Source organism: Salmo trutta, chromosome 4, assembly GCF_901001165.1.
Source record: "Salmo trutta chromosome 4, fSalTru1.1, whole genome shotgun sequence".
Classification (NCBI taxonomy): Eukaryota; Metazoa; Chordata; class Actinopteri; order Salmoniformes; family Salmonidae; genus Salmo; species Salmo trutta.
This window is the reverse complement of record NC_042960.1, coordinates 16,801,303-16,945,481: the sequence shown is the minus strand read 5'-3', so window position 1 is coordinate 16,945,481 and position 144,179 is coordinate 16,801,303. Positions and strand designations below refer to the sequence as shown.

Below are 144,179 nucleotides of genomic sequence, written 5' to 3'. Positions count from 1 at the left end.
CAGATTTTTTTTTATGCCTCTCACCATTAAATTGAGTTAAGGAGGAAATTGAGCCTTTGCAGCCTGAATGGAGAATGTTTTATGTACAAACCGATCCACGGGGGATACAAGTGTATAGCCACCTGCATACATTTCCTATGCATGGTAAGAGGAAAGGTGTCATCGTCATGTGTGTAGGTGGCAGGGAAGTCAGGTGCAGGAGAAACCAACTTGGTATTACTGGAGTTGTTTTAATAAAATAATAAACAAACAACAAACTCCAAAACCAAAATGTACATAAAATAACATGGGCAACAATACCCGTCGCTCACTACTACACAATACACGACACAAAATAACATACAATCTCGGACAAGGACATGAGGGGAAACAGAAGGTTAAATACACAACAGGTAATTAATGGGATTGGAACCAGGTGTGTGTGAAAACAAGACAAAACCAACGGATAATGAAAAATGGATCAGTGATGGCTAGAAGACCGGTGACGTCGATCGCCGAGCACCACTCGAACAAGGAGGGGCATCGTAGAAGTCGTGACAAAAGGACTCACTATCACCATCTTCCGGCCTTTGGGCTAATATAGATGTATACATCCAAGACAGGTAGACGGCATGGTTAAGACATCTTATTATTTGTGGATTTGATTTGATAAAAACAAACCAAAAATTGGCTACCTGATGTCTCAAACAATATGTAGCCTAACATGTGAAATTTGGTCGTCACTAGTTACCATAGCCACAAAATCCAAACTGGCAATAATCCGAAAAATGTTTGTGAACAAACATTTGCTTTTTGATCTTCATTTAAGGTTAGGGTTAGGCATGAGGTTAGCAGTGTGGTTAAGGTCAGGGTTAAGGTTAGGTTTAAAATCGACAACCCTTTAATTAGTTCACTTCCGCAACAGTCGGTTTGGCCAGAGCCGCATTCAGCAGGACTCTACGGTGTGCAGCGTTTAATTCAACGGAAACGGTGCTGTTCTGAATGACCAGTTGAAGGATGTTATGTGATTATGGTGTTGTGGCAGTGTGTGCTAATATTTCCTCTAAATGCATATTAATCAATAGCTACCACTACAGTTTCAAAATCTGTGATAGGCATTACAGAAGTAGGCTTCTCCTGTGTGGACAGGGAGCAAACTGCAGACAATATCATCTCAAATGTTAAACTCCAGCACCTTTACCTTCGGCCATTGGAGTGCATTTGTCTACTGGTGGAGCCAGTATGTGAAAACTACTCTTCTCAAACATATATGTTTCTCTTGCTGTTCCTTTGAAGATAAGGATTTATTTTATACCTGTAATCTGCAGGGGGAAATCTAAGACAAAGGGTATCCCCCGCATGTTCATTTAAGGAACACCATGATTTTATTTTTGTTACTTTTTGCCAAACCATTTCCTGGTGTATAGCCAGCACCATCCTCTTTGTCAGGTGATTTCCAGGAAGACTGTCCTTTTACTGCTACTAGAATAATTGACAACCAAACGAGTGAGCATCAACAGATCATTAGATTTGTGCAGCACCTATGCTAGCTCAGGTCGATGTGGCAACAAGTGTGGTTAATTTATTTTCTGAACCAGTTATTGGCCAATGTTTAATCATGAAAATGTCACCAAACACAGATGGCATACACTTGAAGTATGTAGGTATTTATTTAAGGGTGAATAGAATGTACATATATGCAGATAAAATAAAAAATATGTTTAAACATAATTTCTTTTGTTCATCGTCCTCCTGATTGGCTAGCCTTATTGGTTGTCATTGAAAAGATAATTCTATTGCACAAATATAAATATTTTTTTTTACAATAAAGTATGAAATCAGTACAAAACGATTTTAGATACAGTAGTAGCCCACTCTTAAATGACAATGGTTTATCAAAATTATCAGTAAAACCTCACAAATGGTGCATTTAACGTGGTGAAATAACTCAAATTGATTGGTGACCGGCTTATAGTTCACTTTGTTAGCTAGTACCAGGCAAGAGCAAAACAAGGCAGTTAAATCAGTCAATCAATCAAATGCATTTAGAAAGCCGATGTCACCAGGTGCTTATTCAGCCTAAAGCCCTAAAGCCCCAAACAGCAAGCAATGCAGATGTAGAAAGGCGGGAACCTAGGAAGAAACCTAGAGCGGAGGGGTAGCCAGTCCTCTTCCGGCTGTGCTGGGTGGAGTTAAAGTAACTGCCCAGTGAAAATCTCACTTTTAAAAGTTCATATTCTCTTAACGCATACCCAAATAATGCTGTTCATTCGTCCAACACTTGCATTTGTGGTCAAAGCATAAATTGGAGGGGAAAAAAACACTTTAAAAACCATACAAGTTTGAGGTATCTCAAACATGCCGTTTAAAAAACGTTTGGTATTTCCTCATACTGTAGAAAGGATGTTATTAACCTGAGGATAATCTGGCCAATCAGTGGTCTACTCCCATTCCTATTTTTTGTGAACGGTATACGCCAACACCATTCTGTTGGTGTACGCCCACACCATTCCAACACAGAAAATCTGCTTTTTAACATATTTAATTACCATTTTCTGGAAGAAAAACTATTTCACTCATATTGTATGTAATGATAGATCGTATTTCATAGAAGTTTGGAAATACTGGATAGTTACTTTAAAATAAAGAAAGGACAGAGATGCATTGATATTATTCATTGTGCATTCTCCCTCAATAGGCTACAGCATCGCTTTGGTTGGTATTTTAATCAATAAAGAATCTACCGTGTAGTGCAAAAAGAACATCTGATATGGCTAATGCAATTATGCTTTATAGATCACTAATTCATTAACAGATATTGTTCATATTGTATGCCAAGGGAAAGATCAACGGAAACAGCCCTCCTCCACATCTATTGCTCCACATCTACCCTCCACGACACCTCTGAAAGGTGATGAAGGTAGCCCCATTCTTCACCCCCAGCTCTCCCAGGCTCTGGTGCCCCTGGACGGGCTTGCCGTTGTAGGCGAGGTTCAGGCTTCCCGTCAGGTCAGGATGCTTCAGTAGGAACCTCTTCTGAAGTTTGCCGATGGTGTCTGTGCTCTTGAGGACCAACGGGACTCTTTTGCCGTCTGAGCCGTTGAGCACGGTGACAGTTAAACGGGAGGATCGGGTCGATTTATGGTCTTGGACAACCAGCAGAGAGGCGTGAGTTGCGTTCAGGAATGTTGGCTCGTACGGAACAGGGATCGGAGGGTCTCCTCTGGGGAAATGCTGGAGTCTAACAGGTAAGGCCTGGGACAGAGAGAGAGAAAGAGACAGGGGGGTAGAGAGAGATATAGAGTGTATGTGAGAGGAGAGAGATAAATCATCAAGAACGTCAAGGTTGTTAATCCTCTTCATTCTTTTCTGACGTACTACATCAATAAACATCACTTTTGCAATGTAAAACAATGACGGAAAATGCCACACATTTGTTTATTTCATGCACTCCACTATGCCTGCTTTCAGTTTCTGTTACTGTGTCGTACAGTTGCTATCATGATAAAGAATTGTGAATGATAAAAGAAAAACCCTCTGACACACATTTTACTTTTTGGCACAAGAAATAGGGCTTACATTTTCAACATTGATGACCAATACATATCTCTTCTAAAAAAAATGTTCTACTCGAAACAATACTAAAGTATGTTACCAACCACGACAGTATGACATTATAGTGTGGAAGTACCGGTGCGTAAATAAATAAACCTTACCATTGGCCATTGTAGCTGTGCCGTTGCCATTTTGCAGAGGGTTTATGAAGAATATTCAGCAACCTTATATGTTCCTCTTTTACTTTGAACTGTATTTATACTAAATCAATAGGGGAGGTCCAAAATCTGCCGAAGCCAGAGGGAAGTCCCTAGATCCCCAAATTCAATGTTTTTTTTTCAACTTTTCTGGAGGATAGCCAGCATGATCCTACTTGCCAGGTGATTTCCACCAACTGTCATGACTCCTGGTACCAGTGCCATCAGATAGGCAAAGGGCATAGAGTTATAACTCTCTAACAGCAACCTGCACCAGGAACAGAGCAACAATAAAAACCTGCTTATTGGGAGTGATACACAACAGTTTACTGCATCAGCATGATAATGTGGCACAAATATGTGCAGAGACCTTGACCTGTGTGTGTGTGTGTGTGTGTGTGTGTGTGTGTGTGTGTGTGTGTGTGTGTGTGTGTGTGTGTGTGTGTGTACGTGTTTTTTTTTCACCTTTTCTGGAGTATAGCCAGCATGATCCTACTTGTCAGGTGGTTTCTGCGAGCTGTCATGACTCCGGGCACCAGTGCCATCAGATAGGCAACAGTCATAGAGTTATAACTCTCTAAAAACAACAACCTGCACCAGGAACAGAGCAACAAGACAAACCTGTGAAAGTGAAAGAGATGAAGAGGTCATAGTAACAATAGCTAATAAAACAACAGTGCAATCCGCCACCATTTCCAACCTTAATTTCTGTGAAAACACACGTTTAATTTGAACTATGTTTATGCATTAGTGTTTTAAAAGTCAGACAAATGATCGGTAACAATAATGTAAATGGTAAGCTTATTTCCCATTCGATCACAACTATTATCAACAAGTGTCTGGGGTAACATGAGTTAGGCATAAGGTTAGCAGTATGGTTAAGGTCAGGGTTAAGGTTAGGGTTAAGGTTAGGGTTAAAGGTTAAAATGACATTTTAATCGAAATTGTAGAAATAGGCGGGGTTTATGATTTTCTGATTGTGCTAACTAGAGAGGACCCTTTAATTAGTGTATTTGCTCAACGATCGGATTGGCCATTCAGCAGGACACTACGGTGAGCAACGTTAATTCAACGGAAACGGTGCTGTTCTGAATGACCAGTTGAAGAATGTTATGTGATTATGGTGTTGTGGCAGTGTGTGCTAATATTTCCTCTAAATGCATATTAATCAATAGTAACCACTATAAATTCCAAATATATGAGGGGCATTGTAGAAGCAGTCTCCTTCTGTGCTGCTTGGAGCAAACTGCAGACCATATCATCTCAAATGTTAAACCCCAGCACCTTTTCCTTTGGCCATTGGTGTGCATTTGCCATTATTACTGGTGGAGTAAGTATGTGAAATCTACTCGTCTCAACCATAGAGTTTCTCTTTCTGTTCCTTTGAATGTAAACCCCCTTATATACCTTTTAATCTACAAGGGGAAATCCAAGCCATGTCCATTAAGAAACACCACACTTTCCTTTTGGTACTTTTGGCACCATCCACTTTGTCAGGTGATTTCCAGGAAGACTGTCCTTCTACTGCTACTAGAACAAGTGACAACCAAACGAGTGAGCATCAACAGATCATTAGATTTGTGCAGCACCTATGCTAGTTCAGGTCGATGTGGCAGCAAGTGTGGTTAATTTATTTTCTGAACAAGTTAATGGCCAATGTTTTATCATGAAAATTTCACCAAACACAGATGGCATACACTTGAAATATTAAGGGTGAATAGAATGTCCATATATGCAGATAAAATAAAAAATAAAAATATATGTTTAAACATAGTTTATTTTGTTCATCATCCTCCTGATTGGCTAGCCTTATTGATTGTCATTGAAAATATAATTATATTGCACAAATATGTATTTTTACAATAAAGTAAGAAATCAGTACTAAGCAATTTCTGATACAGTAGTAGCCCACTCTTAAACGACAATGGTTAATCGAAATGATCAGTAAACCCTCACAAATGGTACATTTAACGTGGTGAACTAACTCACATTGATTGGTGACCGGCGTATAGTATAGCTAGTACCAGGCAAGAGCAAAACAAGACAATTAAATCAGTCAATCAATCAAACGTATTTAGAAAGCCGTTGTCACAAAGTGCTTATTCAGAAACCCAACCTAAAACCCCAAACGGCAAGCAACGCAGATGTAGAAGCACGATGGAAAAAATCCCTCAAAAGGCAGGAACCTAGGAAGAAACCTAAAGCAGAAACAGGCTCTGAGGGGTGGCCAGTCCTCTTCAGGCTGTGCTGGGTGGAGTTAAAGTAACTGCCCAGTGAAAATCTCACTTTTAAAAGTTCATATTCTCACATATCCAATATCCAAATAATGTTGTTGATTTGTTCAATACTTGTATTTGTGGCCAAAGCATAAATTGTAGAAAAAACATGAAAAAAAAAACAATTCAAAATTGTATCTCAAACAGGCTGTTAAAAATTTTTTGGGTTATTTTCTCATATAACTAATGTAATCTCCCTGAGAAAGATGAGCTGGCCAATCAGCAGTCTTACTAGCATGAATATTCTTTATAAACGGCATACGTCCACACCTTTCTGATGTTGGTGTACGCCCACAACATTCCAACACCGAAAATATGCTTTTTAACATACTCAATTAATATTTTTTGGAAGAAAAACAATTTCACTCATATTGTAAGTAATTCTAGAACATATTTCGTAGAAGTCTAGAAACACTGGACAGTTACTTTAACATAAAGAAAGGACAAAGATGCATTAACATTATTCATTGTGCATTCTACCTCAGCAGGCTACCACATCACTTTGGTTGGTATTCTAAACAATAAAGAATCTACTATGTAGTGCAAAAAGAACATCTGATATGGCTAATGCAATTATGCTTTATAGATCACTAATTCATTGACAGATATTGTTCATATTGCATGACAAGGGAAAGATCAACGGAAACAGCCCTCCTCCATATCTATTGCTGCACTTTTACTCAATGTCTACCCTCCACGACACCTCTGAAAGGTGATGAAGGTAGCCCCATTCTTCACCCCCAGCTCTCCCAGGCTCTGGTGCCCCTGGACGGGCTTGCCGTTGTAGGCGAGGTTCAGGCTTCCCGTCAGGTCAGGCCGCTTCTGTAGGAACCTCCTCTGAAGTTTGCCGATGGTGTCTGTGCTCTTGAGGACCAATGGAACTATTTTCCCGTCTGAGCCGTTGAGCACGGTGACAGCGAAACGGGAAGCTCGGGTCGGTTTGGTGTCTTTGACAACCAGTAGAGAGGCGTGAGTTGCCTTCAGGAAGGTTGGATCGTACGGAACAGGGATCGGAGGGTCTCCTCTGGGGAAATGCTGGAGTCTAACAGATAAGGCCTGTAACAGAGAGAGCGAAAGATAGAGTGGGGGTAAAGAGAGCGTGTGTGAGATGAGAGAGATGGCATAAGTATAGGCTATATAATCAAGAATGTCAAGGTTGTTAATCCTCTTCCTCCTTTTCTGATACACTATCACTTTTGCAATATAAAAAATGCCAAAATATGCCACAGATTTGTTTATTTCATGCACTGCACTATGCCTGCTTTCAGTTTCTGTCATAGTGTCATATAGATGATACCATGATAAAAGAGAAACTCTGTCACACACATTTTACTTTTTGGGGCAAGAAATAGTCCTTACAATTTCAACATCGATGTCTAATACATATATCTTCAACAAACAAAAAACTCTATACAATACTATGTTACCAATCACTACAGCTTTAACATCTATGACATTATAGTGTGGAAGTACTTTTGCATGTAGAAAACTATAATATTGTGTAGAAAAACACCTAATATCCTTACCATTGGCCATTGCAGGTTTGCCGTTGCCATTTTGCAGAGGGTTTGTGAAGAGTACTCCTCAACCTTATATGTTCCTCTTTAACCTTGGAATGTGTGACTGTGACTGTGTGTGGCTGTAACTTATTCTAAATCTGTAGGGGCGGTCCAAAAGTGTCAGAAGCCAGAATGAAGTCCCTAGATCCCCTAAAGTAAGTTTTCTTCTACCATTTGGCCACCATTCCCTTCTCTGGAGTATAGCCAGCATTATCCTATTTGTCAGGTGATTTCCGCAAACAGTCATGGCTCCTGGTACCAGTTCCATCAGATAGGCAAAGGTCATAGAGTTATAACTCTCTAACAACAACCTGCACCAGGAACAGAGAAACAAAAAACACCTGACTGCCAAGTTGTTGTGAGTTGTTAATCACTGGCTGACTTACCATTAGGCAGAATAGGCAATTGCCTCAGGTCTCACATCATCAAGAGACCTCCTGAGCTGGGCATCATAATTAAAAATATAACAATAACATAGTTTTTATATGTATATTCTCCACTTGGACATCACCCATGCTGATATTCAATCCAAACCTCCAAAAGAATGAAGAATTGTTGAGAAGGATTATTGGGAGTGACAACAGTTTAATGAATAGAGCATGATAATGTGAAGCAAATACGTGCAGAGACCTTGACTGTGTGTGTGCGTGTGTGTTTGTTTGCCTGAGAAAGTGAAAGAGTTGAAGAGGTCACATGACTTTCAGTAACAGTAATAAAACATTTCTAGCCCTCATTTCTTTAAAAACACAAGTTTAGGTTGAACTATGTTTAAATGTTAGTGTTTTTAAAAGTCACTCAAACGAATGGTAACACTAATGTAATTGCTAAGCGTATTCCTATTCGATCAAAACTGTTATCAACACGTCTGGGGTAACACTAGTTCGAACCTCGACTCAGTAACCTCTAACCTCGACTCAATAGTGTCTCTGTGCTGCATTATTTGTCAAACAATGGTAACAGCGTGAAAATCCACATCAATCAATCAATCAATCAATCAATCAAATGTATTTATAAAGCCCTTTTCACATCAGCAGATGTCACAAAGTGCTATACATAAACATAGCTACCACTACAGTTTCCGAATCTATGAAAGGCATTGCAGAAATAGGCTTCTCCTGTGCGGACAGGGAGCAAACTGCAGACAATATCATCTCAAATGTTAAACCCCAGCACCTTTACCTTCGGCCATTGGAGTGCATTTGTCATTATTACTGGTGGAGTCAGTATGTGAAAACTACTCTTCTCAAACATACATTACCAGTCAAACGTTTGGACACACCTGCTCATTCAAGGGTTTTTCTTTATTTTTACTACTTTCTATATTGTAGAATAATAGCGAAGACATCACAACTATGAAATAACACATGTGGAATCATGTAGTAACCAAAAAAGTGTTAAAGAAATCAAAATATATGTCATATTGAAATATTTCTACAAAGTAGCCACCCTTTGAATTGATGACAGCTTTGCACACTCTTTGCATTCTCTCAAACAGCTTCACCTGGAATGTTTTTCCAACAGTCTTGAAGGAGTTCCCACAAATTCTGAGCACTTGTTGGCTGCTTTTCCTTCACTCTGAAGTCCAACTCATCCCAAACCATCTCAATTGGGTTGAGGTTGGGTGATTGTGGAGTCCAGGTCATCTGATGCAGCACTCCATCACTCTCCTTTTTGGTCAAATAGCCCTTACACAGCATGGAGGTGTGTTTTGGGTCATTGTCCTGTCGAAAAACAAATGATAGTCCCACTAAGCACAAACCAGATGAGATGGCATATCGCTGCAGAATGCTGTGATAGCCATCATGATTAAGTGTGCCTTGAATTCTAAATAAATCACAGACAGTGTAACCAGCAAAGCACCCCCAAACCATCACACCTCCTCCTCCGTGCTTCACGGTGGGAACCACACATGCAGAGATCACCCGTTCACCTACTCTGCGTCTCACAAAGACACGGCAGGCCAAATGAGAGGTTTCCACCGAGGTTTCCACCGTCTGATGTCCATTGCTTGTGTTTCTTGGCCCAAGCAAGTCTCTTCTTGTTATTGGTGTCCTTTAGTAGTGGCTTCTTTGCAGCATTTCAACCATGAAGGCTTGATTCACACAGTCTCCTCTGAACAGTTGATGTTGAGATGTGTCTGTTACTTGAAATCTGTGAAGCATTTATTTGGGCTGAAATTTCTGAGGCTGGTAACTCTAACGAACTTATCCTCTGCAGCAGAGGCAACTCTGGGTTTTCCTTTCCTGTGTCTGTCCTCATGAGAGCCAGTTGCATCATAGCACTTGATGGTTTTTACAACTGCACTTGAAGAAACTTTGAAAGTTCTTGAAATGTTCCGCATTGACTGGCCTTCATGTCTTAAAGTAATTATAGACTGTTGTTTCTCTTTGCTTATTTGAGCTGTTCTTGTTCTTGGTCTTTTACCAAATGGGACAATTTTCTGTATACCACCCCTACCTTGTCACTACACAACTGATTGGTTCAAACGCATTAAAAAGGAAAAATGTTACACAAATTAACTTTTAACAAGGCATACCTGTTAATTGAAATGCATTCCAGGTGACTACCTCGTGAAGCTGGTTGAGAGAATGACAATAATGTGCAAAGCTGTCATCAAGGCAAAGGGTGGCTACTTTGAAGAATCTAAAATCTCAAATATATTTTGATTTCTTTAACACTTTTTTGGTTACTACATGATTCCATGTGTTATTTCATAGTCTTGATGTCTTCACTATTATTTTACAATGTAGAAAAAATAACAAATAAAGAAAAATCCTTGAATGAGTAGGTGTGTCTATACTTTTGGCTGGTACTGTATAAGTTTCTCGTTCTGTTCCTTTAAAAATAAGGATTTATTTTATACCTTTAATCTGCAGGGGGAAATCTAATCCAAAGGGAATCCCCTACATGTCCATTAAGGAACACAACACTTGCTTTTGGTACTTTTGGCACAGCCATTTCCTGGACTGTAGCCAGCACCATCCTCTTTGCCATGTGACTTCAATGAAGACTGTCCTTTTACTGCTACTAGAATAATTGACAACCAAACGAGTGAGCATCAACAGATCATTAGATTTGTGCAGCACCTATGCTAGCTCAGGTCGATGTGGCAACAAGTGTGGTTAATTTATTTTCGGAACCAGTTATTGGCCAATGTTTTATCATGAAAATGTTACCAAATAGGGGAGGTCCAAAATCTGCCGAAGCCAGAGGGAAGTCCCTAGATCCCCAAATTCAATGTTTTTTTTCAACTTTTCTGGAGGATAGCCAGCATGATCCTACTTGCCAGGTGATTTCCACCAACTGTCATGACTCCTGGTACCAGTGCCATCAGATAGGCAAAGGGCAGAAAGAGATGAAGAGTTCATATGACTGTTAACAACAATATTAAAACAACAGTGGAAACAACTGCATTTCTAGCCCTCATTTCTTTGAAATCATAAGTTTAGTTTGGACTATGTCTATACATTAGTGTTTTAAAAGTCAATAAAATGATGTGTATCACTAATGTATTTGGTAAGCTTATTTCTTATTCGAGCAAAACTGTTGTCAACAAGTGTCTGGGGTAACATGAGTCCTAACCTCGACTCAGTACTCAGTCCTGGTCGTGCCTAATTGTCTGTGCTGCATTATTTGTCAAACAGCGGTAACAGCATGAAACTCCACAAAAAACGTTTATTTGGGGGAACCCCATCCTCGTGATAGGGCAATATAATAGTATGTTACCCTAGCTACTAACTCCACACACTACAAACGTTGTACTGTACTGGGCATTTTGTTATTGAGAGACACTCCAAAGATTAAATTCAAATCGGTGAAGAAAATTCCCAGAGATGAAACTCATAAAGTGAAACTCTACAACGATAACTTTTCATGTATTTTTTGTGCACAAATAGTCGTGGTTATAAATATTTTTGGGACATTCTTTTCAAAACATGTATTTTTACAAACACCAGAACGTAGGCTACAAACTACTTGTGAACCAAATAAGAGAGCACAGAATCCCCTACCTGATTGCCATCCCCCTTAGAGGACAGTTTCTGATCAGGAGGATTTATCAAAGACAAGACCAACATACAGACTGGACAATACAGACTGGACAATACAGACCAATGCATCACATCACTTCTGCAAATTGCTATTTACACCGTGAATAGTGAAATCTAAGGTCAGCCTAAATATCTTATATTGAGGGATAATTTGCATTTAAATTATTTTATCTAAAAGAAATTGTACCAAAATAAATGATCCAATGTCATTGGCCGGTAATTTTGTGTCACGACTTCCGCCGAAGTCAGTCTCTCTCCTTGTTCGGGCCTCGTTCGGCGGTCGACGTCACCGGCCTTCTAGCCATCGCCGATCCACTTTTCATTTTCCATTTGTTTTGTCTTTGTCTTACACACCTGGTTTCAATCCCCCAATTGCTTGTTCATTATTTAACCCTCTGTTCCCCCATGTTTGTTTGTGAGTGATTGTTTTTATGTAATACGGTCCGTTTATTGTGGGCTCGCTTATTGTGTATTTTATTTTGTCTATTGTGAGTAAAATATGTTTATTTACTCATATCTGCTGTTTTGTGCCTGACTCCTCTACACCAGCTGCACACAGACTACATTACATTTTGCTTATGTTAACCAAAAAAAAGTCTTAATACAAGTAATTTATCTTATAACAGCTGACTCTACTGAGGGCCGCACTAACCAGATGGAACTCAACCTCCAGGCTGGCACAGACCATCTACTTTTACCAATCTGATCTACGTGCGCTGTTCCAGATTATGAGGGACAATCAGGATGACTGGGATGGTGAGACCCTGAACATGGCCTCCAGATTTGATCTTTGACTGTCAAAGGCATCCACCTGCTCATGGCCTATGATGGCATTTTCAATTAAACTGACGCATTTTTCCATGTTCTGCAGAACAAAGTCATGGAAATGGGTTTCTGCCATAGCCTGCTGGCTGCAACCTGGTTTCAGAGCATTTCGTATTATTCTGTACGGATATCCGAGACACTCCATTTAGTATTATATGTTACGCTTTGTATGGTATGTATTAATTTGTGGATGTCCATCCCCCATTTAGTATGATATATTATGAATAAGAATTCGTATTATATGTTACGAATTTGCAAAATGTACAATATGTTAGCTAGATGGCTAACTTTAGCTAGACTAGGTTTTAGAGTTAGGGTTAGGGTTAATTTTAGGGGTTAGGCTAAAGAGTTAAGGTTAGGGTTAGAGGAAGGGTTAGCTAAAAGTGTTAAGGTTAGGGGAAAGGTTAGCTAACATGCTAGTAGTTGCAAAGTAGCTAAAAAGTAGTAAGTAGTTGAACATTTGCTAATTAGCTAAAATACTAGCGTTGTTAGTGATGCAATTTTTATCTCGCAACCTTTGGGTTGCTAAATGTTCATATTATACATCTACCAATCCACCCCAACCAACCTACATTTTTGCCTTAACTTACCATCGGTCTTATCTAACCATACCAAACATAACATATCATACTAATTTGAGTGTCCCGGATTTACATTTACTATGTCATGTCTATGAGACCAGGCTGACAAACTCTGTGGCAAAAATCTGCTTTATGAGTGTCTGTGTGCGTGAGTGGGAGATCGGGACCAGAAAGTGAAAGTGCCTAGCTGGCCTCAGAACTCACCGCAAGTCACAGCAGAGCTAAGATAAGGTACTTTCCACATAAAGTGAAAGTAAAGTCAAACTCTAAAACAAAAACTTTTCCCAGAGGTATTTATTGAACACAAACAGTCTTGATAATTAATATTTGCTTGAAGTTCTTTTCAAAACATTTATTTTTACAAACACCAGAAAGTAGGCTCCAAACCACTTGGTAGCCAAATAATGTGTGGATGAAGAATCCTTATTTTGGACAGTTAGTATAAAGTAGGCTAATCATTATGGGTGCTTAGAGAGAGAACAGAATCCCCCTACCAGATTGCCATCCCTCCTTACAGGACACTTTCGGATCAGGAGAAAAAAGAAGAGTTATCAGAGACCTGACCTGTATCAGACCAACATATAGACTGGACAATACAGACCAATGTATCACATCACTTCTGATAAAAGCAGCAAATTCCTCTTTAATACCAATTTAGTTATTGAATTTGTATTGGACACATCTAACTTCAAATGCAGAATTGACCCCAACACTGATTTAGTCATAAACAGCTCTTACAGAGCAACCTATTATAATGATTTGTTGTTATTTTATTGATATTGACAGATATAGGCATGTAGTAGTCTACATAACATTTATGAGCATTCCATTTTCTTTACAATGGAGAATCCCCTGGATCATAATAAATAAAACAAACTCAGATACACAGATTTGAAGTGCAACTGAGCACTTAACATTCACCATAGGGAGGGACCGAGTCCCCGTCATGTAGATAAACCTGGTTTATTGAAAAACATGCTAAGAATATAACACCCTGTGTAAACAGTGAAATCAAGATATAGTTTGTTTCAACCATTCCATCCATCCAAAAGCTTTGCTGTAAATGTAGAGTTTGAAACACTACCACCTACTCAAGGTGATAAGAGATCTGGAAGTCAAGATCATGTTTGTTTCCATTTTTTGTATTTCCCACAAAATGGAGGTAGGAAACCCTTTCCGCAGGTGTCAAGCATTTGCACTGATCCACAGATCCTCATTTGTGTTGAAAGAGTCTGCTCATGCATTCCAGACTCACATACCCCTTGCGCTTAGCCATGTACAGTACGTCCTGTTCAGAAACCCCCTCTAGATAGGCGTAGATGTGAAAGGATTAGATAGGTATGTGGAGATATTCCCTTTTTTACTTATACCATTTTCAAATATACATAAAATATACCATTTTCAAATATACATAAAATATACCATTTTCAAATATACATAAAATATACCATTTTCAAATATACATAAAGTGAAGTGACTAAGAGGTAGGGGTTAGATCTGAACATCCAATCACAGAACCTGTGCACTCTGTTTACAGTGAGCTCCAAATGTATTGAGACAGTGACACATTCGTTGTTCTTTTGGCTCTGTACTCCAGCACTTTGAAACTATACAATGACTGTGAGGTTGAAGTGCAGACTGTCAGCTTTAATTTGAGGGTATTGTCATTTATATATTACATGTACTTTTTGTACATACTGTAGTCCCCCCCATTTTAGGGGACCAAAAGTATTGGGACAAATTCACTTATGTGTATTAAAGTAATCAAAAGTTTAGTATTTGGTCCCTGATTTAGATCAAGCTTGTGACTCTACAAACGTGTCGGGTGCATTTGCTGTTTGTTTTGGTCGTGTTTTGTGCCCAATAGAAATGAATGGTAAATAATGTATTGTGTGATTTTGGAGTCACTTTTATTAAATAAGAATGGAATATGTTTCTAAACACTTCTACATGAATGTGGAGACTACCATGTCCCATTTCTTTCTCTCGTAATGTAAGTCTTCTTTTTCCTCTAGGCCTGACCGAGGTCCAGGATCAGGAAGAACAAAAAGGCCCAGTTTGTCAACGCCCAGTTTGTCAACACCCCTGCTGCTGCTCCAATACAAGTATGAAGTGAGACAGTGAACGGATGCTGAACTGGGCAGTCATTCATTCTGTGCTATGAGTCTAGTCAATTTACCCTTGTTAGAAATGAACAAGCCTCTGTTATAGCTGAAGTCTTCAACTTCCTTCCCAGACTGATGTTTTGAGGATTCTTCTGGGCTACCTGGCTCAGGACAGAGAGAGGCCACTACTTATACAGGTGAGTGTAAAACAAAGTCTTTAGTGTTGTGATGACTACAATATGTGGATTTATGACAATGTTGTTGACTGTGTGTGTTCAGGTGCTGCGGTCGCAGTGCCAAACCTGGGCCAAACCCCTCTGGTGCAGCAGTTCTATGTGAGCCGGGCTCTGCTGCTGTGTGTGGGACTACTGAGACATCCAGAGTTACAGGAGCTACGCTCAGGTAACACCCCCAACACTACGATACAGTATTATGTCACACGATTAGAGCTGTTCACACTACTTTCTGACCTCTGGCTTGTGTTCATTGTGTTCCCTACAGAAAACGACAATGGGCGTTTTGTTATGGGTTTTGTCCATGTAGACACGCCTTGTTGGAAGTCCAGTTTCTTCTGTTTGGTGCCTAATGATCACGACCCTGGTGTACTTTCCCCTGTCAGAGCTGCTGCAGTGCATGCTGGGAAGGACGCAGAGCCACCTGGACAGCAGCGTAGTGCGTGTGAGACGCATGGGCATGGTGGTGGGGAAGTGTCTCCACTCCTGCAGGAACATCAGCGGACTCAAGCTCAAATTCGAGGTACAGTATGGCACCTTACCCAAGGTTTTGGGTGTGTCTCAATAGTCTGAAATGGCTCCCTAGCTTCTGTTCTCTGCTCATGCTGATCTAAAAGAACTTGATGGGTGAAAATAAATACCATAATGCTTCCGCATACTGTAGCACTGTTGTATTGACTCTATGTTCCTGTCCTGTCCTGTGTATGAACCAGTGATGATTCACTTACCCCTTACGATATGTCAGCTGACCAGGAGATGAGCCAAGTCCCGCCTATCTACCTCTGAGGCTGTCTGGAGGGTGGGAGGTGGACATTTAAGCTTATCAACACTCTGTTGAGGGACTGGTTAGGAAGAACACTTCCACTCACAGAGAGGTGATAGGTCACACACGACTTAGATGTTAAATATTTACATCCCCTTATCGGTTCATCATGTAAGCAAAAGGGAATATGTTCCATCGTCTATGTTCATTTACATGTGCAAATTGTCCACCGATATTCATGTGATTTCTTGGCCCTTTTGGCTGTATGAAAGTTTATTTCCCCTCAGGCACACACATTTGTTCTTTGTTATTATGAAAGTAATTTGTGTAGAATGTTTTTTTTTCCCACTCATTCACTCCATCTCTTTACATTGCATATGCATATTTGGTGGCCTGATTGCATCCAGACTATATCAAATTCCGAACAGAATGCATTTCCTGCCAGATCTGAACCTAATGTGAGCACAATATGATGTTTGTGCATCCAGGCTTAATGCACCTTGGAGTGATCGGATAACAGAAGTCGCATTTAAGTGCCGGGTGTAGATTATCCATATCCATTACTTTGAGTGTTTTACTAAATGTATTTATTTTCGTTTTGCAGGGGCGGTCAAGAAATGGAATGGCAAGGCCACAGAACATGATCTACACAGAGCTGTGGAAGATTACCTCAAGCCTGCCCCTGGTAGAGCCGGGAGTGGTGTTTACCACTGCAGCCTGCCATGGTGGTGGTGTTTACCACTGTAGCCTACCATAGGGGTGGTGTTTACCACTGTAGCCTACCATAGGGGTGGTGTTTACCACTGTAGCCTACCATAGGGGTGGTCTTTACCACTGTAGCCTACCATAGGGGTGGTGTTTACCACTGTAGCCTACCATAGGGGTGGTGTTTACCACTGTAGCCTACCATGGGGGTGGTGTTTACCACTGTAGCCTACCATGGGGGTGGTGTTTACCACTGTAGCCTACCATAGGGGTGGTCTTTACCACTGTAGCCTACCATGGGGGTGGTGTTTACCACTGTAGCCTACCATGGGGGTGGTGTTTACCACTGTAGCCTACCATGGGGGTGGTGTTTACCACTGTAGCCTACCATAGGGGTGGTGTTTACCACTGTAGCCTACCATAGGGGTGGTGTTTACCACTGTAGCCTACCATAGGGGTGGTCTTTACCACTGTAGCCTACCATGGGGGTGGTGTTTACCACTGTAGCCTACCATAGGGGTGGTGTTTACCACTGTAGCCTACCATAGGGGTGGTGTTTACCACTGTAGCCTACCATAGGGGTGGTGTTTACCACTGTAGCCTACCATGGGGGTGGTGTTTACCACTGTAGCCTACCATGGGGTGGTGTTTACCACTGTAGGCTACCATGGGGGTGGTGTTTACCACTGTAGCCTACCATGGGGGTGGTGTTTACCACTGTAGCCTACCATAGGGGTGGTGTTTAAGACTGTAGCCTACCATGGGGGTGGTGTTTACCACTGTAGCCTACCATGGGGGTGGTGTTTACCACTGTAGCCTACCATAGGGGTGGTGTTTACCACTGTAGCCTACCATAGGGGTTGTGTTTACCACTGTAGCCTACCATAGGGGTGGTGTTTACCACTGTAGCCTACCATAGGGGTGGTGTTTACCACTGTAGCCTACCATAGGGGTGGTGTTTACCACTGTAGCCTACCATAAGGGTGGTGTTTACCACTGTAGCCTACCATGGGGGTGGTGTTTAACACTGTAGCCTACCATAGGGGTGGTGTTTAACACTGTAGCCTACCATAGACCACCACGCCTTTAGCAGGCTTGGACAGTGGCATTGATCTGTTTGTCTTTGTTTGATCCATTTCATTGCTTCAGTTTTCAGTAATTGAATCCTTTGACATATTGTTGATTTAAAAATGTTTTTAAAAGGCACTGGATGGGTCGAAAAGATATACTAAACGTACATACCATGCACAATTTTGACATGGCGGAAGATACATTATGAATGTATGCTGTTTCTCATGCTAAGATAGACCAAGATATGTGTTGCTTTTGCGCATACTTGTTCATTGGTTTTGCAAGTCGGTTGATTGGTTTTGCAATATGTTGATGCCATTGATTAAAAGAGTAAGAATAGGATGCAATGTCCAACCCAAAATCTAAGCTTGTTTTACTCCATTGTTTGTAAAAAATAATTGTGAGAAGAAGAAGAAAAAAAATCGCAGTTGGTTGCATAGATAATTATTATTACTAAATGTTACATGAAATGTAAATATTAAATATCAAAACCGAATGAAACCCCATTTGTAAATATGTATTGGCAATAAGAGGCATGGAATATTTTGTTCTTTTTTTTGTCAGGCTGGTTTGAAATATGAGTAGACATGATGATTGGAGTCGCTTCTTGAGCAGTGGAATAAAGGCAATTAGCTCTTGAATGTTGTAAAGAAAATACTGTGTGTAAATACTGGAATGTTGTATGATTGTCAGTGGCGATTTTAGCATGTAAATCTCTTGGTGGACATGTCAATCTTGGTGGGGCAAACTCCCCCAAAAAATGTAGACGCATGCCAGCAAATCCACCACACAACACAAAACAATACATTAATTGCACTATAACGGTGACAAACGGTGCCCACAAACTGTTAGGGCCTACACAAAGCTGTCCGATCAGCAGAGATTTATTTTCAGCACCATGGAGTGAATCCTTACCACCTCTCAGTGGAGCCTTGCCTGGCAGTGAAACAGTTAATTCAGCCTCATTTACTGCCTTTTTAAAAAACATAGCTGATATGGCTGACTTGCTTAAAAAATGGTTTCTACTGACAAATGGTTTCTACTGACAATGTACAAACTATGGCATAAGGGGACAACAAGCGTATAAGAGGCAATCCGTAATTTCGATTACGACATTGAGCAAGGTGGAACAGATGTAATCAATATAACTATTTGTTCAGCACTTTTGAAACGTACAGCGACAGAATTCAGAACATGGTCAGAACCGTAGGATAAATAAAGGGGGCATATAAGCAGACAATGAAAGCTCTTTCATTTTTCGATGATTACATTTCTCTAAAACAGGCTATAGGCTACATGTGCACCACCAAGTCAGAACAGTAGGCTAAGTTATGAGGGGGAAAGGGATCAAATTATTAGGGTAAGCCACATGGGCTACTAACAGCTAACTACACAACATACACTTAGTATTACTTTCTTAGCTACAGTGTACATATCTCCCTGGCATATTGCATAATTTATGCAGCAGCATACAATACATTTTTTGACTCACCTTGTTGTCCTGTGCTCACTTGAACAGGAAGGTGGAGCGGCGGTCCTTCTTGTGGGCAAATTATGTCATCAAACTTTGTCATCAAAGTCTTGCATTCTCTGGATTTATGGTGCTTTCAAGACAACTGGGAACTCATGACGTCAGTGACCTTCAGGTCGGAGCTCAAGAAAGAGGCACGAGTTCCCGACTCGGAATTCCGAGTTGGATGAACGTATTTTACCAGTCGGAGCTTGTTTTTTCAGAGTTCCCAGTTGTCTTGAACTCACTGAAGGCTGAGATTTCCCAGTTCAGAGTTTCCAGTCATTTTGAACATGGCAGAAGTCATGCTGGATTGACACCATGGCCAATGTGTTCAACCTTTTCTGGGCCATGGTGTGTTTGCGAGTGAATGTTTATCCTCAAGGATGATCAATGGAAACAGGATGCACCTGAGCTCAATTTCAAGTCACAAAGCAAAGGGTCTGAATACTTATGTAAATACAGTGTTTCTGTTGTTGTTTTTTATTACATTTGCAAACAATTCTAAAAACATGTTTTAGATTTTTGATGATGGGGTAGTGTGTGTGGATTGATGAGGAAAACAAATAATTTAATACATTTTAGAATAAGGCTGTAACATAACAAAATGTGGAAAAAAGTGAAGGGGTCTGAATACATTCCGAATGCACTGTACATGAAAAGGCACAAAACTGTCTATATATGGTCCCACAGTTCACAGTGCATGTCAGAGCAAAAACCAAGCCATGAGGTCGAAGGAATTGTCCGTAGAGCTCCGAGACAGGATTGTGTCAATGCACAGATCTGGGGAAGGGTACAAAAAAAATCTGCATCATTCTATAATGGAAGAAGTTTGGAACCACCAAGGCTCTTCCTAGAGATGGCTGCCCGGACAAACTGAGTAATCGGGGGACAAGGACCTTGGTTAGGGAGGTGACCAAAAACCTGATGGTCACTCTGACAGAGCTCCAGAGTTCCTCTGTGGATATGGGAGAACCTTCCAGAAGGATAACCATCTCTGCAGCACTCCACCAATCAGGCCTTAAACGTAGAGTATCCAGACGAAAGCCACTCCTCAGTAAAAGGCACATGACAGCCCACTTGGAGTTCACCAAAAGGCACCTAAAGGACTCTCAGACCATGAGAAACAAGATTCTCTGGTCTGGTGAAACAAAGATTGAACTATTTGGCCTGAATGCTAGCACCATCCCTAAGGTGAAGCATGGTGGTGGCAGCATCATACAGTGGGGATGTTTTTCAATGGAAGGGACTGGGACACTAGTCAGGATCGAGGAAAAGATGAACGGAGAAAAGTACAGAGAGATCTTGATGAAACCTGCTCCAGAGTGCTCAGGACCTCAGACTGGGGCGAAGGTTCACCTTCCAACAGGACAACAACCCTAAGCACACAGCCAAGACAATGGAGTGGCTTCCAGACAAGTCTCTGAATGTCCTTGAGTGGCACAGCCAGAGCCCGGAATTGAACCTGATCGAACATCTCTGGAGAGAACTGAAAATGTAAAAAAATATATGTTTTTTTGCTTTGTCATTATGGTGTATTGTGTGTAGATCGATGAGGATTACTTTTTTTGTTGTTGCGATTTTAGAATAAGGCTGTAACATAACAAAATGTGGAAAAAGTCAAGGGGTCTGAATACTTTCCGAAAGCACTGTATGTATGTATATACAGTACCAGTCAAAAGTTTGGACACACCTACTCATTCAAGGGTTCTTCTTTATTTTGACTATTTTTTACAGTGTAGAATAATAGTGAATACATAAAAACTATGAAATAACACATATGGAATCATGTAGTAACCAAAAAAGTGTTACATTTTTTTTTAGATTCTTCATTGCCAGCCTTTGCCTTAATGACAGCTTTGCACATTATTCGCTTGGTGGGCTAAAAATCGCCACCTGCTGGAGGAAACAGATTTTGGGCCGAGCTGGGCCTCTGGCTTCGGCTCTTCCTCTCAGCCTTTACAGACAACAAGGGATCCCCCTCCCTGCCCCCCACCCCCTACCCCTCCCGAGAAGACTAGCATGACTGCCCAACATGTCGAACGACTTCACAGCTCCCCATCAACAGGTAATACAAAAAGAAAATATGAGAAACCTAGTCCTACAAAGTAATCCACCCTGAATAGGAATGAGAAAAATGGTTTTATTTTTGCACAAGAACTCTGCCTGGAAGATCTAACAGACATGGACCAAGTAAAAAAAAAGAAATGGGTAAAAGGAACATAGGTGGTTTCTATAGGTAAGATAGAGCCGATGGCATAAACATTTTCTTTGCCTAAAAGGTGACAGTTATTAAGAACTTGGAGGTGGTGAACGATGGGAGATTCTTGATATTTGAACTTTCTTTACAATCAATCTCAATCCTTTTTGTTTTATGAAATGTAAATGTGATGTATTGATGTTCATTTCCTCTTTTGATCCCCCCAAAACTAGCGAAATGGAAACAAACCCAAAAAGATATACATATATTTATACCATGGCTGGGTCTAATCATGAATGCTTATTGGTTAAAACTCTGTTCCATTTGACTGTGCAATCCACTGTCTCATCAGCCCAGCCAGGCAATTTATAAACTCTCCACTATAAAAAGCATCTAGACATTATCTCACATTTCTTTTAGACTAACATTTAATTTTCAACAGCGGAGATTTGTATAAACCTTTCTGTCTGTCTCTCCGACATTTGCAACATTGTTTCAATATTGAAATTCAATCTCCTGCTGTTCCATAGTATGAACGTGTCGGGACAAAACAGACAGGTAGAGTTTCACAGCCAGTCGAAATCATGAATCACGAACTTCCCTGGTCATCTCTACTGCCTCTGATCTGGCGGACTCACTCAAAACAAATGCTTCGTTTGAAATTATGTCTGAGTGTTGGAGTGTGCCGATGGCTATCCGTCGATAAAATAAAACAAGAACATGGTGCCGTCTGCTTTGCTTAATATAAGGAATTAGAAATGGTTTATACTTTTACTTTTGCTTTTGATACTTAAGTATATTTGAAACCAAATACTTTTAGACTTTTACTCAGGTAGTATTTTACTGGGTGACTTTCACTTTTACTTGAGTCATTTTCTATTAAGGTACCTTTACTTTTACTCAAGTATGACAATTGAGTACTTTTTCCACCACTGGGAACTGGAACAGCCTTGTTTTCTTTGTGACACTAATCCATCTGAAATATCCGCAGGTGGGTTTGGTTTGGTGGGCTTTGGACATACTGTACAGTACCAGTCAAAAGTTTGGACAAACCTACTCATTCAAGGATTTTTCTTTATTTTTACAATTGTAAACATTGCAGAATAATAGTGAAGACATCAAAACTATGAAGTATATAAACGATATCATAACCGCCATTGATAAAAGACAGTACTGTGCAGCCGTCTTCATCGACCTGGCTTCTCAAATGACTGCCTCACCTGGTTCACCAACTACTTCTCAGATAGAGTTCAGTGTGTCAAATCGGAGGGCCTGTTGTCCGGAACTCTGGAAGTCTCTATGGGGGTGCCACAGGGTTCAACTCTCAGGCCGACTCTTTTCTCTGTATATATCAATGATGTCGCTCTTGCTGCTGGTGATTCTCTGACCCAACACTACGCAGACAACACCATTCTGTATACATCTGGCCCTTGTTTGGACACTGTGCTAACAAACCACTAAAAGACCTTCAATGCCATACAACACTCCTTCGGCCTCCAACTGCTCTTAAATGCTAGTAAAACTAAGTGTATGCTCTTCAACCGATTGCTGCCCGCACCCTCCCGCCCGACTAGCATCACTACTCTAGACGGTTCTGACCTAGAATATGTGGACAACTACAAATACCTAGGTGTCTGGTAAGACTGTAACTCTCCTTCCAGACTCACATCAAACATCTCCAATCCAAAATTAAATCTAGAATCGGCTTCCTATTTCGCAACAAATCCTCCTTCACTCATGCCGCCAAACATACCCTCGTAAAACTGACTATCCTACCGATCCTCGACTTCCGCGATGTCAATTACAAAATAGCCCCCAACAATCTACTCTGCAAACTGGATGTAGTCTATCACAGTGCCATTCGGATAATCACCAAAGCCCCATATAATACCCACCACTGCGACCTGTATGCTCTCGTTGGCTGGCCCTCACTACATATCCGTCGCCAAACCCACTGTCTCCAGGTCATCTACGTTTTTGCTAGGTAAAGCCCTGCCTTATCTCAGCTCACTGGTCACCTTAGCAACACCCACCCGTAGCACACGCTCCAACAGGTATATTGCATTGGTCATCCCCAAAGCCAACACTTTTGTCCACCTTTCCTTCCAGTTCTCTGCTGCCAATGACTGGAACGAATTGCAAAAATCTCTGAAGTTGGAGTCTTATATCTCCCTCTCTAACTTTTTAAGCTTCAGCTGTCTGAGCAGCTTACTGATCACTGTACCTGTACACAGCCAATCTGTAAATAGCACACCTGACCGACTACCTCATCCCATATTATTACTTACCCTGTTGCTCATTTACACCCCAGTATCTCTACTTGTACATCATCATCTGCACATCTATCACTCCAGTATTAATGCTAAATTGTGATTATTTTTGCCTCTAGGGCCTATTTATTGCCTACCTCCCTAATCTTCTACATTTGCACACACTGTACATAGATTTTTCTATTTTTCTTTTGTGTTATTGACTGTACATTTGTTTATGTGTAACTCTGTGTTGTTGTTTTTGTAGCACTGCTTTGCTTTATCTTGGCGAAGTCGCAGTTGTAAATGAAAACTTGTTCTCAACTGGCCCACCTGGTTAAAACATTTCTGGGCTAGGGGGCAGTATTTTCACGGCCAGATGAAAAACGTACCCAATTTGAACAGGTTACTACTCTGGCCCAGAAACTAGAATATGCATTAGTAGATTTGGATAGAAAACACTCTGAAGTTTCTAAAACTGTTTGAATGGTGTCTGTAAGTATAACAGAACTCATATGGCAGGCAAAAACCTGAGAAAAATACAAGCAGGAAATGAAAATCTTGTGCCTGTACTTTTTTCAAGTCATTGCCAATGGAACACACAGTGATTCATGATTCATTTTGCACTTTCCTAAGGCTTCCACTAGATGTCAACAGTCTTTAGAAAGTTGTTTGAGGCGTCTATGATGAACAGAGAATGAATGAGAAGGCTGAGAAGTTGGTCACCCAGGGAAGGACATCACTTCAATGGCGCGCATTCATGAGAGAGGAAGCTCTGTTCCAAAACGATTTTCAAGACACAGGAACCGTCCGGTTGAAATATTACTGGATCTTCACGTTCTAAAGGCCCTAAAGATTGATGCTATACAACGTTTGACATGTTTGAACGAACGTAAATAGATTTTCTTTTACTTTTCGTCATCACATTTTCCGCGCGCTTCCTACATTCGGAGTAGCTGAACTGAATACGCGAACAACAAGGAGTTATTTGGACATAAATTATGAACTTTATCGAACAAAACAACATTTGTTGTGGACCTGGGATTCCTGGAAGTGCCTTCTGATGAAGATTATTAAAGGTAAGTAAATATTTCTAATGCTATTTATGCATTTAGATGACTCCAAAATGGCGGCTATCTGTATTGCGTAGTGTATTTTTCTGAGCACAGTACTCAGATTATTGCAAAGTGTGCTTTCCCAGTAACGTTATTTTGAAATCTGTCAATGCGGTTGCATTCAGGAGATGTTAATCTATAATTCTTTGAATAACAGTTTAATATTTTATCAACGTTTATGACGAGTATTTTTGTAAATTGTAGTACTGATTCACCGGAAGTTTTGGGGGAAATACATTTTCTGAACGTCACGCGCCGATGTAAAATGCTGTTTTTGGATATAAATATGAACTTGATAGAACACAAAATGCATGTATTGTCTAACATAATGTCCTAGGAGTGTCATCTGATGAAAATTGTCAAAGGTTAGTGCATAATTCTAGCTGGTTTTCTGCTTTTGGTGACTCCTGTCCTTGCATTGAAAATGGCTGTGTGTAATTTTTTGTCTATGTACTGTCCTAACATAATCTAGCTTTATGCTTTCGCCGTAAAGCCTTTTTGAAATCGGACAACGTGTTTGGATTAAGGAGATGTTTATCTTTCAAATGGTGTAAAATAGTTGATTGTTTGAGAAATTGAAATTATTAAAGTTTTGCTATCTTGTCAAGCAATCCCGTTACCAGGATGAGAACGGGAAGGGGGTCCCCTAGAGGTTAAATAAAGGTGAAATAAAAATAAAATAAATGAAATAACACATATGGAATCATGTAGTAACCAAAAAAGTGTTAAACAAATCTCGAGATTAGAGAATCTTCAAAGTAGCCACCCTTTGCCTTAATGACAGCTTTGCACACTCTTGGCATTCTCTCAACCAGCTTCACCTGGAATGCTTTTCCAACAGTCTTTAAGGAGCAGCTTTTCCTTCACTCTGCGGTCCAACTCATCCCAAAACATCTCAATTGGGTTGAGGTTGGGTGATTGTGGAGGCCAGGTCATCTGATGCAGCACTCCCATCACTTTCCTTCTTGGCCAAATAGCCATTACACAGCCTGGAGGTGGGTTGGGTTATTCTCCTGTTGAAAAACAAATGATAGTCCCACTAAGTGCAAACCAGATGGGATGGCGTATTACTGCATAATGCTGTGGTAGCCATGCTGGTTAAGTGTGCCTTGAATTCTAAATAAAGCAGCGACAGTGTCACCAGCAAGAGATGCAGAGATCATCCATTCACCTACTCTGTCTCACACAAAGACATGGAGGTTGGAACCAAAAATCTCAAATTTGGACTCATCAGAACAGAGGACATATTTCTACCATTCTAATGTCCATTCCTCGTGTTTCTTGACCCAAGCAAGTCTCTTCTTCTTATTGGTGTCCTTTAGTAGTGATTTCTTTGCAGCAATTCGACCATGAAGGCCTGATTCACGCAGTCTCCTCTGAACAGTTGTTGTCTGTTACTTGAACTCTGAAGCATTTATTTGGGCTGCAGCAGAGGTAACTCTGGGTATTCCTTTCTTGTGCCGATCCTCATGAGAGCCAGTTTCATCATAACGCTTGATGGTTTTTGCAACTGCACTTGAAGAAACTTTATTGAAATTTTCCAGATTACAGTAATGATGGACTGTCGTTTCTCTTTGCTTATTTGAGCTGTTCTTGCCATAATATGGACGGAATAGGGCTATCTTCTGTATACCACCCCTATCTTGTCACAACACAACTGATTGGCTCAAACGCATTTAGAAGGACATAAATTCCACAAATGAACATTTAACAAGGCACACCTGTTCATTTAAATGCATTCCTGGTGACTACCTCATGAAGCTGGTTGAGAGAATGCCAAGAGTGTGGAAAGCTGTCATCAAAGCAAAGGGTGGCTGCTTTGACGAATCTCAAATATAAAATATATTTTGATTTGTTTAACACTTACTTTAATTACTGGGTTTCTACTAAACTAACATATGAAATTGTTTTAAGATGGTCATACTAAGGATCATTTAGCTATTTGATTTAGAATTTTAGGACCCCTGTAAGTATGAAATATATATATATATATATACACACACTTTATTTATTTTGGGATGAAACATTGAATTTGGCCTTACTGGTATTAGCAATAACATATTCATACATGTCAAAGCAGATAGTAAAAACATTTATCAAAAGGAAGTATTTTTAAAGTGTCTGTCCAATATCAGAGATTTTAACACTAAAGTACTTCCATATACAGTCTTCATTAGGTACACCCATCTAGTCCCGGTTCAGACACTCTTTTGCCTCCAGAACAGTCTGAATGCTTCAGGGGCATCCTACAAGGTGTTGGAAACATTCCACAGCGATGTTGGTCCATGGTATCACGCAGTTGATGCAGATTGGACGGCAGTACATAGATGCTGCAAACAGCCCGTTCTATCTCATCCAAAAGACTGGGGACCGCGCAAGCCACTCAAGTAAATTGAACTTGGTGTCATGTTTTTCCCCTCCTCAATTGTCCAGTGCTGGTGATCGCTTGCCCACTGGAGCCACCTTTTGTTTTTAGCTGATAGGAGTGGAAACAGTTGTGGTCGTCTGCTGCAATAGCCCATACATGACAAGGATTGACGAGTTGTGCGTTCTAAGATGCCGTTCTCCATACCACTGTAGTAATGCGCCGTTATTTATCTGCCTTTTAGCTTGCATAATTCTTGCCATTCTCATTCAACGTCTCTCATCAACGAGCTGTTTTTGCCCACAGGACTGCCGCTGACTGGATGTTTTTTGTTTGTCGCACCATTCTCTGTAAACCCTGGACACTGTCGTGCGTGAAAAGCCCAGGAGGTTGGCCATTTCTGAGATGCTAGATCTGGCGGGCCTGGCACCGACGATCATACCACGCTCAAAGTCGCTTAGGTCACTCGTTTTGCCCATTCTAACGCTCAATCAAACAGTAACTGAATGTCTCAATGCCTGTCTGCCTGCTTTATACAGCAAGCCACGGCCATGTGACTCACTGTCTGTAGGAGCGATCCATTTTTGTGAACGTGATGGTGTACCGTATAAACTGGCCACTGAGTGTATACTTCCATACATTTTTTTAACTGGTACCGGGCTACCTTCAGACAAGTCTTGTGAGGCTTGTGGGCATCCTAGAGCAAAACAACCAACATGTACAGCACGTGTCTGTGAGAGTCTCCGCTTTGATGGTGGGGTCATATTTGTGTTACTTCAGACGAGTCCCGTGACACTTGTGGGGGTTGTTAGCAAAACGGAGAACACCATCGTGTTCATCAATCTCATTTTACCATAATTTGTAGGCCATATTTTTTTGTAGGCCAAACCCTTCGGACGCTACAGACGTTTTCATGAGAAGACCAATTTCCGTGATGTCTCCTGGTCCACCTTTCACCGCAGATGCGGAAGGCTGACATCGGCGGATGCGGTATATTGAGACACAGCCCATGCAAAGAACATATCTAGCTTAAACTGATGGATTTTGATGAGCATTAATTTATTATGCTAATTTGATTTCAGCGGGGTGCGGACAACGACTCTAGGGGGACAGATTTCTTTGTCCGACAAGTTGACGTGTTTGGCACTTCAGAGTCAAGAAGTGCGGCTGCGGGTCCGGACTCTGCGCACGCTACGAGTTTGTGTCACAACAGGAGGAGAAAGGCAACTCTAGGTCGGTGTCCTCTTCAGCTTCCCCTCCTTAGAAACTGTCTCATTTTGAAGAATGTTGTCAGAATCGTATTGTGGACTAACAGCATGAAACTACTAGAGAGTGATATCGAGATGTTAGGAACAGGAAATAACAAATACATATGTTATTAACTGACAGCTATAGTGCTTGCCTGTTTGTAGTCCTAAAAAATAGAAATGAGTTACGGTTTGTTCAGCCATTCCTATGGGGAAAGAATAGGGTTTTGGGATAAAAACTGAAAATAAGGTCTGAGGTTAGTTAACACAGGTTTAGGAGATCTTATACGTTTTGTTCTATGAGATAATGTCCGTCAGTTAACAGGACCTTAATGAATAATGAAGCCTTTATGTGCTTTTTCTGATTACATAAATGCTTAAAAATTCTAAATTGACATTAGCTGATGAATAATTATGTCATAAAACAAAAGTATAAGATAACCTATGCCTGTGTTTAACACAGGCCTTATTTCGGTGTTTATTATAAAACTGCATTCATTTCCATATAGGCTTTGCCCATCAAACCATGGCTGAGTTAGTGCCTACAAAAAGCTAGGCAGACTAACGTTAGTTAACTAATTAATTTGCTAGCTATCATACAGTAGGCATATAATTAAGAAATACGGCACGAGGGGGTGTGGTATATGGCTAATATACCATGGCTAAGGGCTATTCTTATGCACGCCGCAAAGCGGAGTATTGGCCATATACCACAAACCTCCGAGGTGCCTTATTGCTATTATAAACTGGTTACCAACGTAATTACAGCAGTAAAAATACATGCTTTGTCATACCCGTGGTATACGGTCTGATATACCACGGCTGTCAGCCAATCAGCATTCAGGACTCGAACCACCCAGTTTATAATAATAATTATATAGTTAATATAAGTAGACATGCAATCATAATTGACTGTAGCTCATGTAAAGCACCTACAAGCTACCGGTGGCTGAAAACACAATCGTTGCGGGATGAACGAGTGAGGAATTGCAGGGCAAGGGCGGTCCATTTAAAATGCATTCCTTCCTCCCTCGCCCTGCAAGTGTAAACACGTCAGACGTCATGATAAGTCATCAGAGGTGTCCACTTGATTTGAAGGCTGAGGGTATGTCTTTTAAGCGTTTGGAATGTAACCAGTGTATTGAACAGCGAATGTGTAGGCATTCATAGAACTACGTCACTGTATAGAACGACGAACGTGTAGCCAAAAACTACAAAGCCCACATGGTAGTGGTACACAAGACGCTGTCTGATGATGCTGCTTTGACAAAAGAACCCACACCCCTCAAAAGTTACCACAGCCACAAAGTCATAAACCCCTCTATTTCTACAATATTCATAAAATCGGATTTTAAACCTAACCACACTGCCAACCTTATACATAACCTTAAATTAAGACCAAAAAGCACGTTTGTTTTCATGAATTGTTTTGCATATTTTGGACCAATTTGGACTTTGTGATTGTGGTAACTAGTGAAAGCCTTAAATCATCCGGAAAAGGAACGCTATTGAGTGAGTCGAATAGCTATTTAGTATTTGCTTTAAACGTTAGTATCGTTTAAATTAATCTGATAGCCATTACATTGGTCAATTATTTAAATGCATGTTGGTTTTGTTCATTCACAACAAATATATATTTCTTCAAGAAACATGCCACTGTCGTGGCGGTTTTGCACCAGTTCACGTTAGCTAGCTAGCGTTATTAGCCTTGGATGGCAGTCGGTAGATAAAAAGCAATATGTGAAATTCTTGCCACTTTGATACTTTCCTCATAGCAGGGAAATAGCGTTCTGTTTAGTAAGCTAGGCAGATAAATGTCATTACTTAATCATTATTACCATATGCTTATTTGCATTCGCCTTAGCAAGATACTGACAGCTAGCTAACTCCGTTTAATTTGTGTTTATACCGGTAACTTTGCTGCTTGTTAGTTAACTAACGTTACAGGATCTTGCTATCAGAGCCAAAATGTGCAAGTCTAAGATCTGAATAAAATGTTTGTTGAATGACAGTTTGCAATACATTTTCTTCTGATTTGTTCTCCTTCAAAGCTGTGAAACTGGCCTACTTGGTGATGGTGGGGTTGTGAGGACCTGGAGTACGAGGAAGGCACAAAAGACGACAGGCTGGGAAGCTCTGACAACCATCATGCTCAGGAACTGCACTGTCAATGTTAAGGACATTACTGCAAGGCTGTCAAGTGCTCACTGACTAGCTGACCTCTTATAAGGCCCTTATCCCCTACTTTTCGACTTCATAAGAGGGCACGAGTAGACACACTAACAAATGCAGTAAGAAGGAAGTAATATTCACCCACAAACAGACACTCTTGAATTGTAAACATGGTGGATAACCGCTACGCTACGGCCCTGGTCATTGGCTCTGTTCTGAGTCTGCTGGCCACTGTCTATCTCTCCATTGCTGTGGGAACACAGCACTGGTACCAGTACCGAAGTCCGCCCGGCAACCATGAGGCCAGCAATGCTTCGGAGCTCCGCGAGGACTTCATCAACGGGGAGTTTGATGAAAAGACCTACAGCGACACCCTGTTCCGCCTCAACGGCACACTAGGGCTGTGGTGGAGGTGTGTGCAGGTGCCAGGCAAGTCATACTGGTTCAAAGAGCCTGGTAAGAACCTACACACACTAGAGTGGAGGAGCGGGGTCACTGAACACATGACTAAGTCACATTGGTTAAAAGCGTCTGCTAAATGGCATTTATTATATTACTATATATTATTATGATTATATATAAATATATTTCATTGCAGGTGTTGGTACAGAAAGGGTGTGCTGGATACACAGGTGGACCAGTTACACATAGCTGTGCCAATCAGTGTTAAACACCATGCTAATATTGTATTATAAAATAAAGGCCTCCTTTTTTCTGATACCCACACAGGAGCAACACTGGGTTTGATAATTGTATATATATTTGGTGCTTACTTCCAATGAGCCTGGGGTTCAATATGATCGCAGGTTGTCGACAATGCAACTTTTTAAAGGTAATTTCTGATTGAGCGGACATCTGCAGCAGTTAACCGTGAATGCAAACTTGTGAACATTGCCTTTAAAAGCTGCAATGTCGACAACCCACATCCGATTGAATCCCGGCCTAACTCTCTGTCTCTTCTCTTGTATTTTCAGATCCTAAAATGGTAACACAGTGTGTGAGCTTCACTCTGCCTCAACAGTTTGTACCCAAGTACAAAGAACCAGGGAATCACAACACTGGGGAGGACCTGCTTCGGACATGTGAGTCTTGCCTTGCAGCCACACACACATACAGTGCCTTTGGAAAGTATTCAGACCCCTTGACTTTTTCCACATTTTGTCACGTTACAGCTTTATTCTAAAATGGATTAAAAATGATAATAATAATCCTCAGCGATCTATACAGAATAACCCATAATGACACAGCGAAACAGGTATTTAGAATTTTTTTGCTAAAAAATGAAATACCATATTTACATAAGTATTCAGACCCTTTGCTACTAGACTCGATATTGAGCTCAGGTGCACGCTGTTTCCATTGATCATCCTTGAGATGTTTCTACAACTTGATTGGAGTCCACCTGTGGGAAATTCAATTGATTGGACATGATTTGGAAAGGCACACACCTGTCTATATAAGGTCCCACAGCTGACAGTGCATGTCAGAGCAAAAACCAAGCCATGAGGTCAAAGGAATTGTCCATAGAGCTCCGAGACAGGATTGTGTCGAGGCACAGATCTAAGGAAAGGTACCAAAACAATTTCTGCAGCATTGAAGGTCCCCAAGAACACAGTGGCCTTTCTTAAATGGATTAAGTTCGGAACGACCAAGACTCTTCCTAGGGCTGGCTGACCAGCCAAACTGAGCAATCGGGGGAGAAGGGCCTTGGTCAGGGAGGTGACCAAGAACCTTATGGTTACTCTGACAGAGCTCTAGAGTTCCTCTGTGGAGATGGGAGAACCTTCCAGAAGGACAACCATCTCTGCAGCACTCCACCAATCAGGCCTTTATGGTAGAGTGGCCAGACGGAAGCCACTCCTCAGTAAAAGACACATGACGGCCCACTTGGAGTTTGCCTAAAGGCTCTCAGACCTTGAAAAAAAAAAGATTTTCTGGTGTGATGAAACCAAGATTTTACTCTTTGGCTTGAATGCCAAGCGTCACGTCTGGAGGAAACCTGGCACCATCCCTACGGTGAAGCATGGTGGTGTTGGCATCATGCTGTGAGGGTATTTTTCAGCGGCAGGGACTGGGAGACTAGTCAGGATCTAGGGAAAGATGAACGGAGCAAGGTACAGAGAGATCCTTGATGAAAACCTGCTCCAGAGCGCTCAGGGCCTCAGACTGAGGCGAAGGTTCACCTTCCAACGACCCTAAGCACACAGCCAAGAAAACGCAGGAGTGGCTTCAGAACAAGTCTCTGAATTTCCTTGATTGGCCCAGCCAGAGCCTGGACTTGAGTCTGATCGAACATCTCTGGAGAGACCTGCAGCAACGCTCCCCATCCAACCTGACAGAGCTTGAAATAATCTGCAGAGAAGAGCGGGAGAAACTCCCCAAATACACGTGTGCCAAGCTTGTAGCGTCATACCCAAGAAGACTCAAGGCTGCCAAAGGTGCTTCAACAAGTACTGAGTAAAGGGTCTGAATACGTATTTAAATGTGATATTTCTGTTTTTTATTTTTCATTAATTAGCCAAAATTAGAATAAGGCTGTAACCTAACAAAGTGGAAAATAGCCAAGGGGTCTGAATGTTTTCCTAAGGCACTGCACATACACACAATGTATAAACATAATGTAGTTCAAACAACGTTCACTAGTTTTATTTAGTTTAAGTTTTATAAAACATGTATTTTTCGTTTTTATATTATTTAGAATCTGTTTTAGTTTTAGGGACAGAAAGTAGACTATGTGTGGGAGGCTAGGAAATGCATCAGGTGATGGGTCAGGTCATAGGTTAGGTTAGGTTTAAAGGTAGACTCAACGAGATGACATAGCTGCACGAAGTTAACAGTAGTAGTGGGTCAATTTCCTCAACAACCAGCAGCATTAAAGAGCGAGGCTAAACTTCTCAGCTGTTTTAGTCCCGTAGCTACCACGTCGTAGAAGCGTGAAGCGCACCCGTATACATGCACAGCTACTTTGTGTTAGAGCAAAGTCTTGCATCACGCTCCTTTTGTTGGATGTGATCGAGTAGTAAGGCTAACGAAGCCGACTGTTCGATGAGTGAAGTCTGGGGAGGTGCATCTGTGACATTAGTGGTTTTCAAACAGCAAGGCTCAGATCAACATGATGGCAGTGTCAACAGCCTTCCCTGTGGCTCAGTTGGTAGAGCATGGTGTTTGCAACGCCAGCATGGTGTGTGCAACGCCAGGGTTGTGGGTTCGATTCCCACGAGGGGCCAGTACAAAAAAAATGCATGAAATGTATGTATTCACTACTGTAAGTCGCTCTGGATAAGAGCGTCTGCTAAATGACTAAAATGTAAAAATGTAAATGTAACATAGCTGCGATTGTTTATCTTTTTTTTTTCTTTATAAATGTTGAAATGAACTTTCTAAACCCCCATATCACACACTCACCAGCAGAAAACATAGGCCTAACGTGTACAATTAATTGGTTAGAGAGGTCTCAAAGATCACTTTGATTTGTATCCCCTGTTCTGCAGTTGCACCTCTGACTTCACTCCTCGACTTTCGTCTACAGTCGGTTGCTTGAACCTTACCACTCAAACCCAATCTGTGACCCACCAGATTCAGAAGCTTGAAAACCCTGTTAGATTTCTTTTCCTAAAATTTAGAGAGAAAAAAACACTGATCTTTTTGTGTGTGTGTGTGTGTGTGTGTGTGTTCTTTTTGGAGTCGTATAATTTTAGTTTTTCAAACAGGTTTGTTAATTATTTTATTTCAGTTTCCGGATTAGTTTTAGTTTGTTTTCATTTACTATAATAACCTTGGTTCAAACTAAGTGTTTCATAGAAATGAGTTGGAAATTTGGTGGTTTGTTATTGTTACTGACAGTCATGTGACCTCAGCTCTTTCCCTTTCTCTCTCAAGCAAACAGACACACAGTCACGCATTCGTAATAAACATTGGTTTGGCATTACAAAGCTCTTTCTTCAGATATTGTTTATCTGTCTACGAAACTATAAAAATAACTTTATTTGTACTGCACTTTTCTGACATTTCTAAATTGGTTTCTCTCGGTGTCTGAGCAGACCTGTGGAGGTGCCAGTTCCTGCTGCCTCTGGTGTCCCTAGCTTTGGTGTTCCTCAGCGGGCTCATCGGTGTGTGCGCCTGCCTCTGCCGCAGCATCACCCCCACCCTGGGTGTAGGAGTGCTCCACCTGTTGGCAGGTTTGAGAACTACATGGATAATCACAATGCCTCTCAACTCCCTTAATCCCACCACACACACAAATTACACCCAACAACACATGTAAAAAGTACTAATGAAAGCTAGGGGATTCATGAAAGTCAAATGTACAATTGAATGAAGTTACATTCATTGTTGTCCTTCCCATCCAGGTCTATGTTCCCTGGGAACAGTGTGCTGCTTCCTGGCTGGCATGGACCTGCTCCACAGGGTCTCAGTGCTTCCCGACAGTGTGGACGGCTCTCTGGGCTGGTCCCTCTACCTGGCCCTCATCTCCTCACCGCTGCAGATGATGGCGGCCGCCCTCTTCCTGTGGGCCGCCCGGAGCCACCGCCAGAATTACACCCGCATGACTGCCTACCGGGTGGCCTAAAGAGACTGGGGTTTATTTTATATGTCAGGGTTGCTTTCAGTAAGAGCATAACGTTTTGAAATGGAAAATGTGAAGTTGTAGTGTTTCCAGTCACGTGCAGACTCAAATTTGTAGAAGGTGAGATTGTTTCTATGAAATGGCTACGTTTCTAAACATTTTACAAACTGCATGTTTTACTGAATGTGACCCTAAACTAATCCTAAATGGCAGTCTACACAACAATGATTTATACTCCTGAGGGGTATCCTACGAAGCAGACTTGAGTAGTTAGCAAGGTAACTTTGGTCAAGTCCGAGTTCAATTCGGCATACGAAAGTGGCTCACCTTTTAGCCAAATACGTACATTTCTATGGCAACGAACCCTTCAGAACTAACCTGCTCCGGGGCAGACTAACTTGCAGCTAACTCCACTTACCCTGAATAAAATGACTGAGCCTTGAGTTGAGGACCAATGGAATCAGATTCCCCTCTATCAACGATTGCGTTGTCATCCCTTTCATTTGAGGAAGACGAATGATTCAATGATTTAATCAAATGTTTTGTTGGTGTAAAAAAGGAAAAAAATTGTATTACTTTACACATTTAGTAATGACCGAATGCATTTCAAACTTCAATGTAATGTAACACTTTTGTATATAACGCCCTAAATATTTTGGGGGGGATTGGAGTGGGAAGAAAGTGCTTGTGCGTTGACGAGCACACCAAAGACGGCATTCACGAGAAGTAATAAAACAAAGATGGCTGATTAATTTTGGAAAACCCTGAGTAGTTTTAGCTTGCTTCGTTGGACACCCCTCTGCTCTTGGAAGGCCTTTGTATGTTCGCGTCTGTCTTAGCCCAGCGCCGAAGCTGTTAAAGGTCCTGATCTGGGTCTCGTTCACGGGTGCAACGTACTGAAACATTGCGAATAGAAATGTGATTAGAGCTGACATTTCTTACTCGTCAGAGTATCTGAAGGCTCCACAACGTTGCACCCTACTGAACACAACTCGAGTGATTTTGTGCCGGGCTGGGACAAAAGCCTGTGCACTTTGGCCTCGCCAGGACGAGGCATGAAGAGCACAGGGTGGCCCAATGATTCACTCTGTAACAGCTACGCATTTACAGTGTTGTCGCCATGACAATCCTCCCCGTTACTATACCTGAATGACAGATTTTAGGGTGACTAAACCTTCACAACACCTTAACTACACCCCACAGGGTGGCCTAAACAATCACTCCACCTTAAGCACAACTGTTTGACAGCTGACACTAGCCAATAAAACCTCAAACGAGACATCAACGTATCCTAAGAGATTCATAGAGACAAGTGGTCAATTTGATTTGATTTTGCGATTAATTTGTCCCCAGCAGCACATACTGTACGGGCATCAGGTATAACAAAACCTGTGGTTGATTATGAGAAGGTGAGGTGCGTTTTATGTTTTTCTTGAAACCTTTTGTTTGTATGTGCATCTTTAGCGATGCTTTTTTCTTTTTTTTTTTCAAGTAAACAACAGTTGGAGTCATATTTTGCCTTTGCTTCTGTTGCCATCTCTACCATTTATGAATGAAAGCTTTTTGCATCACTGCATGGATGGATAATCCTAGCCTTTTTTGTGGGTTTTCCTAAACTACATTTTTTGTTGTGGTTTTGTATTATGCTATCTATAGCGCGTTGTAGTGACATGACCCCATTTGCCTACATTTAATTTTTTACATTTTATTTCAGCAGATGAGAATTTTCTGCTTAATTTTGTCATATGTTGATTGAATGTCACCTATTGGAATGTAACCACTTCTTTGCCATTGTCATCCATATTTGTTAACTTAAACTTTTTGAATGTAAAGACATTTTGTCCTGTGTTGTTTTGACGCCACTATAGCTAACCTGTGTTTTGATCTTCCTCTTGATGTTTATGATATTTTTTTTGGTTATGTTGAAGTAAGTGTAGTTACAATACTTAGGTTTTCTGAAGCCTACAGTGTTTTGAAGCCTGCTTGAAACTACCAATGACAAGACAACTGGCACTAACTCCAAGTACGCTTGGTAAATGTGCACTCAACAGATACGGTTTACTTGGACACATTTTATGAAGGGTGTTTAAATGTGTTGAAACACCTTGTGGCTTTTGTGTTTTTATATGTCACTATACCTAAAGCACACTGCTTAATTTTTTTCCATAAGAATAAAGTAAACCTTTGCTGACCTCCGGTGTGGTCTGAGTGTTAATATTGTATGTGCGTGAGAGTGTGTTTTAAATAATTAAATGGTGTGTGTGTGCAACATGAGGAAAGACCACACCTTAAACAATTTACATCTCCTTCCCTCTTGACAATCAAACAATTTACAACTCCCATTCGCCAATCAATGGCTGTATATACTCACCCAATCCAGTTCTTGTTCTTGTGATCTTTGATAGTGTTCCGCATCCCTCCACCACCCATCTCCCTTCTCTGCTCTTCTTGTTTTTTCCAGGATACATTAACTTTGCTGAGAAGCAGATACCACCAGGAGTCTCACCCCAAACACTGTCTTCATCTCCCGATACCATAACGTCCAAGAAACCATCCTCCCGAACCATCACGCTATTTCAACCATTCCGAACCATTATGCTCCTTTAATCATCCAGGGTTCCTCTCGATGCTGTGACACTACCTCTGACGATGCCTACCAAGACAACCACCTATCAATCATCCAACTTCATGCCAAACTCAAGCTGATTTTTGCATGACGACATTCTGCGTTGATACACTACATGACCTACAGTATGTGGACACCTGCTCGTTGAAAATCTTCCAAAATCATGGGCATTCATTTGGAGTTGGTCCCCCCTTTGCTGCTATAACAGCCTCCACTCTTCTGGCAAGGCTTTCCACTAGATGTTGGAACATTTCTACGGGCACTTGCTTCCATTCAGCCACAACTGCATTTGTGAGGTCGGTCACTGATATTGGGCAATTAGGCCTGGCTCGCAGTCAGTGTTCCAATTCATTCCAAATGTGTTTGATGGAGTTGAGGGTAAGGCTCTGTGCAAGCCAGTCAAGTTCTTCCACACCGATTTCGACAAACGATTTCTGTATGGACCTCACTTTGTGCACTGGGTCGATGTCATGCTGAAACAGGAAAGGGCCTTCCCCAAATGTATGCCGCAAAGTTGGAAGCACAGAATCGTCTAGAATATCATTGTATGCTGTAGCATTAAGATTTACCTTCACTGGAACTAAGGAGCCTAGCCCGAACCATGAAAAACAGCCCCAGACCATTATTCCTCCTCCACCAAACTTTACAGTTCGCACTATGCAGATTCGTCCGTCGGACTGCCAGATGGTGAAGCGTGATTCATCACTCCAGAGAACACATTTCCACTTCTCCAGAGTCCAATGGCGGCGATCTTTACAGCACTCCAGCCAACGCTTGGCGTTGCACGTAGTGATTTTAGGCTTGTGTGCGGCTGCTCGGCCATTGAAACCCATATCAGGAAGCTCCCGATGAATAGTTATTGTGCTGAAGCTGCTTCCAGAGGCAGTTTGGAACTCGGTAGTGAGTGTTGCAACCGAGGACAGACGATTTTTACTCGCTACGCGCTTCAGCATTCGCAATCCCGTTCTGTGAGCTTGTGTGGCCTACTACTTCGTGACTGAGCAATTGTTGCTGCTAGACGTTTCCACTTCACAATGACAGCACTTACAGTTGACAGGGGCAGCTCTAGCAGGGCAGAAATTTGACACACTGACTTGTTGGAATGGTGTCATCCTATGACGGTGCCACGTTGAAAGTCACTGAGCTCTTCAGTAAGGCCAATCTACTGCCAATGTTTGTCTATGGACATTGCTAGCTGGGTACTTGATTTTATATACCTGTCAGCAATGGTTGTGGCTGGAATAGCCAAATCCACTCATTTGAAGGGGTGTCCACATAATTTGTATATATAGTGTACCTTGTAACCTTTTCCTGCATTAAATTATCTCAAAGGTGCCGTCTGTACGTAGAACATTCTTAAATGGAGCAATGAAATGCAACATTACATCACTATGAAGACAACTAATTAAACAGAAAATGTACATGTTTAATTGAAATACTAGGTTATTGCATTGAACCATGCATCCTTTCACATACAGTATTCCTGAGGATATTTGGTGATGACTAAAAACAATAGAATTAAAAATCAATTGAAAATGAGGTTAGACTAGTCAGTGCTTCTTAAGGTTCTGTGCGTGTTTTCCCTTTAATTCTCCCGCTCTTCAAATTGTCTCTTTTCCCATCCCTCTACCTTCATCAATCTCTCTTCACTTGCAAGGGGGGGATAGTGAGTGTCATCTTTCGTGCCAGGTGGAATGCAATACTCTTCTCATAGTATGCACACTCGTTCACAAAGTAGGGATGGAGGACTTCTACCCCTTCGTACTTCACTATCTCCCCAGAAAACATCAGGAACATGGGATCTCCCGGATGGAGGAGGCAGAAGTCACGGTCCTGGTGAGAAAGGTTCACATCAGCATACTTTGCATTTAGATGTACTAGGTCTATGCTGTGAAGTTATACTAAAATGAAAAAATGCCTTCCAACATGGAGAAAGTTATCATTTGTTTTGTTTTGTTTTAAACCTTCTAATAGTGGGGAAAGCAGAATGTTGCTTGAGAGTGATCAGTGTCCATAAGTAGTAGATTGAGAAAGTCTTCCTATTGGGAAGAAGGGAGTCCTAGTTGAAGGAAATTATCAGATTATGGAGACTAGTGAAAGTAACAAAGTGAATGGTAATTGGCTTTCAGATAACAATCCAATAATGCAATATTTTAGTAATTTGAAGAAGATTAAGTATTGGGATTGATATTAAATTAGAGGCCGCTCACTCTTCAAGGCCTGGTCCACTGCTCTCATGTTTAAGTCATCTGTTGTTTGTGATTTAAGATAAGCTTCCTGTGGAACAATAGCTGCCAGTACACACTGAACTCAAACAGGCTGTAAGAGACACAGTGTGGAAATTTGGGACATTTTGTACATAATTGTATGTCAATGCAACAGGTCAAAAAAGATTAAGATTACATGAGAGTTGTTTACTTTAGAAGGTGCCCAATTCAGCTTTACGGGACACCGTATCATCTGATGTGTCTGAAAAGTGCAGCGTGCTATTCAGGTAGGATGCAATTTTGTATTTTTTTTGTATTTTTAAGAATATGTATTTTATCTTTACTGCATATCATTGTTATTATTGTAGGCCTATTTATTCATCTAAACCAATTCTTGAAATATGCTAAATGTGTTTTGTTTCATTCTGCTGGGACATTTTTGTTGGCTAAATTAAGTTTGATCTGTCTTTTTAATTATGTGCTCTGTATTTAACTTAAGATATGTTATAAGTAACTTTTGTAAAATAAATATCATTAGCCTATAGCTGTAATGTGTTGAGTATGGTAGGCATTAGCCTTTCTTGGTCATTTCTGCAATATAGACTGTTTAAATCTTCTGTGAAGGTTTTGTTTCATTCTGTTGAGCCATTTTCTTTGGCCAAATTAAGTTCCAACTGTAATGTTGTGTCTGCCTTGATATAATATTCTGCTCATATTTTCCCTATAAACAATGGCTTGACTTACTTTTGATATTGCCCTAATAAAATGTTGAAACGGTGTGGCTATTAGCCTATTATACTGCAGGCCTATGATATTAAGGCAGTCCACTACGGCGCTCCAACTGACTCCGACAGTCGAACTTGAGGTGAGGAAGAAAGTTTTAGGCCTACCAGAGTTACTCCTATAATCTAACAATATAATGTTTATCTTTATAAAAAATATTATAATAGAAAAATAACGAATTAGCCTCCTGAAAAAGTTGTTTCGAATTTTTCAGCAGTAGGCATTTACTTTTCAAACGGTAGGCCTACGTTTTTCTCAAAATTATATTTTGAAATTTGTGAAAGGCAAACTGGCAGCTGCAACCAACCATAGAAATACAATCCAAAAATGACAGTTCCCACTCATGTCAGAACTGGCAGCCATTGATAGTGTACAAAACTTAATCCACAGCTATTTTTTAGAAGCTAGTTATCCTCTGTCGCTAAATTATGCACTCTGGTTTAGTATTTTGAATGATTTAATTTATGTCTTTTCAGACAGGAGTAATATAACTTTAGGAGAAAACATTTTATTTTTGTTGCCTAATTATGGCAAAAGTATTTCCATTTATCAGGGGGTGCTGCAGCTGATTCCAGCAGCTATGCATTGAAGGGTTCATTTACAGGACTTTAACCAACTGCAGGAAGATTCAATGATATACAAGGGCAGAAGGTTCCTTTACCTGTAGTTGGGGATGTATGGCAGCAGTGATTTCATTGGTCTCTGGGTCTCTTGGGTAGTCTACACTCTTCACGAAGGTGTACACATCGTCCACCTCGCCACCTTCAAAGGCACTTCCTGGTAGAGATAAGATGAGAGATGGTTTGTAATTGGTTAATGACTAGAATAGAATCGAAAATGTAAGGAAACTTGAAAGGAAACTTGTCTTGATATATACATATACGTTATATACAAGAGCACAGGCCAGTTAAAGTACACAAGATAGGAAAAAATATGCAAAATACAATAACCACAAATGCCATAAAGACTAACAGCATAGTTTTGAATGGTAGGCACTTGTGCATGAAGAAAATCTAATTGTATCTGTTCCTGGTACGTGGGAGCTAGATGCTTGTAGGTATGAATGATGTTAATGCTATTCTTGTTGTTGACCAAGGCTGTAGGCCAGGTAGCGATGATCAAGGGTTGTTGTGTATTCTGTGTGTAGGGGATGTGAGGGGTCAGCAACGTTTACGGTCGATGGGAGTTCAAGTACCAGAATTGAAGCACTGGACCCAATCTAGTGTCTGGTCGACTGCCTCCTTCATGATGTTGAAGATGTCGGCTCTGACCACACCATGGGGTTGAGGTCCCACCTCTATCGCTGTGGAGTGACAGCATTAGAATGAACACATTTGTCATGTAAATGTTTCCTATGAACACATAGCACAAGCACAAACACTTACAGAAGCCATGCTTCCCCAGGGAGTCCTGAGAGTAGGCATCAGCTAGTGGTAGATCCAGCAGGATAAACCTCACTGGCGCTGAGGTTATCTTCCTCTGAGAACACAACAAATGAACACTTTACACTCCCATATAACCCAGATTATAACAGTCAGATGAAGCCCTTCTCCTCATAGAAATCAGGTCAGATGGTGCATGCACATCCCCTTTAAGACAGTAATAGAGTCATGTTGAAATTATACTCCAATCAATCCAGCCAGCTAAATTAAGTTTCCATCCAATTGGGAACAGATTTTCATACGAATATTCTAAAATCTGCGTAAAGAAAATATGCCAATTTTCCCACCAGTGGTGTGTTTCCACCAAATGGACTTGTTGCAGATAGAAATGAGTGCGTGATGTACTTTTTCGCAATGTGTTTCCATCACATTCTCAACTCTAAAAAAACTGTTGCGTGAAATAGCAAATGTTCTTGGCACTCGCGCTCTAGCAAACCGCAGCGTTCAACAGCTCGCAGATACAGTGCGGGTAGGCTATGTGGGTAGGCTAGTCTACATTATAAGATTATTATGGGTAAGAGCAAGAATGTTTTTTATTTGTCAAATGGCAGTCAAGCATCGATCATCATGTCACCAGAATAAGGCTCTCGATATTTATTGGAAAGGAGCATCAAGCACTTTCACCATCTGTAACCTAATAAACTCTACAGTTTCCCGAGTCGTAGTGGGAGGACCACACACCATATCACCGTGTGACTCCAAGTTTACTTATACATGATGGTTATTATATCAATATTTGCGCATTAAAGGTGTTTCCACCGCCATGTCTTTACTATAATAAAACATTTTGACGCAGAAAGATCCCACCATATCTAATGAACATTGATAAATTGTACCGAAACGTCCTGTTTCCATCGCAGCTGTCATGATTATTTTTTTTTACACAGTGTGACTTTACTCGCATAAAAACTATGGATGGAAACGTGGTTAAAGACAGCAACAGACAGAATAATTTCCTTCCCCTTCCAGACAGCAATGCTTCCAACCAGCATATTGTCTCAATGACAGAAACAGTCAGATTAACCATCCACTTTCCCTTTAAAACAGATTTTTTATTTTTTTATTTTATTTCACCTTTATTTAACCAGTTAGGCTAGTTGAGAACAAGTTCTCATTTACAACTGCGACCTGGCCAAGAATAAAGCAAAGCAGTTCGACCCTTACAACAACACAGAGTTACACATGGAATAAACAAACATAAAGTCAATAATACAGTAGAAACAAAAAGGAAAAAAAGTATATATACAGTGTGTGCAAATGAGGTAAGATAAGGGAGGTAAGACAATAAATAGGCCATGGTGGAGAAGTAATTACAATATACCAATTAAACACTGGAGTGATAGATGTGCAGAAGATGAATGTGCAAGTAGAGATACTGGGGTGCAAAGGAGCAAGATAAATAAATAAATACAGTATGGGGATGAGGTTGTTGGATGGGCAATATTACAGATGGGCTATGTACAGGTGCAGTGATCTGTGAGCTGCTCTGACAGCTGGTGCTTAAAGCTAGTGAGGGAGATATGAGTCTCCAGCTTCAGAGATTTTTGCAGTTCATTCCAGTCATTGGCAGCAGAGAACTGGAAGGAAAGACGACCAAAGGAGGAATTGGCTTTGGGGGTGACCAGTGAGATATACCTTCTGGGGCGCGTGCAACGAGTGGGTGCTGCTATGGTGACTGGTGAGCTGAGATAAGGCGGGGCTTTACCTAGCAGAGACTTGTAGATAACCTGTAGCCAGTGGGTTTGGCGACGAGTATGAAGCGAGGGCCAGCCAACGAGAGCGTACAGGTCGCAGTGGTGGGTAGTATATGGGGCTTTGGTGACAAAACGGATGGCACTGTGATAGACTGCATCCAATTTGTTGAGTAGAGTGTTGGAGGCTATTTTGTAAATGACATCGCCGAAGTCGAGGATGGTAGGATGGTCAGTTTTACAAAGGTATATTTGGCAGCATGAGTGAAGGACGCTTTGTTGCGATATAGGAAGCCGATTCTAGATTTAATTTTGGATTGGAGATGCTTAATGTGAGTCTGGAAGGAGAGTTTACAGTCTAACCAGACACCTAGGTATTTGGTAGTTGTCCACATATTCTAAGTCAGAACCGTCCAGAGTAGTGATGCTGGACGGGCGGGCAGGTGCGGGCAGCGATCGGTTGAAGAGCACGCATTTAGTTTTACTTGCATTTAAGAGCAGTTGGAGGTAACGGAAGGAGAGTTGTATGGCATTGAAGCTCGTCTGGATGTTAGTTAACACAGTGTCCAAAGATGATCGATCTTAATTCCCTCGCACGGAAACAAAATAACATAGAGAGCCTATTTGATGGCCCACATTGGGGGCTGGCAGTACAACTAACAACAAGGGGACGTTGTTTCAAAGATCAGGTCTTGGATCAGTTTCCCTTGTCCTTAATCCTCATTTTATTTAATTGAATTGAAACTCTGGTCACCTGGATTTGTCTATAGATGTGCAGAATGACCCAGTCTTGGTCAGAGTAGGAGATGAGACTGAGGCCCATGTTGGCTGTGGTGTTGTGGAGATCACACACCAGGTCCATGGCCCCCACGCTGCCCTTGGGCCCCAGTAGAGTGTTCAGCTCCTGGGCTCGCCTCATCTCGTACGGAGTGGCGTCCGTCACAGGTGAACTAGGGAGGGAGAGAGGGGGAGGGGTGTGGAGAGTGAGAGAGAATGGAGACAGAGAAAGAGAGAGTGGGAGTGGGAGAGGCAGAAACAGAGAGTGAACGAGTGTGCATACTAGAAGAAAGGTGTATCGCCTTGGCATGGGAGAATGTCAACTACTCATATTTCCTGGTGAGAAACTGAGAGGAGGAAGTAAATGCCACCAACTCTTTGGGATGTCATCCCTTCAGCTCTGTAGGGTTGAGTAAATCTTGAGTATCAATAAGTACTAAGAATGAATATGAATTATGATATAGTCCCATAAATGCAAAAACTTTAATAGACTGTTCAGATAAGTAGTGGCCTTGGTAGCCAGGCACATAACAGCCCAGGCTGCAAGGTTCAGAATATTCCAAAACAATATCCAAAGTTATCTGGAAATGTTGCCATGACCACATTGTTCATTTACTGACTCCACGGTGGAGGGATATATTATTTGGAAGCTATCTTGTGTATGCTTCCTTGTCTCTTTACAATGCATTGTAAGATCTCATCTTTGATTCATACAGTTCACACCGGAATAGTTAATTTGCCAACAGGTCCGTACTTGTTAGTGGTAAGAAGATAGGATACATTTGCAGTTGTGGTGAACTATCCCTTGATGGACCACACTGCTTGCATGTGTAGTTTCATTTGTGCTTATGGCAACCTTTACCTGAGTATGGCGTCGGTGAAACAACGATTGAGGTCCACGTCGGTGTATCGTTTGCACATTTGGACGGCACGCGGGTTGGATATGACTGTGGTCAAGGTCGCCGACCCTACCTTCTCCATCTTCTGCCTCTGCAGCTCCCTCACCAGATACACGCCCGACATCTCGTTGCCATGGGTGCCACCGCAGAGGGCGACGCGGGACTGCGCTGGGAAAGAGACTGGCTCCATCTGCTGGCCAGAGAGAGAGAGAGAGAGAGAGAGAGAGAGAGAGAGGAGAGAGAGAGAGAGAGAGAGAGAGAGAGAGAGAGAGAGAGAGAGAGAGAGAGAGAGAGAGAGAGAGAGAGAGAGGAGAGAGAGAGAGAGAGAGAGAGAGAGAGAGAGAGAGAGAGAGAGAGAGAGAGAGAGAGGAGATAGAGAGAGAGAGAGAGAGAGAGAGGTATAGTAAAATAATAACCAAAGTGTAAGCAAATAGTAATCTTTGAGCTCTCTATCGCATTACTCATTACCGGGGCCATGGTAATGTGGTGAGCAGACATTTGCCTCAGCACTTTTCACCACTTCTGATTTAGTTTAATGAACTTAATGATCTGCTGATGAGTATTTTTGTCTTCTCATACAGGAGCAATAAAGGCCTAGTTAAAACACATTTTTTATTTTATCAACCAGTGCTGCAGCACCCTCAGCACCCCACCCTCAGGACCCCTAGCTATGAATGTCATACATTGTTAATCTTTCACTTAAACAGTGGGTATAAACCAGAAAGATACGTTTTAGGCTAGGCCTACTGTAATTCATTACAGTTTTGTGGTTTTCAGCCAAAATAAATCACCTGGGGCAACATTACAGCAGGCTAAACTTGCCCGGCTGCACAGTTCACTTGCCCCAGACAAGGTTTACCTGGTTACAATCAGGAAGAAAATAAAATTGAACCACCACTCTGGGACCTGTGGTGCCACCTCTGCTCATTACAGGTACAAGAGTCAGACAATGCCCTAAATAACCCCAGAGGCCCTAAAGGTATTCCCGGCTATTATGTTCACAGTCTACTATGGACAACTCTCTGCAGTAAGACCATTACTTCTTCTGGTTCCGATGTCCCCTGGGGTGGTTAAGTGATTCTTCATGGGCTCCTTGGTCCAGGTTTACTGTATGAACTGAGGCTTGGTAGGGTTAAGTTAATTGTTTAGATTCCAGTTAAGGAGCGTTGTTAGCATCCAAGCTGTTTACCATTAACCATGGTTGCACTAAAACAGATTAGATACAGACGTTTCTTTCTCTCTCTCTGCAAATGCTGTTCATTAACTATGAATGCACCAACCTTTACAGTTTTCGCAAGCGAGTGAGGGTCAGCGGTGTTTTTTGAAACAATGGGTAGAGGAGAGTGGGGTAAGTTGAGCCAAAGGGGTAAGTTGAGCCACCGGTGTTTCTAGGAAACCATACACAAAATGAACAATTTGACCAAGTATTTAGGAAGAGGTCATCATTTCATGGAGTCTGTGAAGGAAGAAACCACATGGAAAAAGTTAGTTCCTAAAAACGTATTTTTACCAAGTAAAATAAATGTTTTGTGTTAAAGGTTTCATGACGCAAAAGTAGATCATTTTAAGATTATTCTATTCATCAGTTGGGGTCTCTATAAGTTTCAATATGAGGTCCGTAAACCTAGCATGAAATGACCATGGGGTAAGTTGAGCCGTTGACAAGTTGACCAAATTTAAGTGTTTAGTTCCTATGCGTAATCCAAAGCATTATCACTGGGATATGAGGTAACAATGAACGTGTTACAATTGTTTGTTAGGTGTTAAGCCTGTGTTAGAAGATACTTAAAATGATAAAAAGACAAAAAAGTGATTATGTTGAATTGTGTTTGGCAAATAAAGATAAATATGGTCTTAAAAAGGTAGTGGTTATATTTCATTCAGTACAGAAATATGTAGGTGGCTTATTTTACCCTGTCCCACGGCTCAATTTACCCCATACCTGTGGTAAATTGTGCCAGGAGACAGCTTTTTTTGGACAAACTTTGTTTTCAAAAATGTAATGTTTACATGAATTCAATTAAAGTTGCATTTAGGTAACAACCATTGTAAAAATATTCTATGCGGGAAACTAAGGCCTGACCTAATAGCTTCTATTCATTGTATGTTACTTATCCACAGTTTACACATTTGACTCAGATATATCACTGTTTTTTGTGTCACTGGGTCGTTGTAAGAGCAGGGGAATCATCTTCAGGTTTCTGTCTCTATCTCTGTCATACTCTGTTATCTCTGTCTTTCTCTGTCCGTCTTTGTCTTTCTCCATGTTATTCTCACTTCCCCCTCACTCTAATCCCAATCTATCATAAATTATTCTACTCATCAGCTGCTCACCAGGACCTTGATTAGCTGAATCAAGGTTAGCGCAAAAGCCTACATAACCAAGCTCTCCAGAATGGTTGGCCACCTGTGCTCTAATCTATAAGTGGCTTCTCCTAATGTATTTTTTTTGCATGGCACACTCTATGGAAACCAACTGTGAATAGAATAAAGCTATTTTCATAGAGAATGGTGTTTCTCAAATGTTCTATCATAAATATATAAAATGGCTCTCAGAGCTCATATTGTATAAATCCTCCATGGTGTCACCATGCACTAATCAACAATGTTTACATCCTGAACTTTAACCCTCTGTCATATAATGTGTCCTGAACTTTAACCCTCTGTCATATAATCTGTCCTGAACTTTAACACTCTGTCATATAAACAGACCCACTTCGTTTGTCTTCACTGTGCCAGAGAGCAAGGGAAATCTAAATTCTGGACAAACAGGCAAGCAGGAAATGTAACAGCTGATATACCAGTATGTGTTTCCGGCCACTCAGTTACTGCACTTCAAGGCACACAAGTAGTATGTATACAAAACACCTCTCCCACAAACTAGTGTGCAGTCACACACAGACACCAGCTGTGTGAGTATTCACACACTCAATCATTAACATCCAAAGGAATCCATATGAGAGACAGGTAAGAACTCTAGACATGGTATAGCGAAAGGTGTAAGGCTAGCAGTCTTACCGTGTGGTGTAGGGGAAAGTTCCTTCCCTGGCTGGGACTACAGTCTCCCAAGTTATACTGAGCAGTCAGCAACCTTTGAACTTTTCAACTAGCCCGCCCATGCGTGAGCCAAATTTCACAATCTGTAAACAAAGCAAACCAGTCACTACACCAGGACTTTTCAATGCCAGAGGCAAGAATGACCTGACACACACACCACGCACACACACACACACACACACACAAACACACACACACACACACACACACACACACACACACACAACAGCAGACCACGCCCTTAGCAGATCCTAAATGTTCACAGACGGAACTTTCTTTGATCTATCCCTCCCTTCTTTCCTTTCCCCTCTTCCTGGTGCCTCCTGCCCGTTAATGTTATTCTCAGATCAGATTTCAGTTAGCAACATTTATGATGTAATAGGAACTCCCTCTGCTGGTCCTAGACCACTGCAGTACTGAGTCTCCCAGAGAGAGAGAGAGAGAGAGAGAGAGAGAGAGAGAGAGAGAGAGAGAGAGAGAGAGAGAGGTAAGACATTGATTGTGATCTGAGCCATCATCATACATTTTTCATAAGTTGTTAGGTGCAAGGTTTGCGGGGGGAGAGGAAGGGATGGATGAGAAAGAGAAGGTTTCTGAGGGTGGGGGAGAGGAAGGGATGGAAGAGAAAGGCCAGTTTCTTGGACGACTGCAGTCCCATACCAAAATGCAAAGTCAGCAATTGACGTATCTTAATCTACTGGTGCTTGTAATTCATAGCTTTCTACTATGTAATTACCTTTTTAGTGTCCTTTTGAGTAAATATTTGCTAATGTCTATACCGTAAAATACAGTTTTTCCAAAACATATACTTTCCCTGTGTCAACTAATAACATTCTAAAGTGGGTGTGTTGTACCTCTAATGCTTTCTTCATTTTCTTCCTCATTGCCCTCCCTCTTCGCCTGTTTTGTCCTCCTTTTCCATCTTCCTTTCGTCTCCACCACTCTCTCTCTCTCTCTCTCTCGCTCTTTCTCCAAAGCTGTAATTAGCCCACTAATCCTGTTGGGTCAGTCAATCACAGATAAGACTCAAACAGGACGGGAGAGACTAGGAGCAGAGGTGGCAACACCGAGATCTCTTCTTCATGATGTAACTAAGTAAAACTCCAGAACCTACTTGCAGTAGGAACCTTATGGGTTGCCCTATTTCCTGGGGCAAGTGAACTGAGCATTTAGGAAAACAACAAACCTGTAAAGAATTCCAGTAGGTCTAGCCTAAAACTGATCTTTCTGGTTCATCCCCGTTGTGTACGTGAAAGTGGACAATTTATGGCAGCCGGGCAAGCTGAGCCTGCTCTGTGGTTGCCCTATGGAAAGTGAAGAATTGTGGTTGACCCATGGAAACTGTGGTAGACCCATGGAAAGCACTCTGCTTTCTTTGTAGACGTGCGTCATGCCCGGCCCGCATAACCTGTGATTTCCATGAATCTAATTGGTCTGGACACACACACACACACACAAATCAAGTCAAAGTTTATTGATCGTGTACACAGATTTGCAGATGTTATAACAGGTGCAAAGAAATTCTCCTGCTTCTAGTTCCAACGTGCAGTAACAACACCTAGCAATACAAAACAATACACACATACAAGAGTACAAACAAAGAAATGAAGAAATATCAGAAGGAGCAATTTCAGAGTCTGGAATAAAAATAAATAAACATGGGACAACATCCCTGTGGAACGTTTTCGACAAATTGTAAAGTCCATGCCCCAACAAATTTAGTCTGTTCTGAGAACAAAAGGGGGTGCAACTCAATATTAGGAAGGTGTTGCTAATGATTTGTACACTCAGTTTATATATACAGTCCCTGTCAAAAGTTTGGACATACATACTCATTCAAGGGATTTTCTTTATTTTTACTAGTTTCTACATTGTAACACATATGGAATCATGTAGTAACCAAAAAAGTGTTAATCAAATCAAAATATATTTTACATTTCAGATTCTTCAAAGTAGCCACCCTTTGCCTTGATGACAGCTTTGCACAGTCTTGGCATTCTCTCAACCAGCTTCATGAGGAATGCTTTTCCAACAGTCTTGAAGGAGTTCCCACGTATGCTGAGCACTTGTTGGCTGCTTTTCCTTCACTCTGCGGTCCAACTCATCCCAAACCATCTCAATTGGGTTGAGGTTGGGTGATTGTGGAGGCCGGGGCATCTGATGCAGCCCTCCATCACTTTCATAGCCCTTGCATAGCCTAGAGGTAAATAAAAAAGTGTTAAACAAATGAAAATATATTTTATACTTGAGATTCTTCAAGGTAACCACCCTTTGCCTTGATGACAGCTTTGCCAAGTCTTGGCATTCTCTCAACCAGCTTCATGAGGTAGTCACCTGGAATGCAGTTCAATTAGCAGGTGTGCCTTCTTAAAAGTAAATTTTGTGTCATTTCTTTCCTTCTTAATGCGTTTGAGCCAATCAGTTGTGTTGGGACAAGGTAGGGATGGTATACAAAAGATAGCTCTACTTGGTAAAATACCAAGTCCATATTATGGCAAGACCAGCTCAAATAAGCAAAGAGAAACAACAGTCCATCATTAGTTTAAGACATGAAGGTCAGTCAAGCCAGAAAATTTCAAGAACTTTGAATGTTTCATCAAGTGCAGTCGCAAAAACCATTAAGCGCTATGATGAAACTGGCTCTCAGGAAAGGAAAATCCAGAGTTACCTCTGCTGCAGAGGATACGTTCATTAGAGTTAACTGCACCTCAGATTGCAGCCCAAATAAATGCTTCACAGAATTCAAGTAACAGACACATCTCAACATCAACTGTTCAGAGGAGACTGCGTGAATCAGGCCTTCATGGTCAAACTGCTGCAAAGAAACCACTACTAAAGGACACCAATAAGAAGAAGAGACTTGCTTGGGCCAAAAAACACAAGCAATGGACATTAGACCGGTGGAAATCTGTCCTTTGGTCTGATGATTCCAAATTTGCAATTTTTGGTTCCCACCGCTGTGTCTTTGTGAGACGCAGAGTAGGTGAAAGGATGATCACCACATGTGTGATTCCCACCGTGAAGCATGAAGGAGGAGATGTGATGGTGTGGGGGTGCTTTGCTGGTGACACTGTCTGTGATTAATTTAGAATTCAAGGCACACTTAACTAGCATGACTACCACAGCATTCTGCAGCGATACGCCATCCCATCTGTATTGCAGTTAGTGGGACTATCATTTGTTTTTTAACAGGACAATGACCCAAAACACACATCCAGGCTGTGTAAGGGCTATTTGACCAAGAAGGAGAGTGATGGAGGGCTGTGGCTCAGTTGGTAGAGCATGGTGTTTGCAACGCCAGGGTTGTGGGTTCGATTCCCACGGGGGACCAGTATGGAAAAAAAATGTATGAAATGTATGCATTCACTACTGTAAGTCGCTCTGGATAAGAGCGTCTGCTAAATGACTAAAATGTAAAAAATGCTGCATCGTATGACCTGGCCTCCACAATCACCCGACCTCAAACCAGATGAGATGGTTTGGGATGAGTTGGACCGCAGAGTGAAGGAAAAGCAGCCAACAGGTGCTCAGCATATGTGGGAACTCCTTCAAGACTGTTGGAAAAGCATTTCTCATGAAGCTGGTTGAAAGAATGCCAAGAGTGTGCAAAGCTGTCATCAAGGCAAAGGGTGGCTTCCAAACTTTTTATTGGTGCTGCATTCAGAAAGTATTCAGAACCCTTCCCTTTTCCACATTTTGTTACAACTTATTCTAAAATGGATGAAATAAAAAGTGTTCCTCATCAATCTACACGCAATAACTAATAACGACAAATCGAAAACTGTTTTAAATACATTTTCACAAATGCATAAAAAAAACATAAATACTTTATTTAAAGAAGTATTCAGACCCTTTGCTATGAGACCTGAAATTGAGCTCAGGTGCGTCCTGTTTCCATTGACCATCCTTGAGCTGTTTCTACAACTTGACTGGAGTCCACCTGTGGTAAATTCAATTGATTGGACATAATTTAGAAAAGCACACACGTGTCTATATATGGTCCCACAACTGACAGTGCATGTCAGAGCAAAAAACAAGCCATGAGGTCAAAGGAATTGTCTGTAGAGCTCTGAGACAGGAGTGTGTCGAGGCACAGATCAGGGAAAGGGTACCAAAAAATGACTGCAACATTGAAGGTCCCCAAGAACACAGTGGGCTCTGTCATTCTTGGTTGGAAAAATTTGGAACCACCAAGACTCTTCCTAGAGCTGTCCACCCGGCCAAACTGAGCAATTGGGGGAGAAGGGCCTTGGTAAGGGATGTGACCAAGAACCCGATGGTCACTCTGAAACAGCTCCAGAGTTCCTCTGTGGAGATGTGAGAACCTTCCAGAAGGACAACTATCTCTGCAGCACTCCACCAATCAGGCCTTTATGGTAGAGTGGCCAGACAGAAGCCACTCCTCAGTAAAAGGCACAGGACAGCCTGCTTGGAGTTTGCCAAAAGGCACCAAATGACTCTCAGACCATGAGAAACAAGATTCTCTGGTGTGATGAAACCAAGATTGAACTATTTGGCCTGAATGCCAAGTGTCACATCTGGAGGAAACCTGGCACCATCCCTATGGTGAAGCATGGTGGTGGCAGCATCATGCTGTGGGGATGTTTTTCAGCGGAAGGGACTGGGAGACTTGTCAGGATTGAGGGAAAGAAGAACGGAGCAAAGTACAGAGAGATCATTGATGAAAAACTGCTCCAGAGCGCTCAGGACCTCAGACTGAGGCAAAGGTTCACTTTCCAACAGGACAACGACCCTAAGCACACAGTCAAGACAATGCAGGAGTGGCTTCAGGACAAGTCTCTGAATGTCCTTGAGTGGCCCAGCCAGTGTCCGGAATTGAACCCTATTGAACATCTCTGGAGAGACCTGAAAATAGCTGTTTAGCAACGCTGCCCATCCAACTTCACAGAGTTCGAGAGAATCTGTAGAGAAGAATGGGAGAAACTCCCCAAATACAGGTGTGCCAAGCTTGTAGCATCATACCCAAGATTATTTGTCCTCCTGTTCAATAAAATGGCTCCGGAGAAAAAGGCAGACGCTTTACGTGTCCCCAACAGATCGTGATTTTTGTTCGTTTTTTTGCGTTGTTTGTAACTTTTTTTTTTTTGTACTTATTTTGAACATAATGTTGCCGCTACCGTCTCTTATAACCGAAAATAATTTCTGGATATCAGGGCTGCGATTACCAACCACGGACTGGCGGAATCCTTTTTTCCCTTTAACGAGTCCGACGAGCCCGACGAGAACAATATACTGCTTTCTCAGGAACAGGCCCAGATCCCCATGATTTGCGTGAAGATGAGGCGGAGAAAAAGGGGCCAGAGGGCAGGCTGCCTTCTGAGAATTCGTAGGCGATCTAATAAACCGCCACATCCTTCCATTCTGCTAGCAAACGTGCAATCTTTGGAAAATACAATCGATGACCTACATGAAAGATTAAACTACCAACGGGACATTCAAAACTGTAATATCCTATGCGTCACAGAGTCGTGGCTGACCGACGACACTATCAACATACAGCTGGCTGGTTAAACGCTGTACCGGCAGGATAGAACAGCGGCGTCTGGTAAGACAAGGGGCGGCAGACTATGTATTTTTGTAAATAACAGCTGGTGCATGACATTTAAGAAAGTCTCGAGCTATTGTTCGCCTGAGGTAGAGTATGTCATGATAAGCTGTAGACCACACTATCTACCTACAGAGTTTTCATCAGTATTTTTCGTAGCTGTTTACATACCACCACAGTCAGAGAGTGGCACTAAGACAGCATTGAATGAGCTGTATTCCGCCATAAGCAAACAAGAAAACGCTCACCCAGAGGTGGTGCTCCTAATACCCGGAGACTTTAATGCAGGGAAACTTAAATCCGTTTTTCCAAATTTCTTTAAATGTGCAACCAGAGGAAAAAAACTCTGGACCACCTTTACTCCACACACAGAGATGCATACAAAGCTCTCCCTCACCCTCCATTTGGCAAATCTGACCATAATTCTATCCTCCTGATTCCTGCTTTCAAGCAAAAATTAAAGCAGGAAGCACCAGTGACTAAATCAACAAAAAAGTGGTCAGATGAAGCAGATGCTAAGCTACAGAACTGTTTTGCTAGCACAGACTGGAATATGTTCTGGGATTCCTCCGATGGCATTGAGGAGTACACCACATCAGTCATTGGCTTCATCAATAAGTGCATCGATGACGTCGTCCCCACAGTGATCGTACATACATACCCCAACCAGAAGCCATGGATTACAGGCAACATCCGCACTGAGCTAAAGATAAGAGCTGCTGCTTTGAAGGAGCGGGACTCTAACCTGGAAGCTTATAAGAAATCCCGCTATGCCCTCCGACGAACCATCAAACAGGCAAAGCGTCAATACAGGACTACGATCGAATCGTACTACACCGGCTCTGATGGTCGTCGGATGTGGCAGGGCTTGCAAACCATTACAGACTACAAAGGGAACCACAACCAAGAGCTGCTCAGTGATACGAGCCGCCCAGATGAGCTAAACTACTTCTATGCTCGTTTCGAGGCAAATAACACTGAAAGATGCATGGGAGCACCAGCTGTTCCGGAAGACTGTGTGATCACTCTCTCCGTGGCCGATGTGAGTAAGACCTTTAAACAGGTCAACATTCACAAGGCCGCAGGGCCTGACGGATTACCAGGATGTGTACTGAGAGCATGTGCTGACCAACTGGAAAGTGTCTTCACTGACATTTTCAACCTCTCCCTGTCCGAGTCTGTAAAACCAACATGTTTTAAGCAGACCACCATGGTGCCTGTGCCAAGAACACTAAGGTAACCTGCCTAAATGACTACCGACCAGTAGCACTCACGTCTGTAGCCATGAAGTGCTTTTGAAAAGCTGGTCATGGCATGCATCAACACCATTATCCCAGAAACCCTAGACCCACTCCAATTTGCATACCGCCCCAACAGATCCACAGATGATGCAATCTCTATTGCACTCCACATTGCCCTTTTCCACCTGGACAAAAGGAACACCTATGTGAGAATGCTATTCATTGACTACAGCTCAGCGTTCAACACCACAGTGCCCTCAAAGCTCATCAATATGCTAAGGACACTGGGACTAAACACCTCCCTCTGCAACTGGATCCTGGACTTCCTAACGGGCCGCCCCCAGGTGGTAAGGGTAGGTAACAACAAATCCTCAACACAGGGGCCACTCAGGGGTGCATGCTCAGTCCCCTCCTGTACTCCCTGTTCACTCATGACTGCACAGCCAGGCACGACTCGAACACCATCATTAAGTTTGCCGTTGACACAACAGTGGTAGGCCTGATCACCGACAACGATGAGACCTGGCCGTGTGGAGTCAGGACAGCAACCTCTCCCTCAATGTGATCAAGACAAAGGAGATGATTGTGGACTACAGGAAAAAGAGGACCGAGCACACCCTCATTCTCAGTGGAGCAGGTTGAGAGCTTCAAGTTCCTTGGTGTCCACATCACCAACAAACTAACATGTTCCATACACATCAAGACAGCCGTGAAGAGGGCATGAAAAAACCTATTCCCCATCAGGAGACTGAAAAGATTTGGCATGGGTCCTCAGATCCTCAAAAGGTTCTACAGCTGCACCATCCTGACTGGTTGCATCCCTGCCTGGTATGGAAACTGCTCGGCCTCCGACTGCAAGGCAATACAGAGGGTAGTGCTGAATGGCCCAGTACATCACTGGGGCCAAGCTTCCTGCCATCCAGGACCTCTATACCAGGCGGTGTCAGAGGAAGGCCCTAAAAATTGTCAAAGACTCCAGGCACCCTAGTCATAGACTGTTCTCTCTGCTACCGCATGGCAAGCGGTACCAGAGCGCCAAGTCTAGGTCCAAGAGGCTTCTAAACAGCTTCTACCCCCAAGCCATAAGACTCCTGAACACCTAATCAAATAGCTACCCAGACTATTTGCATTGACTCCCCCCTACCCTTTTACACCGCTGCTACTCTCTGTTGTTATCATCTACGCATAGTCACTTTAATAACTCTACCTACATGTGCAACTAACCGGTGCCCCAGCACATTGACTCTGTACCGGTACCCCCCGGTATATTGTCTCGCTATTGTTATTTTACTGCTCCTCTTTAGTTACTTGTTACTTTTATTTCTTATTGTTATCCGTATTTTTTAAAACTACATTGTTGGTTAGGGGCTCGTAAGTAAGCATTTCACTGTAGGTCGACACCTGTTGTATTCGGCACATGTGACTAATAACATTTGATTTGACTTGATTTTGATTTGACTTGAGGCTTTCATCACTGCCAAAGGTGCTTCAACAAAGTACTGAGTAAAGGGTCTGAATGCTTATGTAAATGTGATATTTCAGTTTTTTTATATATATAAATTTGCCAAATTTGATTAAAAACTGTTTTTGCATAGTCATTTTTATTTGTAATTTTTATTTCACCTTTATTTAACCAGGTAGGCTAGTTGAGAACAAGTTCTCATTTGCAACTGCGACCTGGCCAAGATAAAGCGTAGCAATACGACACATACAACAACACAGAGTTACACATGGAATAAACAAAACATACAGTCAATAACACAGTAGAACAAAAGAAAACAAAAAGTCTATATACAGTGAGTGCAAATGAGGTAAGATAAGGGAGTTAAGGCAATAAATAGGCCATGGTGGCGAAGTAATTACAATATAGCAATTAAACACTGGAATGGTAGATGTGCAGAAGATGAATGTGCAAGTAGAGATACTGGGGTGCAAAGGAGCAAGATAAATAAAAAAATACAGTATGGGGATGACGTAGGTAGATAGATGGGCTGTTTACAGATGGGCTATGTACAGGTGCAGTGATCTGTGAGCTGCTCTGACAGCTGGTGCTTAAAGCTAGTGAGGGAGATATGAGTCTCCAGCGTCAGAGATTTTTGCAGTTCGTTCCAGTCATTGGTAGCAGAGAACTGTAAGGAAAGACGACCAAAGGAGGAATTGGCTTTGGGGGTGACCAGTGAGATATACCATCTGGAGTGCGTACTACGAGTGGGTGCTGCTATGGTGACCGGTGAGCTAAGATAAGGCGGGGCTTTACCTAGCAGAGACTTGTAGATAACCTGTAGCCAGTGGGTTTGGCCAACCAACAAAGCAATGGCCAACCAACGAGAGCGTACAGGTCGCAATGGTGGGTAGTGTATGGGGCTTTGGTGACAAAACGGATGGCACTGTGATAGACTGCATCCAATTTGTTGAGTAGAGTGTTGGAGGCTATTTTATAGATCACATCACCGAAGTCAAGGATCGGTAGGATGGTCCGTTTTACGAGGGTATGTTTGGCAGCATGAGTGAAGGATGCTTTGTTGCGATATAGGAAGCCGATTCTAGATTTAATTTTGGATTGGAGATGCTTAATGTGAGTCTGGAAGGAGAGTTTACAGTCTAACCAGACACCTAGGTATTTGTAGTTGTCCACGTATTCCAAGTTAGAGCCGTCCATAGTAGTGATGCTGGACGGGCGAGCAGGTGCGGGCAGTGATCGATTGAATAGCATGCATTTAGTTTAACTTGCGTTTAAGAGCAGTTGGAGGCCACGGAAGGAGAGTTGTATGGCACTGAAGCTCGTCTGGAGGGTTGTTAACACAGTGTCCAATGAGGGGCCAGAAGTATACAAAATGGTGTTGTCTGCGTAGAGATGGATCAGAGTATCACCAGCAGCAAGAGCGGCATCACTGATGTATACAGAGAAGAGAGTCGGCCCGAGAATTGAACCCTGTGGCACCCCCATAGAGACTGCGAGAGGTCCGGACAACATGCCCTCCGATTTGACACACTGAACTCTATCAGAAACGTAGTTGGTAAACCAGGCGAGGCAATCATTTGAGAAACCAAGGCTGTCGAGTCTGCCAATAAGAATGTGGTGATTGACAGAGTCGAAAGCCTTGGCCAGGTCGATGAATATGGCTGCACAGTAATGTCTCTTATCGATGGCAGTTATGATGTCGTTTAGGACCTTGAGCGTGGCTGAGGGGCACCCATGACCAGCTCGGAAACCAGATTGCGTAGCGAGGAAGGTACGGTGGGGTTCGAAATGGTCGGTAATCTGTTTGTTAACTTGGCTTTCGAAGACCTTAGAAAGACAGGGTGGGATAGATATAGGTCTGTAGCAGTTTGGGTCTAGAGTGTCACCCCCTTTGAAGAGGGGGATGACCGCGGCAGCTTTCCAATCTTTGGGAATCTCAGACGATATGAAAGAGAGGTTGAACAGGCTAGTAATAGGGGTTGCAACAATTTCGGCAGACAATTTTAGAAAGAGAGAGTCCAGATTGTCTAGCCCGGCTGATTTGTAGGGGTCCAGATTTTGTAGCTCTTTCAGAAAATCAGCTATCTGGATTTGGGTGAAGGAGAAATGGTGGGGGCTTTGGCGGGTTGCTGTGGAGGGTGCCGGGCTGTTGACCGGTGTAGGGGTAAGCCAGGTGGAAAGCATGGCCAGCCGTAGAAAACTTCTTATTGAAATTCTCAATTATAGTGGATTTATCAGTGGTAACAGTGTTTCCTAGCCTCAAAGCAGTGGGCAGCTGGGAGGAGGTGCTCTTATTCTCCATGGACTTTACAGTGTCCCAGAACTTTTTTGAGTTATAACTACAGGATGCAAATTTCTGCTTGAAAAAGCTAGCCTTAGCTTTCCTAGCTGCCTGTGTATATTTGTTCCTAACTTCCCTGAAAAGTTGCATATCACTGGGGCTATTCGATGCTAATGCAGAACGCCACAGGATGTTTTTGTGCTGGTCAAGGGCAGACAGGTCTGGAGTGAACCAAGGACTACATCTATTCCTAGTTCTAAATGTTTTTGAATGGAGCATGCTTATTTAAGATGATGAGGAAGGCACTTTTAAAGAATAGCCAGGCATCATCTACTGACGGGATGAGGTCAATGTCATTCCAGGATACCCCGGCCAGGTCGATTAGAAAGGCCTGCTCGCAGAAGTGTTTTAGGGAGCGTTTGACAGTGATGAGGGGTGGTCGTTTGGTCGCAGACCCATTACGGATGCAGGCAATGAGGCAGTGATCGCTGAGATCTTGATTGAAAACAGCAGAGGTGTATTTGGAGGGTGAGTTAGTTAGGATGACATCTATGAGGGTGCCAATGTTTACGGATTTGGGGTTGTACCTGGTAGGTTCAGTGATAATTTGTGTGAGATTGAGGGCATCAAGCTTAGATTGTAGGATGGCCAGGGTGTTAAGCATGTCCCAGTTTAGGTCACCTAGTAGCACGAGCTCAGAAGATAGATGGGGGGACAATCAATTCACATATGGTATCGAGGGCACAGCTGGGGGCAGAGGGAGGTCTATTGCAAGCGGCAACAGTGAGAGACATGTTTCTGGAAAGGTGAATTTTTAGAAGTAGAAGCTCAAATTGTTTGGGTACAGACTTGGATAGTAATACAGAACTCTGCAGGCTATCTTTGCAGTAGATTGCAACACCGCCCCCCTTGGCAGTTCTATCTTGGTGGAAAATGTTATAGTTAGCGATGGAGATTTCAGGGTTTTTGGTGGTTTTCCTAAGCCAGGATTCAGACACGGCTAGACATCCGGGTTGGCAGAGTGTGCTAAAGCAGTGAGTAAAACAAACTTAGGGAGTAGGCTTTTAATGTTAACATGCATGAAACCAAGGCTTTTACGGTTACAGAAGTCAACAAATGAGAGCACCTGGGGAGTGGGAGTGGAGCTAGGCACTGCAGGACCTGGATTAACATCTACATCACCAGAGGAACAGAGGAGAAGTAGGATAAGGGTACGGCTAAAGGCTATACGAACTAGCCGTCTAGCACGTTAGGATCAGAGAGTAAAAGGAGCAGGTTTCTGGGCACGATAGTATAGATTCAAGGCATGGTGTACAGACAAAGGTAAGGTAGGATGTGAGTACATTGGAGGTAAACCTAGGCATTGAGTAATGATGAGAGAGATATAGTCTCTAGAGACGTTTAAACCAGGTGATGTCATCGCATATGTAGGAGGTGGAACAACATGGTTGGTTAAGGCATATTGAGCAGGGCTAGAGGCTCTACAGTGAAATAAGACAGTAATCACTAACAAGGACTGTAATGGATGAGGCATATTGATATTAGAGAGAGGCATGCGTAGCCAAGTGAACATATGGGTCCAGTGAGTGGTTGGGCTGACTGGTGACACGGCGATTCAGACAGTTAGCAGACCAATGCTAACAAGCTAACAGTGGGGTATTATGGGGTATTGTGTGTAGATTGATAAGGGAAAGATTTTTTTGTTGTATCCATTTGAGAATAAGGCTGTAACGTAACTTAATGAGGAAAAAGTTAAGGGGTCTAAATACTGTATATAGCACTGTATATAGCATATACACTGAGTGTACAAAACATTAGGAACACATTCCAAATATTGAGTTGCACCCCCCTTTGCCCTCAGAACAGACTCAATTCATCGGGGCATGGACTCTACACGGTATCGAAAGCATTCCACATGGATGCTGGCTCATGTTGATGCTTCCCACAGTTGTGTCAAGTTGGCCAGATGTCCTTTGGGTGGTGGACCATTCTTGATACACAGGGGAAACTGTTGAGCGTGAAAAACCCAGCAGCGTTGCAGTTCCCAACACAAACCGGTGATCCTGGCACCTACTCCCATACCCCTTTTAAAGGCACTTAAATCTTTTGTCTTGCCCATTCACCCTACGAACAGCACACATACACAAGCCATGTCTCAATTGTCTCAAAGCTTGAAAATCCACCTTTAACCCGTCTCCTCCCCTTCATCTACACTGATTGAAGTGAGTTTAACAGGTGACATCAATAAGGGATCATCGTTCTCACCTGGATTCACCTGGTCAGTCTGTCATGGAAAGAGCAGGTGTTCCTAATGTTTTGTACACTCATTGTATGCCATTTAGCAAACATCCAAATCGACATACATTTATTAACATCCCATTGGTGAGACTAATCTCTACACCTCTACACCTCTCCTACTCAGTTCTATAAATGAGGCAGGTCAAAGGCTATGGTAACAACCTCTTACCAGGCATTCAATTCCAACTCCATTTTCTCCCAAGGCTGGCTATCGTTCTCCCATGATAGACCACGTCACTTATACCAGGTGGACTGAAAGAACCGATTGAACGGTCGTTGTGTGAAACTACTCTGTCAAACAGAATTCGGAACCAGACAGAATCAGACTCATCTCCCCTGCTGTCGCAATCTGTAGAATGACAGACATTAAGAATAGTTGAGGAATAGATGAAGCTATTATAAACAGAGCAGAGCCTTATGGTTAAGTTTGCATTGTATTAGGCATTGGAAAAAGAGGATAGATCGACATTGTGCATCCTAATAGTTTTATATGTATTGCCTTTTTAGGGCTTTTGTGTAAAGTATAGGAATGTGTGAGAGATTTGAACTGTTCCATCTTTCCCTTTCAGAGAATGGAACGTAATAGAATACTATACAATAGAATAGCTTACATTTTTCTGTTGGGCCGGTGTGTGTGTGTGCGCGTACGTGTGTCTGTGTGTGTGTGTGTGCGCGCAAGTCACCCCACTCTATTCCCACACCACCAGAAGATGGCCCTTTCAGCTCCCCATAAGTAATCCAGCTAGGAAGGAGCGCAGACAGTTATATAACTCATTAAAAGGGGCACATCAGGTGTAATCCTGCCTAATTGCCAGGGGAACCCATCAGGTGTAATCCTGCATAATTGCTAGGGGAACCCACCAGGAGAAGGGGAGAGAGAAGCCTAATTGGCATGACTCCCTCTGCAGTGAACACCTGTGGTCGGGAACATTAATGTCTTAACATCGGTGTGGCGTCATCTTTTCTACTTTTTATACCGAGCATGTGGATTAGTGGATAAAAGGCACTTTCCCACCTGCCCCTGTGAGTGTCCCAAATAGCACCCTATTCCATAGTGCACCACTTTTGACCAGAGCCCCCAAAGTTATGCACTATAATGGGAATGGGCTGCTGTTTGGGATGAAGCCCCTCTGTCCTTTCCACGCTGCTTAGGTGACACAAATGAGGATGCATGGTGGTTTGGATGCTGTTGAATACCGAGGGGGCTGTGTAGTTTTCAGATAATGTAACTTTTATTATGAGATACAAGGTAATAAGTCACAATGGAGCAAGAACTCCAAAGCTGAAGCTTCAAAAATACATATTGGTTTGGTACCTTGAAAGTTAAATTGATTGTTTTGAATGAGTGCATTAGGATCATAGAGTCAGTCCATCCCGAAAAGGTTGACATAGGCCTATTGGGAACTGCATTCATTTTGGTGGTAAGGCCTTGGCAGATCCATCTATTGAAAATCGATCTTGGGAATTAAGAGAGTTATTTAGGGTAAAAACAACACATTTTGGAGATACTAGACACATTTATCAAATATGACTGTTTAATAAACTTAGTCAATAAACTTATATTTTCAATACTTGCAGTGACAATGACAAAGGCCCTTTGATCACGGAGATGTACCATGAGTGAAATTAACGACTCAGTCAATGGAGGCAACAGATGCGGCAGGCCTTTAATCAGTGCCTGATGCGTGCCTGTCGTTCATCATGATTATGTAAAGCATTTATAAGTGACTCGCCATCAAATTCCATGCTTGCCATATGTTTATGTCTCATTTGTATGAAAGCGTAGCTGAATGATCTACAGTTCAAGTGAATGACAGGTTGTTATTAGAAAGGGGAGTGGAGTGTGACTTGAAGAATTTAATGGAACACCACCTGATCGATTCCCTACGCGCAGCGCACGACTCAGCGCAGTCCATCCCTTTGGATCCTACTGCTGCTCAGAGCTCTAGGATACGTTCACTTATGCGTAGCAAAACAAAGGATAATCTCTGTTTCCAAAGAACTGTTCGAATATTATCTGTAGCCTATTCAAGTAGTACTCTATCATATAGATCAGAAGTTCCGCGCTCTTCAAGTGTCAATTATTTATTGGAGTTGTCACAAGACATTTTGTTACGACTGTCCCAAACGCGTTGTCCCTGAATTGACGGGAACAGCAATATAAATGAAGAGAGACTTAACGTGACCGTATTGAGCAGAGCACTTTCGCGTTTTGGTGCGCTGCGAAGGTGTGTGCCAATTCAACTGCTGCCACCTCCAGGCATTGAATCCAAGTAAATATCGGCAGGGTGACTAGAGGAATGGCTGCGGCAAACAACGGATCAAACACAACTAGGACCTTTACAAATCAGTTCGTACAACCGCCTTGGCGCATCGTGCTATGGTCGGTCGCGTACAGCCTTGTGCTCGCCGTGGCAGTTTTTGGGAACCTGATAGTGATTTGGATCGTATTGGCGCACAAGAGGATGCGGACCGTGACAAACTACTTTTTACTCAACTTGGCTTTCTCTGACGCCTCAATGGCCGCGTTCAACACGTTGATTAATTTCATATATGCTGCTCACGGCAATTGGTACTTTGGAGAATCATACTGCAAGTTCCACAACTTTTTCCCAGTCACGGCAGTGTTTTCAAGCATCTATTCAATGAGCGCAATAGCAGTCGACAGGTGAGCTCTGGAGACATCAACTTCAATTTCATACATTTTATTACATTTGGTGAATTGATTTGTATTGGCCTATATTAAATTTGTTATTATTTGTTTAATGCTACTCCGGTTTCATGTATAATAGCCTAATGTACTGATTCTATAACCAAAACCCTTAAATCAAATGAGAAAAAGGTAGGCCTAATGGTATAACAAGACGCCTGATGTTGCTCAGATGCCATCATTTTCATACATCATCATTATAGCCTGTTATGCATGCTATGTATGGATACAGGTTATTAACACACAAACAAACACACACGGAAAACCAACCCTCTCCTTACATTCTGTCAAAATGAGAATGAACTGAATGTAGCTTTTAATCCACTAATCTAACCAATAAAGATCCTGTGACACAAATTGCATCCCACATGGCACCCTTTTCCCTATATATTGCACTACTTTTGAGCCCTATGGGTGCTGGGCAAACGTACTGCACTGTAACGGGAATAGGGTTCCATTTGGGATGCATTCAACATTAGAAAACACTTGAGGTTCTTGAGGATTTTATCAAGCATTTCATTACTCAGTTGGTGTATAAAAGAGCCAGAGTACTTCTAATGAGCTCCACTGTGCAGCCAACCTATCATTGTGGAGGTACGTGCTGATTAAATAATTAAATTGGAGTACCTGCAGTGAAATAATGGCTTTAAGTGCCAAGGTGCTTATATGAAAGCTATACTCACACCAACACACAGACACACATGCAAAAGCAAGCAATTGTGTACACACATGCACACACTGGATTTAACCTGCTGTGCTTCTTCTCAGGGCAAAACATCGCAGGGCCTCATTTATCAAAGGTGCATGTGGATGAAAAATATTAAATCTCGCATGTGCCAGTTTTCCTATAAAAGTTGGTATTTATCCATTTTAAACTTGATGGGAAAGTGTGTACAGTTGAAGTTGGAATTTTACATACACTTAGGTTGGAGTCATTAAAACTCCTTTTTTAACCACTCCACAAATTTCTTGTCGGTTAGGACATCTACTTTGTGCATGACAAAAGTAATTTTTCCAACAATTGTTTACAGACATATTATTTCACTGTATCACAATTCCAGTGGGTCAGATGTTTACATACACTAAGTTGACTGTGTTTTTAAACAGCTTGGAAAATAACAGAAAATTATGTCATGGCTTTAGAAGCTTCTGATAGGCTAATTGACAACATTTGAGTAGTAGAACTCAGAAAAAGTCTGGTTCATCCTTGGAAGCAATTTCTAAACGCCTGAAGGTACCACGTTCATCTATACAAACAATAGTACGCAAGTATAAACACCATGGGACCACGCAGCCGTCATACGGCTCAGGAAGGAGACGCATTCTGTCTCCTAGAGATGAACATACTTTGGTGCGAAAAGTGCAAATCAATCCCAGAACAACAGCAAAGACCTTGTGAAGATCCTGGAGGAAACAGGTACAAAAGTATCTATATCCATAGTAAAACGAGTCCTATATCGAAATAACCTGAAAGGCCGCTCAGCAAGGAAGAAGCCACTGCTCCAAAACCTCCATAAAAAAGCCAGACTACGGTTTGCAACTGCACATGGGGACAAAGATCGAACTTTTTGGAGAAATGTCCTCTCGTCTGGTGAAACAAAAATAGAACTGTTTGGCCATAATGACCATCGTTATGTTTGGAGGAAAAAGGGGGACACTTGCAACCCGAAGAACACCATCCCAACCAAGAAGCACAGGGGTGGCAGCATGCAGTGGGGGTGCTTTGCTGCACGAGGGACTGGTGCACTTCACAAACCAAATGGCATCATGAGGCAGGAAAATTACGTGGATATATTGAAGCAACATCTCAAGACATCAGTCAGGAAGTTAAAGCTTGGTCGCAAATGGGTCTTCCAAATGGACAATGACCCCAAGCATACTTCCAAAGTTGTGGCAAAGTGGCTTAAGGACAACAAAGTCAAGATATTGGAGTTGCCATCACAAATCCCTGACCTCAATCCCATAGAAAATGTATGGGCAGAACTGAAAAAGCGTGTGCAAGCAAGGAGGCCTACAAACCTGACTCAGTTACACCAGCTCTGTCAGCTGAAATGGGCCAAAATTCACCCAACTTATTGTGGGAAGCTTGTGGAAGGCTACCCGAAACGTTTGACCCAAGTTAAACAATTTAAAGGCAATACTAACAAATACTAATTGAGTGTATGTAAACTTCTGACCCTCTGGGAATGTGATGAAAGAAATTAAATCTGAAATAAATTATTCTCTCTACTACTATTCTGACATTTCACATTATTAAAATAAAATGGTGATCCTAACTGACCTAAGACAGGGAATTTTTACTTGGATTAAATATCAGGAATTGTGAAAAACTGAGTTTAAATGTATTTGGCAAAGGTGTATGTAAACTTCCGACTTCAACTGTATCTCCATGCGTATCTAAGACCATGCATACTCAGAACCTAATGGTTGATCAACTCTATTGCAAGCAAATATTGTTATTTTGAGGAAAATGTAGGTGTTTGATGCACAGGAATTATAATAATGGTAGGCCAATAAAAACACTAAAACGTATGCCTATATAAAACAGATGCATTTGCCTTTTGGAAGAAGATTACATAGCAGCATCTCGCCTAATAGCCTATATTTACATCAATTATATAGGCCTAAATCATAATCATATAGCAAGGGCATGTCTCTACTTTTGTAACATAACTAGTTTATTCCCTCTATACATGTCAGAGTGCTCAAGGAAGCAGGAGGGTTGAAGTCAGGCGCAGGAGACACAAGTCCGTGAACACACGTGTATATAATAATTAATCCACACTTTGCCAAAACAGATAGGGCAGGGCAAAGTCACACAAATGCCCAATAAACAGCCCGAACACAGCGTAGGGACGCAGCCCAAAACAAGCTGTCACAAAACCCACAGGCAGAGGGAAAAAATACAATTTATTCATCGCTCATTTAATAGCCGACCATGCTCAAAAGTAAATAGACCGGTAGCCTATGACAGTAACGTTAGGCTGCAATATTGCTGTGCGATAGGAGCGCGACATATACTATTTAATCTCAGAGCCTATACCAAGGCAGGAGATAGAAACACAATCATGTATTGACAAACAAAATGTTGAACAACAATTCGTCTTTTGCATAAAAGCGTGGGCTGTAGGTAGAAAGTACTTTTAAATTGTTCAATATACGATCTTGCAGAATGTGCAGCCATTGTTTGGCAACTGCTAGGCATTTTTGTTTAAAAAAGTCAACGCTAAAGATTAAAACATTCTGCCCACACCTCAACAGAAACATCTGAGGATTTCAGAAAATGTATCATGTGTTGGATAGATGTCTGAAGAGGATACAGAAGACGGAAATGCAAAGTGTCCCACTTTTTCAGAATTCAATCAAATAACGGTAGCCTGCTAATAATTTGGCGTAGTGCATTATTTATGACAGTTTTATAACCTTAACATCAAAACAGAAATAAATGAGGCCCCAGGTGTCTGGAGGTCAACTCTATACCTTTACAAGTTGTGTTGCACAGTAGGACTACAGTCCAACATCTCTTTTCATCTGACTTTGAAGTTAGTCAAAGGAGTTAATCTGCACCTGCATGGGCATGACCACGACCTGACCACTTATAGGCCTACTGTGGGCCTTTGATACACAGAATCAAAGACAGAGCACAAACACACACATACAGCACAGGTATACTCTCATGCACGCACATACACACACATACACACACACACACACACACACATAGAGACAAGCAGACAGACAGAGAGGAAAGGTAAGATCTGAGGATAAAACCTGACAGTCTAGCAGTCAATTCTGGGGAAATGGAATCTTTGTTTGCTGGGAACCAAACAAACAGCACTGTTGGATCCAATTAAAAATAGACCGGGAAGAGTCAAAGAGTCAATCAAACATAACTAGCTCCACATGGGGCATCCTTTGTTTTGAGTACCTGAGATACTGCATATTAAAGCAATCTGAAATTGGGCACACACACACACATTACTATCCTAATGGTGGCCACTCCAGAGAAGATTGGTATTTTATTTACTGTTTGATTTGACATCGTAGTATTTCAACCTGGACTCTGGCTTTCGTCAAGAGCTTGTTTAACTCACATTCGGAAAATGGAGGCCTCAATGTTTGACAACACTTAGAACTCTCCAGTGAGACAGAAACAATACTCGCATCTCATCCTCTTTTTTGTCGCTTTTATATTTGATCAAACACAGCCACCCCCAAATATTTTTGTAAATGAGAGCTTATAAAGAATGCAGTTGTACAACAAGACATTTCCTACTGGGCACAGATGTGAATTCAACGTCTATTCCACATTGGTTCAACGCAATTTCAGTGACATTATGTGGAAATTACATTGATTCAACCAGTGTGTGCCCAGTGGGTCCTGCATACTAAATTGTATGCATTAACTGTAGTTATGGTGTACGCTCTATTCAAAATAAAAAAAAGTCTAACCTCTAAAGCAAGCAGTGTATGGAGGAACAAAATACCAAATCAACCATGACCTTTGAACTTTGACCTAATATCCTTTCACCGGAGACGGAAGAGGAAGCGAGACATATCACTGGGTCCTTATACAGTCACTGAACTAAGTAGACCAGACCCAGCTTCGGTCGTATTGGTGTCTATGACACAGTTAATTAAACTGTGACAATGTTTTTCAATGGTAAACGGCCTGAGTAAAACATCTTCATTTATCCACCATCTTTGCTTTCACCCCCTGACTGACCTCTTGACCTCTTGAATGATTATAGAGACTGTTTTAGAGACTGATGGACAGGGTCTGGTAGTGCTCCAGTCCTCCCTGTCAGAAAAGCAACAGAGGACTTCGAAAGTATATCAAGTCCTGTAGAAATGGCAACATGGTTATTGTGTGTAACCTAATGTATGTTACTCTAACACCGCGTGTCATATCTTACCATTTTGATAGATTGGAGGAAAAAAGTGGTTGTAACGTTAATCATTTGGTTGTTATTTCATTGGTTACCTCACTGCAGATGCCCCAGGGGCAGAGAGGCCCATTCTCATTTAATATGGCACATTTTAAATCTTAGAGCAATCACTAGTAAAAACCTTTCTCGTGAATTACCTCATTACTGAGCGCAAAGTTGATTCCATTTTTCTCACTGAAACACGGCTGTCTTCAGACTGTAGTGCCGCTCTTGTTGAAGCCTCCCCCTACAGCTTTTCATACTCTATCAGAAAAGGGGAAAAGGGTGGGGGGGGGTTCAGCCTCCCTTTTTTACTAATGCTCTCAGCTGTAATGACATTTCATTTGGCGACTTTGGGTCTTTTGACCATCCTGCTATACTGTTTAAATGTCAGCCACCAGTGCTGGCTATAACCCTGTCTAGGCCACCAAAGCACTGCCCCACATTTTTTTTTACTGATTTCTCTGAAGAATTGTCTGTTGAGAACTATGATAAAATTATTGTGTTGGGCGATTTTCATATTCATGTTGACAAAGAAACTGACTCCAAGGCCATTACATTTATTAATCTTTTGAGCTCTACGTACTTTATCCAACATGTTACTGGGCCCACCCATAACTGTGGCATTACTCTGGACCTGATTATTACCGAGTGGCTTTCTATTGACAAATCCTCTATTGTTTATGTTACTTTATCTGATCACCACTGTGTATTTTGTTATGTTTTTGTTGCCCATAGCACAGGGTAATACTGAACATATTACAAAAAATGTTATCTTACCTCCGAAGTTTATTGAGTGTATGAACAATACACCATCCCCTATTCTGCCTTCCTCTTGTGATGATTTACAGTTGAAGTCGGAAGTTTACATACACCTGAGCCAAAGATATTAAACTCAGTGTTTCACAATTCCTGACATTTAATACTAGTAAAAATTCCCTGTCTTAGGTCAGTTAGGATCACCACTTTATTTTAAGAATGTGAAATGTCAGAATAATAGTAGAGAGAATGATTTATTTCAGCTTTTATTTCTTTCATCACATTCCCAGTGGGTCAGAAGTTTACATACACTCAATTAGTATTTGGTAGCATTGCCTTTAAATTGTTTAACTTGGGTCAAACATTTCGGGTAGCCTTCCACAAGCTTCCCACAATAAGTTGGGTGAATTTTGGCCCATTCCTCCTGACAGAGCTGGTGTAACTGAGTCAGGTTTGTAGGCCTCCTTGCTCGCACACACTATTTCAGTTCTGCCCACAAATTTTCTATAGGATTGAGGTCAGGGTTTTGGGATGGCCACTCCAATATCTTGACTTTGTTGTCCTTAAGCCATTTTGCCACAACTTTGGAAGTATGCTTGGGGTCATTGTCCATTTGAAAGACCCATTTGTGACCAAGCTTTAACTTCCTGACTGATGTCTTGAGATGTTTCTTCAATATATCCACATAATATTCCTGCGTCATGATGCCATCTGTTTTGTGAAGTGCACCAGTCCCTCCTGCAGCAAAGCACCCCCACTACATGATGCTGCCCCCCCCTTTTCATCCAAATATAACGATGGTCATTATGGCCAAACAGTTCTATTTTTGTTTCACCAGACGAGAGGACATTTCTCCAAAAAGTACGATCTTTGTCCCCATGTGCAGTAGCAAACCGTAGTCTGGCTTTTTTATGGCGGTTTTGGAGCAGTGGCTTCTTCCTTGATGAGCGGCCTTTCAGGTTATGTTGATATAGGACTCGTTTTACTGTGGATATAGATACTTTTGTACCTGTTTCCTCCAGCATCTTCACAAGGTCATTTGCTGTTGATCTGGGATTGATTTGCACTTTTCGCAACAAAGTACGTTCATCTCTAGGAGACAGAACGTGTCTCCTTCCTGAGCTGTATGACAGCTGCGTGGTCCCATGGTGTTTATACTTGCGTACTATTGTTTGTACAGATGAACATGGTACATTCGTCGTTTGGAAATTGCTCCCAAGGATGAACCAGACTTTTTCTGAGGTCTTGGCTGATTTCTTTTGATTTTCCCATGATGTCAAGCAAAGAGACACTGAGTTTGAAGGTAGGCCTTGAAATACATCCACAGGTACACCTCCAATTGACTCAAATGATGTCAATTTGCCTAGCAGAAGCATCTAAAGCCATGACATAATTTTCTGGAATTTCCAAGCTGTTTAAAGGCACAGTGAACCTAGTGTATGTAAACCTCTGACCCACTGGAATTGTGATACAGTCATTTATAAGTGAAATAATCTGTCTGTAAACAATTGTTGGAAAAATGACTTGTGTCGTGCACAAAGTAGATGTCCTAACCGACTTGACAAGACTATAGTTTGTTAACAAGAAATCTGTGGAGTGGTTGAAAAACTAGTTTTATCGACTCCAACCTAAGTGTATGTAAACTTCTGACTTCAACTGTAGTTGATAACTTGAATAGCAAATTAAGGGCAATCATTGATGCCATAGCTCCAGCAAGGTTGAAAAAGGCCACATCCAAACAGAGTGAGGAAACGTTCAAATTTAAGATAAATTGCAGAAAGGCAGAGCGGAAGTCGAGACAGTCAAAGTTGCAGGCACATTATTCTGAGAGAGCAACTTGGCATATATAACAAGACAATTTGAAATGCCAGACAAGCTCATTTTTCTAACCTGATCACTAATTATCAGAATAATTTGAGAGTGCTATTCTTGACAATTGATGGGCTGATAAATCCTACCCCCTCAAAACTATATGAACTTTCCTCCACATCTAAATGTGATGCGTTTGTGGCATTTTTCAGAGATAAGATAACAAAACATTGGGCTGGGTATCAATCAGGCGAGACCAAATGAGAAGTGTGACAATATGTGCCCTAGCCTACCACGCAAAGGCATTATGGATTTATTTTCCCTGGTTGACACAGACATGGTCAGGAAAGTGATATCACAACTTAAGCCTTCTACCTGCCTTATCGATCCTATACCCACCACATTCTTCAAAACAGTTTTTAATTACATATCTGAAGTACAAGCTATTGGTAATCATTCACTCCACTTTCCCCACTGCACTAAAAACTGCTATGGTGAAACCCTTCTGAAGAAAAGTCATCTAGATTCTTCAGCTCTTAGCAATTTTCAGCCAATCTCCAACCTTCCATTATTAAGCAACATTCTGGAGGAATTGTTTTTTAAACAGCAAAAAAAAAAATCTAATCTGGTTTTCTTGCCCACCACAGCACAGACAGCCTAAGATAAAGTGGCAAATGATCTGAGAGCCAACACAGACGCTGAACAGCTCTCTGTCCTTGGGGTGTGGGTTGGTCTCTCCAGGTTCAGTTCTAAATTGGTTTAGGACCTCTTTAACCGGTCAAGAGTTTTTTGTCAACCTTAGTGAACATAACTCAGAGAAAATACATATCCCACGTGGCGTTCCACAAGGTTCGATTTTCAGTTCAGTACTGTTCTGTTTATATGTTGCCCCTTGGCACCGTCATCAGAAAGCACAACATTGATTTTCACTGCTACGCAGACGATACACAGCTTTACACTTCTGTGTCAACAGAGCATTTTAGCTCCACAGATAAATTATTAGACTGTATTAGTGATTTAAATACTTGGATGGTTCACAACTTCCTCCAGCTAAATCAAGATAAGACCGAGGTACTTATTGGAGCCAAAGCACACAGAATCTGGCCGCATATTTTAAATAACGGTCAAATAAGATAAAACACCAGGTAAAAACGTAGGTGTCATTTTAGATTCTGAACTAAATTTCGAATCACACATTAGGAATGTGACCAAATAGCTTTTTACCACCTGAGGAACATTGCCAAGGTACGGCCGTTTCTCTCTCAGGCTGATACCGCGAGACTCATCCATGCTTTTATTAAAAGCAGGCTTGACTATTGTAATGCTCTCCTGTCTGGTCTGCCAAAGAAAGCCATTGGCCAACTGCAAAACATACAGAACGCTGCAGCATGGCCAGATGGAGAGCACACATTACAGCGGTTTGAAAGTCTCTGCACATGCTGCCTGTGAGTTTAAGTATTCATTTTAAGATTATTCTTTTAAATCAATCCACAATTGTGCACCCCAATACATATCAGACATGCTTTTGAGTTATGTACCCAGTAGGTTTCTCAGGTCCTTTGGCACTGACCTTTAAACTATCCCAATGTCCAGGATCAAGAGGCATGGAGAGGCAGCCTTTCATTACTATGCCCCCAGCCTCTGGAATAGCCTGCCAAAGAACCTGAGGGGGGCTGAAACTGTGAACATACAGTACCAAAGTTTGGACACACCTACTCATTCAGGGGTTTTTCTTTATTTTTACTATTTTCTACATTGTATAATAACAGTGAATACATCAAAACTATGAAATAACACATATGAAATCATGTACTAACCAAAAAAGTGTTAAACAAATCAAAATATATTTGACATTTGAGATTCTTCAAAGTAGCCACCCTTTGCCTTGATGACAGCTTTGCACACTCTTCGCATGCAGTCCAGCTTTACCATGAGAGTGCTTTTCCAACAGTCTTGAAGGAGTTCCCACATATGCTGAGCACTTGTTGGCTGCTTTTCCTTCACTCTGCGGTCCAACTCATCCCAAACCATCTCAATTGGGTTGAGGTCGGGTGATTGTGGAGGCCAGGTCATTTGATGCAGTACGCCATCACTTTCCTTCTTGGTCAAATAGCCCTTACACAGCCTGGAGGTGTGTTGGGTCATTGTCCTGTTAAAAAACAAATTTGGACTCATCAGACAATAGGACAGATTTCCACTGGTCTAATGTCCATTGCTTGTGTTTCTTGGCCCAAAGTCTCTCCTTATTGATGTCCTTTAGTAGTGGTTTACTTGCAGCAATTCGACCATGAAGGCCTGATTCACTCAGTCTCCTCTGAACAGTTGATGTTTGAGGCTGGTAACTAATGAACTTATCCTCTGTAGCAGAGGAAACTCTGGGTCTTGCTTTCCTGTGGCTGTCCTCATGTGAGCCATTTTCAACAAAGCGCTTCATTGTTCTTGCGACTGCACTTGAAGAAACACGCTATCGGAGTCGATACAGCCAGCTGGTTTCTTCACGCATCGCACCGACAGAAACAAGCATCTTTCTGGTAAGAAGAAGGGTGGGGGTGTATGCCTTATGATTAACGAGACGTGGTGTGATCATAACAACATACAGGAACTCAAGTCCTTCTGTTCACCTGACTTAGAATTCCTCACAATCAAATGCTGACTGCATTATCTACCTAGAGAATTCTCTTAGATTATAATCACAGCCGCATATTCCCCCCAAGCAGACACATCGATGGCCCTGAACGAACTTCATTTGACTTTATGTAAACTGGAAACCACATATCCTGAGGCTGCATTTATTGTAGCTGGGGATTTTAACAAGGCTAATCTGAAAACAAGGCTCCCTAAATTCTATCAGCATATCGATTATGCTACCAGGGCTGGCAAAACCCTATATCATTGTTATTCTAACTTCCACGACGCATATAAGGCCCTCCCCCGCCCTCCTTTTGGAAAAGCTGACCACGACTCCATTTTGTTGCTTCCAGCCTATAGACAGAAACTAAAACAGGAAGCTCCCGCGCTCAGGTCTGTTCAACGCTGGTCAGACCAATCGGATTCCACGCTTCAAGATTGCTTCGATCACGTGGACTGGGATATGTTCCGCATTGCGGCGAACAACAACATTGATGAATACGCTGATTCGGTGAGCGGGTTTATTAGCAAGTGCATCGGCGTTGTCGTACCCACAGCGTCTATTAAAACATTCCCAAACCAGAAACCGTGGATTGATGGCAGCATTCGCGCAAAACTGAAAGCGCGAACCACTGCTTTTAATCAGGGCAAGATGACCGGAAACATGACCGAATACAAACAGTGTAGCTATTCCCTCCGCAAGGCAATCAAACAAGCTAAGCGTCAGTATAGAGATAAAGTAGAGTCGCAATTCAACGGCTCAGACACGAGAGATATGTGGCAGGGTCTACAGTCAATCACAGACTATAAAAGGAAAACCAGCCCCGTCGCGGACCAGGATGTCTTGCTCCCAGACAGACTAAACAACTACTTTGCTCGCTTTGAGGACAACACAGTGCCACTGACACTGTCCGCCACCAAAACCTGTGGGCTCTCCTTCACTGCAGCCGACGTGAGCAAAACATTTAAACGTGTCAACCCTCGCAAGGCTGCAGGCCCAGACGGCATCCCCAGCTGCGTCCTCAGAGCATGCGCAGACCAGCTGGCTGGTGAGTTTACGGACATATTCAATCAATCCTTATCCCAGTCTGCCGGCCCCACATGCTTCAAGAGGGCCACCATTGTTCCTGTTCCCAAGAAAGCTAAGGTAACTGAGCTAAATGACTACCGCCCCGTAGCACTCACTTCCGTCATCATGAAGTGCTTTGAGAGACTAGTCAAGGACCATATCACCTCCACCCTACCTGACACCCTAGACCCACTCCAATTTGCTTACCACCCCAATAGGTCCACAGACGACGCAATCGCAATCACACTGCACACTGCCCTAACCCATCTGGACAAGAGGAATACCCATGTGAGAATGCTGTTCATCGACTACAACTCAGCATTTAACACCATAGTACCCTCCAAACTCGACATCAAGCTCGAGACCCTGGGTCTCGACCCCGCCCTGTGCAACTGGGTCCTGGACTTCCTGACGGGCCGCCCCCAGGTGGTGAGGGTAGGTAACAACATCTCCACCCCGCTGATCCTCAAAACTGGGGCCCCACAAGGGTGCGTTCTCAGCCCTCTCCTGTACTCCCTGTTCAACCACGACTGTGTGGCCATGCACGCCTCCAACTCAATCATCAAGTTTGCAACCGACACTACAGTGGTAGGCTTGATCACCAACAAAAACGAAACGGCCTACATGGAGGAGGTAAGGGCCCTCATAGAGTGTTGTCAGGAAAATAACCTCACACTCAACGTCAACAAAACAAAGGAGATGATCGTGGACTTCAGGAAACAGCAGAGGGAGCACCCCCCTATCCACATCGACGGGACAATAGCGGAGAGGGTAGAAAGTTTTAAGTTCCTCGGCGTACACATCACGGACAAACTGAAATGGTCCAACCACACAGACAGCGTGGTGAAGAAGGCGCTGCAGCGCCTCTTCAACCTCAGGAGGCTGAAGAAATTCGGCTTGTCACCAAAAACACTCACAAACTTTTACAGATGCACAATCGAGAGCATCCTGTCGGGCTGTATCACCGCCTGGTACGGCAACTGCTCCGCCCATAAGGCTCTCCAGAGGGTAGTGAGGTCTGCACAACGCATCACCGGGGGCAAACTACCTGCCCTCCAGGACACCTACACCACCCGATGTCACAGGAAGTCCAAAAAGATCATCAAGGACAACAACCACCCGAGCCACTGCCTGTTCACCCCGCTATCATCCAGAAGGCGAGGGCAGTACAGGTGCATCAAAGCAGGGACCGAGAGACTGAAAAACAGCTTCTATCTCAAGGACATCAGACTGTTAAACAGCCATCACTAACATTGAGTGGCTGCTGCCAACATACTGACTCAACTCCAGCCACTTTAATAGTGGAAAAATCTATGTAATAAATCTATCACTAGCCACTTTAAACAATGCCACTTCATATAATGTTTACATACCCTACATTACTCATCTCATATGTATATTCTGTACTCTATACCATCTACTGCATCTTGCCATCTTGATGTAATGTATCACTAGCCACTTTAAACAATGCCACTTGTATATGTTTACATATCCTACATTACTCAACTCATATGTATATACTGTACTCTATACCATCCACTGCATCTTGCCTATGCCGTTCTATACCATCACTCATTCATATATTTTTTATGTACATATTCTTATTCATTCCTTTACACTTGTGTGTATAAGGTAATTGTTGTGAAATTGTTAGGTTAGATTACTTGTTGGATATTACTGCCTTGTCAGAACTAGACGCACAAGAATTTCGCTACACTCGCATTAATATCTGCTAACCATGTGTATGTGACAAATATATATTTTTTTTATTTGAATAAAATTTGATTTGATAAAAGTTCCTGAAATGTTCCATATTGACTGACCTTCATGTCTTAAAGTAATGATGGACTGTAATTTCTCTTTGCTTATTTGAGCTGTTCTTGCCATAATATGGACTTGGTCTTTTATCAAATAGGGCTATCTTCTGTATACCAACCCTACCTTGTCACAACACAACTGATTGGTTCAAACGCATTAAGAAGGAAAGAAATTCCACAAATGAACTTTTAACAAGGCACACCTGTCAATTGAAATGCGTTCCAGGTGACTACCTCATGAAGCTGGTTGAGAGAATGCTAAGAGTGTGCAAAGCTGTCATCAAGGCAAAGGGTCGCGACTTTGAAGAATCTCAACCATAAAATATATTTGTATTTGTTTTTTTATTAATGTTTTTTCCTGTGAAGCGCATTGCATCACATTCATGTCTGGAGTGTGTTATATAAATAACGCTTGATTTGATTTGACATCCTTGCAGGTACATGGCCATCATCCACCCGCTGAAACCCCGGCTGTCGGCCACAGCCACCAAGGTGGTGATCATGTGTATCTGGGCGCTGGCCGTGGTGCTGGCCTTCCCCCTCTGCTTCTACTCCACCATCCGCATCCTGCCCCGCCGGACAATCTGCTACGTGGCTTGGCCCCGGTCATCAGATGACTCCTTCATGTGAGTGAGACACTCTGGGTGCATCTCAATAGTCTAAAGTGTCTTCCTTAACTCACCTCCTCTTGTTCATCTTTGCTGATCTGAAAACAGCTTTGGGTTGATTGGTAATGAAACTGTATATTGAGGTAAACTTGCTGCTGGTGGTTTGCTGTGGGCTACCGTGGTTGTGTATTGATAAGAACACTGGGAGTTGGAGGTACACTTCAAACGGGCTAATTCCCGGTGTATTCATATATTAAAGAATGTTGCTAGGATAAGGATGGTTTTCTCTAGGAATCAACAATTAAATCACTTTATATATCAATGTAAGGCAGGGCTCTTTCCCTAATTCCTGGAGAGCTACCGTCCCGTAGATTTTCACTCCAACCCTAATCTTGCGAACCTGATTCTAATTATTAGCTGGTGGAAAAACTGAATCAGGTTAGTTACAACTGGGGTTGGATTGAAAACCTACAGGAGGGTAGCTCTCCAGGAACAGGTTTGGAGAGCTCTGATGTACGGCAAATAACTTGGCCAATTATACAGGCACTAGTCAAAAGCACATACATCCAAATATACTCAAAACTCAATAGTATCTACAATATGAAAAAGGATCTAAGTAATATCTACACAAACAAACCTACTTAGGCAATGGAGTTACTTAGATACCAACAAATAATACGATCAATAATGGCGCATAGACAATCATATAAAATGTGCTCAAATCAAAGGTACATGATAAAGGAGCACAAACATATACTGAACAAAAATGCAAACGCAACATGTTAAGTGTTGGTCCAAGGTTTCATGAGCTGAAATAAAAGTTAACAGAAATGTTCCATTTGCACAAGTTTATTTCTACAAAAAAATGTACATCCCTGTTAGTGAGCATTTCTCCTTTGCCAAGATAATCCATCCACCTGACAGGTGTGGCATATCAAGAAGCTGATTAAACAGCATGATCATTACACAGGTGCACCTTGTGCCGGGGACAATAAAAGGTTACTCTAAAATGTGTAGTTTTGTCACACAACAAAATGCCACAGATGTCTCAAGTTTTGAGGGAACGTGCAATTGGCATGCTGACTGCAGGAATGTCCACCAGAGCTGTTGCCAGATAGTTAAATGTTAATTTCTCATAAGCCACCTCCAACGTTGTTTTAGAGAATTTGGCAGTACATCCCACCGGTCTCACAACCGCAGATCATGTGCAACCATACCAGTCCAGGGCCTCCACATCCTGCTTCTTCACCTACGGGATTGTCTGAGACCAGCCACCTAGACAGCTGATGAAACTGTGAGTTTACACAACTGAAGAATTTCTGCATAAACTGTGAGAAACCGTCTCAGGGAAACTCATCTGCGTGCTCGTCGTCCTCATCAGGGTCTTGACTTGACTGCGGCATCCTAACCAACTTCAGTGGGCAAATGCTCACCTTCGATGGCCACTGGCACGCTGGAGAAGTGTGCTCTTCACGCATTAATCCGTTTTCAACTGCAGATGGAAGACAGTGTGTATAGCATCATGTGGGAGAGCAGTTTGCTGATGTCAATGATGTGAACATAGTGCCCCATAGTGACGGTGGGGTTATGGTATGGGCAGGCATAAGCTACGGACAAAACACAATTGCATTTTGTCGATGGCAATTTGAATACACATAGATTCTGAAGCCCATTGTCATGCCATTCCTCCTCTGCCATGACCTCATGTTTCAGCAGGATAATGCATGGCCCCATGTCCCAATGATGTGTGCACAATTCTTTGAAGCTGAAAATGTCCCAGTTCTTCCATGGCCTGCATACTCACCAGACATGCCACCCATTGAGCATGTTTGGGATGCTCTGGATTGACGTGTACAAGCGTGTTCTAGTTCCCACCAATATCCAGCAACTTCTCACAGCCATTGAAGAGGAGTGGGACAACATTCCATAGGCCACAATCAACAGCCTGGTCAACTCTATGCAAAGGAGATGTGTCACGCTGCATGAGGCAAATGGTGGTCACATCAGATAGTGATTGGTTTTCTGATCCACGGCCATACCGTTTTTTCAAGATATCTGTGACCACAGATGCATATCTGTATTTCCAGTCATGTGAAATCCATAGATTAGGGCCTAATGAATTCATTTCAATTGAATGATTTCCTTATATGATCTGTAACTCAATTAAATCGTATAAATTGTTGCATGTTGCGTTTATATTTTTGCTCAGTGTACTTTGAATAAAAGCATCCTTGAATAATTGTTTGTATCAACTGGAATTAACTGAAAGTTTGTCAGGTTGCCACATTGATTGCATACAGGTTAATATAAGGTGGTGAGTGTCCCGCTTCTGGAGAACTGGGTGGTGATTGGGTAATTGGAATGTCAGTCCGTATGAGTAGGGGAATTTCATACACACAGGATAGCTAGCTAGCCTAGATAGATAGATAACCAGTGCAGACTAGTTAATGATGAGAGCAAACTAGACTACTGAATATAAATGTGAATTAGATTAAATATAATTTGCAGAATTACCATGTTTTCCATTACATTCACAGGAATGCTCTGCTTTTCCTTCCCCTGACAGCGATCTATTCTGCTCTGGTATACAGGTATCATATCATTGTGACGGTGCTGGTGTATGTGCTGCCCCTAGTGGTGATGGGTATCACCTACACCATTGTGGGTGTGACGCTGTGGGGAGGAGAGATCCCGGGGGAAGCATCAGATAACTACCACAGCCAGCTCACAGCCAAGAGGAAGGTAACGCAAAAATACAACTCCATTATACACATAAGGTCCTTCGGTAAAGCATGTGTTTTCCATTTGTAAACCAATGTGTCAACCATTAATTTAATGCAGTAGATTCAGCCATTCATTTTAACTGGCACAGTCGTGAGACGTCCCAATTGTCTGTTTCATTCACTCCAGTTCATTTGGTGTGAGAAGTAGAATACTGTAGGCCTTTTAAAAATATGGATCTGAAAATAATTTCTGCAAACAATAATAATAATAATACATTTAATATGCGCTTCTGGTGGATTTGAGGGTTTTTCTGTGTTTGACCCAATACATTGTCATTACAATAATTGATGTAGCTATGCCATTGAAATGAATGACTGACGCTGTACATGGCACAATGATCTCTCTGTATTCCCCACTGGATTTGGCTACCCATCAAGCAATCCAGCATTATGCAGGCAGACATCAGAGATTGGTCTCCTCTTTAGAGATGACAATGTTTTCTATTAACTGGACACAGTGTATCTCATCATTGATCTTCGATTGGAGTCCAGGCTCTGTATGTATCAAGCATCTCAGGGTAGGAGCGCTGATCTAGGATCAGGTTCCCCCTGTCCATTTTACCTCATTCATTGTGATCTAAAAAGCAAAACTGGTCATAAATCAGCACTTCTATTCGGAGATGCTTGATATATATGGCCCCTGGTCCCCACAGTTATCCATAAGGATTCAGGTAATTTGAAGGTGTATGACTAACATCTATTAGGCCAGATGTGGGTTTAACAGATGTGGGTCAGATTATAGAAAGGCAACGGCCAATCCGACAGGTCTAGATATGGAAATTATTGGGATTATTCCAGGACACCCTGTGAGGTAACCCAGACTGTATTTCAGGGTTGTTATTGTTTTATTCATGAGGATTACACTCAGATTACAGGGGATCAGCACACCTGGTTCTTTGTTTTGGACAGATAGCCGAGGCCATGAAACCGTAATCGTTTACAGTGATTTATACGGTGATGTAGCCTGTGATCCTGCCTGACATTTGACCTCGGCACCAGCACGTTTGGTGTTATTACTTGCTCTTATCTTATTTCAGAACTGGTTCTCTTTTTGATTGTTTTTAGTTGTTGTTGTTTTTGTCGTGAAATGAACCTCATATAAACTTGATTTCATTTGATTTAGTTTGAGCAATGCAGTGATGGAGGGTTAGTTAACCTTGCACTTATACACAGTTCCAATTCCTCAGTGGGTTTGAATGGGCCACAAATACAGACTAGAAGTCATTTAGGATAAAAACGTCTGCTAAATGACAGTATAAGTTTTTATTGGATTAGTCAATAAAGTCCCTGCCAAACCCTTTTTACCGTAGCTAGACGAGGGCTGAGAGAGGTTCATTAGGCTGAATGTCACCCATTGTCAAACCGTCAGGTCCTACTCGGGTGGTTAGTTTAAAAGTAATTGTTAATGAGGTCAGCGATCTGTTCCCAGCCAGCTCAATTTACCCATGCTGTGACAGCTTCAGCAGACCACCAGTGCTCTCTCGTCAACTACCTGTGACCTGCTGTGTCATGCGTCATGGACACCCTTTCTCCTGCTTTATGTAGCTCCGGAGAGGATTCTACCAGACACCATTTGCTCGTCATTAGACTCAGTGTCCCAGACACACTGTACATACCAAAGAGATGGCACGTCTTCATAAGCTTTATGCCACATTATTAATCATCCAGAAGATGATGCAGGTGGAGCTAGTTGATCCTTGATTATAAGATCCTAATTGTTATCGTTCATGGTTATTGTTCAAGGTAACTGACAGCTTGATTGATCACTTGATTATCCTTTTCTTGTTGGAGGTTAATGACTAAAGTTTGACCTGCGTTTCAATGTGATCCCTTGTCAAAGCTGTGAAACCACTTTAGCTTTTTTAAAGAATGTAAATGCTGATTTCATAACCCGAAGAGTGCTTTGGAATGTTTTCATACATGAAAACATTCACTATGAACCCTTCTAAAGAGCACCTTCAAATTCATTCACTTAGCCTAACTTGTTTAACCCAAACAGCTGTCGTCTAATGGTTTTTGCCTTTTTTGGAGTTGTGTTCATGTTTGTACCAACAGACTGCAATCACAACCAAATCATTCATCGTCAGATGCCCTTGTTGTTGTTCTCTACATGACTATCCTTAGTCTGTGATGAAGGCCTAACACCAGCTGTGAGTCTTCTCCACCAAAGTGAGATTGACTTCAGAGCTCCTACATCAAGGCTATTCAATTCCGACCTTGAGGCTGAAGTATACAGCTGTTTTTGGATTTATTTTCTACTTGGTAGTTAAAAGGATAGTTCGGCCAAATAACAAAATGATATTAGTTTCCTTACCCTGTAAGCAGTCTATGCACAAGGTAAAAAGAGCAATCCATGCTTTGGTTTTGTTTACATGGCCACTATCTCCAAATGCAAACTTATTTTGCATTCTTGGCCCATAACCAATGCAAGTCAATATTCCTGATGTTAGCATAAACATGACCAAGTCCAGAGACATACTGTAGTTAAATCTAACTCTTTAGGATGTCTATATCTGTGGGATGTTATATCGGTATATAAAGCCTTTTCCACCATTTAGTGCTTTGGATGCAACGCCACTGTACATTAGTTTCCCAGACACAGATTAAGCCTAGTGCTGGACTAAAATGCATGGTCAATGGGGAATCTCAAAGGTTTAGCAAATCTATGGCTGAGTTTCAAACTGTAAGGGCTGTCGTCGGAAGAAGACCAAAATGCAGTGGAGTTAGTGTTCGTCATATATTTAATTACGGCAAGAACACTATACAATACAAAACAATACAATAAACAGACAACCAAAACAGTCCTGTCACGTTTAACACAGTAAAACGAACAGAAACAATTACCCACAAAACCCCAACGGAAAAACATGCACTTATGTGTGACTCCCAATCAACAACAACGAACTTCAGCTGTGCCTGATTTGGGAGCAACACACGGCCCAAAACAAAGAAATACAAACACATAGAAACAGAACATAGAACGCCCACCCAATGTAACACCCTGGCCTAACCAAAATAAAGAACAAAAAAACCCTCTCTATGGCCAGGGCGTTACACAAACTCATAAAATACACGCCCTCGTCCACTTACCCATCGCCTTATGACCTTGGGGGAATCCCCGTCACCATCTTTGACATCGGTCAAAACGATTAGTTCGCAACGTCAGCCCCTCAGCCCTCGTTTTTGATTGAGTTTGCGAGTGTACAATTATGTTCACTTCGGGGCCATAATTGAATTCGCGATGATTGTACATCAGCTAAGAAAAAAAAGCCGAAACTTAAAACCTCAACGTCAATATGGATAAGTCAACATACAAGTGTAAGTAAAAACGAATGTAAAAAGGTTAGAAATTGTGCTACTAATGCACATGACGGCACAAACACGTCTCATAAAAGTAATGATGTTTTTGTTTGGTTAGCTTTTGGAAATTGTAGAAATAAAACATTTTCCTTCTTCAGATGTTCCAGCTAGGCAGGCTAACGTTAGTTAGCTAATTAATTGGCTAGCTATCATACAGTAGGCGTATATTAATTATAATTATATAGTTCATAAAAGTAGACATGCAATCATAATTGACTGTAGCGCATATAATGCAACCACAAGCTACCGGTGGCTGAAAACATAATAGTCGCGGGATGAACGAGTGACGAATTTCCGGGCAAGGGCGGTCCATTATTTATTTTATTTATTTATTTCACCTTTATTTAACCAGGTAGGCAAGTTGAGAACAAGTTCTCATTTACAATTGCGACCTGGCCAAGATAAAGCAAAGCAGTTCGACAACATACAAAAACACAGAGTTACACATGGAGTAAAACAACATACAATCAATGATGCAGTAGAAAAAAATAAGACTATATACAATGTGAGCAAATGATGTGAGATAATGGAGGTAAAGGCAAAAAAATGCCATGGTGGCAAAGTAAATAAAGTATGGCAAGAAAAAACACTGGAATGGTAGATTTGTAGTTTGAAGAAAGTTAAAAGTTAAAATATAAATAATATGGTGCAAAGGAGCAAAATAAATAAAATAATTAAACATTAAACAATCATTCCTTCCTCCCTCATCCTGCAAGTCTATAGTCGTCAGACGTCATGATAAGTTATCAGAGGCGTCCACTTAATTTGAGGGCTGAGGGGATAGGGTGTCTTTTAAGTGTTCGGATTGCAGCCTATATCATGAGATGATCTACCGTACCTGCTATAGTGATGACACAGTAGTAACACAATAGTGAACACAACAGTGAGGATACATGGACAAAGATCTTCCTCGCTGACAAGACGGACAAAGTGCAGTTTGCATTGTTCAGGCGTGTCTGAGCTTTGATTTTCAGGGAGTCTAGTTTAAAGAGACAAAAGTCAAATTCTATCTGATGAAATTTGTCAGAACTCCTCCATACAAGGCAACAAAGTACAAACCTTTTGAGAACGCAGATCTGATTTCAAGTTTCAAAATGCTCTTTGAGGATTTTACAGTGAGGGAAAAAAAGTATTTGATCCCCTGCTGATTTTGTACGTTTGCCCACTGACAAAGAAATGATCAGTCTATCATTTTAATGGTAGGTTTATTTGAACAGTGAGAGACAGAATAACAACAAAAAAATCCAGAAAAACGCATCACAAAAATTTTATAAATTGATATGCATTTTAATGAGGGAAATAAGTATTTGACCCCCTCTCAATCAGAAAGATTTCTGGCTCCCAGGTGTCTTTTATACAGGTAACGACCTGAGATTAGGAGCACACTCTTAAAGGGAGTGCTCCTAATCTCAGCTTGTTACCTGTATAAAATACACCTGTCCACAGAAGCAATCAATCAATCAGATTCCAAACGCTCCACCATGGCCAAGACCAAAGAGCTCTCCAAGGATGTCAGGGACAAGATTGTAGTCCTACACAAGGCTGGAATGGGCTACAAGACCATCGCCAAGCAGCTTGGTGAGAAGGTGACAACAGTTGGTGCGATTATTCGCAAATGGAAGAAAGACAAAAGAACTGTCAATCGCCCTCGGCCTGGGGCTCCATGCAAGATCTCACCTCGGGGAGTTGCAATGATCATGAGAACGGTGAGGAATCAGCCCAGAACTACACGGGAGGATCTTGTCAATGATCTCAAGGCAGCTGGGACCATAGTCACCAAGAAAACAATTGGTAACACACTACGCCGTGAAGGACTGAAATCCTGCAGCGCCCGCAAGGTCCCCCTGCTCAAGAAAGCACATATACATGCCCGTCTGAAGTTTGCCGATGAACATCTGAATGATTCAGAGGACAACTGGGTGAAAGTGTTGTGGTCAGATGAGACCAAAAATGGAGCTCTTTGGCATCAACTCAACTCGCCGTGTTTGGAGGAGGAGGAATGCTGCCTATGACCCCAAGAACACCATCCCCACCATCAAACATGGAGGTGGAAACATTATGCTTTGGGGGTGTTTTTCTGCTAAGGGGACAGGACAACTTCACCGCATAAAAGGGACGATGGACGGGGCCATGTACCGTCATTGAAAATGGGTCGTGTATGGGTATTCCTGCATGACAATGACCCAAAACACACGGCCAAGGCAACAAAGGAGTGGCTCAAGAAGAAGCACATTAAGGTCCTGGAGTGGCCTAGCCAGTCTCCAGACCTTAATCCCATAGAAAATCTGTGGAGGGAGCTGAAGGTTCGAGTTGCCAAACGTCAGTCTCGAAACCTTAATGACTTGGAGAAGATCTGCAAAGAGAAGTGGGACAAAATCCCTCCTGAGATGTGTGCAAACCTGGCGGCCAACTACAAGAAACGTCTGACCTCTGTGATTGCCAACAAGGGTTTTGCCACCAAGTACTAAGTCATGTTTTGCAGAGGGGTCAAATACTTATTTCCCTCATTAAAATGCAAATCATTTTATAACATTTTTGACATGCGTTTTTCTGGATTTTTTGTTGTTATTCTCTCTCTCGCTGTTCAAATAAGCCTACCATTACAATTATAGACTGATCATTTCTTTGTCAGTGGGCAAACGTACAAAATCAGCAGGGGATCAAATACTTTTTCCCCTCACTGTAAATGACACAATCAGTTCATGGAATTCACAGGATTTTTTAAGTGAGTTGCTTCCTTCTTGATGGCTCTAGATTGTCAGGTTATGGAATACACCTAATTCTATTGTGTCTCTACCATCTCAAATCTATGTATGCACCGTTGGACCACCGTTGGACCATCAATGGTAGTCCTGACCACCAAACCTGGCATAAAGTGGCCGACCAAATGTTGATTTTTGATCGACATCTTGTCTCAGAACTACACAGAATAAAGACAATGTACTTTCTTTTTCCTCTCTTTCTCTCTCTCACTCCTATTTTCTTATTCTCTCCTCTCTTTCTCTCATTGCTTTCTCCCCCTCCCTCTCTTCCACCCTGTCTCCCCAATCCCTGTCGCTCTATTCCTCCCATCCTCCCACTATCCCCTTCCTAACCCCCAGGTGGTGAAGATGATGATCATTGTGGTGGTGACCTTCGCCCTCTGCTGGCTGCCGTACCACGTCTACTTCATTGTGACGGGCCTCAACAAGGCTCTGATGAGGTGGAAGTCCATCCAGCAGGTCTATTTGTCAGTGCTGTGGCTGGCCATGAGCTCCACCATGTACAATCCCATCATCTACTGTTGCCTCAACAGCAGGTAGGATCCAGCACCTGGGTACTGTTAAGTAGGTACCAAAACATACGATGAAGATAAGCCTTACCCATAACTAATTTCTATGTTCCATTTAAAAATGTTTTTTTCTTTGTTCCTACTGAACACACCCTAGGTAACCACATGCTAGATGGATAAGACCAGATGAGAAAGTACCAGTGTACCTTTTTAGAATTCATAAGCCACCTCTCAAATGTTAAAAATCTAACAATGCACTCATCTGTCTGGTTTGGGTTGTGGTTTGGATACAGGTTCCGGGCGGGCTTCAAGCGGGCGTTCTGTTGGTGCCCGTTCGTCCGGGTATCCAGCTATGACGAGCTGGAGTTACGCGACAACAACATCCGCAACCGATCCGGCCACCTGGGCAGCATGTGCACCCTCTCCCGCGTGAACACTGGGACCAACAGCACCAACGATCGCCACCACAGCATCAAAAAGGCAGTCTCCAGCTGCCATGGCAATGCCAGTGTTAACGGAGATAACAACGGTAACCATGGCAACCAACTGGCGGTAGCCAAGGCCAACCTTTACAGTGACCCCGATGATGTGGCCGACGATCAGTTCTCCTGAGATGTTTATGATGACCACGACCACCTTCTAGAATGTTCACGAGTGGTTTGGAAAGTCGTTGTCAACATTTCGCCTTCCAAACTGTCCCTCAAACATTCCAAGCAAGCCTTTACATTTTTATTTTATTTTACCAAGCATAAGTATTTCTTGTGAGTTTGTTGCAAACACGGTTGTTCCGTATAAAGTATTTTCTGCTGTCTTGATGCAGTGAGATTCATTCGATTTTATTTGTATTTTGCTTAGCTTTCGAAAGCATTTGTTTCTGCCTTTTCTCATTTCCAAACCCCCCCCTCACGACACTGACTGGACATCTGGTAGGCTGCTGTCTCGACGGGCAGATTTGTGGGCAGATTTGTGACATCTGGACTAAGCAATGAAGGCAGAGCTTACCAGTAGTTTACCAATGTGGGCATACATCTATTACTCAGACAGGCTCCCCTTGAAAGATTGTTAGGAGGGGTTGGTGGTTGGGCGCATAAATATATATATATATATATATACACATAATAATGAAAAGGGAAGGTTGTTACACACAGATTGTTTATTAATGTGTCTTTCTGTACCATAATCATACATCCTTTATCAGCTTGTCATCAGTTCTGCAGACTGATACCCCACAGATTGAAATAACTGTGGGCTGTATGTCCTGAAATGATATTGTTTTTAGAGAGAGAGAGAGAGAGAGAGGCACCTGGGGCAAGATAGATTATTCAGTGTTTCTCTTTCAGCCTGCAATTTCCTGAGGATAAATGAGAATGATAGGATGTTCCATTTTGTTATTGAAATTTCTCTCATAAGCTGCTTTTATCGTTATAGGAATTGTACAGTGCCATTTCTTTTTTAAATGTATGAGATATATGTCTTATGTAAGCAGAGGATTGGTTTTTGCTTTTGTGATATACCGTGGTGTATACTTACTGTGGTTAGGGAATTTTTAGCACTTTAATCATTGAGGGATAAACGCAGACAAACACATGCATAGACACACACATACACATGCACGCACACACACACATTCAGCCATCAACATGAAAGTATTTCACGGAGACGTACTGTGAAGTACTGTGCACTGTGTACTAAAACTAATCATCATGGGAAATAGTGCAGTATTAAAACACAATCTGAGAGCTTTTTTTGATAAAAACCCACCCATCCATCTCTTTGATTCCATGAAGACCTTTAATCCAGAGCTCAGTGCTCTTACATAAACATGCCAGTACTCGCTCTCCCTCTCTCTGATAAGCGTCTCATCACCTTATCACACACTCTCGCGCACACACATGCATGCATGCACACACGTGCGGTCGCATGCACACACTCGCACGGGCAAGCACACACACACACACCCACACACACACACACACACACACACACACACACACACACACACACACACTAATCCCAGTGAAAGGATACTGCAGTTATTTATTGTGTAGTGGGATTATCACTGTAATGTGAATTGGCAATATAGGTCCTTCTGGCATAGTACTACAAAATGCTGCAAGTTATTCCTGACATTTAATCCTAGTAAAAATTCCCTGTCCTAGGTCAGTTAGGATCACCACTTTATTTTAAGAATGTGAAATGTCAGAATAATAGTACAGAAAATGATTTATTTCATCACATTCCCAGTGGGTCAGAAGTTTACATACACTCAATTAGTATTTGGTAGCATTGCCTTTAAATTGTTTTACTTGGGTCAAATGTTTCGGGTAGCCTTCCACAAGCTTCCCACATTAAGTTGGGTGAATTTTGGCCCATTTCTCCTGACAAAGCTGGTGTAACTGAGTCAAGTTTGTAGGCCTTCTTGCTCACACACACTTTTTTAGTTCTGCCCACAAATATTCTATGGGATTGAGGTCAGGGCTTTGTGATGACCACTCCAATGCCTTGACTTTGTTGTTCATAAGCCATTTTGCCACAACTCTGGAAGTATGCTTGGGGTCATTGTCCATTTGGAAGACCCATTTGTGACCAAGCTTTAACTTCCTGACTGATGTCTTGAGATGTTGCTTCAATATATGCACCTAATTTTCCTCCCTCATGATGCCATTTATTTTGTGAAGTGCACCAGTCCCTCCTGCAGCAAAGCACCTCAACAGCATGATGCTACCACCCCCGTGCTTCACGGTTGGGATGGTGTTCTTCGGCTTGCAAGACTCCCCCTTTTTTCTTCAAACATAACGATGGTCATTATGGCCGAACAGTTCTATTTTTGTTTCATCAGACCAGAGGGCATTTCTCCAAAATGTCTGATCTTTGTCCCCATGTGCAGTTGCAAACGGTAGTCTGGCTTTTTTATGGCGGTTTTGGAGCAGTGGCTTCTTCCTTGATGAGCGGCCTTTCAGGTTATGTCGATATAGGACTCGTTTTACTATGGATATAGATACTTTTGGACCTGTTTCCTCCAGCATCTTCACAAGGTACTTTGCTGTTGTTCTGGGATTGATTTGCACTTTTCGCATCAAAGTACATTCATCTCTAGGAGACAGAACGTGTCTCCTTCCTGAGCTGTATGACAGCTGCGTGGTCCCATGGTGTTTATACTTGCATACTATTGTTGGTACAGATGAACGTGGTACATTCAGGCGTTCGGAAATTGCTCCCAAGGACAAACCAGACCTATGGAGGTCTACAATTTTTGGCTGATTCCTTTTGATTTTCCCATGATGTCAAGCAAAGAAGCACTGAGTTTGAAGGTAGGCCTTGAAATACCTCCACAGGTACACCTCCAATTGACTCAAATTATGTCAATTAGCCTAGCAGAAGCTTCTAAAGCCATGACATAATTTTCTGGAATTTCCAAGCTGTTTAAAGGCACAGTGAACTTAGTGTATGTAAACTTCTGCCCCACTGGAATTGTGATACAGTGAATTATAAGTGAAATAACCTGTCTGTAAAAAATTGTTGGAAAAATGACTTGTGGCATACGCAAAGTAAATGTCCTAACTGAATTGCCAAAACTATAGTTTGTTAACAAGAAATTTGTGGAGTGGTTGAAAAAGGAGTTTTAATGACCCCAACCTAAGTGTATGTAAACTTCCAACTTCAACTGTACACTGCACAGGAGTTTGATGGAACCTTAATTGGGGACGACAGGCTCGTGGTAATGGCTGGAGTGGAATCAGTGAAATGGTATCAAATACACCAAACATATGGTTTCCATGTGTTTGATGCCATCCCATTTGCTCCGTTCCAGCTATTTGTATTAGCCGTCCTCCCCTCAGCAGCCTCCACTGATACATTGACTACACTAAATATTAGGTACACCTACCGAATACTGAGTTGAACCCTTTAAAGGCCACAATAAAATGTGCAGTTTTTTCACATCACACAATGCCACAGATGTCTCAAGTATTGAGGGAGCATGTAATTGGCATGCTGACTGCAGGAATGTCCACTAGGGGTGTTGCCAGAGAATTCAATGTTCCTTTCGCTACCAAAAGCCACCTTAAAGGTAATTTGATGGAATTTGGCCTCACAGAGGCTGGTGTACGGCGTTGTGTGGGCGAGCGGTTTGTTGACATCCGCAATCATCATCTCATGTTTCAACATGATAATGCATAGCCCCATGTCGCAAGGATCTGTACACAATTCCTGGAAGCTGAAAAAGTCTCAGTTATTCCATGGCCTGCATATACTCACCAGATATGTCACCATTGAGCATGTTTGTGATGCTCTGGATTGATGTGTAAGAGTGTTACAGTTCCCGCCAATATTCAGCAACTTTGCATAGCCATTGAAGAGGAGTGGGACAACATTGCCTGATCAACTCTATGTGAATGAGATGTTGCGCCGCATGAGGCAAATGGAAGACACATCAGATACTGACTGTTTTTCTGATCCATGCCCCTACTTTTTTTTGTACACTATATACACAAAACCCCCATTCTGCTATTTCAACCACACCCGTTGCTAACAGGTGTTACCATCCAGCACACAGCCATGCAATCTCCATAGACAAACATTGGCAGTAGAATGGCCTTACTGAAGAGCTCAGTGACTTTCAACATGGCACCGTCACAGGATGCCACCTTTCCAACAAGTCACTTCGTCAAATTTCTGCCCTGCTAGAGCTGCCCCTGTCAACTGTAAGTGCTGTTATTGTGATGTGGAAATGTCTAGGAGCAACAACGGCTCAGCTGCGAAGTGGTAGGCCAAACAAGCTCACAGAACAGGACCATCGAGTGCTGAAGAGCGTAGCGTGTAAAACACCTCTGTCCTCGGTTACAACACTCGCTACCAAGTTCCAAACTGCCACTGGAACCAACGTCAGCGCAATAACTGTTCGTCAAGAGCTTCATGATATGGGTTTCCATGGCCGAGCAGCCGCACACAAGCCTAAGATCACCATGCGCAATGCCAAGCATCGGCTGGAGTGGTGTAAAGCTCGCCGCAATTGGACTCTGGAACAGTGGAAACGTTCTCTGGAGTGATGAATCACGCTTTACCATCTGGCAGTCCGACGGATGAATCTGGGTTTGGCGGATATCAGGACAACGCTGTCTGCCCCAATGATAGTTCCAACTGTAAAGTTTGGTGAAGGAGGAATAATGGTCTGGGGCTGTTTTTCATGGTTCGGGCTAGGCCCCTTAGTTCCTGTGAAGGGAAATCTTAACGCTACAGGATACAATGACATTCTAGATGATTCTGTGCTTCCAACTTTGTGGCAACAGTTTGTAGAAGGCCCTTTCCTGTTTCAGCATGACAATACCCCCGTGCATAAACTGAGATCCATACAGAAATGGTTTGTCGAGATCTGTGTGGAAGAACTTGACTGGCCTTTGGGATGAATTGGAACACTGACTGCGAGCCAGGCCTAATTGCCCAACATCAGTGCCCGACCTCACTAATACTCTTATAGCTGAATGGGAAGCAAGTCCCCGCAACAATGTTCCAACATCTAGTTGAAAGCCTTCCCAGAAGAGTGGAAGCTGTTATAGCAGCAAACGGGGGGACCAACTCCATATAAATGCCCATGATTTTGGAATGAGATACTCAATGAGCAGTATAGATATGAAGGTTCTTTCTCCATCTTCCTCACATTCCTTTCTCTCTGACTCTCTCTCTCTCTCTGACTCTCTCTCTCTCTGACTCTCTCTCTCTCTGACTCTCTCTCTCTCTCTCTCTCCATATGAATGTACAGTAATGCTTAAAAAAAAGTATTAAAATGTGCGTATATTTGCCAAAACGTAACAGCGGTAAAAACTTTATTTTCAAGGTTATTTAAAAAAAAAATACATTGTTTACCTCAATTATAGTGAATATTTTAGGTTCAGCTACTGCAATGCATAGTCAGAAATGTTCAGGTTTATGTTGTGCAGCTTTGATGGGTGCAGAGTTCAATCACATGTACAAAACAATACCTGTTTTATCTCCATGGAATAGTGTTTACTGGCTTTTTAAGGCGGTGTGCATATTGCAATGTTTAGATGAATTTATAGATGCTCACTCACACCACAATCAAACTACAGCATTTTGGATAATATTTGTATTTTCTCATAATTGTCATTTAGTACCAATCAATTTATTTTCATACACAGACACTTGACGTAAAACTCATGCTAGCTTGCATATTCATGAATGTACCAAAGTATATAAATTGTGCAAATAATTGTTAAAACTGCCATTTTTCAATTACAGAATGCCTCTAGTCTATTTGCCTATTCTGGCTACTGTGTGAGTATGCATTGATTGAATAAAGGTGTTTGCTGTCCAATGCTTGTGATTTAACACTATCTTCAATCCCTACTTTAAACATTTGCACCATTTTTCAGGGTGTTCACTGTTCAAGAAACGACAGCAACATGGGTGATGTTTCTCCAAACTGCCCCAAATGACATATCTGAGAGTTCCGTTTGGACTGTGAAGAACTACTAGTTTTTGAGATCTGTTTCGAGAAGCTCTTAAGTGCAAAGGCAAGGCTACTGTATTTCAACACCAGTCTATAGATAATCATTGCTCACGCTATTGTGGCCCTCAACAAGCTCTCTCCTATAATCATTGCTCACGCTATAGTGGCCCTCCAACAAGCTCTCCCCTACACTAATACACCACTAGAGAGTGTCAGTGTGTCATCCATGATTACAGCCTGATGTCGGGTATGCTTCTATCTCTCCATCTGGAGACAGATTGGCATTGCTGCACAGGAAAGGGAAAGGGAAAGGAGGGATACCTAGTCAGTTGTACAATGGAATGCATTCAACTGAAATGTGTCATCAGTGGTCTTATCATGTTCTTCTGACTGTGTGTATGAAAGATGAATGTGTCTCAGTGGTTTTCAAAAAGTAACTTTTCCTCCCTAACAACTGTTGGATGAAGGGACTGAAAATAAGAAACTCACGTACAGTGTGTGTGTGTGTGTGTGTGTGTGTGTACGTGCATGTGCCTGTTTATGTGCATGCTGTTTGTCTCTGTGTGTGCGCATGTCTGCAAACTCATATGTGTACAAATGTTCCTGCAATAATTCAGTAAACCGGCGGTGCTATCTGGACGTCCGCGCAGTCGTCACCACTTATTGACCTCCTGTCAGGCTGAGCATACCTCAGACAGGAAAAGACAGCTGGGAAAACAGAGGAGTCTCATCTGGCTCTGAAACACCTCGACAGGGTCATTTCCATGTGTCAATGTCATTTACTTTCTTTACTTCTCTGGAAGAAATAGTGCCCTGGAGAAACAGTTTCACGTACAAATAGTGCCCCAAAGAAACAGTGTCACGTACAAATAGTGCCCCAGAGAAACTGTCATGGACAAATAGTGCCCTAGAGAAACTGTCATGGACAAATAGTGCCCTGGAGTTATGGATGGTGTTAACAGATACACTACCGTTCAAAAGTTTGGGGACACTTAGAAATGTCCTTGTTTTGAAAGAAAAGCACGTTTTTATGTCCATTAAAATAACATCAAATTGATCAGAAATATAGTGTAGACATTGTTAATGTAAATGACTATTGTAGCTGGAAACGGCAGATTTTTTATGGAATATCTACATAGGCGTACCGAGATCCATTATCAGCAACCATTACTCCGATGTTCCAATGGCACGATGTGTTAGCTAATGAAAGTTTATCAGTTTAAAAGGCTAATTGATCATTAGAAAACCGTTTTGCAATTATGTTAGCACAGCTGAAAACTGTTGATCTAATTAAAGAAGCAATAAAACTGGCCTTCTTTAGACTAGTTGAGTATCTGGAGCATCAACATTTGTGGGTTCAATTACAGGCTCAAAATGGCCAGAAACAAAGAACTTTCTTCTGAAACTTGTCAGTCTATTCTTGTTCTGAGAAATGAAGGCTATTCCATGCGAGAAATTGCCAAGAAACTGAAGATCTCATACGACACTGTGTACTACTCCCTTCACAGAACAGAGCAAACCGTCTCTAACCAGAATAGAAAGAGGAGTGGGAGGCCCCGGTGCAAAACTGAGCAAGAGGACAAGTACATTAGAGTGTCTAGTTCGAGAAACAGATGCCTCACAAGTCCTCAACTGGCAGCTTCATGAAATAGTACCCGTAAAACACCAGTCTCAACGTAAACAGTGAAGAGGCGACTCTGGGATGCTGGCCTTCTAGGCAGAGTTGCAAAGAAAAAGTAATATCTCAGACTGGCCAATAAAAAGAAAAGATTAAAATGGGCAAAAGAACACATACACTGGACAGAGGACCAACACTTTGGATGTTACGTTTATATTTTTGTTCAGTATAACAACAGACTTTCAGCACACTTATAGGGAAAGGGAATTCAACACATACGGCACTTAGACAAAGAAATTGATAATATGATTATTGTGGCAGCTGTTTTGTTAGACTTCAGTGCAGCTTTTGACATCATCAATCATAATCTGCTGCTGGAAAAACGTATGTGTTATGCAGTGGCGATTGTAGCATGACAATCTTGGTGGGGCAAAAATATTTAAAAAATTGTGGGATGCATGCCAGCAAAGCCACTACACAACACAACACTAAATATCACATTAGCTGCACTATAACGGTGACAAACGGTGCCCACAAACTGCTAGGGCCTACATAAAGCTGTCCCAACAGCAGAGCTTGCTTTTCAGCACCATGGAGTGAATCGTTACCACTGCTACACCTGGCTATCAGCGGAGTCTGGCAACGAAACAGTTAATTCAGGCTCATTTACTGCCTTTTTAAAAAACATATGGTATAGTGCCACAAAGAGGGACATATGCAAATTACAATTGGCCCAGAAGAAAGCAGCACGTCTGGCCCTTCGATGTACACGGAGAGCCAACATTGATAATATGCATGTCAATCTCTCCTGGCAAAAATTGGAAAAAAGATTGACTGCATCAATGCTTGTCTTTGTGAGAGGTATAGACATGTTGAAATCACCGAGCTGTCTGTTTAAGCGACTAACGCACAGCTCAGGCACCCATACATGCCCAAAACATGCCAAATCATCAAAATCAAATCAAATGTATTTATATAGCCCTTCTTACATCAGCTGATATATCAAAGTGCTGTACAGAAACCCAGCCTAAAACCCCAAACAGAAAGCAATGCAGGTGTAGAAGCACGGTGGCTAGGAAAAACTCCCTAGAAAGGCCAAAACCTAGGAAGAAACCTAGAGAGGAACCAGGCTATGAGGGGTGGTCAGTCCTCTTCTGGCTGTGCCGGGTGGAGATTATAACAGAACATGGCCAAGATGTTCAAATGTTCATAAATGACCAGCATGGCCAAATAATAATAATCACAGTAGTCGAGGGTGCAACAAGTCAGCACCTCAAGAGTAAATGTCAGTTGGCTTTTCATAGCCGATCATTGAGAGTATCTCTACCGCTCCTGCTGTCTCTAGAGAGTTGAAAACAGCAGGTCTGGGACAGGTAGCACGTCCAGTGAACAGGTCAGGGTTCCATAGCCGCAGGCAGAACAGTTGAAACTGGAGCAGCAGCACAGCCAGGTGGACTGGGAACAGCAAGGAGTCATCATGCCAGGTAGTCCTGAGGCATGGTCCTAGGGCTCAGGTCCTCTGAGAGAGAGAAAGAAAGAAAGAAAGAAAGAAAGAAAGAAAGAAAGAAAGAAAGAAAGAAAGAAAGAAAGAAAGAGAGAATTAGAGAGAGCATACTTAAATTCACACAGGACACCGGATAAGACAGGAGAAATACTCCAGATATAACAGACTGACCCTAGCCCCCCGACACATAAACTACTGCAGCATAAATACTGGAGGCTGAGACAGGAGGGGTCAGGAGACACTGTGGCCCCATCCGATGATACCCCCGGACAGGGCCAAACAGGAAGGATATAACCCCACCCACTTTGCCAAAGCACAGCCCCCACACCACTAGAGGGATATCTCAACCACCAACTTACCATCCTGAGACAAGGCCGAGTATATCCCACAAAGATCTCCGCCACGGCACAACCCAAGGGGGGGCGCCAACCCAGACAGGAAGACCACGTCGGTGACTCAACCCACTCAAGTGACGCACCCCTCCTAGGGACGGCATGAAAGAACACCAATAAGCCAGTGACTCAGCCCCTGTAATAGAGTTAGAGGCAGAGAATCCCAGTGGAGAGAGGGGAACCGGCCAGGCAGAGACAGCAAGGGCGGTTCGTTGCTCCAGAGCCTTTCTGTTCACCTTCACACTCCTGGGCCAGACTCCACTCAATCGTAGGACCCACTGAAGAGATGAGTCTTCAGTAAAGACTTAAAGGTTGAGACCGAGTCTGCATCTCTCACATGGGTAGGCAGACTATTTCATAAAAATTGAGTTCTATAGGAGAAAGCCCTGCCTCCAGCTGTTTGAACATAATGCCACCAGAACAGACTACGGGAAATGCACAGTACTACAAAGTAGAGCCATGACTACATCATGTAACTCAGTCAAGCAGTAAAATCAGATTTAAAAAACTGATAACACGACACCTTATGGAACAGTGCGGACTATGAAGAGACACACAATGGCACACACAGCATTCTCAAACACATGCTAACACACCTGCCACTGGCACTGAGTAAAGCCTGTCTATGTATGCTGATGACTGAACACTGTACACACACACATTTTAATAACGTTATTTTGCTGTATTATTGATTTTGTATTGTAGATATGTTATGGTAGAGTTTCGTGTAATAATGTGTTGTGTTATGAATCATTTTATTGTATGTAATTGTGATTGGACCCCAGGAAGAGTAGCTGCTGCCTTGGCAACAGCTAATGAGGATCCGGAATAAATACAAATTCAAACGTGAATTAGTACCTAAGCTACTGTACATACATGGAATTGTTTGTTTGTGTGTGTGTGCATGCATGCATGTCTTGCAAACCTTCAGTTTGTTAGAGGTCAGTCCCGATGGTCAGGAAAACCGAGAAATGCAGCCATTGCTCAGCAACCTATTAGAGGAGCCTTCAGAGGTTAAAGAAGACCCGGTGTAAGAGATAAAAAGAGAGAACGAGAGGGGGAGAGAGAGAGGGAGAGAGAGCCAGGGGTTGTGGAAGGGGGTTCATTTCCAATCAGCAAGATCGCTGTACATGCTGAACAGAGTTGAGTCTGTACATTTCACACACTAGAATCTAAGCCGGGCCTAACCTGGAGAAGAGGTAACAGTCGTGATTGCCGTGAATCCTTGAATTTGTCAAAACGTTCTCGCTGTACTCCTCATCCTCATTGTTCACTCCCTCATATACTTCAGCCATACTAAAGACCTCTGCTGAAGAAAACAGCTGCTCAATGCTTTCTGAGTCACAAGTGTGGGCATCCACATTGACTACAGTGCAGGAAGTGATGTTGAAAAGGGTCCCATTGTTTGTAGCAGATTCCTGCGAGTTGGAACGTTTGGCCCTGGTTGAGGTAAACCTCCCAAATCGCACTTCTGAAACTGCTTGTGCCTCATACTTTTTGCTTGAGCCACGAAACACAGTTTGGCACTTCTCTGTCCTCAAAAGCCTCATGGCAACCATCATCAGGAAGTGGAGGGATTTTAACCGGAAGTCACCGTTGTAGACATTGACATTCCCCCCGAGTCTCCACTCAATCGTTGAAAGTCTTTCGGAAATCCTCTCCCCCATGTCCATAAAACACCAATGCAGCCGTCTGTTCCTTGACACTTCCTGGGATTAACTTTGTACACTGCTTTGCCTCCCATGCCGCATGATATGCCATACTGGCATTCAGCTCTGCTTTCAATAGACCCCCTTCTTTAGCATCTGCTCTAGACATTGAATATACTGGTCATCCACTGCATTAGGAGCCATGTCCATTTTCTTTACCACAGCAGTAACCTAGCGGAATAAAGTAAAAATATTATTTCAACCCAGAGAAACTGGCAAACTGCCCATGTGGGACCCAACTTTTCAATACAACAATCTAATTTAGCAATTTTGTGCCATCTGACCTTTTATCAATATTTTCCATGACCTGTTGATTTTCAGAAAAAAAAGATCACTTCTTAGCCTTGTATACATTTTTTATCTTAATAATTGAAACTATTTATAATCGGGAATTGGCCTATATGGCGAGGGCCAAATTGAAATGTTTCTCACTGAAGAAATATGAGACGCCTATGCATAGCCATTGGTAAAACTGAAAGGGAACACTTTGGAGATTATGAGGAAATGATCAGAACAAAGGTGAGGATACAACAGTAAACCTGACACAATACAGAATACAACATTTTACTGAGGAAAGATTTTGGGACTTTCAGTGCCACATATCACCGATAAGAATTACACTCTTCAATCCAAACTCTGCATAGCTTTTCCCACTTGTGATGAAGTGATAACTAAAACTTACCCTGCAGCAAGGAGGACCAATGTTAACACCATCATTCTCTGAACTCACATTTTCTTGTTTTCATTGTAGAGCAGTGAATGTAAATCTTAGTGGGGCAAACAAAACAAAAAGTGGGATGCGTGCCAGCAAAGCCACAACACAACACAACACTAAACAATACATTAGTTGCACTATAACGGTGACACACGGTGCCCACAAATGTTAGGGCCTACTGTACATAAAGCTGTCTCACCAGCATTCCCAACACCTTACCACTGCTATACCTGGCTATCATTGTCTGGCAGCGAAACAGTTCATTCAGACTCATTTAGTGCCTTTTAAAAAAATATAGCCGATATGGCTGACTTGCTTAAACAAATGTGGTTTCTATTGACAATTGAGATGTACAAACTATGGCATAAGGGGACGACAAGCGGATAAGAGGCAATCCGTAATTTCAATGAAGACATTAATGAGTGAGCTAGGATGGACGTAGTCAAAATAACTATTTGTTCAGCACTTTTGAAATGTACAGCAACAGAATTCAGTGTTCTCTTACAGTGTTCTCCCTGCACACGAAGTCAGAACCAAAGGATAAATAAAGGGGGCATATAAGCAGACAATTAAAGCTCTTACAATATCCGATTATTATATTGCTCAAAAACAGGTTATAGGCTACATGTGCACCACCAAGTCAGAACAGTCGGCGACATTAAAAGGTGAAAATATAACTAATTATTAGGGTGAGGGTGAGGTACTAGACAACATACACTTAGTATTACCTTCTTAGCTACAGTATACATATCCCCCTGGCATATTACATAATTTATGCAGCAGAATACAATACATTTTTGGACTCACCTTGTTGTGCTGTGCTCACTTGAACAGGAAGGTGCCGCGGCGGTCCTTTGTGGGCAAATTTTGTCATCAAACTTTGTCATCAAAGTCTGGCATTCTCTGGATTTAAGGTGCTTTCAAGACAACTGGGAACTAGAAGGAAAAAAATGGTTGAATCATGATGACGTCAATGATCTTCAGGTTGTAGCTCTAGAAAGAGGCCCAAGTTCCGGATTTACAATTCCAAGTTGGTTGAAAGTTCAAAACTTATTTTCCCAGTCGTAGCTCGTTTTTCCCGAGTTCCCAGTTGTCTTGAATTCACTAAAGTCAGATTTTGTAGTTCCAAGTTAACAGTTGTTTTGAGAGTGGGACAAGTCATGCTTCATTGACGGTTTATAATTTTGAATTAGGAAAAGAGACCCTTAATCTTAGACTTGGTACAACACAGCCACTCCACTGAATAGCAGGCTTCCAAACCACGCATTGTTGTATTTGCGATTTCCAACTTGTTGTGAAATGTTTATGTCCAATGGCTGATGAGCACCGATACGTTTTATCTACAATTTCATTATTTCTCGTAATATGAAAATGATTAAAAAGGATTTGCCGATAGATTGTCGACTTGATTTATGAGGATGACTGCTATTATTAGAAAAAAAGGGGTGAAAAGTTGAAACCATAATTCAAATCACATCTAATTTTATTAGTCACATACGCCGATTACAACAGGTGTAGACCTTACAGTGAAATGCTTACTTATGAACCCCTAACCAACAATGCAGTTTAAAAAAAAAAATTATATATATATATATATATATATATATATACGCGAGTAAGAATAAGAAATAAAAGTAACAACTAAAGAAAATTCTCAGAACAGTCTAAGTTGAGTCAGTTATACAATAAAACAAACTTCTTAGAACAGTGTAAGTTACGTCAGTTATACCAGGACCTCTGCGTATTGATATTTGCACCACAGTTGTAAGGCAGGCTTGACCTCAACTCTTCTTTGCAGAAACCCCCATGTTTCAATGAGACAACACTCAAATGAATTGTTCTTCAATTCTGGTCCAAGTCACACAGTGTGCAGGTTTTAGTTCCAGTCCAGTACTTAAACATCTGATTCAACTAATCAAGGGCTTTATGATCGGTTGTATCCAGTGAGCTGGTGCTGGGCTGGAACAAAAGCCTGCACAACATGCACGTTCCAGGATAAGGATGAAATATTAACCAAAACATGTGTGGCTTCAGCTGTGATTGAGTCAGTGCAAACACCTTGTAACTAAGACCTAAAGGCTAGTGCTACAGGTGATTTTGAGCATGGCTTGAGCTTGGAGAAAGGGCACTCTCTGTCCACATCCCTCATAGGTATGACAGTCATTTCCCCTCACACATATTACACAACCTAAATAATACAAGGTCATACTGTTTGTCTGGACTGTCAGGTTATGAGCCTTACATCATTAATTCAATGTACATGCTTATCACCCCAATGTATGTAAAGTTGTCTACAGCTAGAGAAAATTACTACTTTTAATTATCTAATACATTTAATAAATCAATCACTCCTTCCCACCCCATCTCAATGCATATATACCAAAGGTGTCCTATCCAACACTCAAAAATGTTCAACTTGTTTCTTTATTCGATAACAAAACAAGAGGAAAATTCAATTACATCTATGAAAACTGGACACCACTCACAGTCAATTGTTGTGAAACCAAAATATTTGCTAAATGCATACCATATTGTTTAAAACGTCTTATCTAATATTATCTATTGACCATGATCTTTTTTTTACAAAAAAAATTAATTGCAAAGGAATACATTTTTCAAGAGAATATCATTATGCTAAGAGGGATTTGGCGGGTTAGCGCTTTGTCACATTTGATGAATATCTATGTGTCTGCATGCACTGATATTACATACATGCAATTGTGTGTGTGTGTGTGTGTGTGTGTGTGTGTGTGTGTGTGTGTGTGTGTGTGTGTGTGTGTGTGTGTGTGTGTGTGTGTGTGTGTGTGTGTGTGTGTGTGTGTGTTTGTCCTTTTCAATAGATGCAGTCAAGAGGTCAATGGAAGGCGACCAAAACAATGGAAATGCCATGGAAACGCATGGGGTAAAAGTTGTCATGGGGGAAAGATCCAGAATCTCCTCAATGGCCACCAGCAAAATTAGCCCACACTTAGGCTATTGTTTATGTGTGTTTCACACTATGTTGAGGTAAAAATCAGAGTCTAATGCTAGTACGGATGTCAACCCGAATACATGTTGATGTCATCATCACCAAGAAACTACATTACAGTTAAAACCGACTTTGACTACAACCATCGATTTCTCTATGCTAGCTATGCTACCAGTCTATATGAATGGGAGTTAGCCTTTAGCAGTCACTTCTTCTAAACCTGAAAAGGGACTATTTCTAAATGTTATTCCGCGAAAACAGACAAATATATCCAAATCAGACTTTAGTAACCACATTCTGGGCATGTTACAATACATAAAAAATGACGATTTAACAAACATCTATATTGTTAGAACAGATTGGTTGAATGTGCGTCCTTCTATCCTCCACGGTCTGCGTTCCATTGACTTCATTACCGCATCTATTAGCATTCAACACTTTAGTTTATCAGATATGATCAGTCCTGGTGATCAGGGAGATAGAGAGAGATACAACCACAAGAACAGAGAGGCTACTGCCAAGCCATTGAGTAGAGGAGCCTTTGGGGGTGATTGATGGACGACTCGTACTTGTAGGAGATCTGGTGAGACAAACAAAGACAGATGTTCATTCTCCAAAGAATAAGGTAGACATTTTAAAACCACTTGACTCTTGTGTCGTCTACACCTATTTGGTAGTCTAATGTTGTCATATCTTTTCGCTTACATAACCTGGCCTCACCTGGGGAAGAGGTAACAGTCGCGGATGCTGTCAATGCTGTGAGTCCTTGAACTTGTCAAAACGATCTCTCTGTACTCATGATCTTCATTTCTTACATTCTTTACCTCAGCCACCCTAAACACCTCTGCTGGGGATATCAGCTGATCAATGCTTTCTGGGAAGCAACTGTACTCATCCATGTTGACTACAGTGCAGGAAGTGATGTTGAAAAGGATCCTATTGTTTGAAGTTTCTTCCTCCGATTCGGAACGTTTGGCCCTGGTTGAGGTAAACCTCCCAAACCGCACTTCTGACCCTACTTGTGCCTCATACTCTTGGTTTGAGCCACGAAACACAGTTTGGCACTTCTCTGTCTTCAGAAGCCTCATGGCATCCATTAGAAGGAAGTGGAGGGATTTGAACCGGAACTCTCTGTTATAGACAGTGACATTCCCACCCTGAGTCTCCACTGCATTGTTGAAAATCTTTCTGAACTTCTCTCCCCCATGTCCATAAGCCACCAATGCAGCCGTGTGTTCCTTGACACCTCCCGGTATTAACTTCGGACACTGCTTTTCCCGCCAGGCAGAACTATACTCAATACTGCCTTTCAGTTCTTCTTCCAGCAGACCCCCGTCCACAACCTTCTTCAGCATCTGCACCCGACAGTGAGTGTACTGGTCATCCACGGCATTAGGAACCATGTCCATTACTTTTGCCTGAGTCACCTGTAATAGTAAAGAGAATTGTTATCCTTTTTAATACAGGTAGTATCACAGTGTAACAATGTGTAGGCACTCAACATTTTATGACAATACAATTCTAATTTGCCAAGTTCTAATTCAAGCATTTGCCAAATTAAGTACATCAAGGCCAGTTTCCCAGAGAAAGGCTAGTCCTTGACTAAAAAACATGCTCAATGGAGAGTCCAGGAATAGGCTCACTCTGGATCTGGGAAACCGGCCCAGAAGTCTTTAATTACAGTATGGCTGGTTCAATCAGTGGTGTAAAGTACTTAAGTAAAAATACTTTAACATACTACTTAAGTAGTTTTGGGGGGTATCTATAATTTACTTTACTATTTATATTTTTGACAACTTTTACTTCTACTTCACTACATTCCTATAGAAAATATTGTACTTTTTACTCCACACATTTTCCCTGACAAACAAAAGTACAGTTTGAATGCTTAGCAGGACAGGAAAATTGTGAAATTGACGCACTTATCAAGAGAACATGTGGTCATCCCTACTGCCTATGGTCAGGCATATTCACTAAACACAAATGCATCTTTTGCAAATAATGTCTGAGTGATGGAGTATGCCCCTGGCTATACGTACATTTTAAACACAAGAAAATGGTGCTGTCTGTTTTGCTTAATATAAATATTTTTTTATTATTTATACTTTTACTTCAACTTTTGATACTTAGGTATATTTTAGCAAATACTTTTACTTTTGATACTTAAGTATATTTAAAACCAAATACTTTTAGACTTTTACTCAAGTTGTATTTTACTGGGTGACTTTTACTTTTACTTGACAAACTTTCTATTACGATACACTACCATTGAAACGTTTGGGGTCACTTAGAAATGTCCTTGTTTGTAAAACAAAAGCTCATTTTTTGTCCATTAAAAGAAACATAAAATTGATCAGAAATACAGTGTAGACATTGATAATGTTGTAATTTACTATTGTAGCTGGAAACGGCTGATATTTAATGGAAAATCTACATAGGGTACCGAGGCCCATTATCAGCAACCATCACTCCTGTGTTCCAATGGCACATTGTGTTAGCTAATCAAAGTTTATCATTTTCAAAGGCTAATTGATCATTAGAAAACCGTTTTGCAATAATTTTTGCACAGCTGAAAACTGGTATATGCTGAATAAAGACGCAATAAAACTGGCCTTCTTTAGACTAGTTGAGTATCTGGAGCATCAGCATTTGTGGGTTCAATTACAGGCTCAAAATGGCCAGAAACAAATAACTTTCTACTGAAACTCATCAGTCTATTCTTGTTCTGAGAAATGAAGGCTATTCCATGCGAGAAATTGCCAAGAAACGGAAGATCTCATACAACGCTCCCTTCACAGAACAGAGCAAACCGTCTCTAACCAGAATAGAAAGCAGAGTGGGAGGCCCTGGTGCACAACTGAGCAAGAGGACAAGTACATTACTAGTCTAGTTCGAGAAACAGATGCCTCACAAGTTCTCAACTGGCAGCTTCATTAAATAGTACCCGCAAAACACCAGTCTCAACGTCAACAGTGAAGTGGCGACACCGGGATGCTGGCCTTCTAGGCAAAGTTGCAAAGACAAAGCCATATCTCAGACTGGCCAATAAAAAGAAAAGACTAGCAAAAGAACACAGACATTGGACAGACGAAGATTGGAAAAAAGTGTTATGGACAGACAAATCTAAGTTTGAGGTGTTCGGATCACAAAGAAAAACATTCGCGAGACGCAGAAAAAAATGAAAAGATGCTGGAGAAGTACTTGACACCATCTGTCATCTGTCTGGGGGTGCTTTGGTGGTGGTAAAGTGTGAGATTTGTACAGGGTAAAAGGGATCTTGAAGAAGGAAGGTTATCACTCTATTTTGCAACGCCATGCCATACCCTGTGGACGGCACTTAATTGGAGCCAATTTCCTCCTACAACAGGACAACGACCCAAAGCACAGCTCCAAACTATGCAAGAACTATTTAGGGAAGAAGCAGTCAGCTGGTATTCTGTCTATAATGGAGTGGCCAGCACAATCACCGGATCTCAACCCTATTGAACTATTGTGGGAGCAGCTTGACCGTATGGTACGTAAGAAGTTCCCATCAAGCCAATCCAACTTGTGGGAGGTCCTTCAGGAAGCATGAGGTGAAATCTCTTCAGATTATCTCAACAAATTGACAACTAGAATGCCGAAGGTCTGCAAGGCTATAATTGCTGCAAACGGAGGATTCTTTGACGAAAGCAAAGTTTGAAGGACACAATTATTATTTCAATTAAAAATCATTATTTATAACCTTGTCAACATCTTGACTATATTTCCCATTCATTGTGCAACTAATTTCATGTATGTTTTCATGGAAAACAAGGACATTTCCAAGTGACCCCAAACTTTTGAACGGTTGTGTATCTATACTTTTACTCAAGTATGACAATTGGATACTTTTCCCACAACAATCAATTCAATCTTACAAAACAAAAATGTGTTTGGTCAAAACTCTTACCCTGTGAGAGAGCGCAGCAAAGAGGATCAATATGAATATCTTCTCTCTCTGGCACTGCATTTTCTCAGCAATGGCTCCCTTGTGTGTTCTGGTGACCAATGAATGAGGGATTGAGAGGAGATGGGACAGATCTGAGAAACAAAATGCAATTGAGAGTAAATTACATTGTGAGGTTATAAATCGCAAACAATAATCTTAAACTTACACAGACACAATTTGACTGTATGTTTACAACATTTAGGGGTCTTTCATCACAAAATGTCCAGGCAATGTTTAACTACACAACTACTGCCCCTTCTCACAGGTATTATTCTGAAAGTTGACGCATCTACTACATAGATATTTTCAGTGTGGTATGTTCCTAGACTCAAGTGTAAGTAGCCTACATCTGTTTTAATGAAGTTATACTATTAATGACTCAAACTATAGGCCTACAATTCACGGTTATAAAAGGCCCTCAAAACCTAACAAGCATAACATGGGACAATCAAAATAATGCATGAAAGATAAGATTTGGACACATACCTTCAGAGTCGTGTGGTGCTCTCCTTGGGTAGACTAAATAACAGAATGAGAGAATATCAGTGTGCCTCTCTTCGGGGTCGTTTGCAAATATTTTCCACTCACTCCCTGATGACCAAAAATGGAAGGAAACCGAGGCCCTTATCTTTACAGAGCAACTCCTTTTCCTTCCTCCTGACTGGAGGAGGAAATAACAAACCAAACAAAGTATAATTTTTTCTCCCTCATACCATAGTTTGGGTTGGCAATGGGCCTAGTGCAGTTTTACCAAGCCGTGCAATGGTTGTCAGTAGTGATTTTAGGGTTTTGGTGTTTTGCCTGATACAAAAAATCTAAATGTAATGAACAAACATACAGAGTCAGACTCTGGAAGTTAGATATATAAGAGTTGTGTAACATTGGCACTGCATAGGGCTACAATATGCAATAGACATTTTACTAATCAGTTTTGGATTTTATCAGAGTAGATGGAAATGAAATAGAATTGACTGAGTTGTTCGACTGAATCATGAATCAAGGCATCTCTATCTATGACACAGTCGGCCAGTGATACCTTAATTGGGGAGGACGGGCTCATAGTAATGGCTGGAAAGGAATTAATGGAATGGTGTCGAACACATCAAATACATGGTTTTAATGTGTTTGATACCATTCCATTCACCGCATTCCAGCCATTATTATGAGCCGTCCTCCCCTCAGCAGCTTCCTGTGATGCTATGGCATTTCTGTCTGCAACGTTCCACAACATTTGCATACTGATCGTGGCCCAGTATGTAGCCCTTAGCCCTTAATAATGTCCTTAACAAGTCATAAAATAAGTTGCATGGATTTTCGTTGTGTGCAATAATAGTGTTTAACATGATTTTTGAATGACTACCTCATCTCTGTATCCCACACATACAATTATCCCTCAGTCGAAAAGAGAACTTCAAACACAGATTCAACCACAAAGAAGGGATGCAAACTGGTGAGGTCCCAAAAAGGTGACACTTTGTTTTTGTTGCATTGAAACACGCAAAAAAATCCCTGCTAGGGGGAAATGCAGGTTTTAACTAAATAAACAACAAAAAATATGATCTACATGATCAGTCTCTGTGTGTAAAATAAAAAGTGGTTAATGTGAACCTAACACCCAGCTAAAAAATGTAAAGAAAGCAATCCAATGTTATTTGTTACCTAGTAGAGGTCAACCGATTAATCGGAATGGCCGATTAATTAGGGCCGATTTCAAGTTTTCATAACAATCGGAAATCGGTATTTTTGCCCGCCGATTTGGCAGATTTTTTTATTTGTATTTTTTTGCACCTTTATTTAACTCGGCAAGTCAGTTAAGAACACATTCTTATTTTCAATGATGGCCTATGAACGTTGGGTTAACTGCCTTGTTCAGGGGCAGAATGACAGATTTTTACCTTGTCAGCTCAGGGATTCAATCTTGCAACCTTACGGTTAACTAGTCCAACGCTCTAACCACCTGCTTTACATTGCACTCCACGAGGTTACGCGAATGCATAAGAAGCCAAGGTAAGTTGCTAGCTAGCATTAACCTCTTGGCATTCCCCTAGGATAGGGGGCGCCACAGCGATTTTTGAAAAAAAATCGTGCCCATTTTAAACGGCCTACTACTCAATCTCAGAAGCTAGGATATGCATATAATTAATATTTGTGGATAGAAAACACCCTAAAGTTTCTAAAACTGTTTGAATGGTGTCTGTGAGTATAACAGAACTCACATGGCAGTCAAAACCCTGAGACCGATCGTAACAGGATGTGGAATTCTGAATTGTGGACTCAACTTCACATCTTTGCCTATTTATCACACCGTGAGCTATGGTTCATTGAGCACTTCCTATTGCTTCCACTAGATGTCCCCAGTCTTTACAAAGTGATTTGAGCCTTCTACTGTGGAAACTGAATGAATGAGACGCTGTTGAAATTGGTCACATGAGGAGGGCCATCACCATTATGACGCCGGCGGCCCTGTCTACCCTCCCCTTTCGAAACGTTTTGAAACACAATACAATCGTCCCCCTCGAATCTTATTGGTTCTCTTGTTGAAACAGGCCCTGAAGATTTATGTTATATAACGTTTGACATGTTTGAACGAACCTAAATGGGAAAAAAAATGCTTTTTTGTCAAAATAGCTGTCCCGCGCCCGACGGAGCATTTGGATCAGCCTTCAGACGAGCTAACAACAACAAGCTAATGGAACATAAAGGATGAACTTTTTCGAACGAAAATACATTTGTTGTGGACCTGGGATTCCTGGAAGTGCTTTCTGATGAAGATAACCAAAGGTAAGGGATTATTGACAATAGTATACAAGACTAGATGTGATATGCGATTGTTCCAAGATGGCGCAGACCTGTATTTACTAGGTAATTTTCGCATCCCCTTTTATCGCAGTGTGATTACCCAGTAAGGTTATTTTTAAATCTGGTATTACAGGTGCTTTCAAGAGATATTCATCTATAAATCTTAGAATGACAATATTACATTTTAAAAATGTTTTCGAATAGTAATTGAGTAAATTGTAGCACTGTTTCACCGGATGCATTTGAGGGAAAATAGTTAGTCAACGTTACGTGCCGATGTAAAATGCTGTTTTTATATATAAATATGAACTTTATCGAACAAAAGAATGCATGCATTGTGTAACATGATGTCCTAGGTGTGTCATCTGATGAAGTTTGTAAAAGGTTAGTGCTGCATTTAGCTGTTTTTTGGTTATTTGTGATGCATGTGGTTGGTCGGAAAATGGCTATGTGGCTACTTTTACGATATACTCCTCTAACATAATCTAATGTTTTGCTTTTACTGTAAAGCCTTTTAGAAATCGGACAACGTGGGTCGATTCAGGAGAGGTGTATCTATAAAACGATATAATTTGAAGAAAAAAACTGAGAAAAAAAAGTATTACATTTTGTTATGCTAATGGCGATAGGATTTTTCGCTGGATGACCGTCCCGTATCCGCACAGGGGTTAAACTTATCTTATAAAAAACAATCAATCAATCATAATCACTAGTTAACTACACATGGTTGATGATATTACTAGTTTATCTAGCCTGTCCTGTGTTGCATATAATCGCTTAGGTACACGTTGCTCCAACCATAAACATCAATGCCTTTCTTAAAATCAATACACAAGTGTATATTTTTAAACCTGCATATTTAGTTAATATTGCCTGCTAGCATGAATTTCTTTTAACTAGGGAAAATGTGTCACTTCTCTTGCAAACAGAGTCAGGGTATATGCAGCAGTTTGGGCCACCTGGCTCGTTGCTAACTGTGAAGACTATTTCTTCCTAACAAAGACAGCCGTCTTCCCCAAACGGGGATGATTTAACAAAAGCGCATTTGCAAAAAAAGCACAATCGTTGCACGACTGTACCTAACCATAAACATCAATGCCTTTCTTAAAATCAATACACAGACGTATATATTTTTAAACCTGCATATTTAGCTAAAAGAAATCCAGGTTAGCAGGCAATATTAACCAGGTGAAATTGTGTCATTTTGCGTTCATTGCACGCAGTCAGGGTATATGCAACAGTTTGGGCCGCCTGGCTCGTTGTGAACTAATTTGCCAGAATTTTACGTAATTATGACATAACATTGAGGGTTGTGCAATGTAACAGGAATAACGTTTTGTTTTCGAGATGATAGTTTCCGGATTCGACCATATTAATGACCTAAGGCTCGTGTTTCTGTGTGTTATTATGTTATAATTAAGTCTATGATTTGATACAGCAGTCTGACTGAGCAGTGGTAGGCAGCAGCATGCTCGTAAGCATTAATTCAAAATAGCACTTTCGTGCGTTTTGCCAGCAGCTCTTCGCAATGCATTGCGCTGTTTATGACTTCAAGCCTATCAACTCCCGAGATTAGGATGGTGTAACCAATGTGAAATGGCTAGCTAGTTAGCCGAGTGCGCGCTAATAGCGTTTCAAACGTCACTCGCTCTGAGACTTGGAGTAGTTGTTTCCCTTGCTCTACATGGGTAACGCTGCTTCGAGGGTGGCTGTTGTCGATGTGTTCCTGGTTCAAGCCCAGGTAGGAGCGAGGAGAGGGACGGAAGCTATACTGTTACACTGGCAATACTAAAGTGCCTATAAGAACATCCAATAGTCAAAGGTATATGAAATACAAATCGTATAGAGAGAAATAGTCCTATAATTCCTATAATAACTACAACCTAAAACATCTTACCTGGGAATATTGAAGACTCATGTTAAAAGGAACCACCAGCTTTCATATGTTCTCATGTTCTGAGCAAGGAACTTAAACGTTAGCTTTTTTACATGGCACATATTGCACTTTTACTTTCTTCTCCAACACTTTGTTTTTGCATTATTTAAACCAAATTGAACATGTTTAATTATTTATTTGAGGCTAAATTGATTTTATTGATGTATTATATTAAGTTAAAATAAGTGTTCATTCAGTATTGTTGTAATTGTCTTTATTACAAATAAATAAATATACTTTTTTTAATTAAATTGGCCGATTAATCGGTATCGGTTTTTGGGCCCCAATAATCGGCATCGGTGTTGAAAAATCATAATCGGTCGACCTCTATTACCTAGACTTTACTGCAAATGACACTAAAGTCTTGAGAAAAAAACAACACATTAATATTCCAGTTAGCCATGACAGCCTTTATAATAGAACGCTTGTGACCACACACATAAATGTTGCACTTGGGGGAAAAAACTCATCTTAAAGTAGAATGAAATAAACAGGCATTCTATTTTTGCTCTATTATAGTGGATACTATAGACATCAATCAAATTCACAAGGCTACATGTGTGCAAAAATAAAATTCACTGAGTAAAAAAAAGTAGAATCCCCCTCACTCACACATGTTACTGTCAAATTCAACACAACAAAAACAATATCTTTGGGCTACACTGCACATTATTACATTGTACACTTTCTGCCTGTGGCCATCTGTTCTACAATGTGCCAGCAAAAGTGAGAAAGAGGATAAGGGTGTGGTGTTCCTTCCACATCTATAGTGGCATCCAGTTTATGCCAGGCCCAGCTCCAGCTACACTTGAACCCTGTATCCACTTGTTTAACAAGTAATGGCCCATTCTCACCTAATTCTCTCATTCTGAAAATTAACCACATAATGTAGAGGGAAAACCTTAGTTAACATATAGTGGTTAGTTCGTTAGTTAGTTAACTAGTTAACATTTCACACAGATTGCCAGGGTCCAGTAAGAAACTAACGCGTTATAACTTGAGGAACAGTGTGTCGAAAATCGAGTGAAAAGCAGAAATCTCAACTAGCAAGCAAGTCGCAGCAAGCAAGTCGCAGCAATGAAGAAAGCGAAGGGGGATGAATTCTTCATTGCTGCGACTTGCTTGCTGCGACTTGCTTGCTAGTTGAGATTTCTGCTCCTCACTCCGTTGTCAGTTTAGCCTACATTTCACTGATCTTGGTGGCAGTTTTCGGTTTGACAATTTGTTTCAAGTGTATGTGGCGGTTCTAGCTTGTATGGCACCCTGGGAGACCCCCCCCCCCCCCCCCCCCCACCACCACCACCTTCAGCGCCCGCACTCGGGGTCACCTCTTGATGCCGCCCTGGGTGGCGGCCCATGTCGCCCATACCTCTATGTTTAATATAACACACATACATTAATTATTCATTTCGGTTGCCTATCCTGACGTGAAGTTTGTTCTATTGAAAGTATTTGACTCTGATGTGTGCCACAGACAGTATTTGACTCTAGCCACAAAATTAAGGAAATTAAAAGGGTGGGGAGAATTCTGGCAGGGGGGAGATTTTCGGCACAACGGCAAGGAGTCGTATACCAGTTAATACTATAGCGAATTGGTTAGGTTACTAATGTTAGCTCACACGATGTTAGCTGTCTGACTTTATTAGCAAGCTCATTTTCACACCATCAACTCAATTATTTATCAGATAAGTTGGCTAATGTTGCTCAACATAAATTGGCTAATGTTGCCCAACATTTCTCTAGCTAGCTAACGGGTCCAGCTAGCAAGATACTTAACAGTGCTAATAGTTGTTCACCACACTTTCTCCCTCACCTCAAACTTTCCAAAAGCCAGTCGTTTTTCGGTTACAGCTCATGAAGTACGCTTCATCACCTTTTCACCCCGGTCTCCGTGGTCAGGCTTCTCACCTAAAGTTACCTCTTCGTTATCGTTCAGGGGACGCGCTGCTGTAACTGACAAGCTGACTTTCCAGAGGCGCGCTGACGCTGTAAGTAGTAAGTTGGTTGTCTCCTCTTTCTTCAGTAGCGTGCTGCGCTGCATTCTGCTGTTATGTATTGTAAACGATTGGCTGAGCCTTCGTCAGTAGTGAACACAAAGTGTTATGTTTGGGGAACATCCAATACAACACATTACTAAGTACCACTCTCCATATTTTAATGTTATGGGTATGCTTGTAATCATTAAGGACTAGGGAGTTTTTCAGGATAAAAAAGAAACGGAATGGAGCTAAGCAAAGGCAAAATCCTAGAGGAAAACCTGGTTCAGTCTGCTTTCCACGAGACACTGGGAGATGAATTCACCTTTCAGCAGGACAATAAGCTAAAACACAAGGCCAAATCTACACTTGAGTTGCTTACCAAGAAGACAGTGAATATTCCTGAGTGGCCGAGTTACAGTTTTGATTTAAATCTACTTGAAAATCTATGACAAGACCTTAAAATGGTTGTCTAGCAATGATCAACAACCAATTTGACAGAGCTTGAAGAATTTTGAAAAGAATAATGGGCAAATGTTGCACAATCCAGGTGTGGAAAGTAGAGGTCGACCGATTAATCGGAATGGCCGATTAATTAGGGCCGATTTCAAGTTTTCATAACAATCAGTAATCGGTATTTTTGGCCACCGATTTGCCGATAAAAAATAAAAAAATTATACATATTTTTTAACTAGGAAAGTCAGTTAAGAACACATTCTTATTTTCAATGACGGCCTAGGAACGGTGGGTTAACTGCCTTGTTCAGGGGCAGAACGACAGATTTTTACCTTGTCAGCTTGGGGATTCAATCTTGCAACCTTAGGGTTAACTAGTCCAACACTCTAACCACCTGCTTTACATTGCATTCCACGAGGAGCCTGCCTGTTACGCGAATGCAGTAAGAAGCCAAGGTAAGTTGCTAGCTAGCATTAAACTTATCTTATAAAAAACAATCAATCAATCAATCATAATCACTAGTTAACTACACATGGTTGATGATATTACTAGTTTATCTAGACTGTCCTGCGTTGCATATAATCGATGCGGTGCGCATTCACGAAAAAGGTTGCTCCAACTTGTACCTAACCATAAACATCAATGTCTTTCTTAAAATCAATACACAAGTATATATTTTTAAACCTGCATATTTAGTTAATATTGCCTGCTAACATGAATTTCTTTTAATTAGGGAAAATGTGTCACCTCTGCAACAGAGTCAGGGTATATGCAGCAGTTTGGGCCGCCTGGCTCGTTGCGAACTGTTGGAATACTATTTCTTCCTAACAAAGACAGCCAACTTCGCCAAACGGGGGATGATTTAACAAAAGCACATTTGCGAAAAAAGCACAATCGTTGCACGACTGTACCTAACCATAAACATCAATGCCTCTCTTAAAATCAATACACAGAAGTATATATTTTAAACCTGCATATTTAGCTAAAAGAAATCCAGGTTAGCAGGCAATATTAACCAGGTGAAATTGTGTCACTTCTCTTCCGTTCATTGCACGCAGAGTCAGGGTATATGCAACAGTTTGGGCCACCTGGCTCATTGCGAACTAATTTCCCAGAATTTTACGTAATTATGACATAACATTGAAGGTTGTGCAATGTAACAGGAATATTTAGACTTATGGATGCCACCCGTTAAATAAAATACGGAACGGTTCCGTATTTCACTGAAAGAATAAACGTGATAGTTTTCCGGATTCTACCATATTAATGACCTAAGGCTTGTGTTTCTGTGTGTTATTATGTTATAATTAAGTCTATGATTTGATAGAGCAGTCTGACTGAGCGATGGTTGGCAGCAGCAGGCTCGTAAGCATTCATTCAAAACAGCACTTTCGTGCGTTTTGCCAGCAGCTCTTCGCAATGTATTGCGCTGTTTATGACTTCAAGCCTGTCAACACCCAAGATTAGGCTGGTGTAACCGATGTGAAATGGCTGGCTAGTTAGCGGGTGCGCGCTAATAGCGTTTCAAACGTCACTCGCTCTGAGACTTGGAGTAGTTGTTTCCCTTGCTCTACATGGGTAACGCTGCTTCGAGGGTGGCTGTTGTCGATGTGTTCCTGGTTTGAGCCCAGGTAGGAGCGAGGAGAGGGGCGGAAGCTATACTGTTACACTGGCAATACTGAAGTGCCTATAAGAACATCCAATAGTCAAAGGTATATGAAATACAAATCGTATAGAGAGAAATAGTCCTATAATTCCTATAATAACTGCAACCTAAAACTTCTTAGCTGGGAATATTGAAGACTCATGTTAAAAGGAACGACCAGCTTTCATATGTTCTCATGTTCTGAGCAAGGAACTTAAACATTAGCTTTCTTACATGGCACATAGTGCACTTTTACTTTCTTCTCCAACACTTTGTTTTTGCATTATTTTAACCAAATTGAACATGTTTAATTATTTATTTGAGGCTAAATTGATTTTATTGATGTATTATATTAAGTTAAAATAAGTGTTCATTCAGTTTTGTTGTAATTGTCATTATGGGATGGGAGACCAGATGCTGCTGGAAGTGGTGTTGGAGGGCCAGTAGGAGCCACTCTTTCCTCTGGTATAAAATCAAATATCCCAATGCCCCAGGTCAGTGATTGGGGACATTGCCCTGTGTAGGGTGCCGTCTTTCGGATGGGACGTTAAGTAGGATCCAGCGATTTAAGTGTTGATTCCATAGCATGCATGTAGATAATATCCCCATAATCTATAACAGACATAAAAGTAGCTTGCACAATTTGTCTTCTATTTGTAGAGGACAAGCATGTCCTGTTTCTATAGAGGAAGCCTAGCTTGATTTTTAGCCGTTTACAAAGTTCGTCAATATGCATTTTAAAAGACAGTTTATCATCCAACCATATCCCTAAGTATTTATATGCAGACCAGATTAATTCGAGAACCATTTAAGCTCGTAAGTGCAAGTGTATTTTCAACCAACTTTTTTAACCTATTAAAAATCATAAAATGTGTTTTCTTTGCATTTAAAACAAGTTTCAGCTGTATAAAAGACCCTTGTAATATCTTAAAATCTGTCTCCAATAGTGATAATGCTTGGTCAGCCGTTGAAGCGATAGAGTACATGACAGTGTCATCAGCATATAAATGAATTTGACACCTTCTTATCTCATCACCGATATTGTTTATGTAGAGAGTGAACAGTAATGGACTAAGTATAGAACCTTGTGGGACCCCTTTAACCAACTCCAATGGCTCTGACTGGATGCCGTCGACTCTAACAGCCTGACTTCTATCCTTTAGATAGTCATGAAACCAACGACAGGCATCCGGTCCCAGTCCTATTGATGACAGCTTACCCAAAAGTATCGCATGGTCTACAGTGTCAAAAGCTTTAGATAAATCTATGAACAAGGCGGCACAGTACTTTCTATTATCTAGGGCATTAGTAATAGCATTTACAACACGTACAGTGGCCGTAATAGTACTGTGTTTAGGTCTAAAGCCAGATTGATTACTAGAAAGAGTATTGTTAACAGTTAAAAAAGATTGTAGTTGCCTATTCACCAGTGACTAGAATTTTAGTCAAACAGGAGAGCTTAGAGATGGACCGATAATTATCCAATTCACTACCATCACCTCCCTTGAGGAGTGGTAAAACAAAAGCGGTTTTCCAAGATTTAGGAATCTTTCCTACGACAAATGTTTGATTAAAAATATGCGTCACTACACCAGCAATAATAGGTGCCGCACACTTGAGTAAATATGGATCCAGATTGTCAGCGCCTAATGATTTCTTAGAATCTATAGCAGATTGTGCAGATAAGACCTCATCTACTGTGACTTTTTGAAAATTAAAAACCGGATTACTGTTTTCCACATCAGCTAAAGGCCGAGGGGCTGAAACAATAGACCGGTCAGGATCATGTTGGCCATTTTTTCTTTCAAAAAGAAAACCAGCAGAAATAAAATGCTTATTAAAAACATCACAAATTTCAGTTCGGTCACTGATGATCCCAGATTCCGATGTAATTTGCTTCGGCAGGGAAGTCAAGGAGTTTACTTGTTTAAGTGAGTTGACAGTTTTCCAGAATTTAGCGTGATCACCAGCAGACTCTGTCATAGCATCAAGAAAATACCTAGATTTTGCCTTTTTTATTCCTCCGGTCCATTTATTTCTCAATTGCCTAAAAAGCAGCCAATCAGCTGTTTCACCAGTTTTCCTCGCCAAGGCCCATGCTTGATTCTTTTGCAGGAAAAGGATTTTCAAATCAGAGAAGAACCAAGGATTAGTTCGATTTTTTACCCTAAGTCGCTTTAACGGGGCGTGTTTATCAGCCATGAAGGTAAAAATTGATGAAAAGAAAGAGAACGCTAAAACTGGGTCCATTATGCAGTTTACGGATAAAAGCTCTGAATAATAAAGGTCATAGATAAAGGCTTGCTCTGAGAAGTGTTTATAATTTCTCTTTAGAATTATACGTGGGTCAGGGTTTTTAGCCTAGTATCTCTGATACATGCAATAGGGCAGTGGTCACTGATGTCATTAGCAAATACCCACTAGCTATATATTTGTGAGGTGTATTTGTTAAGATAAGGTCTATTAATGTAGATTTTTGGGGGTCTTTTGGATTAGGACGGGTAGGTATAGTTATTGAGTAAGATTTAGTTCGTTACAAATATATTTTAATTTAAACGATGCTGGCATCAGCCAGTCCAGATTGAGATCTCCAATAATCAATAATTCAGAGTTTACATAATTAGACATTAACTCAAACAATTTGCTTAGTGCAGATACCGGAGCTGAGGGTGGGCGATAAACCCCCGCTAGCGTTAATAGTGCATTATGACCAAGGACCACATTTAGAACTAAGCATTCATACTGTTTCGGAACAGAAGTTGAAATGGACACAGTGACATCTAGGTTGCATTTAACATATAGGGCAATACCTCCTCCTCTACCCACTCTGTCTGCTCTGAAGATATTGTAACCAGCTAATAGAACATCTGAGTCTGGAACAGAGACACAGAGCCAGGATTCAGATATAATCATTATGTCAGCATGTGATTGTGAGACCAGTATTTCAATCAAATCTAGCTTTTGGATCAAGCTTCTAGCATTCAACTGAATAATTCCTTAGAGACTTATCCAGAAAGACTCAGAGCTGTAATCGCTGCCAAAGGTAATTCTACAAAGTATTGACTCAGGGGTGTGAATTCTTATGTAAATGAAACATATCTGTATTTCATTTTCAATAAATGTGCAATAAATTTCTAAAAACGTATTTTCACTTCGTCATTATGGGGTATTGTGTGTAGATGGGTGAGAGAAAACAAATATTTAATACATTTTCAATTCAGGCTGTAACACAACAAAATGTGGAATAAGTCAAGAGGTATGAATACTTTCTGAAGGTATTGTAGCCTAGCCAGAATCCGACTGGACGTCATTCCTTGGAAAAAATCCAAGAGAGCTTCATAAAAAAAACAACTAATGCCAACAGTTTTATCTGAGTGCACAAATCAGTATGTCTACCTACCAAAGTCCAGCACTACTACCGCACTTGTTAAAGCCACACACTCCTGGCTGACAGCTACCGACTCCACAAAAACAACAATGGTGAGGGTGTTACTTGCTGATATGTCAAAAGCCATTGATCGAATAGATCACGCAAAGCTCCTGCAACATCTGTCTGACATTGAACTGTGTCCAAGGTTACTAGCCTGGCTCCACAGCTACACCACAGGAAGAATGCAGAGGGTGATGGCAAATGGCACTTTTAGCCCTTGGTCAGAGGTCACCTCTGGTGTGCCACAGGGGGCGCGGTTGCACCATATCTGTTTCTCCTTCACATGTCCACCCGAAAAGTTGTCTTCAGTGACACTCTGGACACTGGACGATGTAGGGCTGTCCCGAGCCATACCATTAACGAGCATCAAAGAGGACATTTCCATGGGCTTGGAGGCAAAGCAGCTGGAAGAGTGGGCCACATCCAACAACATGCTTCTGAATGGGAAAAAGTATGTGGAAATTCGGACATGTTATTTCTAGAGATCATCCACAACCCACATCACTAATCCTAGAAGGACAGGAAGTACCAGTGGTAAGAACAACTAAGTATCTTGGTTTTCATCTAGACTCTAACCTCAGTGGTGACACACGTGGAGCAGTCAGTGAGGAAGGCCTCAAAATGCCTGCACTTTTTGAATGGTCTTGCCAGAAATGGCCTACCCACTGAAGATCTGGTCACAGTGTATACTATACTGGTTAGACCTTGTCTGAAATACGATGGAGTGATGTTAGTTGGATGCAGTAAAAAGTAGCAGGCCCAACTAGACAGGGTGCAGAGGAGGGCCTTGAGGACCATCTCCAGAGTTGGAGCAGTCCAACCACAGCTCCCCTCACTGCAGAGCAGGCGAGAGCAGACTGCAGTGCATCTGGTGAAGGACATGCACACTCTTGACCATCCACTGAATGACCTGCTCCCTCCAAAAAGAGGTAACTGCACCACCAGGCTCCTGAGAAACAGCCATCAACTGTCCTGCATAACTGCCCAAACGAACCGCCTGTGAAAACGTCACTCTACCCACTGCTATCAGACTGTATAATAACTCTAGCTCTTAAATGGTTCTCCCAAAAATTATATCTTTTTTAAATCCCATTTTAATATTTACATTGCCATCATGAAAAATGTCCTGTAATGTTTTCAATTGTTCAATATTCTATGCATGTCACGTGTTATGTATTATGTATTTTAAATTAGTGTTTTGCAATGATTAATAATGTAAATTCTGCATTTCTTCAGTTTCATCTGTGAGCAAGAATAAATCAACTCAAACTCTTCATTAAGTTCTCTCTCTAGTCGGAATGCTGCTATGACACGATCAAGACTGCTCGGAGCCGGCGAGAGATATGGCTCGGAAAAAGTACCTCAATCCAGGAATGGAATACAGCGGTGTACTCCTAATTATCCCAACTGACAAATTGAGAAGATTGAAATACTGCTAGTTGTTAATGAATGTTAGTTTTTCGTCAGCATGCTAGGCTAGCTAATCCTATAGCAGCCCACTGGATTCCATGAAAAGGCGATGCCTAGCGTTGGGGTGAGTAGCTACAGGAAGTGTTGTCGAATCCAATAGGCTACTCCAGTCAATATAGACACTGTTATATGGGGTGATAATTTATTTTTTTATTTTTTTATTTCACCTTTATTTAACCAGGTAGGCAAGTTGAGAACAAGTTCTCATTTACAATTGCGACCTGGCCAAGATAAAGCAAAGCAGTTCGACACATACAACAACACAGAGTTACACATGGAGTAAAACAAACATACAGTCAATAATACAGTAGAAAAATAAGTCTATATACAATGTGAGCAAATGAGGTGAGATAAGGGAGGTAAAGGCAAAAAAGGCCATGGTGGCAAAGTAAATACAATATAGCAAGTAAAACACTGGAATGGTAGATTTGTAGTGGAAGAAAGTGCAAAGTAGAAATAGAAATAATGGGGTGCAAAGGAGCAAAATAAATAAATACAGTAGGGGAAGCGGTAGTTGTTTAGGCTAAATTATAGATGGGCTATGTACAGGTGCAGTGATCTGTGAGCTGCTCTGACAGCTGGTGCTTAAAGCTAGTGAGCGAGATAAGTGTTTCCAGTTTCAGAGATTTTTTTAGTTCGTTCCAGTCATTGGCAGCAGAGAACTGGAAGGAGAGACGGCCAAAGGAGGAATTGGCTTTGGGGGTGACCAGAGAGACATACCTGCTGGAGCGCGTGCTACAGGGGGGTGCTGCTATGGTGACCAGTGAGCTGAGATAAGGGGGGACTTTACCTAGCAGCGTCTTGTAGATGACCTGGAGCCAGTGGGTTTGGCGACGAGTATGAAGCGAGGGCCAGCCAACGAGAGCGTACAGGTCGCAGTGGTGGGTAGTATATGGGGCTTTGGTGACAAAACGGATGGCACTGTGATAGACTGCATCCAGTTTATTGAGTAGGGTATTGGAGGCTATTTCGCGGAAGTCGAGGATCGGTAGGATGGTCCGTTTTACGAGGGTATGTTTGGCAGCCTGAGTGAAGGATGCTTTGTTGCGAAATAGGAAGCCAATTCTAGATTTAACTTTGGATTGGAGATGTTTGATGTGAGTCTGGAAGGAGAGTTTACAGTCTAACCAGACACCTAGGTATTTGTAGTTGTCCACATATTCTAAGTCAGAACCGTCCAGAGTAGTGATGCTGGACGGGCGGGCAGGTGCGGGCAGCGATCGGTTGAAGAGCATTGCATTTAGTGTTACTTGTATTTAAGAGGAGTTGGAAGCCACGGAAGGAGAGTTGTATGGAATTGAAGCTCGTTTGGAGGGTTGTTAACACAGTGTCCAAAGAAGGGCCAGAAGTATATAGAATGGTATCGTCTGCGTAGAGGTGGATCAGAGACTCACCAGCAGCAAGAGCGACCTCATTGATGTATACAGAGAAAAGAGTTGGCCCAAGAATTGAACCCTGTGGCACCCCCATAGAGACTGCCAGAGGCCCGGACAACAGGCCATCCGATTTGACACATTGAACTCTATCAGAGAAGTAGTTGGAGAACCAGGTGAGGCAATCATTTGAGAAACCAAGGCTATTGAGTCTGCCGATTAGGATGTGGTGATTGACAGAGTCGAAAGCTTTGGCCAGGTCAATGAATACGGCAGCACAGTATTATTTCTTATCGATGGTGGTTACGATATCGTTTAGGACTTTGAGCGTGGCTGAGGTGCACCCATGACCAGCTCTGAAACCAGATTGCATAGCGGAGAAGGTGCGGTGGGATTCGAAATGGTCGGTAATCTGTTTGTTGACTTGGCTTTCGAAGACCTTAGAAAGACATTGTAGGATAGATATAGGTCTGTAGCAGTTTGGGTCAAGAATGTCCCCTTCCCCCTTTGAAGAGGGGGATGACAGCAGCTGCTTTCCAATCTTTGGGAATCTCAGACAACACGAGAGGTTGAACAGGCTAGTAATAGGGGTTGCAACAATTTCGGCAGATAATTTTAGAAAGAAAAGGTCAAGATTGTCTAGCCCGGCTGATTTGTAGGGGTCCAGATTTTGCCGCTTTTTCAGAACATCAGCTGACTGGATTTGGGAGAAGGAGAACTGGGGAAGGCTTGGGCGCATAGCTGTGGGGGGTGCAGTGCTGTTGACCGCGGTAGGGGTAGCCAGGTGGAAAGCATGGCCAGCCGTAGAAAAATGCTTATTGAAATTCTCAATTATAGTGGATTTATCGGTGGTGACAGTTTCCTATCCTCAGTGCAGTGGGCAGTTGGGAGGAGGTGTTCTTATTCTCCATAATAAATAACATTGTCGCTGCTGCAAGTTAGCTAGCTAGTGTTGGCTGTAGCGGAGTTGTCTTGGCGTCTCTCTCTCCCTCGGTCTGCTCGCTCCCATCTCTCTTTCCTGTTCTTCCACAGCTGCAACAATAAAGTACCATCTTCTCCCTCGCATAGCTGGGTTCAGGTTTAAAACGTAGGTTTTTAAAAACCACATGTATTTCATATATCCGGATATAAGACAAAAATGAATGTTACTATTCGAATAGTAAAAGTATTTCAAACTCCCATTCCTCCTTTCTGCATAGGTTATTATATACCTATTTACCTGTTCAATTGTCATTTTAACTAATGATGGACATTGATTATTTTAGAACGTTTATGCCTTAGTAGTTTAGTACAACTGCCACACTGGTGTATAGTATCATAACCCAACAATTTAACCAATTTGAGTATTTTCTTTACTCTGCCTGGTTAAGTCAGTGTGCACCCTCCGAAAAATACTGCTGACAGTTATTTTTTGAAAAAATAATGATAAACGTGAGCTTAAAAATGAAGTTTGGTAATTAATTTAAAATCTTAAGAAAAAAAAAACGGCAAATATGAGGGACGTCTCTGAGGCATGGGTCTTTTCAAACTCCTAAACAATTTTCAGTTGAGCATTTAGCAGTCACACAGCATAAAGTAGGCGTTGCAGCCAGTTCCACTGAAATGCATCTAGCGAGGTATCGACTGGGTGGTAATGTTTGAAGCATTATCATGTGTGTCAAATACGTCAGTTTATTGTAGGCTATTTCCAAGATAACTGGGCTGTTATTGTCAATAGACGTTCACTTTCGTTTTTGGCCTTGCGCCATAAGTAACTATTCGAAACTGTATTTATATTTGCTTGTAGGTGTGTTTTCTTTTATGCCCTCTATAAATACAGTTTAATTTAAGATTCATTTTAGTTTCCTGTTTTGTTGATGATAATGATAATGATGATGATTAGTCTTTCTGTATGTCATGGTCATTGGCGAAAATCTGATATCAACTTTGGAGGGGACAATTACATGAAATGTTCTCAAGAGCAATTCCTGAGGGGGACACCAAAAGTAGTGCTATAAAACATAGCCTACATTGTAATATGGTAAATGTATATTGAGGAACCAAAGAAATAAGGTGTTTCCCGTACTCCTAACTACCGGTACCCAAAACTACACAACTAATCACAACAGCAATACCATTGCCTTTAACAAATCTTAGTTCAGTCACCAGTTTAAGTTGAGAGTGGGGGTATCCATGGCATTTTCCAATTATGTTCCTATTTTACAAGTCAAAAAAATTTAGAACCTTTCATAATGTTGCCAAACAAAGACTCAACAAACTTACCTGAAACTCCCTGTCTCTGCCAGTCTGTCCCTGCATATCTGTCCCCAACTCTGCTGTCTGTGTGCCATCTGTTGCCTGCTCTGCCTAATGACATCATTGTGAAACATTTCCATTAGAATTTCATTTCTTTCTTATGAACATTTTATCAACTAGTCTTTGAGATTTTAGGCTACTAGGGTTCTTACTATGCGTTTTGGTGTATTGAAAAATACTCTGATGTCCGTCTTTTATTTTTCTGCCATTTTTCTACCTGGCTGGCTGGCTGGCTACACACACAGTGTGTAGGTTATTTACAGTAGGAGATGGGCTTCTATCATCTTCAATCATTCTATTTGGGCTTCGATCTAAAAGGTAGCTAACAAATGTGAAACGGATTAAAATGACAAGAGTTGACAGCTGTATGAGTTCACCATTTACACAACATATGCTGCAACCTTTTGTAATTTTAATAGTTTGTTTCATATTGGCTGGCTTCCAACAATAGCTGAATTTGCAAAGCTAGCGAGCACCAATTCAGTTTCAGTGGTGTTTGCTATAATCTTTGCTACCCGGGTGTCACGATTCCCACTGACGGTGGCGCCCCCTCCTGCTCGGGTGGCGCTCGGCGGTCGTCGTCACCGGCCTATTAGCTGCCACCGATTCCCTTTGCTTTTCCCTTTTTTTTTATTTTAGAACACCTGTGGTCAATTAGCCATTAGAGGGGCTATTTAGGTTAGCTGGCCCGCTCCATTTCGTGCGGGATTAATTGTTGTTTCCGACTGTCTTGTTCATATTCGGCTTGGCATTGTCACACCTTATGTATTCCCCTGTGTTTGGGAACTTTGGTTTTGTTTCTCAAAGTGTTATTAAAAAACAACACTCCCTGTGCTCGTTGCTTCCTGCGCCTCATTCCTAAACCACGACTACCAACGCCGTTACACCGGGTTAAATAAAGGTGAAATAAAATAAATAAATAAAAGTTCACTTGCGACAATTTAGCTTTTGCAACGAGACCATTAAATATATTTAAGACAATGGTAGAAGAGAGTGTAGTTCTGTTCAGTTTGGATTTCAGTTTATCGCTAACCTTATCACAGGGACTTTGAAGCACTAACTTACATCATCTGCATGCTGATTCCATCTTTGACGACGCCACATAAATGGAATAGGTACTAGCTAGCTTAATAGTTAATATTTGCGCGCTAGCTCTGCATATTCAGCTAGTGTGTGTGCGCGATTGACTGGATTAACCTCACGTCAGTTACGTGCATTGAGTGCCATTCAGACAGTAGATACAACCTCTCTGTTACCTAGCAAGCTAAGGAACTGGCAGTGGATCAAACCATTGTGAGGCAAAGGGTGGGGGGTTGCAATCTTTTGAAACTTAAAAACGCGCTATTAAGTGTCTATAATCAGCACAATTGCTTTCATTGCATATTATTAATATTATTTAAATTACATAGTTATGTTTCAGTGATATATTGGGGAGGACAAATCATATTTTTCCCAGAATGGGGGGGTCGTGTCCCCCCCGTCCCCCCCAGGATTTCCGCCCCTGGTCATGGTTGGTTGCAGTCATATAAACCCATCATTGAGTCGGACACATCGGCAGGTGTCTCTCCTTCAAGTGTTAGAATCTGTATGGACTTGTTTAAGAATATAACACAACAATGATTTCATGGGGAGAGGATAGTCGTAATGGCTTTGGTTTAGTGAAGCCGAATGGTTTAGATACGACCAAAACGGATATTAGTTGCGTTAATTTGATACACCTTAAATCTAAAATTCAGGGTCTGTCCGCAGGTAACAGTGTGGTCGCGTTTATCAGAAATAATGGGAGACTAGTGTCTGTCGCACAGATTCAAGAGGACCAAGATGGGAGAAGATTCACAGGGAAACTGAGTAGGTCTAATCTCCTTTCCAATCAATTTTTATAATATATTTTCTTGAGTTGCCCAATCATATGTTTTATGTGCTTTAGAGAGTGTGAAACGTAAGGAGACGATTCGGGCTCTGAGTTGTGGAGATTCTCATGTTGTTTTACTGTCTGAAGAGGGCCGGGTTCTCTGCTAGGGGACACAACAGGTACAGTATACATTACACAATAGCATATGTGTTGACTTTTGTTAAATATATTGAAATAATCAAGGTCCATACCGAAGACCCTGAACAGTACATTATTTGAAACAGGTGTGTTAGTGTTGGGTTTAAACAAAAGTCTTCACACTCAGTAGCTCTCTCAGGCTGTAGCTGGAGACTCCTGATTTATCTATTAACAACCACATTCTTTGGTGGTTTTAGGTGAAACAAATAAAGAAAAGTACAGAAATGTGCTTTTTCTGTCTAAAAACTATTTTAACCAGGATGAGAGCACAATGTGTCGTGTGTTTGAGGGTTATGTGATGTAAATAAATAATTATAAAAAATAATATATAATAATAACAATAAAACAAACCCAATTTTCTGTAGACAGACATGCCCCAGCTCCTGTTGATTGCCTGAATCTGAATAAGACTGTTTTGATTTCATGTGGGGGAGAACATACTGCCGTTCTGACAAAGGTTGTATATCTGTCTGACATAATTACACTTTTCCCTATCATTTGAACTAAATGTTGTTTGGACCATACAATATGTCTGCATTTTATGTGCGTTTATTTATATTGGTGTCTCAATGTTCGCTGCAGCCAGCGACTGGAACGAGCTGCAACAAACACTCAAACTGGACAGTTTAATCTCTTCATTCAAAGACTCAATTATGGACACTCTTACTGACAGTTGTGGCTGCTTTGCATGATGTATTGTTGTCTCTACCTTCTTGCCCTTTGTGCTGTTGTCTGTGCCCAATAATGTTTGTACCATGTTTTGTGCTGCTACCATGTTGTGCTGCTGCCATGTTGTGTTGCTACCATGTTGCTGTCATGTTGTGTTGCTACCATGCTGTGTTGTCATGTGTTGCTGCCATATTGTGTTGTTGTCTTAGGTCTCTCTTTATGTAGTGTTGTCTCTCTTGTCATGATGTGTTTTCTCCTATATTTCTAAGAAATTAAATGTTTTAGTTTTTAGTTCCCTGGAATTTTGTATTGAAACATCCTCATTAACTAGAGGAAAACACTGTATGATAACTGTCTGGGTTGATTTTGTTCTAGGGAGGTGTGGTGTTCACATTTGGCTCAGGCCGCTATGGACAGCTTGGACACAACTGTCTCCGAGATGAACTACGACCTCGAGTGGTGGGGCAACTCTGGGGGTCAAAGGTGACCCAGATAGCCTGTGGAAGGTAGGCTACACTTATTACACATGATCTGGAATTTACAAAATGTTGTGACACAACAAAAATTGTGATGTAGAACCTGTTTGGTTATTTTCATCTTAGCATAAGACCTTTTTAGAATTCATTGTTGATTTGAGAAATGTTTTCTCTGTCCGTTTGCCACTTTAGACACCACACATTAGCATTTGTGGGGCCCTCCAATAAGATCTACTCATTTGGGTGCGGAGAGCAAGGGCAGCTGGGAAATGCAGTAAAGATTGATCAGTCTGTGCCCCTTCCAGTACAACTGCCAGGTAAAACATTCATTTATGGTATAACATTAGCCAGAGTACACGCATTTTCAGAACAGATCAAACTTGAATAAAAGTCAACTCAACAAATGCTTATTTCAATACTCAACTAAAATAACATGAAGTAAAACATGAAATCGCATTAACTTGATCATCAACTATTTTTGTCAACATTTCAGACCAGATTGATGACCAGAAAATTGAACACATTTTTGCTGGAGGAAACCATTCCTTTGCATTGTGCACTCTTGGTCAGGTATGGACACAATTCGGGTTTGAAACAATGAGTTAGCAAAACAGGACATAGTTTGTCCTTTGTACTTAACATTGCTGTGATACGTTGCATCACATTGTCATCTTCCCAGGAGTCTGAAGAAAGGTCTAACAATCTCAGGTCAAGTGTGGGCAAAGTGACACAACAAGCTATAGATGAAGAAATCATTTACAAATGGATCTCAGAATGTGATTCAAAATCATGGAAAAAAGGACAGAAGTAAGTATGATATAAGTAACTATCATTTACCGTTGTTGTTATTTCCTTATTTTGTTTATGTACGGTCAAATACTGAACTAAAAGATTACTCAAACTTGTATTTGCAGGGAAATCACAAAAATGTTTTCTTCTGCATCATGTTTAAATGGGAGTTTTCTTGATAAAAGGTAACAGTATATAATATTGGTTCAAATGATTGACTTATGTTTGAAATATAACATTATCAAAGTATACTGATTTAAATATGGCATATATATTGACATTTTTTTTCTTGCTTTTATTAGTTGTGACAAACATTACCAAACCTCACCAAAACAGTCTGGCCTGGATTTTTCACTCGTCCAAGGCGCATTCCGGAAGCTGGCGAAAAAGGACAAAGTTTTGACTGAGGTATTCTGTCAACATATTTATATAATATACCGGTATACATGTAATCTAATTCCTAGTTGTCTTTATCTTGCCATATCTGTTCAATAGCACATCAAATTGCTGAAATACTTGTCATTATCATTTGAATGACATACACCACTTTCATTGTACTAGGTTGAAGCTGTTGTCCAGCACACACTGCTTCCCTCCCTGAATGAGGAGCCCATTGGAGTGGAGGGCTTGAGGGTCTACCTGGTTCTCCCTGAGCTCCTGAGGGTCCTTCACAAACAGCACAGAAGGACAGATCTCACTGAAGCCGTTGCTGCTGCTATCCTCAAACTGCACCCCGACAAGATGCAGGTCCTCGGTAATGTTGCTGTCCATTTAAAATGTTAAGTGTGTCACCCCAAATTCAACTAATCAACAATAACATTGTCGCAGAGCTGTTTATGCTTTAACCAATTAAAGCAACTCTTTACTTTGGTCATTCGTTGCCATGCCAAATATGTTGACATAGCATGGCAATGATAGTCAGAGGAGTTGGCTAAAGTGCAAACAAATCTGGATCTGGGTAAATCACAAAGTTCTTGATGATTTGAAATAGGTTTGTTTGTGCTGAGCTAAAACGCACGTGCACACCCTGAAGGATTAATTCTATGCCCTCAGTGAATGTTTTGAGAAGAAATTGCATAATTAATCTCTTCGTTAAGATATCCTGTAGTTGACTGGTGGTCCTCACTGAAGCTCTCTGTCACGACCAAGCACATTAGGATGTGGAAGAAGGCCCTATCGGTGATTCTGACAACTACCCATCTCCGCACCCCTGGCCTCAAACACCTGTTCCAGGTCCTCGACCATCTCCACAGAGTCAGTGTCCATGCATCTCTGCCCTTACAATCAATTTGATAAAGTTGTTGACCATTTTGAACAGGCAACATCCGGTCCCAACATGGTGCCAGGGTCATTTTAATGGAGCCTATGTATTTACTTTATTGCACAAATCAATGAAACCGTAACTGAGAGTTGATGAAAAAACATTTTGCTGATACACAATTATATTTTGCTAATACACTTCATTTATTTATAAAGTATTTTCTTGTCATATTAAAGCTCCTTGACTTTTGTATATTATTTAAAAGGCAAACCAAAAGGCTGGTGGGACCCACATTGTTCCCGACAGTTCTTTTTGTTTGGAGGATATTGAGTTCAATCCCATGTTTCTAGAGGAAGATGTGAAGCTTTGGCGTTCATTGTCAAAGCAGGTAAGAAAAGTAAAGTTATCTAGTCTCAGTCTTGAGGTGTTTGTTTGTTGTTTTGTTAAGATTTAGTGTCAAAGGCTGCATCTCAATAGAAGCTTCCTATGCTTCATCTACAATGATCTGAAAAAACAGACAATGGTGGTTTCCTACTAGAGAATCAGTCTGCCTCTTGAATTTTTGGTTTTATCAGTGCAGACGAATGAAATAAGATGGAGAGGAAGCTACTTTAGGCTTTTGAGATGCATTGTATGTTTTCTTTTACATCACTTTCAGGATCAGACACCTGCCATCTTTTGTCGTTACCCATTCTTGATGAATCTGCAGAGCAAGATAAAAGTTTTTAACATCAACGCTGCACTCACAAAGGTAATGAAACTTGCTTCTCAATATATAGTATTATAATATACAGCAGATACTATAAATCAGGGTGGCTAAACCCCCTACTAGAGACCAACTGACTGTGTATGCAGGCTTTTGCTCTTGCCCTGCTCTAACACATGGTCCTACTAATCAGCTGCTCACCAGGATCTTGATTAGCTGAATCAGGTGTGTTAGAACAGGGCTGGAGCAAAACGCCTGCATTCCAAGTAGCTCTGGAGTGTTGACCATCAATACTGAAGAAACCAACAATATTTCTTAACCTTGTTGATGGGGGAAACTGGTTGAAAGTAATACCTGTCTTGTACTAGAAAAGCACTAACTGAAGACTTAGTATTGTACTGTATTGAAGAATCCCCCTAACAATCGCCAAAGAACTGGCATGTGGCCTTTTGACATGTTCCTCGTGGCGGCGCCTGCTCCGTTCTTTGAGCTGAGGCTGAGGAGAGCGTCACTCATCGAAGACACTTTCCATCAACTGAGTGTAGCATATCACAGTACCTTCAAGAGGTCCCTTGTGGTAAGTCCATATTTTTAAATATGATGAGACAATGTTTTGAACAGAGAAGGGCTATGCCAAAATGTACTGCTTACCTCTCAGGTGTATTTCGATGAGGATGCAACACTGACAGCTGTCTACAAAAGGGACTTCTTCCTCCATTTGTTTGATAAGCTGTTGGTCCCTGAGTCTGGGATGTTCATGTACAACGACAACAAGACGCTGGCCTGGTTCCCTGCAATGGTGAGGCACGTTTAGGGAAGTTACACTTGGATTATGAGGTTTTCTGCTCCTCAACAGATTATTTTATATCGATAATCATTGTACTTTCAAATAGCTTCAAATGTGCTGGTAGTGAAACACTGTTAAAGATATGTTCCTAGAGAGGGTCTACTACTGTATTACTACTGTATTACTAGCCTACTGCTGTATTGTAGAAACCACAGTACCTTCCCTTTAATGTATATTAAGCTATCATTTTCCCCAGGTTAACAACAGCATGTCCTATACTTTCACTCATGGCGTATTTCTTGTCTCTTGTCCAACACATCCTCACTAACAGCCTAGAGTGGAGGAGAAGCGTTATTTCCTGTTTGGGGTTCTGTGTGGGATGGCCCTGTACAACAACAACATGGTGCACCTCCCTTTCCCCATGGCCTTCTTCAAGAAGCTGGTGAACATCAAGCCCTCTTTAGAGGACCTGAGAGAGTTTAGCCCCATTGAAGCAGGGTAAGTTCAGACCATAATATATTGTTATCCCTTAGTCAGTAATGTATTACAGTACAGGCAGTTGTATTTGTTATAAGGACACCAAGGACAGATTAAGAAATTGCATCTCAATGCATTTTATTGCATCTCAGGGGCAGGGCACTTGCTCTGTGTGGATAAGCAATTATTCATTATGTGGATAAATAGTTTTTCATTTATGAAAGCATCATGATTTATTGATTGCCGATTTATAATTGTCACATCTATTGTCACATTTTATTTTCAATGCTTTTGAAGGAGTTTGCAGTACATCTTGGATTACCCTGATGATGATGTTGAAAACATGGACATGACTTTCTCAGTATGTATTGCATTCAAACAGTTTGATCGATGAACAAATAAAATGTAACATAATATAGATGTAGGATATTAATTTGATCACTCTTTTGTTGCTGACAATTTTCCTGCACAGCAGGAAATACAAACTTGTAGTGTATTCAAGGTTTTATAAGGCTTCTAAAGTTAGTAATTTACACTTTAAAATGACAGACTTGATTTGCCCATACGAGAAATGTGTCAACCCCTACAAAAAATGTCCATTCATTATAATACACATAATAATTCACATTTCCTGTTGCTGCAGGATTCTTTTCCAGCTGTATCATTTTGGCTCAAATTAAGATCTTACATCTGTAGTTAATTGAAGTGAAGTGGTATGAATTACTGAACATAAGATCAATTATATTATTTCAGTGTGTATCTCTTTCCCAGATCACTCCCATCTATTTGTCCATACCCTCAGTCTGAAGTGTTATCATTGTTCATTTACCTCACTATTTTCATTACTCACTATTATAGGTGATGTGGGGTGACGTAGCGGTGGAACTTGATCCTAAAGAAACTGGAAAACTCGTCACAAGTGCTAACAAGTAAGATTATAGCAATATTTACTACTGACAAAATACAAGGTTTACAAAATGACACGTTTTTCCATTGCTACAGCTACCAGGATTGGGGTCAATTCCATTTCGGCAATATCATCTCAAATTGAAATATAATTGCATGAATGGAGAAATCATAATGGAAAGTAAATGATGCTTCTCATTCCTTGAATTGACATCAACTGGAATTGACAGAAACCTATACTATCTACAACTCAATGGATATCTGACTCTGTCATTCGTTTGACAGAAAGGAGTTTGTTGGCACCTATGTGAACTACATCTTCAACCAGTCAGTAGAGGTGGTGTTTGAAGAGTTCAGGAAAGGCTTCTTCAAGGTGTGTGACATGGACGTGGTGGAGTTCTTCCAGCCAGAGGAACTGAGGGGAGTGATGGTGGGGAACGAGAACTTCGACTGGGAAACGCTGAAACAGGTCAGAACCATGTTTTGTTACTACATAACTGAAGCTCAATCCCAAATCTACCCCGAGCCAATTGTCTACATCTGAGAGCATTAAGACAAGTAAAAACATATAATATATGCAGAAATGTCACCTAGCCTATCAGAGGGCAAGATGGAGCCTTAAAAACAAGTGTCCTGGGGTTGATTTGGGATTCATGGTGAACATGTTCTGCAACATAGCTAAAATGTTGTTTTGATACATTGATTAGACAATTGGTTTGAATGGTGTCAAGTGTCTATTGCTTCACCATATTAATTGACGGCATTTTCCTCCAAACTAGAACACTGTGTATGAAGGAGAGTACCATGCTGGGCATCCCAACATCGTCACATTCTGGGAGGTGTTTGAGGAACTGACAGAGGATCAAAAGAAAGCGTTTCTGTGTAAGTATGAAACATTTTCATTGTAACAGATGAACCAATAACGTAGGCTACTGAGAATAACGTTCTGTTCTGTCATTCACTGCCCTCTCCCTTTTACCACCTTTGCCCCTTCAGTGTTCCTGACTGGCTGTGATCGTGTGCCCATCCTGGGTATGAACCAGATCAGGATGAGGGTCCAAACCCTTCTCAACTCCTCCCAACAGCATTTCCCAGAGGCGCTGACCTGTCACTCTCTGTTGCAGCTGCCCATCTACCCCTCCAAAGAGACACTACAGAGCAGGCTTATAGAGGCTGTTGGCCACAACAGAGGCTTCTGGAATGAATAATGGGTGTATAGTGTTGCTGCTGTATATACTCCTCTCCTGTGTTCATCTTTTCATTGTTCCATAGTTGGATTTAAGATTTGGATTGTTTTAATGTAGGGTTGTATTTAAAATCCTAACTTGAGATCTGTGCGGTTCTATGACATCATATTGCATTCACCAAATTGTATTAAAACATGTATAAATATTGTGCCTGCACATTAAATAACACATTAACAAAAATGATAACAACCAAGATATAAGGAAATCCCAAAATATTTGAAATAATCAAATTATTAATAGAAGCATCAGGTTTTCAGTTGAACACAAGAACTTTTAATTTACAAGATCCACCAAATGGTTCATTACAGAAATCAATGAAAACATAATATCCCTGCAGTTAGGTGGCACACAATAAGACACAGATCATTTAGCACACATCCTTCTCAATCATCCTTCCCCAATTCACAATATAGGGCAGGATTTAACTCAAGGCGCTCTATAGCGCAGCGCACTATAAGATACTTTTAAAGGTAATTTACACTTTAGCAGACATGCCAGCATTTACCATGAATGCGATCTCAGTGAACATCGGGGACAAGGCCTTTAAAAGGCGTATTTTCGGTTGTGTAGTGCCTTGACATAAAAAGAAAACCTCCAGGCTCATGATTTGAGCACCACTGACCTCAACTTAAATTTAGTGTACTACTCAAGTTCATAGCACTTCTAAATGAGTAATTTTCCTTTGTGAACTTGATTCCATTTCCAAAAACACATACATACTGTTCAAATGACGCATACTTAATTCCCTTTGAATAGAGACGCACGTGTAAACAAAGTCGTATCGGATTTTAAGACACTATTTAGAGGTCATGTTAAAGGTACAGTCACCCGTGATTAAATTACAAACATTACTCTCTGATTTTTAAAAGATCAGTGCAAAATAGATCACTTCCAGATCAGTGGAGGCTGCTGAGGGGAGGACAGCTCATAATAATGGGTGGAACGGAGTGTTTCATGTGTTTCATACCATTCCACTGATTCCGCTCCACCAATTAAGGTGCCACCGACCTCCTGTGTTCCAGATAAATACAGTAAGTGCATTTTTGATCAGCGATCATCATAAGAGATCTTCTTTATGAAACAGCGTCCTCTGGTGTTTGTGGTCAGACTTAACAATGGCGTTAAGGACCTGGGGTGTTTGTGAACTCCACGATACAGCGCCCGGGGTTGCATGGGTCCCCCCTCCAGCTCTAGGGTGGTCACACTGTTGGATACGGCCGTGCTCAGGATGCTAGCAGGCACGTACAAGGCGAACTGTGGGCCGCGAGCGGGCCAGTAGCGGCCCAGGTTGAAACCGTTGATCCACACCTGGCCCAAGTTATAAAAACAAAATAAAGGGAAAGCGTTAAAGAAAAAGGATAGAAATAACGTACGTGTTCCGGATTCAGTAGTGTCAGGGACCATGAACAAATATGCTGCACCAGGGTATATGAAACTTACGTGGTTCAGTAAACAGTGCTTATGTGATGAGTAACCTTGCCTGAGATCTGAAGAGGGGTGTCTAAGGTTAATGCCTAGGCTTTAGCTCAGAGGGCTAACACACCAGTCTTGTCAGGGCACAGAAGACACAGACATCAGTTATACTGACCAAAACTATAAACACAACATGCAACAATTTCAACGATTTTACTGAGATACTGTTAATATCATGAAATCAGTTCATTTAATTTAATTCATTCGGCCCTAATCTATGGATTTCACATGACTGGGAATAAAGATATACATCTGTTGGTCACAGATACCTTTAAAAAAGTGTGGGCGTGGATCAGAAAAACAGTCGGTATCTAGTGTGACCACCATTTGCCTCATGGGGTACTCTGTTCACAACTCGCCCACACAACGCTAAACATGTGATCTGCAGTTGTGAGGCAGGTTGGACATACTGCCAAATTCTCTAAAATGACTTTGGAGGTGGCTTATGGTAGAAATATGAACATTCAATTATCTGGCAACAGCTCTGGTGGACATTCCTGCAGTCAGCATGCCAATTGCACGCTCCCTCAAAATTTGAGACATCTGTGGCATTGTGTTGTGTGACAAAACTGCACATTTTAGTGTCCCCAGCACAAGGTGCATGCACCTATGTAATGATCATGCTGTTTATTCAGCTTCTTGATATGCCTCACCTGTCAGGTGGATGGATTATCTTGGCAAAGAAGAAATGCTCACTAACAGGGATGTAAACAAATTTGTGCACAACATTTGAGAGAAATAAGCTTTTTGTGCGTATGGAACATTTCTGGGATCTTTTATTTCAGCTCATGAAACATGGGACCAACACATTGCATGTTGCGTTTCAGTGGAGGCTGCTGAGGGGAGGACAGCTCATAATAATGGAATGGAACGGCATCCACTCCACTAATTCCGCTCCAGCCATTAACATGAGCCAATCCTCCCCAAATAAGGTGTCACCAACCTCCTGTGTTGCGTTTATATTTTTGTTCAGTCATAGATGAGCTGGTTAAGAAGCTAAGATTTTTCTACAGAAAAAGATCGTTCCTTTCTCTAAGCAGTAGGAAGCAGATTATTCAGTCAACCTTTTTATCTGTTCTTGATTATGGTGATATTATTTATCAGCTGCTACTACTCTTAAACCTTTGGATGCCATCTCCCATAATGCCCTTCGTTTGGTTACAGATGACAGTTTTGATACTCATCACTGCATCCTGTAACAAAAGGTTAATGTGTATATGTATATTAGTTTGGGTATAAAGTATATATTTAAGTTGTATATACAGTACACATTTGTAAAAGAGGCATAGGTCTCAATATGTCCTCCCTGTTAAAATAAAGGTACAAAAATAAAATAAAAATATATTAAAAGTTTGGGTTGGCATTGGGCCTAGTGCAGATTTACCAACCCTTGCAATGGTTTTGTTGTTTTACCATGGTACAATAAATCAAAATATAATGAACAAACATACAGAGTCAAACTCTGGAAGTTGGACAGATAAGCGTTGTGTAACAATGGCACTGCATAGAGCTACAATATGCATTACATATTTTACCAATCCGATTTGTTTTTTTTATCAGAGTAGATGGGAATGAAATAGAATCGACTGAGTTGTTCGACTGAGTCATGAATCACCACATCTCTATCTATGACATTTATGTCTGCCACTGACCGTGGCCCTTTTATCTCCTTCCCAGTTTATGCAATTTATAGACCACTAGAGGGTAACGCGACCAAAGAAATCTCCACCGACAGTATTACTGTCTTCATCCGATCTCTTTTGACATAAAATATCAACAGGTTCATCAACAGCATGTAAAAAAAAACTGTAATATGTCGATGTACACATTTCCTACTTTCACAATTTGCTTCGCAAAACAAGCTTTATTGGGTTATAGATTCATAGCAACAAGCATTCACAAAGACGTGGTTGCACAACTCTGTGTGACCAAACAAGCAAACTAATTATAACAAAGAATACGTTTTGAAATTGTAATACATTTTATCCATAAATTTGATCAATAGGATAATATTTATGGTCAGGGATTTGTTTAAAAATTCTGATGTAGCCTACGTCAGGGGTTTTCAAACCTCTCCTTGGGAACCCCCAGCCATTCCATGTATTTTACTAGGTATGGTAGTAGGTGCCAGGCGCACCAGTTTGAGTGTGTCAACAACCAAATCAAATCAAATGTATTTGTCACATACACATGGTTAGCAGATGTTAATGCAAGTGTAGCGAACTGCAACGCTGCTGGGTTTTTCACACTCAGCAGTTTCCCATGTATATCAAGAATGGTCCACTACCCAATGACACTCTCTGTCCACATCCCTCATATGTATGACAGTCATTTTCCCTCACACATATTACACAACCTAAATAATACGAGGTCATACATACTGTATGTCTGGACTGTCAGGTTATGAGCCTTACATCATTCATTCAATGTACTTGCTTATCACCCCAGGGCTCTGTTCTAGGCCCTCTCCTATTCTCACTATACACCAAGTCACTTGGCTCGGTCATATCCTCACATGGTCTCTCCTATCATTGCTACGCAGACGACACACAATTAATCTTCTCCTTTCCCCCTTCTGATAACCAGGTGGCGAATCGCATCTCTGCATGTCTGGCAGACATATCAGTGTGGATGACGGCTCACCACCTCAAGCTGAACCTCGGCAAGACGGAGCTGCTCTTCCTCCCGGGGAAGGACTGCTCGTTCCATGATCTCACCATCACGGTTGACAACTCCCTTGTGTCCTCCTCCCAGAGTGCTAAGAACCTTGGCGTGACCCTGGACAACACCCTGTCGTTCTCCACTAACATCAAGGCGGTGACCCGATCCTGTAGGTTCATGCTCTACAACATTCGCAGAGTACGACCCTGCCTCACACAGGAAGCGGCGCAGGTCCTAGTCCAGGCACTTGTCATCTCCCGTCTGGATTACTGCAACTCGCTGTTGGCTGGGCTCCCTGCCTGTGCCATTAAACCCCTACAACTCATCCAGAACGCCACAGCCCGTCTGGTGTTCAACCTTCCCAAGTTCTCTCACGTCACCCCGCTCCTCCGCTCTCTCCACTGGCTTCCAGTTGAAGCTCGCATCCGCTACAAGTCCATGGTGCTTGCCTACGGAGCTGTGAGGGGAACGGCACCTCCGTACCTTCAGGCTCTGATCAGGCCCTACACCCAAACAAGGGCACTGCGTTCATCCACCTCTGGCCTGCTCGCCTCCCTACCTCTGAGGAAGCACAGTTCCCGCTCAGCCCAGTCAAAACTGTTCGCTGCTCTGGCACCCCAATGGTGGAACAAGCTCCCTCACGACGCCAGGACAGCGGAGTCAATCACCACCTTCCGGAGACACTTGAAACCCCACCTCTTTAAGGAATACCTGGGATAGGATAAAGTAATCCTTCTAACCCCCCCCCCCAAAAAGATTTAGATGCACTATTGTAAAGTGGTTGTTCCACTGGATATCATAAGGTGAATGCACCGATTTGTAAGTCGCTCTGGATAAGAGCGTCTGCTAAATGACTTAAATGTAATGTATGTAAAGTCGTTTCCAGCTGGAGAAGCTTACTACTTTGAATTATCTAATACATTTAATAAGTCAATCATTCCTTCCCATCCCATCTCAATGCATATATGCCAAAGCTGTTCTGTCTAACACTCAATTGATTGCTTTATTTGTGTAGTAACCTAATATATTTATGTTTACCAATAGATGGCAGTATAGACTCAATACGGGGGTTTTATTTCCGCTATCCGTAGCCGTTTTCTACGTCTGCCTTATATAAATAACCGTGCTTGAGAAAGCCTAGTTTACATCTGGTCGTACGCCAGGTGCATTAGGGAAAGTTATTCTAAGTAACCATGAAATACTAAAACGTACTTACGTGTCCAGTGTCATCAATCTAAGAAGCCTCTTAAAATACTACATATTTGGCGACTAGGATGACTTTGGGTGACTGCGTTGGATTTGTTTGCCTCGAATTCAACGGAGTGTTTGGCGTGCAACGCTGCATGTGGTGAAGATTATGAAGAATTGATTCCCTGGATACGTGTAGGACAAATTATTGACTGTATGAGGCGAGAGAGAATCGGAAAAGATGGCTTTGGCAACAATAGCCTCGCTACCACCATTTGGGAGGAGTACTGTGAAATAATGGAACATTTCTTTGCTGCTAATAAAATAACTGATGCAGCTATGGAAAGCCATACTCATAAGCGTTGTCTGTGCACAGGCATACAGTTTACTGAGAAACATGTTGAGCCCAGATAAGCCAGGAGAAAAGACATTCATACATCTAGTCCTTCTATGAAAATATCACTTCAGCCCCAGACCCAGTGAAATAGTGCAACGATTCACGCATGATAGAACCTACCGAATCAGTTGGGAATATGTGGCTGAGCTGAGAACTAGCACTGGACTGTAACTATGGGAATACATTATCGCTAATGCCACGGAATCGGCTGCTGTGTGGGATTAATTATGACAGGATACAACTACGCTTGTTAACAGAGCCTAATATCACATTTGAGAATGCACTCAAACTGGCCCAGGCCACAGAGTCCGCGAATAGAAATGCACTGGATTTACAGGCAAGGGGCGCAACTATGTGCCATACAGTAAAGGTGAGTAGCTCTGAGCGCGCTGGATTTCAAAGAGGGGAAAGCCGCGGAGCAGCAGCCAATAATAGACTGTTATAGTTTCAAAGGCAAACACGCAGCGCTTGACTGTAAATTCAAACATGAAAAGTGTTATGCCTGTGGGATAATGGGACACATACGAGGGCGTGTCGCATTAAGAAAAGCCACCTACTACAGAAAACAGAATACCTCGCCACGCTCAAATCAAGTGATAGAAAATGAAAGTGAGTGCGTAGAAGCAGAGCAAGCGTTCTCACTGTACAGTGTACAGGAGGCGATATGAAAAAGGTGACGCCTTTCATTGTGGAAATGGGATTAAATGGATTTAAGGTACCGTTTGAAATAGACACAGGATGTAGCGTCACACTGATGAACAGGTCCCAATTCAATGAGAAATTAAATGATAAGTGGAAAAAAGTTGAAGTGCCTAAACTAAGAGACACACCCATTAAACTCAGCATACACAGGGGAGAAGATCACTGTGATTGGAGTTGCTGATGTTCAAGTGGAATATCAAGGTTTGCCTCTTGTAGTGGAAGGTACTGGCCACAGCTTACTAGGGAGAGGGTGGTTGGAGGGGAATTTTTTTTAACTGGGATGAAATCAAACATGTCACCACAGAGACATTGTCCCTGCAGCAAGTGCTTTCAAAGCATGAGTGTGTTTTCAAAGAAGAGCTAGGGACATTAAAAGGTGTCCATGCTACCATTCATGTTGCTGCAGATGCTGCTCCCAAATTATGTAGGCCAAGATCAGTTCCATATGCCATGAAGCCTAAAGTGGATGTGGAAATTGACAGACTCTTAGCAGAGGACAGAATTATTCCTTTCAAGTTCTGAGCTTACCTTTCGGGGTGTCTTTTGCACAAGCTATCTTTCAAAGAACCATGGGAGTTCTGCAGTGGATACCCAAGGTAGCACTTTACCTCTACGACATTCTTGTCACGGGAGTCACAAAGGAGGAACATCTCAGAAACTTGGGTGAAGTTGGGTCTCCGGCTGAAGAGGAGCAAGTGTACACTGTTAGCTGATGAAGTGCATTACCTGGGTCACAAGGTGGACGCCAAGGGGTTACCCACTGTAAAAGCTAAAGCGAGGTCTGTCGCGGAAGCTCCAGCTCCGACAAGCGTTACAGAGCTGAAAGCCTATCTAGGCTTACTGATCTATTACAATCGCTTCCTCCCTAACCTCTCTACCCTCTTAGCTCCACTGTATCAACTGTTAAGGAAGGATGTGGCCTGGAAATTGTCAGAAAGACAGGAAGAAGCTTTTGCAAAGTCGAAGGTGTCACTGCAATCAGCAGAAGTGCTGGTGCACTACTCATATCTTGTGATGCCTCATTGTATGGTGTGGGGACAGTTCTGTCACACCGGATGGAGAATGGTGCAGAGAAACCTATCCGGTTCATGTCAAGAACATTGTCGCCAGCGGAGGAAAAACTACTCCTCATATTCAGAATACAGAGATTCCACAAATACTTATACGGGAGAACAATCACTATTGTGACCAACTATAAGCCTCTGATCTCTCTGTTCCATGAACAAAAGCCAGTACCACAAATGGTCTCTCCAAGAGTTAAACGTTGGGCTGTGTGGCTCAGGGCCCACGACTACAGAATTTACAAGCCAGGTAGATGCCATGGGAATGCTGATGCTCTGAGTAGGCTGCCCATTCCAGAAATCATCGCTCAAAAAGGAGAAAATGACCAAGTCTTGATGATCGAAGTGTTGGATGATGCGCCGGTGAACACAGCACAAATCAGGCAATGGACTTCAATAGGATTTGACATTATCACAAGTGTATGAATTTATCCTGAAAGGATGGCCTTCAGTGACACAGCCTCAGATCATTCCTTACTACGTTCGCCACTTGACCTTGACTGTTCGAGATGGGTGTGTTCTGTGGGGTTCAAGAGTAGTTATCCCACCACAAGGGCAGGGTATGCTACCGAAGTTGTTGCACCAGTCGCATCCAGGTATGTTGACAATGAAAGGCATAGCGAGTCATATGTCTGATGGCCAAAGATGGACCAGGATGTGGAAAATAAGGTTTGTCAGAGTAACAGGAAGTCACCCCCCGCCGCGCCATTACATCCATGGTAATGGCCGTAAAAACCACGGACACGACTACATGTGGACTAAAACTGAAGGACCTCGGTATTACTCTGGACCCTGATCTCTCTTTTGACGAACATAAACTCAGCAAAAACAGAAACGCCCCTTTTTCAGGACCCTGTCTTTCAAAGATAATTTGTAAAAATCCAAATAACTTCACAGATCATTGTAAAAGGTTTAAACACTGTTTCCCATGCTTCTTCAATGAACCATTAACAATTAATGAACATGCACCTGTGGAACGGTCGTTAAGACACTAACAGCTTGCAGACGGTAGGAAATTAAGGTCGCAGTTATGAAAACTTAGGACACTAAAGAGGCCTTTCTACTGACTCTGAAAAACACCAAAAGAAAGATGCCCAGGGTCCCTGCTCATCTGTGTGAATGTGTCTTAGGCATGCTGCAAGGACGCATGAGGACTGCAGATGTGGCCAGGGCAATGAATTGCAATGTCCGTACTGTGAGACGCCCAAGACAGCGCTACAGGGAAACAGAACGGACAGCTGATTGTCCTCGCAGTGGCAGACCACGTGTAACAACACCTGCACAGGATCGGTACATCCGAACATCACACCTGCGGGACAGGTACAGGATAGCAACAACAACTGCCCGAGTTACACCAGGAACGCACAATCCCTCCATCAGTGCTCAGACTGTCAGCAATAGGCTGAGAGAGGCTGGACTGAGGGCTCGTAGGCCTGTTGTAAGGCAGGTCCTTACCAGACATTACCGGCAACAACTGCACCTATGGGCACAAACCCACCGTCGATGGACCAAACAGGACTGGAAAAAAGTGCTCTTCTCTGACGAGTCACGGTTTTGTCTCACCAGGGGTGAGGGTTGGATTCGCGTTTATCATCGAAGGAATGAGCGTTACACTGAGGCCTGTACTCTGGAGCGGGATCGATTTGGAAGTGGAGGTTCTGTCATGGTCTGGGGCGGTTTGTCACAGGATCATCGGACTGAGCTTGTTGTCATTGCAGGCAATCTCAACGCTGTGCATTACAGGGAAGACATCCTCCTCCCTCATGTGGTGCCCTTCCTGCAGGTTCATCCTGACATGACCCTCCAGCATGACAATGCCACCAGCCATACTGTTCAATCTGTGTGTGATTTCCTGCAAGACAGGAATGTCAGTGTTATGCCATGGTCAGCGAAGAGCCCAGATCTCAATCCTATTGACCACATCTGGGACCTGTTGGATCGGAGGGTGAGGACTAGGGCTATTCCCCCAGAAATGTCCGGGAACTGGCAGGTGCCTTGGTGGAAGAGTGGGGTAACATCTCACTGCAAGAACTGGCAAATCTAGTGCAGTCCATGAGGAGGAGATGCACTGCAGTACTTATTGCAGCTGGTGGCCACACCAGATACTGACTGTTACTTTTGATTTTGACCCCCCCCCCCCCTTTGTTCAGGGACACATTATTCAATTTCTGTTAGTCACATGTCTGTGGAACTTGTTCAGTTTATGTCTCAGTTGTTGAATCTTGTTATGTTCATACAAATATTTACACATGTTAAGTTTGCTGAAAATAAACGCAGTTGACAGTGAGAGGACATTTCTTTTTTTGCTGAGTTTAGTAGTGATGTCAACCTTAATACATGTTGATGTCATCATCACCAAGAAATTGCATTACAGTTAAAACGCGACTTTGAGTACCATCATCGATTTCTCTATGCTAGCTACAGTGCCTTGCAAAAGTATTCACCCCCTTGGCTTTTTTCCTATTTTGTTTCATTACAACCTGTAATTTAAATAGATTTTTACTTGGATTTCATGTAATGGACATACACAAAATAATCCAAATTGGTGAAGTGAAATTTAAAAAATTACTTGTTTCAAAAAATTCTAAATAATAAAAATGTTAAAGTGGTGCGTGCATATGTATTCACCCCTTTTGCTATGAAGCCTCTAAATAAGATCTGGTGCAACCAATTACCTTCAGAAATCACATAATTAGTTAAATAAAGTCCACCTGTGTGCAATCTAAGTGTCACATGATCTGTCACATGATCTCAGTATATATACACCTGTTCTGAAAGGCCCCAGAGTCTGCAACACCACTAAGCAAGGGGCACCACCAAGCAAGCGGCACTATGAAGACCAAGGAGCAAGCCAAACAGGTCAGCGACAAAGTTGTGGAAAAGTACAGATCAGGGTTGGGTTATAAAAAAATATCCGAAACTTTGAACATCCCATGGAGCACCATTAAATCCATTATTAAAAAATGGAAAGAATATGGCACCACAACAAACCTGCCAAGAGAGGGCCACCTACCAAAACTCATGGACCAGGCAAGGAGGGCATTAATCAGAGAGGCAACAAAGAGACTAAAGATAACCCTGAAGGAGCTGCAAAGCTCCATAGCGGAGATTAGAGTATCTGTCCATAGGACCACTTTAAGCCGTACACTCCACAGAGCTGGGCTTTATGGAAGAGTGGCCATAAAAAAGCCATTGTTTAAAGAAAAAAGTAA

At 41.7% G+C, this 144,179-nt stretch overlaps 7 protein-coding genes across 19 annotated transcripts; 5 read left to right on the top strand and 2 right to left on the bottom strand.

Annotated features, from left to right (window-relative positions):
- The first annotated feature begins 15,107 nt into the window (after nt 1-15,107).
- LOC115191511 (telomere length regulation protein TEL2 homolog) lies at nt 15,108-16,887 on the top strand. 3 transcript variants are annotated; one of them, XR_003877712.1, is made up of 4 exons: nt 15,108-15,323; nt 15,406-15,528; nt 15,746-15,882; nt 16,727-16,887. XR_003877712.1 is itself a non-coding variant. In XM_029749319.1 (3 exons), exons 1-3 carry the CDS (start codon nt 15,366-15,368, stop codon nt 16,877-16,879), a joined length of 453 nt encoding a protein of 150 aa, XP_029605179.1. In that variant the 5' UTR covers nt 15,348-15,365; the 3' UTR covers nt 16,880-16,887. The 3 variants fall into 3 exon arrangements, 2 of the variants coding, with proteins under 2 accessions (XP_029605179.1, XP_029605178.1); XM_029749319.1 differs by lacking the exon at nt 15,108-15,323 and having other exon boundaries at nt 15,348-15,528; XM_029749318.1 differs by lacking the exon at nt 15,108-15,323 and having other exon boundaries at nt 15,348-15,528; nt 15,628-15,882.
- Nucleotides 16,888-28,429: 11,542 nt separating this feature from the next.
- Nucleotides 28,430-37,515, top strand: cldnd1b (claudin domain containing 1b). 3 transcript variants are annotated; one of them, XM_029749975.1, is made up of 5 exons: nt 28,430-28,570; nt 30,636-31,212; nt 31,731-31,838; nt 34,797-34,934; nt 35,106-37,515. In XM_029749975.1, exons 2-5 carry the CDS (start codon nt 30,927-30,929, stop codon nt 35,324-35,326), a joined length of 753 nt encoding a protein of 250 aa, XP_029605835.1. In that variant the 5' UTR covers nt 28,430-28,570; nt 30,636-30,926; the 3' UTR covers nt 35,327-37,515. The 3 variants fall into 3 exon arrangements, with proteins under 3 accessions (XP_029605835.1, XP_029605836.1, XP_029605834.1); XM_029749976.1 differs by lacking the exon at nt 28,430-28,570 and adding an exon at nt 29,929-30,096 and having other exon boundaries at nt 30,636-31,185; XM_029749974.1 differs by lacking the exon at nt 28,430-28,570 and adding an exon at nt 29,932-30,096.
- Nucleotides 37,516-39,354: 1,839 nt separating this feature from the next.
- LOC115191931 (N-acyl-aromatic-L-amino acid amidohydrolase (carboxylate-forming) B) lies at nt 39,355-49,090 on the bottom strand. 6 transcript variants are annotated; one of them, XM_029749971.1, is made up of 8 exons: nt 48,767-49,090; nt 47,029-47,204; nt 45,712-45,941; nt 44,827-45,022; nt 42,325-42,418; nt 42,135-42,242; nt 41,601-41,716; nt 39,355-39,782 (listed from the first exon to the last, which is right to left on the bottom strand). In XM_029749971.1, exons 3-8 carry the CDS (start codon nt 45,936-45,938, stop codon nt 39,585-39,587), a joined length of 939 nt encoding a protein of 312 aa, XP_029605831.1. In that variant the 5' UTR covers nt 45,939-45,941; nt 47,029-47,204; nt 48,767-49,090; the 3' UTR covers nt 39,355-39,584. The 6 variants fall into 6 exon arrangements, with proteins under 6 accessions (XP_029605831.1, XP_029605832.1, XP_029605827.1 ...); XM_029749972.1 differs by having other exon boundaries at nt 47,029-47,136; XM_029749967.1 differs by having other exon boundaries at nt 45,712-45,938; nt 48,767-49,088.
- A 14,549-nt stretch (nt 49,091-63,639) lies between these two features.
- Nucleotides 63,640-89,155, top strand: tacr3l (tachykinin receptor 3-like). 2 transcript variants are annotated; one of them, XM_029749965.1, is made up of 5 exons: nt 63,640-64,321; nt 77,811-77,999; nt 80,573-80,723; nt 87,226-87,422; nt 87,689-89,155. In XM_029749965.1, the coding sequence occupies exons 1-5, from the start codon at nt 63,954-63,956 to the stop codon at nt 88,005-88,007; spliced, it is 1,224 nt and encodes a 407-aa protein (XP_029605825.1). In that variant the 5' UTR covers nt 63,640-63,953; the 3' UTR covers nt 88,008-89,155. The 2 variants fall into 2 exon arrangements, with proteins under 2 accessions (XP_029605825.1, XP_029605826.1); XM_029749966.1 differs by lacking the exon at nt 87,689-89,155 and having other exon boundaries at nt 87,226-87,426.
- A 13,474-nt stretch (nt 89,156-102,629) lies between these two features.
- Nucleotides 102,630-113,474, bottom strand: LOC115191929 (T-cell ecto-ADP-ribosyltransferase 2). 3 transcript variants are annotated; one of them, XM_029749963.1, is made up of 5 exons: nt 113,286-113,474; nt 107,224-107,256; nt 106,699-106,829; nt 103,488-104,194; nt 102,630-103,347 (listed from the first exon to the last, which is right to left on the bottom strand). In XM_029749963.1, the coding sequence occupies exons 3-5, from the start codon at nt 106,756-106,758 to the stop codon at nt 103,215-103,217; spliced, it is 900 nt and encodes a 299-aa protein (XP_029605823.1). In that variant the 5' UTR covers nt 106,759-106,829; nt 107,224-107,256; nt 113,286-113,474; the 3' UTR covers nt 102,630-103,214. The 3 variants fall into 3 exon arrangements, with proteins under 3 accessions (XP_029605823.1, XP_029605824.1, XP_029605822.1); XM_029749964.1 differs by lacking the exon at nt 107,224-107,256; XM_029749962.1 differs by lacking the exon at nt 113,286-113,474 and having other exon boundaries at nt 107,224-107,763.
- Nucleotides 113,475-126,438: 12,964 nt separating this feature from the next.
- On the top strand, nt 126,439-128,189 carry LOC115191605 (E3 ISG15--protein ligase HERC5-like). The gene is made up of 6 exons (XM_029749391.1): nt 126,439-126,445; nt 126,533-126,624; nt 127,212-127,342; nt 127,505-127,629; nt 127,806-127,882; nt 127,992-128,189. The coding sequence occupies exons 1-6, from the start codon at nt 126,439-126,441 to the stop codon at nt 128,121-128,123; spliced, it is 564 nt and encodes a 187-aa protein (XP_029605251.1). The 3' UTR covers nt 128,124-128,189.
- LOC115191922 (probable E3 ubiquitin-protein ligase HERC3) lies at nt 128,178-133,678 on the top strand. The gene is made up of 14 exons (XM_029749955.1): nt 128,178-128,286; nt 128,404-128,509; nt 128,663-128,855; nt 129,210-129,355; nt 129,628-129,750; nt 130,021-130,113; nt 130,478-130,645; nt 130,727-130,867; nt 131,187-131,353; nt 131,630-131,693; nt 132,191-132,261; nt 132,524-132,707; nt 133,018-133,120; nt 133,235-133,678. The coding sequence occupies exons 1-14, from the start codon at nt 128,240-128,242 to the stop codon at nt 133,444-133,446; spliced, it is 1,818 nt and encodes a 605-aa protein (XP_029605815.1). The 5' UTR covers nt 128,178-128,239; the 3' UTR covers nt 133,447-133,678.
- Nucleotides 133,679-144,179: the final 10,501 nt, after the last annotated feature.

Bases quoted from the DNA above. Each gene is read 5' to 3' on its own strand.
- LOC115191931 (XM_029749971.1), bottom strand. From the start codon at position 45,938: ATGGAGCCAGTCTCTTTCCCAGCGCAGTCCCGCGTCGCCCTCTGCGGT. The intron at 45,023-45,711 runs GTAAAGGTTGCC...CTCCCTCCCTAG, and splicing joins TTCACCGACGCCATACTCAG to TTCACCTGTGACGGACGCCA. The intron at 41,717-42,134 runs GTACTTGAACTC...TATCTCTACCAG, and splicing joins GGTCCAGTGCTTCAATTCTG to GAAGTGCCTTTGAAGGTGGC.
- cldnd1b (XM_029749975.1), top strand. From the start codon at position 30,927: ATGGTGGATAACCGCTACGCTACGGCCCTGGTCATTGGCTCTGTTCTG. The intron at 31,213-31,730 runs GTAAGAACCTAC...TTGTATTTTCAG, and splicing joins ATACTGGTTCAAAGAGCCTG to ATCCTAAAATGGTAACACAG. The intron at 31,839-34,796 runs GTGAGTCTTGCC...GTGTCTGAGCAG, and splicing joins GGAGGACCTGCTTCGGACAT to ACCTGTGGAGGTGCCAGTTC.
- tacr3l (XM_029749965.1), top strand. From the start codon at position 63,954: ATGGCTGCGGCAAACAACGGATCAAACACAACTAGGACCTTTACAAAT. The intron at 80,724-87,225 runs GTAACGCAAAAA...CCTAACCCCCAG, and splicing joins AGCTCACAGCCAAGAGGAAG to GTGGTGAAGATGATGATCAT. The intron at 87,423-87,688 runs GTAGGATCCAGC...GTTTGGATACAG, and splicing joins TACTGTTGCCTCAACAGCAG to GTTCCGGGCGGGCTTCAAGC.
- LOC115191929 (XM_029749963.1), bottom strand. From the start codon at position 106,758: ATGCAGTGCCAGAGAGAGAAGATATTCATATTGATCCTCTTTGCTGCG. The intron at 104,195-106,698 runs GTAAGAGTTTTG...TTACTATTACAG, and splicing joins TTGCTGCGCTCTCTCACAGG to GTGACTCAGGCAAAAGTAAT. The intron at 103,348-103,487 runs GTGAGGCCAGGT...TTGTCTCACCAG, and splicing joins GACTGTTACCTCTTCCCCAG to ATCTCCTACAAGTACGAGTC.
- LOC115191605 (XM_029749391.1), top strand. The intron at 127,343-127,504 runs GTAGGCTACACT...TTGCCACTTTAG, and splicing joins ACCCAGATAGCCTGTGGAAG to ACACCACACATTAGCATTTG. The intron at 127,630-127,805 runs GTAAAACATTCA...TCAACATTTCAG, and splicing joins CCTTCCAGTACAACTGCCAG to ACCAGATTGATGACCAGAAA.
- LOC115191922 (XM_029749955.1), top strand. From the start codon at position 128,240: ATGTTTTCTTCTGCATCATGTTTAAATGGGAGTTTTCTTGATAAAAG. The intron at 130,646-130,726 runs GTAAGTCCATAT...CTTACCTCTCAG, and splicing joins CCTTCAAGAGGTCCCTTGTG to GTGTATTTCGATGAGGATGC. The intron at 132,262-132,523 runs GTAAGATTATAG...TTCGTTTGACAG, and splicing joins CTCGTCACAAGTGCTAACAA to AAAGGAGTTTGTTGGCACCT.
- LOC115191511 (XM_029749318.1), top strand. From the start codon at position 15,366: ATGTGGATTTATGACAATGTTGTTGACTGTGTGTGTTCAGGTGCTGCG. The intron at 15,529-15,627 runs GTAACACCCCCA...TGTTCCCTACAG, and splicing joins GTTACAGGAGCTACGCTCAG to AAAACGACAATGGGCGTTTT. The intron at 15,883-16,726 runs GTACAGTATGGC...TTCGTTTTGCAG, and splicing joins GACTCAAGCTCAAATTCGAG to GGGCGGTCAAGAAATGGAAT.